This window comes from Camelus ferus, chromosome 17 (genome assembly GCF_009834535.1).
Source record: "Camelus ferus isolate YT-003-E chromosome 17, BCGSAC_Cfer_1.0, whole genome shotgun sequence".
NCBI classification, from domain to species: Eukaryota; Metazoa; Chordata; class Mammalia; order Artiodactyla; family Camelidae; genus Camelus; species Camelus ferus.
This window is the reverse complement of record NC_045712.1, coordinates 49,273,545-49,417,723: the sequence shown is the minus strand read 5'-3', so window position 1 is coordinate 49,417,723 and position 144,179 is coordinate 49,273,545. Positions and strand designations below refer to the sequence as shown.

Below are 144,179 nucleotides of genomic sequence, written 5' to 3'. Positions count from 1 at the left end.
CCCTTGATTAGAATGTCAGCTTGAAGCAGGAGCTTGCCTACTTCTGTTCAATGCTGTATCCTTAGCACCTAGAACACTGCTAGGGATACAGGTCTGGGTGAGGACTGGGCATTAGGCGCTTCTGAAGCTTCTTGGGTGATTCAAATGTGCAGTGGAAACAGGGAGCTCACAGATGCAGCTGGAAACTCTGTGGACTGGAGTGGAGCCCCAAACTGAGAATGAGTCACCTCCATTCATTCATCTTCATCAATCACACACACTGCTTCCCAGGACTTAGGGGTATAATGGCAAAGAAGAGTCCATCACTTTTAATCAGTCGGAATGTTTCAATTCCTCTATCATGTTTATAAAAGTCATAAAAATACAGAATTCACCATAGGAAAAGTAAAAATTTGCTTAAATTATAACAACTTGAGTATGCCCCCATTTACAACATGAACTGGTAAATGTTTAATAAATTGTGACACTGTCCGTATTCAAATAGTTTCACTTAACCAACCTGTAATTGGGGCTAGCCCTGAGAATTGTTTCTTGTACCACAGTAAAGCTGAACAAAGTGCAAGTTCTCCATTCTTTCCCCAGTGCAAGTGAGGAATGTTCTGTAATTAGCTAATTACAGATGAAGTCAGGAAAGCATAATGTAACTAAATAAAAACTACTCTTTTCAGTTAAGTCATGCTGTGCTAAATATTATAGTTATCAAATAAAGCTACAATATGCTGTACTTGTGGTCCTCGTCTATCAAAGTACTTGATAGAAATCTGCAGAAAGACACTGTTTCCTTATCCAAAGAGAACATTTCGGACTTCCCGTAAGGCAGTCAGCTTACAGAAAGACACATCATAATGAGGACATTGTTTAATAGATAGCAAACCCCTCCCCAAACCCTTCTTCATCACATGCCAGCCACAGCTGAAGTCTCAAAATTATTAATAAATCTTACAGCCTGTGTGTTTTCAGTAAAAGAAAGTATGAGGATTATGTGGTACGTTAAATTCAATATAATCAGTTGTAACTCTAGTTACTGTAAGCAAGTCTCTTTATCGACTATAGTGAAACCAGGCGTTTACCTGTGCCTTTTGTCTTTTCTTGTTTATAGACAGTTACTGTACTGACGCTGTTGCAAAGGCGCTTCATCTTTAAAAAGATTCACAGGAGGTTTACAGAAGGAGGTCCACATCAAGATGACAGCTATTCAAAGACTCCAGCCCATGCCGCCCTTGGACTCAAGACACAGGAAGCTGTCCTTCCCCTGGGGCCCCTAGATGAGGCATTCAGACATTTTTACTCCCCAACAGGCAGGGACAATGCCCCTACTAAGCCTGGAAGCAGCCACAGAAGACAGACCGCTGCCCCTCTGCACTCACTTAAGATGATGGGAGTCAATTATCTGGGGAGGAAATGAGATGGGAAGGAAGAGGGCAGGACACAGGCATTTAAGGACACAGCAATTAGCACCAAGATGGCAGAAAAGGCAACTCCCAGGAGACCTGGAGGCCCACGATGGTGGGAGATCCAACCTCCAGTGGACCCTGAGCTTCATTATACACACTGCAATGTACTAGCTGGTGAATGACAGACCCACAAGCACTACGACAATTCCCAGGCTGACCATGAAAGGTCAAAAAGTGGGCAGTGACCCAATTCCTGGGAATCCTCGTTCCTTCCCCAGGGTAGTTGGAATAATCCTCTCATTTGTTAGCATATAAAAACTAGCAACACGGTGCTCGCGGCCTTCTGGGAGGGCCGGCACTGTCTATGGAGTGTATCTCCCTTCACCTTAACCACCCCTCCTTCCCCGTGTGTGTCTCTCTAAATAAATCTACTTTTACTCAAAAAAAAAAAAAAAAAAAAGTTAAAAAATAGTAATAAAAAATAAATCTTACATCCTATAAAACTACATTTCTATCTCAGTTCAGTGGGCCAGTCCACAACCACCACAAGACAACAGGCCATGGGCACTTGCAGTAACGCTCAGTGGTTAAGAGAACAAATGCTGGGCCAGATGCCCTGGGTTTAAATCTACTCTTTGAGAGCTGCATGATCTTTTTATTTTTGGTTTTTTTTCCTAATTGAAGTACAGTCAATTACAATGTGTCAGTTTCTGGTACAGAGCACAATGTCCCAGTCATGTATATACATATGTATTTTCGTTTTCATATTTTTTTCCATTAAAGGTTATTATAAGATATTGAGCATAGTTCCCTGTGCTCTACAGAAGAAACTGGTTTTTTGAGAGCTGCATGATCTTGAAAGTTACTTAATCTCCCTGCACAACGGTTTCCACATCATTACGATAGAAATAATAACAGTAGTACGTAGTTTTAGAGTTATTATGAAAACTAAGTGACTTGGAATTTATAAAGCACTTGCTATGTGCCAGGCATAATTCTAAGTGCTTTAAATTCTTTTAGTCCTCAAAATCATTCCCATGGCACAGATGAATCCACTAAGTAGATGAAATCTGTCCTTCCAAATGACACGATGAGATGGGATCACCCAAATGATGCTGGGCATGAAGTCGCAGCAGTGAGTGGACCGTCCTGTGCGACACGGGACACAGAGGGACGCAGCACGCAGGAGGCAGGTGTTCCAGGCCCAAGGGCTTTCAAAGCCCCTTGCCTCCACAACTCCCAGAATCCTGCCTGCGAGAGAGAAGGCGGGCAGCACGCAGAGAACGAGCCTCCTCCTGCTCCTCAAAAGCCATCCCGCCACTGTCCGTGCCACTTGTCTGGGTCTCACGACTGTCACCTGCCACACCCCCTTCCTACACCCAGCCCCTCAGAACACAGCTACAGTGCCTCCTGCTTTTTCCTTCCACAGCATCTACCAAAACTTCTTTTATTTCAAGGCAACTAATGGGCTTGTAATGAATTATTTTCTTTCTTTCATCTTTTTTTTCTAATTGCACACCAATTTCTTCATTCCCTATGGCTTTAAGTGCAGGAAAAAAAACTGAATTCCTGCTCAAGGCAAATTACTTCAAGGTTCACGAAAGCAAAACTTCTGATGAAGCCTCCAACCAGCTTTGTACTTTTCCTTTGCTTCAACAACCCTGGGCAATTCTTTTGCTCGAAGTATTCGGTTTGCCGGGACTGTGATGGAGGGGCCCCTCCCCCTCAGTGTGTCTCTGGCCCCACTTCTGTCGGGACAGAACGGTCCTGCAGAACAGCAGGCCCTACGGTGGTGAAGCAAGGTCCGCAGAGACACGCGGGGAAGACAGGACAAGAGGAGACAGTGAGGGGAGGGCCTGGCTCCAAAGAGATTCAGATGAAGCACACCCAGCTCTTTGCAATTCTCTGCCCAAACCCATGAGGTTCACTTCCGCTGCAACAGCTTAACCGGCCATCTTGGCTCATTATCAAAGGACAGGCCAGGTCTTGTGAGAACAGAAACTCAGGTGAGTGGGCCTTAATCCCAGGTTTCCTTTTTCAAACGGACTGCAAAAAATCTGCAAGCCTAATGTGTAGCCAACTAGCATTCTCTGATGGGCATTTCCTCTGGACTCTGACTTTGCTTTGTTTCCAAGCCTTGCTTTTCTTTGATAATAATCTAAACACTTTATATATCTTTATGTTCTTTCTGGAGCAATCAAGATACAAATAAATTCTTGATTTATTCACTATAATATCTTACTTCTATAAATATCTCCACATTATTTTACAGAAAAAAGAATAGGGTGTTCGGAGTAACATTTATTATTTAAATTATTTAAAATTGCATGGAAGTTTTATAAATAGAATTAAGAATGAATTTTGTGACCCTCGGGATCTTTGTATAAATAAGCTGTTTATTATTTTCATTTTTTCTCAGAACTATCTACTTTCTGAATAATTCAAGCATTGCAAACACGCATTTTTGAATGGTGAAATGATGAAAAAGACACACTGTGTGAAGTTCTCAGACAACAAACTGCAAATTCTAAAATTGGTTAAAGGGAGGAAACTCTTAAATTCACTTTCATGAAGCCGGCCTGGTGTTAACAAGGGAGTGGCGTTGAAAGGAGGCACAACAGATCCACTGAGTGTGGGCTTCAAAGCTGCACAAGCAGAACCAAAACTCATCACACATATCTCTTTGACCCTGGCCAGAGGGTTACACTTGCCCACGAGGTCACCGAATTTTTAAGTTACAATTCAATTTGGCAAAAACTGACCAAGAACTCACCGAATACAGGATACAGTGAACCGGAGGCTAAAGTCAAAGTTGCTAGCATCGGGAAATAGACCATCTTGTCAGGAAATGAGACATGTAGACATATGTTTCCAAGGCAAGGAAGAAAATGATGCTACAATGTTGAAAGAAGGTACTTTGGCAAGAGAGGAATCCCTTCTAGAATGGAAGAGAAAGGAAACCTTTTTTACGGAGGTGCTGTCATTAGATCTTGATCTTGGAAAGAGTTAAAATTTGATAGGAAAGAAACTTGGGAGAAGGTCAAATTTGAGAAAAAGCAAAAAGTTGGAATATCTGACATCCTGGTTACATCTTAGGATGCACAGTGAGAAGGGATGGGAACCACAGCCAAAACTATGCTGAGTCAGCCTGCTTCCCTCACTAAGAAAGAATGGACTGACGTGGCGCACCCGCTCACGACGATCAGCACACCGTGGGCCAGGAAGACCGCGCAGACAGACCGAGAGTAGTGACACTGAAACGGGCAGGCGAGGAGAAGAGAGTTCCCGGGGTGGGGACGGGGTTGCAGCCTTAAGAACGGAGAAGCAAGAGGAGAAAAAAATATTTTCAGGCTGTGCTTACTTCAAATCAAAGCTCATCTATTTTTTGAACTGTAATTTCACTTCCCAAGTCATTTAAAAGGTATCTCAGTGGTCAGAGGCAAACACTGCGAAGACAGAGTATTTGGGTTAGAGCCGTATTCTACCATTAACCGACTGTATCATCCTGGGAAACTCACTTAACTTCTCTGTGCCTCAATTTCCTAATCTGAGGGAACCGTGGGGCTCTGGTCATGAAGCAGGGTAACGCAGGGGAAGCATGGGGCACACAGCATGCGCCTCTGTGTAGGAACTGTCATGTTTGACCTTAATATGCCGTCAAATCCTTAGACAATTATTCTCCACTACAAACAAATACACAAAAAAGCTGTAGGTGGAGATCAAGAGAGCACAGTAGGCAGCCATAAAAAATGATAAAATAATGCCATTTGCAGCAACATGGTTGTCCCTGGAGAATGTCATTCTAAGTGAAGTAAGCCAGAAAGAGAAAGGCAAATACCATATATCACTTATATGTGGAATCTAAAAAAAAGACAAATGAACTTATTTACAAAACAGAAACAGACTCACAGACATAGAAACCAAACTTATGGCCACCAGGAGGGAAAGGAAATGGGAAGGGATAGCCTGGGAGTTCAAGATTTACAGACACTGACTAATATATATAAAATAGATAAACAGGTTTGTACTTTAGAGCACAGGGAACTATATTCAATATCTTGTAATAGCTTACGGTGGAAAAAATACAAAAACGAATATATGTATATGACTGAAGCATGGTGCTGTACACCAAAACTGACACAACATTGTAAACTGACTATATCTCAATAAAAAAAAATTTTTTTTTAAAAGACAGCAGAATAGGAGGCGCAGAGCTCACCTCCCACCAAGAACACATCAAAAATACATGTACCTGTAGAGAAATTCTCACTGAAAACCACCTGGAGGACGGCAGGAAGCCCCTCCTACAACCCGGTGTAAAGAAAGGGCCACAGGGGGTCGGGCAGGAAGGAGGAGTGACGGGCCGACCTGTGCCCCCAGGAGGGAACACACACAGGAGGGGATGTCACAGGCTCGGAGATCCTCCCAGGGATCTCCTGGTTTGAGCCCCAGCCCTGGGGTCCAAAACCGGGAAGATGAGTCCCTCAGTGTAACCAGGGGTAACCATGGGTAACCAAATGATGGATAACAGGAAATGACAGGGAAAATACCAAAAGTGCAGATACATGAACAATTGAGATTTGACAGTAAGTGCCAACACAATTATGGAATTCAGGTGTGTTTCACAGTTTATCATTTTTACTACTGAATTAGGGCCTATGATTCATTCTGAGGCAATCTCTGTGTTCGTGTTTGTGAGAAAGATCAAAATTCATCTTTCTGATGTGGATATTAAAGTATTTCAGCATTAAAAAAAAAAAAAAACAGTGGGACTTACAGGAGGACTGTAAGAAGGTGACACTCCACTCACAAAGAGCACAACAACACGTGCTTGCTCCCAGGAATGAGGCGGAGGAAGCAGACAGAAACTGCCCGGGCTCCGGCTGGTTTCCCGTGAGCGCCCCAGCGCACAGCGGGGCCACCCCGAGCGCTGCCCTGACCCCTGTCGCTCCAGCACGGCCTGCACTAGAGTGAAGGCCGCGTAGTTGAGGAGGGTGCACACCTGGACACAAGGGGGACAGAGCCAGCCTGGACCCAGCACAGCATCCTCAGTGGGCAGCCTTTACCGGCTTCTGCAGAGGAGGTGGATCGGAAGCTGTCTCCAGCACTGACCAGCTGCCAGGGCCAGCCCAGTGCATACTCAACCCAAAGAGGGGGCCCAGTCTGGCTCCACCTGCTCCAGTGAGGCTCCCCTCTGGGGCAGGGTGCAGATACTGGGAGGGGGAGGGTACACACTTAGACAGAACAGACCAGCTCAGACCTGACCCTCCGGGCTTCTGCTCCAGCAACTTGGGTCCCAACTCCAGCCCCTAAAAGAGCGGTGACAGCCACCAAGCACAGAAGCAGCCCAGCTCACACTTGGCTCTGGCTCTGGCCTCTCCTTCTCCAGCCCCACCTCCCCGCAAGGTGATGGCTGTCAGCACACCCTGCGGGAAGACGTGACCTGTGCAGATCTAGCTCTCCCACCAAAGCCACTGGGCACGTGCAGCCTGCACAGGGACACTCCCACACAAGGACGTCCCTTCAAGACCAGATTCAGTAACTGTTTCACCTAATTTCATAGAGACAGAGACAGTTAACCAAAATGAGGACACAAAGGATTTGCTCCAAATAAAAGAACAAGAAAAAAATCTAAAAAAAAAAAAAAAACTAACGAAACAAATAATAATTCACCAGATAAACATTTCAAGGCATTATTAATAAGAATGCTAACTGAACTTGGGAAAAGAAAAGATGAAACAGTGACAATTCTAACAAGAAACTGGGAAACATAAAACAACCAATCAGAGCTGAAGAGAACAGTAACTGAAATGAAAAACACAAAGCAGGGAATAAACAGCACACAATACACAAGAATGCATAAGGGATCTGGAAAATAATGGAAATCACTGAAACAGAACAGCAAATAGAAAAACAAACTTTAAACATGACAACAGTGCAAGGGACCTCTAGGACAACATCAAGCATACTAGCATCTGCATAACAGGGGTCCCAGAAGGAGGAGAGAGAGAGAGGTTGAAAATGTACTTGATGATGTTATGGCTGAAAACTTTTCTGAACCTGAAGAAGGAGACAGACGTCCAGGTACAGGAAGCACAGAGGGTCCCAAACAAGATGATCCCAAAGAAACCCACACCAAGACATATAATTAAAACAGCAAAAGTGCAAGAGAAAGAATTCTAAAGGCAGCAAGCAAAAAAACACAGTCACATACAAGGGAACCCCCATAAGGCTATCAGCTAATTCTTCTGATGGAACCTTGCAAGCCAGAAAGAACGGCATGACACATTTAAAGAAAGGAAAAGGTACAAATCTAAAACCTAGGACACTCTACCCAGCAAGTTTATCATTCACAACTGAAGGAGAGAGAAAGAGCTTCTCAGACAGCGAAAACTAAAAGAGTGCATCGGTACTAAAACACGAAGCATCAAAGGATCTTCTTCAAGTGGAAAAGAAGAGCCTACAAGAAGAGGGATTTCTAGGAAAGAAAAAATCCCACCAGCAAAGGCAAATACATAGCATAGACTGTGGACCAACCCCTTAAGCGAGCTAGTATAAAGATTTTAAAAAGAATAATTTTAAAATGAACTATAATGATAACAAACAGTTACGGGATAAACATGAAAATGTAGACTATGACATCAAAAAAGACATAACGGGGGGAGGGGAGTAAAAAACTGTAGATCTTTAGAATGTGTTTAAACTTAGAAAATTATCAGTTTAAAACAAGTAGATTTATAAACCCCATGGTAACCACAAATCAAAAATCTACAATAGATATATAAAAACAAGAGAGAAAGGAACACAAGCCTACCACTAAACAAAATCATCAAACAACAAGGAAAGAAACAAAAAGAAAAAGAAAACAAAGAAGAACTACAAAAACAACCTGAAAACCATTAACAAAATGGCAATAAGTACATGCCTATCAACAATCACTTTTTTAAAAGTCAGTGGACTAAGTGCCCCAATCAAAAGACATACGTTCGCTGACAGGATTAAAAAAAAAAAAAAACAAGCCCTATCTATATGCTGCTTATAAGAGATGCACTCCAGAGCTAAAGACACATACAGACTGAAAGTGAAGGGATGGAAAAAAAATTTCTGCAATGGAAATGACAAGAAAGCTGTGGTAGCAATACCCATATCAGACAGAGTGGACTCTAAAACAAAGTTTATTTAAAAAAAAAAAAGACAAAGGAGGGCATTATATAATGATAAAAGGATCAATACAAGAAGCAGATAAAAATTTGTTAACATATACGCATCTATTACAGGAGCACCTAAATATATAAAGCAAATACTAACAGACATAAAAGGAGAAATTAACAGTTACAGTGGGGACTTCAACACCTCACTTACATCAACGGACAGATTGTCCAGACAGAAAATCAGTAAGAAAACACTGGCCTTAAATGACACATCAGACCAGATACCTACAGGACATTCCATCTAAAATGGCAGAATACACATCATTTTCAAGGGCACATGAAATGTCCTCCAGGATAGATCACATGCTAGACCACAAAACAAGTCTCAACAAATTTAAGAGACTAGAAATTAGATCGAGCATTTTTTTTTTACAAACACAGTGGTATGAAACTAGAAATCAATCACAGGAGGAAAAATGGAAAAAACAAACACATGGAGACTAAGCAACATGTTACTTAAAAAAAAGAGTTACTGAAAAAAATCAAAGAGAAAAATCAGAAAATACCTCAAGACAAATGAAAATAAAAACACAATCTGCCAAAGTCTACAGGACATAGCAAAAGCAGTTTGAAGAGGGAAGTTTATAGTGATACAGGCCTACCTTAAGAAACAAAAAACTCAAACAATTTAATCAACCTTTAGCCAGGCTTATTAAGGAAAATGAGAGAGGACCCAAATAAAGAAAATACAAAATGAAAGAGTAGAAGTAACAAGCATTATCAAAGAGATACAGAAAATCCTAAGAGAATACTACTAACAGTTATATGCCAAGAAATTGGAAAATCTGGAAGCAACAGATAAATTTCTAGAAACATATGACCTTCCAAGACTGAGTGAGGAAGAAACAGCCAATCTGAACATACTGATCACTAACAGTGAAATGGAATTAGTAATTAAAAAAACTCCCAGCTAACGAAAATCCAGGACCAAATGGGTTCACAGGGGAATTCTACCAAACATATAGGGAAAAGCTAATGTCTGTCCTTCTCAATGTCCTCCCAAAGACTGAAGAGAAAGGGACACTCCCAAATTCATTCTACAAGACCACCATTTCACTGATACCAAAATCAAAGACGCTACAAAAAAAAAAAAAAAGAAAGAAAATTACAGGCCAATATCTCTGGTGAATATAGACTCAAAAATTCTCAACAAAACAGTAGTAAACCAAATTCAATATGTTAAAATGGCCATACATTATGATCAAATTGGATTTATTTCAGGGTCACAAGGATGGTACAATATCCACAAGTCAACCAATGTGATACACCTCATTAACAAAAGGAAGGATAAAAATCACATGATTATCTCAACAGACTCAGAAAAGCATTTGACAAAATTCAACATTTATTCATGATAAAAACCCTCATCAAAGTTGGTAGGGAACACATCTCAACATAATAAAGGTTATATATGACAAACCCACACCTAACATACTCAATGGTGAAAAGCTGAAAGCTCTAAAATCAGGAACAAGACAAGGATGCCCACTTTCTTCAGTTCTATTTAACATAGTATTAGAAGTCCTAGCCACAGCAATCAGACAAGAAAAAGCAATAAAAGGCATCCAAATTCAAAGGGAAGAAGTAAAACTATCACTTTCTGCAGATGACAAGATAGTATATTAATAAAACCCTAAAGTTGCCACCAGAAAATTATTAGAACTAATATATGAATTCAATAAAGTTGCAAGATACAAGACTAATACACAAAAATCTGTTGCTTTTCTATACAAGAAGAAGGAACTATCAGAAAGAGAAAGCAAAAAAAAAAAAATCCCAATTACAACAGCATCAAAAAGAATAAATACCTAATAATAAACAACTAAGGAGGTGAAAACCTATACTCTGAAAACTATAAGGCATTGAGGAAGGAAACTGAAGATGACACAAACAAATGAAACCATATCCTGTGTTTGTGAACTGGAAGAATTAATATTAAAATGTCCGTAATACTCAATCTATAGATTTAGTGGAAGCCCTATCAAAATATCCATGATATCTTCCATAGAATCAGAAAAATAATCCTAAAATTTGTATGGAACCACAAAAGATTCCAAAGAGCCAAAGCAATCTTGAGAAAAAAGAACAAAGTTGGCAGCATCATGCTTCCTGATTTGAGACTATACTACAAAGCCACAAGTATTCAAAACAGCATAGTACTAGCACCAAAAAAGACACATAGATCAATGGGATAGAACAGAGAGCCCTCCAAAAAACCTACATACTTATGGTCATTAATCTATGACAAAGGAGGTGAGAATATACAATGGGGAAAAGACGGTCTCTCCAATGAGTGGTGCTGAGAAAACTAAACAGGTACATGTAAAATAATGAAATCAGAAGATTTTCTCACACCATATACAAAAATAAACTCAAAATGAGTCGAAGACCTAAATATAAGGTCAGGTCTGAAACCATAAAATTCCTAGAAGAAAACATTCTGACATAAATTGCAGCAGTATTTTTTTGGATCTGTCTCCCAAAGCACAGGAAACAAAAGAAAAAATAAACGGGACCTAACTAAACTTAAAAGCATTTGCACAGCAAAGGAAACCATCAACATAGCAAAAAGACAACCTACTGAGTGGGAGAATATATTCTAAAATGATTTGACCAGTAAGGGATTAATATCCAAAATATATAATCAGCTCATAAACTCAATATCAAAAAAAAACAACCTGATTAAAAAATGGGCAGACAATCTGAATAGACATTTTTCTAAAGAAGACATACAGATCTCCAACAGGCACATGAAAAGATGCTCAACCTCACTAATAATCAGGGAAATGCAAACCAAAACTACAATGAGATATATCACCTCATATATGTCAGAACAGTCATCATCAAAAAGACGACAAGTAACAAACGTTGGCAAGGATGCAGAGAAAAGGGAATGCCGTTGGTGGAAATTTGAACTGGTGTAGCCTATGTGGAAAATAGTATGGAGGTTCTTCAAAAAACTAAAAATAGAACCACCATAGGATCTAGAAATTCCACACCTGAGTCTATATCCAAAGAAAACAAAAACACTAATATGAAAAGTTACATGAATTCCAATGTTCATAGCAGTATTATTTACAATAGCCAAGATATGGAAGTAACCTAGGGGTCCATTAACAGATTAATATTTATTTTATATATATATATATACACACACACACACACACACACACACAAATATAAAATTTACTTAGACATAAGAGAATAAAACTTTATTACTTGCAACAACACGGATGAACCTAGAGAATATTATGCTTAGTGAAATAAGTCAGACAGAGAAAGACAAATCCTGTATCTTATTCACTGTACATGTGGAATCTAAAAAATAGACAAACAAATGAATATAACAAAATAGAAACAGACTCACAGATAGAACAAACTGATGGTTACCAGTGGGAAGAAGGAAGGGGGTAGGGGTGATTTAGAGGTGGGGGATTAACAGGTACAAACTACTACGTATGAAGTAAATAAGCTACAAGGATATATTGTACAGCACCGAAAATACAGCCAATATTTTAAAATAACTGTAAATGGAGTATAATCTTAAAGAAGATTGAATCACTATATTGTACAACTGAAACTAATAGAATACTATAGCATAAAATAACTACACTTCAATAAAAAAAATTTTTTAATGCTGTATTTCTCTGGTAAGTTCAGTGGATATAACAAAAGCCAGCAAGACTATATTACCACATGAGCTCATCAACAAATTAAGTAGATTCTGGAAGCCAGGCTCCCAGGGTTCAAATCCCACCCCTGCCATTTACTAACAGACCACGCTAAGTAAGTGTCTGCTGTTTTGATTACTATTAGCAGTTCTGTGTTATTCCCCAAACTTCCATTGATGGCCTCTCTTGACTCTCCAAAGTCTCACAGAAGCTAAGCCAAAAAGAAACTGATTATAGAGATAAATTCAAGCAGCAGTACCACTCTACCACTATTTAAAAAAATAACAATGCTATTATATAAATAGCCCAAACTCACTCTTCTCCTATTTCTGGTGAGATACAATTTGCAGCAAGTATCAGGAGTGGTGCTGTACCAACTGGGCAGCATGAGAGGTGGGAAGGAAAAAGGAGGGAAATGTGAACGTGTTTGGGAGAAATCAAATTCCCCAAAGCTGTGTGGAGTCAAACATCGGGCATGCAACAGGAGAGTACGCTGCTTCCACACTGAAGAGCTTTGCTAATTTAGGACACGTGGTGCCGAGCATAGACTAAAGCAGGGCCCAGGCCTGAGAGGAAAAGAATGAAAAGGCTGTGGATGCAGACTATGGGGAGAATATGAACCAGCTATGAGAGAAACGGCTGGATGAAGAAAGACAAAACATGTGAAAGGACAAAGAAAAACAGGCATATGGTTCATAAAGATGCTAAATGGGTCCCTCTGAAAACATATGATTTCTCTGTTGGTAATGCAAGCACATTCTTTGAAAACACTACCTGTTGTTTGCTTGATTGAACGTTCAAAAGGCACCGAAGTCTTTTTAGATCTGAATAGTCCCTAGGAGAAAGAATAACAGAATGTCAACCAACAGAAGACTCCGGGTGAACTAGTCATGCTACGCACAGTAGCCCTGCCACTCGGAGTATCCAAGCTAAACATTTCCTTAGAATTCTAAAAATGATCAAACATTTTAGTACATAAATGTAACCCAGGGTGGTAGCTGTCAAAGTTCTACTCTATTTCTCAAAAAGCCATTAGATCTAGGTTGCTGGCCACTGCCCAAATAAATACCTAGCAAAGACTCAGTATGGAGTTACCTGGTGGTGATTCCTTGTTTCTTATCGGCTGATTTCTCTGTGTTCTTCACTTTTTTGTCTTGATCAGGCATTGTAAACCATCAATGCCCCAGAATTAGCATCGCACTCCTTTCAAAGTAAACTAGAAGGAAAAACTTCAGTTGGGTTGTGCACTCCAAAATATTCTCAATTAACGCAGGCAAAATTGACTTATGACACTTATTTAAATATGCATGAACAATTATCTCTAAAACAATAAAAATATGAAGAACATTTACTATGCACCATTCAAAAGCCTTTGGATACACTTGGGGCATAGTTTATAATTACAGTAGTGCATGAGCCTGTATTTTCTGAGTCATTCTTGATTTCAAATATTCTAACACATTGTCCCAACAAGTATTGGTCTGCTCATCAGGAAAAGTACCTCTATTTGGGGCTTCCAAAACATAAGCCTATGAGCAAATACCTGAAGCTCAACGGATGCTTTTGTGCCAGCTCGCTTGTCTTTCTTGACAAGTTTCCGTAACAGAACGCTGCTAGCTCAGGGAGTTCCCTCTCATCAGGCCTCCTGCCCCTAAAAATCCCAGAGAAAGCTCCACCCACTTGCAAATAAGCATTACAGTGTCAAGGGCAACCCACAAAATGCCCTTGGGTTTCCAGAATTCCTGATGCTTTCGAGCTGCCACCTGAATCCCCACATGGGTCATCTCTGGTCATAACCTCTTCTGCAGGAATTGGGTCAGTCCCGCACAGCCCCTGAACTCACTCAACCACCTGTTAAAAACAAGACAACAGGCTCAAAATGGAGTCGCTTATGCTAATCCCCGGGTCATCAAACTTAATTTCATCACAGTTTCAGCTCTGCCAGAAATGGAAACTTAAACTAGCCAATCAGGAATCGCCTGATCAGCATTAGTTAGGTAAGCTGCTGGATAAAGCCCTCCCCTCCCCTTTAGGAAAAGTAACCTAGCAACAAACAATCCGCTTTTTCACTAGTGTCACTGCCTCCCTCCTGCTCCCTTCTGCCTGTAAGCCTTTCATCTTGTCCAGTTCCTCAGGACTTCTTTTTATCTACTGGATTGAGCGTTGCCCAATTCATGAGTTGCTGAATAAAACCAATAACATCTTTAAAATGTACTAAGTTGAATTTTGTTTTTTAACAATCCAGTGAGACTGGCCAGTTTGAGAATAAAACCCAATAGGCATTTCACTCTTCTGAATCAAGCTTTGTAGTGATCATGGTCACCCTTTCCAGGATAAATCTGAGTATTATTTCCCAATCCTACCCAAAAGATAAGTATGAGTTCACCACTGAAGAACAATTTATTCGTTTACCCTTTTCCCCTAATCAATTTCAGATTCAATTGTTTTGGTTTCCAGAATAAAAACAGAAAGAAAGGTGAAGATACCCATGTGTTCAATTACACAGCAAACACAAAATGAAATATACTATTGGTTTAATTCTTGACTGGATGTAACATTTTCCAACTGTGCTTCAAGGCCACTGTTTGACTTCAGAGTATTTTTCAGGCATGAAAAAGCATGCACTGTTGTCTTTTAATTGTATGCCTCAATGTATTATGAAATTGATGGTCAAAATCCAAGTGTTTCAGAGGTATTTAGAGGCAAAAGGAATGTGCCAATGGGTGTTTTACTGCAACAGAATCTAGTAAAATTTAATTTTGTGAAATGAATGAAGACTTTAAGTATTTTTAAATGATTTTCCCAATATAGTTGTCATATTTGTGAGAAATAGTTGAGCTGGAATTAAGAGCTGGGGACCAAGGCTCTCCTCAAAGATGCACAGCAAGAAAAGCACAATATATCAGTATTTGAGGATTATGCCCAGGACCTAACACAATTCTTTTAACAAATACTTACTGAATGTGTACCACGTCCAATCTCAGACCGAAAACTAACAAAGGTAAGAGAGGCTATCCTAGGTATGATTATACTACAAGCAAAGAAAAACCCACTTAGGAACTGTAAACCATGTTTTGTGAGCTAGTCAGAGATTTGATTTAGCATCTGTTTAAAAGAGAGAAAAAAGGAAGGAACGGAGGGAGGGAGGGAGGAAAATGAATGATCTGCACATAATTTTTCAAAAGCAAAAGATCCAAGCACTCTTTATATATTGATATTAAAATGCCCCCAAAGTTCTACAATACAAGGAAATCCATTCAAAATAAATATAATTTAAATCTACTTTTCCCTCAAGGCCAGAAGGGAAATGTCAAATAGGCACACTGGCCTGTTGGCTTCAAATTCTGCTCAAACCACAGCCAGAGACTGTTTTAAAAACAAGAGTGAAAGCCACGGTGATTAACACTTGAAAAAGTGTGTAAATGAGGTTTCTGATCGCGTCCACCACAATCAAACCCTGCTAAATGCCTGTCTTCTTCCCTTGTTTAATCTCTGCAATTTTACAGACCCGGTGTGTGAACAGGAAATAATCATCTGATAGTTTTATCAGTTTAAGATTAGCTTCTACTCGGTGAGCTGGAAGAGTGAAAACAGATGACTCTCTGGAATTGTTTCACTTAATTAAACAGTAAACAAATTCACCAGCATCAGACGAAAAAAGGCAATTGCCTTCAGGATAAAAAAAATAAATCCTTTCCACTCGATGGCTTTTAAAACGTAAACTGTTCTGGAAAATAAAAAAAAAACCCTTCCAGAAGTTGGGAATGCTATAAAATATTTAATTTAATCCCAACTTTAATTAACAAAAATGATTACACACCACCAACGGTTATAATTCAAAATGGGGGGGGGGGGGGAGGAAGGGCGGTTCACGTCTTTCCCTAGAAGCAAACCACTGGCTCTGGACGTGCTCCCCGGAGGTCAGCCAAGGGCAAGGGCCAAGCAGGGAGGTGCCGGCCCCGAGCAAACGCTCCGGGTGAGGGGCGTTGGTGAGGGGCACGGGGCCCTGAGGGAGGTTGTTGTCCCTCTGGCACTGCTGATGAGGCCAACTGACCCAGCAGCCTGAGAGGAAGCCTCCCAGAGAGACCCAGGAACTCGCGGTTAGGAGAAAAAAGAACCCTGAAGCCAATACCTGGGGCACACAAGCAGTCCTTAGGGATGCGGGGCGCTGCGGAGGCCCCCGGCGCCTGGGGAACCGCCGGTGAGGACGCCAGGGGTCCTCGTGCAGATGGATGCACGCGGTGGGCGGGGCCGCGTGTTGGTGGGCGGGGCGGCGTGCTGGTGGGCGGGGCCGCGTGCTGGTGGGCGGGGCCGCTGAGTCCAGCTCCCACCTCCTCGATGATTTGGACCGTTCTTGACTTCTCCGAGCTCTTTCCACCCTTTACCTCGCGCTCAGGCTCCAAACTTGCGGTTCTGCTGCCCCAAAGCCTGGGCCCTCGCCGCCTGCGTCCCCGTCTCACACTCTCATTGTCTCAGCTCAGGTGTCCCCTCCTTGGTGAGGTGTCCCCTCCTCTGCAACCCATTCACCCCCACACGCTCACACTTAACCACAACACCCTGCTTCGTCATCAGAGGGATTCCTATCGATTTTTCAGTTTCCTTGCGCTCGATCAGAAGCCCCGTTTGGGCAGTCTGCTTTATCCACAGACACATCCCCTGCACGCGCACACACATACACAGAGACAACAGCAAACTGCACAGAGTAAGCGCAGTATGTGAACCAAAACAATATCGGCGTCACAATCTGTATAAGCAGTGGCTCGGGTATTTTTACCAACGTTTGTGAATTATTTGCTCTTTGAAAAGTATTTAATTTTAGGATTAGAGCCTCCTTTGACCCCCCTGCAAGCCAAGTGCTCCTGCTCAGTGCCCAGTGCAGCCTGTACGACCCACACTGCAAACTCCATACACGAAATATTGCAATACGATCCCTGCCTTATGGGATGGGGCCTCTTTATTCACCAGACACATGGTAGGCAAACAATAAATATTTGTTGAATAAAAAACTTAATGAATGGATAAAAGAATTTTTTTTTTAAAAAAGTCATTATTCTTTTGGTTCAAAAAATCTTTTATAAAGCTTCCTTGTAAAGCAAACCAATTGATGAGTACGTGTAATGTTATAATAATACTGAACACACTCAGGAATGATCTTACTTATTCAATCTTTAGGAGGAAAACCAGAGTCCTATATAAGACAATATCCATGAACAGTGCTTTTCAAATTATCTATAAAGTTGTTCTTTTTCTGACTCCAGTCTATTGTGGACCCACACTTTTTGTTCTATATCCTGTTCAGCAAAATAGGTCCATCACTGATCATGTGCTTGGACAGTGCGGCAATGGGAAACTGCTGTAAACATTTCTAAATGCTTACCCTCAGTTTTGTACTTATCGCCTCATGATCAGTAACATCCTAGTCTGAAGTCCACCTGAATAGCACTGGCCGAAACAAGTGAGGTCTCTCTTTTCAGATGACAATATTGTTTTCACAGCAACCCTATAAGTTTCTCTAAGAACCACTGCCCTAAGTACAGATCCTGAAAGGACTACCCCAGTTGTCAATTCCAGGACAACCAAGGGAGGGTGAGAATGAGTCTGGGAGTGGAGGACCTCGGCCAAGTAGCTTTGGCTGAACGTCAGCTCTCCACTTCCACCCAAGCAGTCCTGCTTCTCTGGGGTTCTCTGTACAGTTTCATTTGAGAAAAGGGTTCCCCTGCTAAAAAGAAAAATAGAAAACCACTCATTCTCTAGCTTTAAAATTTTTTTTGTGGGATTTTATTGGGGGAGGAGTAATTAAGTTTATTTACTTATTTATTCTTGAAGGAGGTAGTAAGGATTGAACCCAGGACCTCCTGCATGCTAAGCATGTGCTCTACCACTAGAGCTATATCCTCCCTCTGGAAAAACCACTCATTTTCTAACATCATTTTACAGATGAGAGGCCAAAGAGATTACAATACTTGCTACACAAACATTTGTACTCATATTGATTTTCCTTTGATTCTAAACGGGAAAGGTGAAATTTAGTATTTTTCTTAAAAAAAAAATGGGAGTGGGCATAGAAGTGAAGGATTATATATAAAATACAAATGCATATTTTAAGAACAGAAATTTTTAGTATCTTTCCTCTGTACATGTCAGACACAGAACCCAAATTCTATCTGAGCTCAGAGAGCCAAGGTCTTTCTATCCTCATGGGACAGCCACATGGTTTGATGTTTATAGCCCTAGTCAAGTACAGACATAATCACCGTTGTGACTCATTGCTGAATTTTTAAATCCATTTTGTAAAAGAAATTCTTGAAAGTAATTCCTATCTCCTGTTGTCATCTGAAATTTGGGTTAAAACTAAAAGTCCCCAGAGACACACACCTGGCTTGCTCACAATCTCTTGGAAATTGCAGGGTAAACACACAGGACAGAAAGATATCCACACTGCGGCAAAATTAACTGACTGTAATGAATCTAAATGGTGCAATGTAAACCCACTAACTAAATACCATGGGGATAGTTTGTGATATGGTTTTCAGATTCTCTGCCCAGAAATTCTTTTCTTAGTCTGTAGTTGCCTTAGCTGCTCAATAGATCATTAAATGGCTTCATCTTTACTAAAGATCAAACAGAAAATCATTTGATTCATCTCGGGAAATAGCTTCAAATCCCACAACTACCTGGTTTTCCTTCTAATCACTTAGGCTGCATCTTTGTAAATATTCCATTTTATTTATGACATTAACTAATGGTTAAAAAAAATCCTACTCAGAAGGATTTGGCGTGAGTAGGGTTAATCACCACTTTGCTACATCAGGTTTATTATTTCTGAAAAGGCCCTAAAATAAACTGTTATGAACCTTACCACAAAAGAAAATTAGAACTTCTTGGACCAACCAGACGGAGTCCTTATTTCTTTGTCTGAATTATGGTTAGCCTCCACGTTAGATGTGAAGATGGGAGTTCTGTCTGGGCTCAGGTAGGTATTAAAAAAAAAAAAACAAAAACTCTGAGAACTCTAAGCCCCACAAATAGCTGCAAATGAAAAATGAAGAGTCATTTCTCCAATTCCTTTGCTGTAGATATATTTTCTTAAAATCTCTTTAAATTTTTGAGGGAAAAACGTGGTTGAAATAAGATATAATTCACATAGAGCAGCCAAAAATAAGAAAGATGTGTTAAAATGTATTGGTTAGATGTGATTTTCTCAGTCTTAATGGTTGTACCACCGCGAGGCCAGCTGCTAACATGAGGGGAAGCTGAGTGCAGGGCGTATGGGAACTCGCTGTACTATTTTTGCAGGTTTTATGCAACTCTCAAGTTATTTCAAAATAAACACTTAAAAGTGCACTGGCCACTTGAGCAGTTTATTTAAGCAAAGTGCTTTGAGAACAGAGAGTTTCCTTTTACAAAGAATAATTGCACTTAATCTCACAGATATAGGTGCCTGGTCTTCTCAAATTGCTTGTGTTTTAGAAAACTAGAAACCCTGCACAGAAAGTGTCAAGTTAAATTGGACAAATCACTTTAAAATAAAAGATACACACACACACACACACACATTCAAAAAGTAAGTGATCAAAAAGTCAAGGAACTCCTGTAAGAAACATGACTTGTCCAGACATTGACACATTGTAACTGACTATACTTCAATTAAAAAAAGAAAAAAGAAAAGAAAGGAGGTGTTGATGATACCAAACTTTTTAGGTGAATGTTGGTTAAGAGAGTTTAACTGAGTGACGTGGTAAGCATAACCGAAGGTGGGTATTCTTATGCCTTCTAATGAACTATTGTCATTCCATCGTCTGTAGTCAAATCTAAAATGCATGAATGCTTAACACTGCTCTCCTGAAGTTTTCTCCATTTGCAAAAACAGATGAACCTCAATTTTTTTTACCTCTTGCTCGTAAGAGAAATAAATAAATATTAAAAACCAATTCCATTATCATTCCCCAGGAGAAAAAAAAAAAAGAAACATGACTTGTTTCTACATATTACAGCTCAAAAGGGGAGTCTGGGTCTCTAAACTGTAGGCTTGATTTTATTCCTTATATTACATTGTTATTGTTCTTCAGTGGGAAATATGTGTGGAGCTAGAAGAACAGACAGTTATTTCAAGACAGAACCTCTGGGGGAGGGAGAGGATATAGCTTAGTGGTAGAGCGCAATGAGTGAAGTCCTGGGTTCAATCCCCAGTCCCTCCATTAAAATAAATAAATAAACCTATTCACCATCCTTCCCTAAACAAAATTAATAAAAATTAAAAAAAAAAAAAGGTCCTCAGTACCTCCATTTAAAAAATGAATAAACCTAATTACCTCCCCCACAAAAAATTAAAATAAAAAAGAACGAACCTCTAGTAACAGGGGTCTAACACCTGACCAGAACCAGAAACACCTAGAAATGAAGGACAGGTGCAGAGTAGGTGCCATCAGTGAAACCTGAGAAGGTACACCCCCCACAAAGAGATTCAAAAGCACATTAAAGGGGGGAAGGCATAGCTCAGTGGTAGAGTGCATGTTTAGCATGCATGAGGTCCCCCGTTCAATCCCCAGTGCCTCCATTAAGATGCTCCCTGGTGGTCTAGTGGTTAGGATTCAGCTCTCTCAGCACCTCCATTAAAATAAATAAATAAATAAACGTAATTTCGCCACCCTCCCAAATAAAGCAATACAAAAGCACATTTAAAATGAAGCAAAACAAGCCACCTGCACAGGACAAACAAAACAGATCTACAGGTTCCCAGCTAAAGACCATGACTGAGTGCCCTCCATTTAACACAAGGAAACTGAGACTCAGAGGGATACAGTGGTTCCAAGGGCACACAGCACTTTTAGGACAAGGAGAAAAGTGCCTGTTCCCCTCCAGAGTCTACATCTTAACAGCCAGAGGGGGTGGGAAAGAGAACTTGTTGACATTGGCTCTTAGCCGAAGGCAAAGGGTCATATTTATCGTAAGGAGTGATGCTTGCATAACTTCATTTTCCAGACCTTGGCTCGCTTACAGACACACATCCATTGGTCCGCGTTCACTCGTGTGAAACAGGTAGGTGGTGTATCTTAACATCATGATATGGTGCAAAACAAAGACGCCGTTGCCACAGAACCGCCCCTGGCAGCAGTGTCCTCAGTTACCAGCAAGGATTCTCATAGCCTGGCTTCCGAGTCAGCAGCCCTGAAACCTTCCTTCTGCAAACAGTTTATACTGTAAACCACCTGCTGTTTTATATTTCAACAAGCACTTGGCAGTAAAAAGAATCACAAAGGATAATAGTAGTCTATCTCCCACTCATGCCCCCAAATATTTATGGAGCACCTGCTCCAAGTTGAGACACTCCGTTAAGAGTTTGCCTTCATCTTCTGGTGAATGCTAACCCAAGTTGGACTCCGAAGGCTGCTCCGAGGTCAACCAGGATATGCGACAAAAGACACCATTATGATTTTCTTACTCTCCAGCTTTATCTGCATTTTAACTCCTGTCTCTGTGATGAAGGGAAACGCCTGCAGACATGCCGGTAGTTCCAAAGGATGCTCTGAATGGCTACTGCATTGTGCATAACGAAATATATTTGTGAGTAACTAAAGCAGCACACAAAATTTCTCTTTACTCATTGACTCCCCCCAAACATAGTAAGATTACATTCAATTCTCTGCTTTCATGTGAGAGAGAAAGGTGACCATGACATATGTTCGTTCCTTCAAGAAATAATTTTTGATCTGCTCGGATATGCCAGGCACTGAGGATACGGCACGGAGTAAGATGTGGTAAAAAAAAAAAAACAAATGTCTTCCCCCCAAAGTTAGCCATAATGGTAATAAGTCTTGATAATAAGTGAGTGCGGATTCAGCCCAACCCCCTAGACCTTCAAAGAGTGAAGCGAACACTGGGTAAACACAGGTTCCTAAAAACTGGCGGCACTGCAAAAAGCTAGAATTACTTTCTGAGCCATAAAATAAAATTGTTTCCTCTAATAACATTGCATTTTATGGCCATGGTTTTTTTTTTTTTAATTGAAGTACTGTCAATTACAATGTGTCAATTTCTGGTGTACAGCACAATGTCCCAGTCATGCATATACGTACATATATTCGTTTTCATATTTTTTCCATTAAAGGTTATTTTTATGTGCATGTTTAATTTACTGACTGCACAAGACTCTACTGGGCACTGCAAAAAAAAAAATCTATCCACATAAACCTAATTACCTACCCCCACCAAGAATAAAAACAAAAAACTATTCACAACTCAGCATGTATGGGAGATCATAAATATGTAGGTTAAACAACATGAAATTGCTGATATTGGGCCTTTAAAAATTTTTTTCTTATGGTTCAGCCTAATACAAGAGATTCAATAAGAATACTAGAAATAAGAACACAAAAAGAGAGAAAATTAGGTTCCAAAGGAGATGGTATATTGAATGAATTTAAGGGAACGACTGTGGGCTGAGGCAAGAGCTACAGAAAGGCTCATGAAATGGGATGCGATGGTGTCTGGAAAGAGGTGGGCAACAGTGGTCTCTGAGGCTACAGGAATGAAAGAATCTCAGTATCTGAAATCAAGAACAGAGCTTTGGCATGAAGCTCAGGAAGACGCCACTTCTCCTCCTCACCCCCTTACTCTTTTGGTCACTATTTCTCTCCTCCATACAGTCCCTGTCTGCCCACTTCTCTCCGTCCTCACTGCAGACCCCTCACCGACATCATCGCTACCTGAACCACAGTATCCACTTCCCAAATGGACTTCCACCCTCTCGGGAGAAATCTCTCTCTCTTCCCAACAAGTCTGTTCTCCACGCAGCAACAAAAGCACCCTTTTTGTGGTACAAATCTGACCAGTTGAGCCCTCATTTCTCTCAGCATCCATCGTGTCTCAAATCATGTATCCATTCTTTAAGGAGACTTTCACTGACCTCCTTAAAGTGGTCACAGCCCCACCAGCCACTGCCTCGCAGCTCTTAATGAAGGAGCAGATGCAGGCAACAGTTCAACGAATACACATACCTTCCTCATTTAGTTTACTGTAAACTAGTCCTGGTTGGGGAAGACAGCCAGTTTCCTCATCCCAGGCATTTAGCGCCGCGTTGCTGGTTTATAACAGAAGTGTTCAATAAATGATTCTTGAGTGAGGGGGGAGGGTATAGTTCAGTCGTAGAGCGCATGCATAGCATGGACGAGGTCCCAGGTTCAATTTCCCAGGACCTCCACTAAATAAATAATTAAATAAATGAACCTAATTACCCCTCCAAAAAAAAAACTTACCAAAAAATAAAAAGATTGCTGAGTGAATGAACAAGTGAAATGTGATAGGGGGTGAGGACCTTGTTATATAGCTCAGGGGTAGAGTGTGTGCCTGGCATGCACAAGGTCCTGGGTTCAATCCCCAGTCCCTCCATTAAAATAAGTAAATAAATAAAAGTCTAATTACCTTCCCACAAAATAAAATTAAGTAATTAATCTTTAAAAAGTGATTGGGGGAGTTCCAGGTATAAGTGGAGTGTCGTGGTTAACACGGAAAAAAATCAGCAGAGGGGAAGTTTGCCCCAGCTGACAACCAGTATCCAGTTAATCCAGAATGTTGGCTTGACAAAAATCTCTTTATGAACACAAGGAAGCCACAAAGGAAGATATCCGTGCTACATATAGGCGACCTCGAGACTAGGACAATATAATTTCCTAAAGATAAGCAAGTGTAGCAGACACACGCTATGAACGCTGGGGTCTCCACTGATGAGAGCCAACAGGTTTGGGAATGTGATTTCCTCCTGTTACACCACGGGGATGCAGCCTGAAGGAGGGCCACGGGTGAAGGAGACCTGGTTTCCACTCGCCCGCTGAGTGACCTCAGAAAGTCCCTGGGCCCCTCTGATGTTTGGTTTCCTCATTTACCAACAAATAGAAATGATTATATCCCCATTATAAGATGGTGTTGGAACTAAATGAAATAAGGTGAAAACTCCTTTAAAATGGTCCCTAGCTATTTAAGTTGTGATCAGGACAGCTGTTGTGAATATGATCCTTGGTAATATTACTATTACTTCAGCCTTTAGAGCTTGTCATGCTGATTTTAAATCATTTGCCTATATTCACTGGCTTTGATTCACTGATGACAAATACTAGACATAAAATGAAAAAGAAGGTTGTATTTTTAGTGTCACGTGCTTCATTTAAATTTGTTACACCTGACATTATTTAGGATTTGATGTATTTGTTTAAACCTCAAAACAATCCTGTGACGGGGTGATGTTGTATCTCCAACTTACAGATGAAGAAACTGAGGCATTGAGTTTCAGTAACTTGGCCAAGATGTCATATCCAGTAATAATAACAACAATAATAAAAGCAAACGTTTTCCATAGATTTCCATACACTCTAATTGCTTTCCACACATTAACCAATGTAACTACCAGTAAAGGCAGCTACCTTTACGGTCCCCATTTTACAGATGGGGGAACTGAGGCCCCGAATGCATAAGTAACTTGTCCAAGTCATAGAGTTTTAAACCCCTGGTGGCAGAACAGGAATTTAAAGCCAGGTATAGCTCAGGGGTAGCCATGCTTAGTTAGCATGCACGAGGTCCTGGGTTCAATCTCCAGCACCTCCAGTAAAATACATACATAAACAAACAAACAAACAAACCTAATTACCTCCCCTCCAAAAGCAAAAACCAACAAAAAATTTTAAATAAATAAATAAAAATAAAGCCAAGCGGAGCCTCCCGTGTTAGTCTTACTTATTGGTAGCATTTATTCAGCTCTCTACTTGACTAAGTGAATTTTCTAGATAAATGTTCACCACTTTAATAGTCAAATATTACTTCCCACCAATTCCCCCAATTAATTAACAATTCCTTGTCGTTGATGCAAAATACACTAAATCCTTGTGTAACTTTTCCCCAATGGCCCAGGATCAATGTTATGGCTGCTGGACTTTATCCATCTGCCTTTTGTTTTTATTTCACTTTTTAGAGGCAGATTTTTAGTCTCTCTTCTAGTAATAGGTGCCATTTGATTGTCATTTTGTTTCTCTTTTTGTTTCATTGAAGTATAGTCAGTTATGACATGTCAGTTTCTGGTGTACAGCATCACGTCCCAGCCAAGACTGGTTAGTTGATTGTCATTTCGTTGAGTGGACTCTGCTGAGGGCTGTGAAGCTAGACCTCATGTCAACTTTATTCCTAAGCCAAGACTGAATAAGCTCTGACTTGAGCCAACTCTGTGGACTTGAGTGCATGACCTTTATTACAACTGTTCCAGAGTCTTCAGCTGAGATGAAGGGAAATCGGACCTCTAGGTATGTATGAGCAATCATTTTACCAAATGCCAGAAACTGACACACTGTAACTGAGTATACTTCAATTAAAAACAAAAAAAGCCACAGATAAAGGGCCAACGAGCTAAAAGGCTGAAGCTGGGATTCAAACCCACGTACGTCCTATTCAAAGCCTATCCCTTGCAAACTATGCTGTACTCTCTCTGCTTCCTATGTTAAACTTCTGCCATTTAACAACAGCTACCATTATAATGATTATAGTATGAAATTCAGACTGTGCATTGAAATAGTTTCCAATACCAAGGATCTTGAAATCAAAATAAAATCTGTCAATTCAACATTCATCTTGCAAAAGGAAAATCTTCACATGACAAACAGTAACCTCTCCTTTGAGAGATTCATTCATTTAACTAGTATTTGTTCAGTGTACTGTGCGGTCTACTGTGACAGATAAAACAAATGGTGAGTGAGACGAACCTGGCCTCTGCCCTCACAGAGAGAGCCTAGAGGAGGAAGCAGAAAAGTAACTGGGCAACACACAGAGAATGACTGGGGAGGGAGAGCACTGGGGAAGGTGCAAAAGTGGAGTCCACTGCAGGCAGCATGAGCAATAGGGGAAACCTCCACAAACAGGAGAGACTGCAGCACGTTCTGGGAACAAACAAGATGGAACCACTGATGCAAAGCCTAACTACAGAGTTTGGGTGGGGATGAATGGGAATCTTTGCAGGAAGTGAAATGCCTATATATATATTTTATATAAAGATCAGTCTAACAATAAACAGAAAAATGGATTGGATAGGGCCAAACTGCCATCCAGGAAGCTGGATGGGTGTTGAATTTAACCAAGAAACTGGTGGCAATGACAATAGTGAGAATGGAGGTGGTCACGTGGAAACTGATTTGACAGCTATTAAGAAGGTAGAGCCGTGATAACTGATGGAAATGCAGAAGAGGCAGGAAGTGCCGAAGATGCTGTCCAGATGTGGTTTCCGTAACTGAGTAGATGGTGGTGCCCAAGGTAGGGAATTCAAGGGCGAGGCACTCTATGGGCATGTTTAGGGTGCACATGTGTACAGTTAACTAGCAGCTGGGTTTGAGGGTCTGTCGCTTAGTGGAGCAGCCTAGGCTGGAGGTGGAGGTTTTCCGGTCCACAGCAGACACATGATACCTGAAGAGGGCATGGGCCTGAACAGGCTCACCCACGTGGAGCAGGGCAGCACAGGGACAGTCAGAGCAGCGGCATACGAGGGGAAGGCAGAGAAGCGACGCCCATAAACGGTTCTGTGAATGAGCTTCCAGAGGGCTTGGAGCATACTGGAAACACACTCAGCCTCCATGTAACCAGAGTCCTTCATCGAACTGAAAAGACCATCAAACATCGTCGACAGCGCTCTCCCACCATCCATCCGCCCGCCACGAACCCACCTGCTACGAGACAGGCTCACAGTGACGCCCCTACCCGCGACAGCCCGCACTCTCAGCCTCGCCTCCCGCCGAGGGAAGCTCAGTCCGAAGCCCCGGGCTGCTCCGCAAACACCTGCGGGCATCTCCCTGGAGACCCAGACTGAAACCGCGCGCAGACCGAGGAACGCCCGCTCCTGCGCCACTCACCGAGCCCGAGGAGGGCCCCTCCTTCAGGCCAAGCCCGAAGTCGTCCTTCTCATTGTCTCTGCTGCTGTCACACTGCCCCAGAGGTGGGCCGTGTTCCTCTCCCCGCGGCCCACGCCGGGTCCCGGCAACCTCGGGGCACCGTGCCAGCCGCACCGTTGGCTTCCCAATCAAGTCTTCCTTTCGGCCCGCAACTGGCGCGGCCTAGCCAATGGCGACCCGCCTTCTTCCGCCGGCCGGGCACTCAGCCAATCAGAGACGGCCGTGCTACGGCCGGCCGGGCGCCCTAGCGACGGGGACGCCAGCCTCAGGTTGCCGTAGCAACCGCAGCACGCGCAGGTCCTGCCGCTTCGGGAGCCAGAGCCGGCGCTGCTGGCTGGTGCACAGGGCTCCTAGGACCGTCGGTGCTTCTAGACTTGGTGCGCCCGCTTTTAGCGTTTGAACTAAAATGGCTGGAGACGCGCAGCTTCGTCTTTGGCTGTTCAACTTAAAAAATTGCTACGGACTAAAAATCACTTCTCTTCCAAAGCAGAGATATAGTTTGAAAAGATGCAATGCGCATGCTAAATAGCTTTCATTTAAGCTGCAGTTAAGGTGCAAACATTTTCAGTTGCTCGGGCGCACCGCATGCCTCGGGCGACGGGGATGTGGCCGTGTAAAAAGCAAGGGCGACCTGTGTGACCTATCACTAGAGCGTTTTGTGGCTTTGGGCAAGTCTCTTTACCTTCTATGGAAGTCCGAAGCTTCTTTTTATTGAAGTTCCTATTGTATTTAAAAAAGATTTTTTCTTTAAAAAAAAAAAGCAAAAAAACTTCACATTATAAAGCTTTAAAAACCGCAACATACTGAATGCTTATTTTGTGCCAGGGACTGTTCAAAACCCTTTTCCTTGTTGTTTCCCTTACTCTTCACATCATCTGGTTCTTTTTCACCCTGAAGTTGTAAAATGGAGGCTCAACATGGCAGAGCTAGTAAGCGATGGAGTCAGGGTAGAATCTGACACAGAGTTTCAGTTTAGAGCCTAGGCTTAATCACCACGCCTCTCCCTTGACAATTTCCTTAAGCATAGGGCTTCCTCAACCCCATCTTACATCCTTTCCGATGCCCACTGGTAGGTCAGTTAGCGCGGTGATTAAATGTCCCAAAACTTGATTTAAGATGAATACACAGAACACTCCCCTAATGTTTCTCTGCTTTGAGTAATAATGAAAAGTCGGCCCAATGGGACAACACTTAGGTTTGAGTAATTGAAAACACCTTTTCTAAACTAAAATATTAAGTTTCCACTTTGGAAATACAGAAAGGTGAACTGAAAGTCAAACTCAGGTGAATATAGCAGAACTAATTAAGCTTCAGAGAACATAAAGCCAGCAGGAATAATGTTGCCCATAAAACACAAAAAAAGCTGACAGTGGAGGGCAGACTTGTGCCAAGGAGAAAAAGTATTCTCTACAGACGTTTTAAATATTAAGCAGTGAGACAAAATTACCCCTCTGAACTCCATCAGAGTATTGAATGTGCTTTCCATCTTTTTCCTTCACAACAAAATAAAACCTTACTGTTTTGGCCTTCCCTGCAATCACTGGAGGTGGCACAGATGACTAAGTGGCATGAGACACTGGGCTCTGGAGGAGAGGCGCACCATCACCTCCACCTGCGAGGGCCCCCACACTGCTCTGGAACTCGATAAATATACACGACCAAAGGGGTCATTCTTGCACCCAGGTTATGTGGTGGGGTCCAAATCTGTAAGACCGAACATCCTTCCTCCTGTTGCTGAATACCCCTTTTACTATCCTGAAGTGAATTCACAAGTCATGTAAATTACATGGTTCAAAGGTTAAACAGTATAATGTCATAACTATAAGGAACAAATAAAAGTAACTCAGGTAGGTATTGGACGAGATAAATATTCAAAGTCAACTTAGCATGAAGACAAAAACAATTCCCCATATTTCTGACAGACCCCCTACTGGTCTAGGACTGAAACAAAACCCAAAAAACAGGATTTTAAACACACACACATTTGGAGTGGAGGCGTGAGAATGCTCGTACAGAACACAGGACGAGGCCAAGCACAATCCGAAGAAAAAGCGCAACTCAAATTGAGCTTTGAAAGGATAGCAGAGAAATAGAAAGGAAGGTTCTCCAAACAAGAGGAATATTTTCATTACAAGCTTAGAGGCAGGAATGTAAAGGTCACAGAACTGACCCTGGAGAGATCAGATATGCCTTAAGGAGCCAGACCAAGCCAAAATGAGTTGAGAAATTCATTATCTCCTTTCTTGGCTCCACCTCCAACTCTCTCCCTCTCACACACACACACAGACACCCCCAAACTTCTGTAGATGAGAATAATATATTGACAGAAATATTTTTTCCTAAAGTAAATGTAAACAAAACTTTCAGATGAAATTTCCGAAACCAGTAAGCAGCTTGCCCCACCTCACTCCCAAAGATTATCAAATTCATTGTGGGGTAGCAGAAGCTAAAGTTATGGTGCAGAAAACACAGGAGGGAAGTGTTACAGACATGCCTAATGGAAAACAAACCTAGTACTGTCATTTGCTATTACTAAAAATAATCCATAATAAAATTAAAAACAGAGAAGAAAAACAAGACTTGAGTCTGTGAGAGTTTAGTATTAACATGTTCATTACACATCATGTGATGTGTGTTCATTACACCACACAATGCAAAATTCTGAACAGATGTGTCTTAAAAATAGGGAAAAGAATGGACTAGCCTATCTTCAAGGGCTTAAATTTCAATATTTAACTATCAGAAAGTCACTGTGATACAAGTCAGTAAGAAAAAAATACAGATGTATTATTCAAATAACTGAAGTAGCATTTTTTTGTACTGCCCTGATGGCTAGAATGTATTCATGTATCTGCAAAATGACTGTATTTCCCTCTGAAATAAATTTGTTAGGTTTGAAAACAAAAGAAAAGAAAGGAAGTCATTGTGAAACACAATTTTGTTTCATCTTCTTTTCTCACTGTTTCCTCTTTTCTGTGTCCTGCTTATTGAAGCGCATGATATTAGGAAGCTGGAAATAGAAACCGCTGATTTCTCTTGAGAAAGACACGCAGCTCTTCTAATCTTAAAGTAAAGACAATGTTCAGCGACGGATTCAGTAGACTTTTATTGCTCTTTTGACTTCAGTAACATCTCCCAAAAATAGTTTTCTTCCAATATTATGAAACAGATTTGAAAAGCAGGATTATTCACATTATAGACTTGGTAGATATTTGCACTTCATATAAATGAAAAATATTGGTTCTACATTTTAAATGTTTAATTTACTTTGGATTTTATTACAAAAGAAAATATTATCATTGTGATTATAAAAGTCATAAAAATTAGAACTGTACTGTTCTTATTATACCAAGCTATCAAATACTGTATTATAAATGAACAATAAAATTCCATTTCTATTTAATTTAACATAGTAAACATTGAAAGATAAACCCCCTACAAAAACAAAAACAAAAAAAACACAAAACTTTTAATATGAAAGTCACAAAAGAAAAGCCACAACAGAAAAATCAATCAACACACAAAAATCTGATTAAAAAAACAACTGGGGTTTAACAATTACTCTAAGTCAACTGTAGAAGTCAGTATATACTAGTTAATTTATATGTTTTAAATGATCTATAGATGATTCCACTTCCAACTATGCTTTCCTATTATTGACACTTTTTAAAAAGTTAGAAAAGAACCAACTTTACTTTAAAATTGCCAAATTTTGAACACTATTTTAAATTGTGAATCTCCTTAAAGCCTTATGTTTACTTCTCACAAATAAATAATTGTTGGACTAAACCAAAAGATATTTCACATAGTTCTACTGCATACGACAGCAATGATGTGATCTACATAAATAAGTTTAAAACATTAAATTATTTTAATTTAAACATTTCTGAATTAATTACAATGTTCTATCAATGGCTTACACATCTGAAATCAGAGCACTTTAAAACAGGATTCACACGCTATACTGTTGAGCGCATTTACAGAACTGATGTACGTAACATGATCATTTAAAAACTGCAAGTTCTGGTGTCATACATCTGTGTCAGAGACCATTTTTTTCTTTTACAGAATTTTGAACCTGCCTTTGCAAAAGGAAAAAGCTACAAAACTAGTATAGATACACAGAAACTGCAGGTATGTGGAAGAAACAAGTATTTGTTTTTAGATGGAGAAAACGAAAGTTAATCATTTTGAGTGGTAAAGAAATCAGCTTTATAAATACACGCATTAGCACACTACAAAATGCCGTCCTACACATTTTACAGACTTGGCAAATATGAACAATGATACGCCACAGCTTTTTTAAACAACTTGGGATTTGCGATTGACGTCATTCACACAAACACACTCACACGTACACACACCCATCAGCAAGACCGTGTGCCTCATTCTGCATCTTTAACATCATTAGAGCATGCATAGCATCATCCTTTCATCCTAAGCAAGGTCTTAGTTCATTGTTGTCTTGAAAGCTGCAATTTTAGAGTGAAATAGCATTCAAAAGAAAGTAAATTTTAGATGGTCAGCATGAGGATGTGTTACAGTCTTTGTAAACAGACGTCTGTAAATAAATAAAATGGGTGGAGGAAAGAACACCCTGAGGTGGCTCTGTGGCCAGGGTCTCACCAGCACGAAGCTCCACCCTGGAGACCAGAGCATCTGAGAAAGTGCAGGGCTGTTTATATGAATTTATTGTATCAATGGACTATGTACAGATTTCGTTCTCTTGCACCTCGAGGTAAATCAGTGCATCGCAATTACTGCTGCTCGTGTATGCCTGTTCAAGGCAACATTTACAAATCAATGTATGTAGTAAGTCATATTTTCACTGTCTTTCAGTGAATGCTATCCATGATCGTTATTTCTCAAAAACAGTGGGAATACATCACAGCCACGTAAAACAAGCAAGTACTTAAAATATGAGTTACCTTTGCTTTTCAATGGAGTAGTCACATCAGATGATTTGTAAGTCAAGTAGTCAAAAGAAAGCAGAAACTATGAACAATCAGGAACATAGTACAAACATTTTGAGTGCAAAGCATTTTTGCAAGTCATGGTTTTTCTGGCACCGGACAGACAGACCACTGGTATTCACAATTCATTAAAATCACATCGCCACTATGATCCCAGGTAGGTTTCGGTTTAAATTTTAAAATTACTTCCTGTGAAATAAGCCCAGTTGTTGACCGTGTGATGTCCAGACACAGGAAATGATGCGAGGAAATCCTCTTGTGCCGGTTCCTCAGGGGACTTTACAAAATCACAGCAGCAAACACTGGGGTATTTGGAACCAACTGCGCTGCTGTGAATGAAAAGGACTCACTTCAGGGGACGCCCCGAAACAGTAACAAGCACCGTGGATGACACTCTGTCACCAACAGCCGACAGTTTCACTCTTCCTTACGCCAGCTTGATTTTCTGCAGAAAATCCGCTAGCTTTCCACCCTCCCGTATGAGGCAGAAGTTGAATCCGTTTTTTTAACTAGAATCAGAGAATATGGTGTGGAAATTATACTAGCTAAGTGGTTGAGAATGGATTGCCAGAGCTGTTGAAATACCAGCTTTTGGCATTCCCATGATACGCTGTAAGATGGATTTTTCATACTTTTGTACTTTAATGGCAAACGATTAAAGGGAGAATTGGAATTTCATTAAAATTTCCATCCTAATATTCATATTATTATTTTCAACATTTCAGTGGCTTCTCAACACTCATTTGGTTTTTAGACATCCTCTCGCCAGATCAGTTTCACAACCCCATTCATCCAGTCCTACAGGCTTAACCAGAACAACATTTATTTATTTAATATGGAGCTAAAAGTATATAAAAGATGACTAAAAAGACTTGCTATAAGTTAAAAACACAGCTCAGAAAAGCGAAGTCTAACAGAAACACAAAATAGGAAGAAAGTCATCGATCTGAGCTATACATAACAAGTCTAAATTTCCTTTAAAATACAAGTATGGCAGTGCTTTATAGCAAAGATGTAAAATCTACTGACAGCTTTCATATAATAAACCATAGATGCAGGTGAGCACCATTTACATTAACAGTTTACTCTATATTTGTTACCTTTTCAAATGTATAATATTTAAGCGTCATATCAGTTAAAATAAATAAAATATTTTAAAATGAAATCACAGATAACAATCTATTAAATATCTATACAACAGAAGGAACAACATACACAGAAATGAAAAGTAATTCTTAATAAAGTTAATACTGATCATAAACCCACTTAAGAGAAATCTGACTCCTGATTACTTAAATCATACTACTTATAATAGAAAAATAATCAAAAACTTGAACCTGATATGAAGGAAACCACATTTTAAGTAAAAGACAGCAAAGGCAGGGAACAGAGCGGGCATTCGGGGCTCTAATAAAGCATTGGAACTCAGAAAAGCATTTCTACAAAGGCAACAAAATTTAACTGCTCTAAATTGGTATTTTATAGCTTCTAAAATTCACAAAGCAATGACTGGTATGATGGTTACATTAAAAGAAAAAAACCACCTGCAATTTTGCTTGTCTATCAGAATGGAAACCTAGATGTGGAGGTTTTAAGATTTAAAATTAATTTTAAAAACTTTTATAAAAGTCACAATTACAGTTCTTTTCTAGGAAGTTTCCACTGTTCTACCGCTATGGCTGAAAAGTTCCCCTTGCTTGTGAAACACCATGGACGTGTACACGGCAAAATACACGCAAAGCAGCCACAACACGCCGGGATGCACGCCCCAGCACTCCCGGAGACTCCCCGTCCTTCCCATAAAGCACTCGCACAAGGGAAGTAACATGTGAAAATTTCTAGTAACACAACGAAAAATTTTAGACTTCTGGACAAAATATGTATCGCTTAAGGTTGGTAGGAACTGTCAGTGATAAACAGACTTTAAAGAAAAGTAGACTGAATGCCCTTCCCACAAATTTTTCTATTACAGAACAGAAACGAAAATTTTCCAACAGGATAAATATTTGAGTAGTAAGAACCATGTACCTCACTTCCAAGAGACCATTTCATTATATACACGGTCCCCAGGGTGCGCCTAAGAAACTTCACACACTACTTCAAAAAGCCCAGCAGTCACGCATCAGCAGCATGACACACAATATTGTTCTATATACAATGACGTGAAATACACACATTATATAACACACACGCATCTGTGTATATATAGCTCTCTCTGTATCTCTCTATATACTTCCTCTTGGTTCAATTCTATAATGAAGTTTCCGCATCCATGTATTTCTTTGTTGGTTCATCTTCAAAACTGATTTTCACACTTAGAGGTTTTTCGGGGCTATTTAAAACAAAGAAGGAGAATGAATGATTTTGAAATGGACAAATATTACATTGTAAACACGGTCAGTAATAAACACCTGGAACAGCATTTTGAGATGACTATTAATACATAAACACGTGACCTGCTATTACTGTCTTGTCTTACTGCTGTCTTTTCACATCAGTAAACATAACTGGAAAAGCAAATATGAAAAAGTCTTAGTTTTTTTAATAGGTATTTCTGCCACAGAAATTCATGTTTTTCTTACGACGAAGGAGAGCTCCTTAAAATTGATCAGTATACGATGGCTATGTCTCATTTATTCGTTTTACTTTATATATGAACAGCTGTGGCATTTGCCTTTTATTTTACTGACGAATTCATTAAAAATTAATCTTTGTTAATACAGATAAGCATCAAGTGATTTCCTGCAAAATGTAACAAATTTACAAACTTTGCCTCCCCAAATTTGGTTCACAAATACAAGATCAAAATACATATTCTACATTTTCCAGTTAATATTGAATACAATGATTCCATGTATATGGAGTTAACTGATTAATTGATTTAACTGTAACATGAATATCTGGGCTTTGAAAATTTTTCCAAAATATAAAATACATGCTACAGTTTGCCGCCTTCTCCAAACAAAACTGAAAGATACCCCAAACATTTTTCTGTTGAACAACATAACCAAACATTTTCTTTCTTCCCGTGTGATTCTGAATTAAGGGGCAAGCTGAATGAAAGGCAGAAGTACAGAAGACAGAATAACAGTACTGTACAGTTTTTGCATTCATCCTAATATACTAACATTCTGGGCCAGGGGTGCTGACAAGGTGTGAAAAATTACTAAGAATCAAAAGAGCATCCAGTGAAATTCTGGCTGCATGGAATCACCCAAAATGACAAACTGTTTAAGTTAAAAATGTCTGAGATCAAAGATAGAAGTGAAGGAAGGACACAGTCCAGCTTAGAGAATTACAACTCAAGAAATGATGACAGAGAAGAATAACAGAGATAAAGTAGGAGCAAGGTTTGAGAAGCATTCAGAGAAGCTCAATGGATCATTATCAAAAGACAGTCTCCAGAAATAACTAAACAGAAACAGCTGTTTATGTGAGCGACTGCTGGCCTGGGAAGGGTTTTTGATCTGATGCCCAAACAGAACATACCGACACCCAGCAGTGTTGGGCACAAAGTGTGCACAAAATAAATATCTGTGGACGATGAATGACTGAGCGCCCTACAGGATAACACCTCATTTCTCTAGCGACCTAAGGGGTTCAAGTACTAATGATCATCAAGCCAGAATTCCTCAGGTTGAGGGCGTGAAGTGAGGGGAAAAGAAACAAGGGTTATTACGTAACAAGAAATGTAAGGAGGGGTCATGAAACAGGTGTGTAATACATGGTCGGTTATGAAACTGAATGGCCTGTCTTATGTGTGGATTCAATTTCTTACAAACATCTTCTAGGAAAATGTTTATCTCGCTGGAAGAAATAGCAGGCTGAAACCAAAGAAGGTCTTTTTTTCTTGGACCATCAGGACGTGTGACTGAGGTAGTGTTCTATTTTAGTATTTAGTCCCTAGTAATTATCTTTCTTTATATGGTTTCTGTTCTTTTATATATTTATTCGATATGCATATATTCATTTTTATTATACAATAACTCCAATTCTTTTCTGAGATAAGCAACTATAAAGAAAAATAATGAAACAATCAGTACCTGTATCTGATTCTAGTAAACAGGTAAGTGATGGAGAGGTGGGTGGGTGAAAGGAAGAAGAAAAGAAGGTTGGTTTTGTTAAGTTAGGAGAATATAAATCACGTGAATTGAGTTAAATTTAATGATTTTACTAATAGCTATCCATAAGTAAACTGAAAGTCGGCTATAGTTAGAAAATGCATAAATGGTCACAGCTACCTCGTGTTAGCTCTGGTTACTTTGGCATTCTCAGTATTCATGGACAGGGCCTTCCACTGGGCAGTTTTGGCCATTTCATCTGATATGTTAACAACTGAGGGATCAACACTGAAGAACAAATACACTTTCTGGTTAGTATTCAGTACTTGCAAAAGCATTAATACCGTCATTCTTATTCTCTATATAATATTTGCTTTCATCAACTTAAAACTGAGAAAACTCTTTGCCGTGCACTTAAAACAAGGTCTAGCAAGATATCAGCATTTTGGAATTCTATTGTAAAGGTCTCACAGGGAACTGCATTTTTCTTTATAATCAAAACTAGGAATAAGACTAATTAAACTGATGATTATGCCCCCAGGTGATTATCCTGACTACGTGGATACTATTAAAATGACATAAAAGAACAAATTAATGTGCTTATAATTATTAAAAGCAATACAGCCTCAAATCAATTAGAAAACTTTTATAGTCAGCACAAAATTCAATTTCAAATATGCAAAGTATAAAAAGAAAAATTAACATTATGATTTTTTAAAAGACTTTTTCATAGCTTTTAAAAAATCATTAAAAAAGAATTTCATAAAACGTGACACTTCAAAATTAGAAATTAAAACACTGCAACAGATAACACAAAAAAGGGTTTATAAGTACCAGTTTTGGCTGGTGTAACCATATCACTAATAATTTTAGTATCACGGTGTTACTATATAAAAGTTATCAAAATCCAAAGAGCAAAATACTGTCCTTTCATTATAAGCAACAAACATACCCATTCCATCACTATATGAAATATTGCAAAAACTACTTCAAAACCCCAAATCCAAAAACAAAGCCATATATTAATAATTTGGGGCTCAAGGTTGTCAGTCACAAGTAACAAGAAAGTATTAGGAAGTTAATAGAAATATATTTGCAAGTCTTTTTTCTTCACCAAAAGGAAAACATTTCATGCCAATAAGCAACAAATACAAATGTCAAATTAGGTGTTAAATTAACAAGGTGATGGCAGCCGGGTTATAAATCACTAAACAGCGGTCATTTAGAAAGTGCTGGCTTTGTTCATACGTCAAATCCGCGTGTTGTTTACAACCGAAGGCTGTACAGAGGACAGCCACGGTCACTGAGGAGTCCAGGAACGGCTGCTTCACCAAATTTTTAAAAGTGCACAAATTTGAAAGCTCAGATTCACCACAGCAGAGCCATCCCACTGGAAACTCTTGTCTACCCCAAGGAAATGTTTCTTTGCTCAGATACCAACGTCAAGGAACTGAAGAGAGAAATTCCTGAAGCCCTTCCTGGCTTCTGAATGTCTTCTCTAAGCAAGAACTTTCCCATTAGCAGAAACTGAGACCTTTTTTGAAGGAAGTATATATTTGTTTTTCCCCAAAATCAAACTAGATGGGGAAAAAACTGCGTCTACATTAAATAATTTTCATATTTTATAGTGGTTTACAGTTTCTCAATGCTTCCACAGGTTACCTCATTTCATTTTCATGGCACGTCATCCAAAGCTACTTAAGATTTAACATTCCAGCAGAGAAACGGGTCAGCCAATTCCTGACATTCTGGATATTCAAGTTTTAAGTAAAGCAGCATTAATCGTGGCTCACGTCACCACTTCCCAACAACAGTAAATATACATATGCCCATTCTTTTTGTTAAATATCAGACAGTGTAAGCATGGCCTCCACTAACGTGTGTCATCACAGGGAGAAAGAGGTGACGTGCGACCTACAGAAACTATGGGGCAATCCCAGCACAATGATGGGTCGCTAGTAACTATCCTGGCAGGTTCTATACTCTTTTTAGCAACAAAGCCAATACATTAATTCATTTAGCAAACATTTACAGAAGCTACAGAGGCAGAGCACTGTACGTGCATATGTCAAGATGTCTACACTGGCCACTTAATTTAAAGTGTATCAAAATTTGAGGGAAAATCACGAAAGGTGACAAAGAATAACAGCAATGATGAAAATTAATAGTAAAAACCATTAGAAGAAAATTACTTGTAAATTCATTTATCAAAACGAATCAACATGGACAAGTCCAAATGCTACCTCTAAAAAATCATAAAGATTAGTTAAAAATGAAAGAAGGTTAAATCAAGTTAATTAAACACCAACAAACATTTTTCATTAACTGGTCAAGAAAGGAACCTATGCACATTCTAAAACTGATGTTTCTACTATAATTAGCTAGCTAGGAATGAAATAAATGTGTAAAATAAGATTCAGATGTCTACATAAATAATACAGGCTTTTAACTTACTGAAAAGTTTACACTTCCCAACCTTTATATTTAGTTCTTAAATTTAAATACAAATCACCTGAATTATACATGGTGAATTATGTATGAAACGTTAGTTTTTCCCTAATATGAGCCCTCACTGCCAAAGGTCAAATTGCATCTTGGAAACCTGCAGGAGGGTTTTAAGGCCTCTTTTAAACATAGCTACATAACGGAAGGTTATCAGAAAATGGATTATAAATGTTTACTTTCCAGCACACACTGAGCCCAGCCCTAAGGAAGGGCTGAGGGGAAAAAAAACTGTACTACTGAGAGAATGGGAAAATTCTAGGACTAATTCAAACTTCGCTGAAACAGAAGGAGTGATGAAAGACAAGAAAATCTCGTCTGCTTGGCCGGGAAGCCAAGGTCTCCTTCACTCCTGCCTGTAACTGGGGAGGGAAGGAGCGAGAGACTTCCTCGTCCACCTGCAGGAAGCCCTCCTTGAGCTCACACACAAGATGTAGGTTTTGTCATCTTTTAAAAAGTAGGTATCACACCGCATGACTCATTCTTCACACCTGACACGTCTGCGAAGTACGTTTCACAAGATAAAGTTGTATCTCACCTATATTTTAGGGCCTTTACTGGAATCTGCAAGAGGCTTCCCCCTTCAAATGGAAGGTGCACAGTTTCCTCTCCAACTTGAAGCATTCGCTCAGCTTCCTTTAACAGAAGAGTGAAGAGATTACCTTTCCCAGAATATTTCCAGGAGGACCAATTAATAGATAATATCTTAACTAGAGACCCAAACTGACAATATTATTTAATGTGCCATGACTGAAAATTTTGTTTTATTTTTATGAAGACATACGTACAGCCCAAGATAAAAACCACCACTGGTAAAGATTTTAAGAGACTATAACTTTTGTCTCATAAATTAATCATTGCCACTATTTAAAAATCAATTTTCCTACACAGATTGTATGATCAGTTAATACATAGGTACACAATAGAGACAAACTCTTGTGATATCTCATGGCTCTCATTGCAACACGACATAAGCAAAGCCTCATCTGGATAAGGCAGGGTCTCAGCAATGCTGAGATGGAGGGCCAGCAACTCTGCTCTGGGAGGCAGTCCTGTGTACGCAGGATGGTCAGCAGCCCATTAGATGCCAGGAGCAGCCCCCGCAGTATGACAAAGTCACCCCAGGTGGAGAACACCTTAGCTAAGAGACAAGAGCCAAGACCATAACACAACTATGACTGGGGGCGGGGAGAGTCGGGGGGAGAGGGAGGCAGTGCAGAGACTGGGAGAGCATTCCCTCTTCTTTCTCACCCATAGAAATCCCACTACTTGGTGGCGGCAATGTACCCCGCTTTAGCAAAAATAATAAAAGATTAAAAATAAATAAATAAATAAAACCTAAGCTGAATTTCCTAGCATTCCTGGGTGCCATTTCTGGATGGCAGGGTACAGCCCCGACCCTCCCTCCTGCTGTCTCTGATGCTGACACGACAGCTGGAGCTCAACAGCCACTCTGACCCACGAGGGGACTCTGGGGGTGAACAGTCTATGCTGGGCTGGGAGAAAAGCAGCAGAGTTCCTGGTAAGTCAGTGGAGCTATCACAACAGACCAGTCACTTCCAAGATTCTTTATACAAAATAAACCCTTGTGTTTAAGGCACCTTTACTTTTGTCTTGTGATACCCAACTGACCTTACTCTAACTGACACAGGAAGTAATTAATAAACAAGCAATCGGACCAAAATATTTTATAAATAAATTCTGTCCTATTTGAAAAATCATCAAAAGCTCACAAATATTTACATACATAATATAGTTTTGGAGAAAACAAAACTCTTTTAAAAATTTTGGAGGCTTAATTCAAATGAATATTTTAATTAGTGTCCTGATAAAAAAGTCAAAATGTTGCCTGAAAAGTAAGCAAAAACCCAGTAATCTTGCCATAAATCAGCACTGAATATCAATCCAAATCATGAAAAAGATGCCAACAAGCCCTAAATGCATTTGTCTGCAAAGATTTTAAAATGTATTTTCATAAACACTATGCAAATATAAGGTATAAATTACGCTGATTTCCTCTCAAAAATTTGAAGAAAAACAGTAATTTTGAGATCAATTTAAATAGGACCACAACTTTTTAAAATGTTTGATTTTCAAACAATATTCTGAATCGGGAAACTGAGGGAGGCACTAAAATCAACAGCATCATCTATGCTACATACAGTGGCCATTTTTCCTTCTTACTAAGTCATAACATTGAGCTGGTTATTAAAAAAAATCAAATTCAGAATAGAGTATTCACGTAAATCTCAGCATATTTATCAACTAATGGTACCTAACTTTGGATATAAAAACTAAAGTTTCACTATACTTTCTGTAAAAAGATGTTTACTTAAAAATCCTTTTTGTCCTTAGCTATGCCAGATTATTGAAATGCTGCTAAAATAAAAATGCATGCTAAAATGTAGTTACGTACTGAAGGTTAAAATAGATGGTAGGCTATGATGTAGAATTATTTTGTTACTTACACTTTAATAGTGCTAAATTCTTCTGACTGTTGATTGAGAACACATGATACATAATTTTTTTTTAAGAAGAATTTTGTGTAAGGGATAAGGACAAGTTGGTCAAATGGGTTAAGAACCTATATTTAGAACAAGTTACCTACTAACCTCTCTCTCACCCTCTCAGTTTCCTAATTTGTAAACTGGGGATAAGACAAGAAGCTGCACTTTACAATAATAACGTTATTAGGAAGACAGGAGGAGTGGATTTCCATTACAGTGATGGCAATAGTGTCTGCTCATTGGTACAAAACATTAAACAAATGAATGGTGCACATTTAAAATTCTTGGCTTTTTTTTTTTTTTTTTTTTTTTTACCTCTTTCTCTTTTTTCTTTTTGTCGTCTTCTTTCTTTTTCTTACTTTCTGGCATGAGATCATCAAGCCAACTAAGTTCTCTCTTTGTGAAACACAGATCCATGAGTTTGCGTACAAAGACTAGTGCAAGAACCTTTAAAGAGCGGGGAGAGAATATTAAGTAATGCCTAAAAATACAGAAATTATATCACTCAGAGAAAAAGTATTTAATAAATCATAAATAATAAAAAAGTAGCTTCATGTATTTTATTTTAAAATACTTCTTATTTCAAGAAACTGAGTCACTTATTTACCTTTTCCAACTTTCTGCTCGAAGAAATAAAGGAAATGACATTTTTAGCCTTTTCCTATATAAATCCCTCACATTCTGCATAAAATTATAAAGCAGATTAAGCATGATGAGTATCTTCACAGTACACGATTATTAATGTTTATGATGACTTTACATTATACGTGTTATATAAGTAGATATAATCTTTAAAATCTCTTAAGCATTAGAGAATCCATTTTCCAGCATTAGGTTTTAACTTTCCAATCGTATTTGTGAAAAAGACATATTACTTTCATTTGCTTTTCTTTAACTGATGCTAAGGTTGAAGACGTTCTAAAATGTTCACTGGGCATCTGGATTTCCTCTTCTGTTCTTACTATTTCCTATCTTTTGCCTGTTTTTTCAATTGGTTTTTATGACTTCTGTTTGTGAATTCCTAAAAGTTGTGTGGTTTGGATAGCAACACTTTATCTTAAATGTTACAAATATTTTCTCCCCGTTCACAATCTGATTTTACTATAGATATACAAAACATTGAATTATCACGTGGTCAAATATATCATCTTTCTTTCACTCTTGGGTTTCCCTGCCTTCTTTGAAAAGTTATCCTCAATCACTGGATTATATAAACAATCTTTGAAATTTTCTACTACAATTTAACATTTAAATTCTGATTATTTCTTTCTGAATCTGACATCATGTAGTAACTTTATTTAGCTCCCAGTATGCAGTCAAATCTAACACTATATACTAAAGTTCCCCACTTAAATGAATTACCGCCTTTGATGAAATAGTCCACTTATATTATCCAAGTGGCAAATTTGCAAGTATCCTGACAAATTTCTGGAATCATTAGTCTCTTTTTCTTATCTACTTGTCGATTCCCATGTCAATTTCACACTGCATTATCTACACTGATTTGACAGAAACCTTTAAATATTTAGTTCTCAAAACACTGTGGTATCAGCACAGGGACAGTCAAGTCCCTCACCCCTGGACCCAGCCAGGAATTTTGAATTACAATTACTTCTGTTTTGTTATTCTCTACTATCTATTATATCTTTATTTTCTCATTAATATGTAATTTGTATATTATAAAACAGAAAAATATCAGGTGCATATTTTGATGCTTTTGAAAAATGTATGTAATCTTATAACCCACATCCAGAAAAGATACAGAACACTTTTATTGTTGTGGCTCTGGTATCTATTTTTCCCTATGAACTTTAAAATCACCCAGCTCACACTGAAACCCACCCCCACCACACACAAACACAAATAAAACTAGTAAACATCATACTTGGAAGTGAATTTTCATAATACTATGTATGCAAAACGAAGAACATAGTATATCTTTCTACCTGTTTAGGTCTTAATTTTATGTCCTTCAATATTGTTATGGGTTGAATTGTGTCCCCCATGAAAATCTTATTTGAGTCCTAGCCTCTAGCGCCTCTTACTATGGCTTTATTTGGAAATAGGGTTGTTGCAGATGCAATTAATTAACATGAGGCAGGTCATCCTGGAGAGAATGGGTTCCTAACACAGTACGTCTCCTGTCCTCATGAAACGTTCGTGTGAAGACACAGGGAGAAGACTTGCAATGAGGAATTCAGACTGGAGTTGTGCAGCTGCTAGTCAAGGAACGCCAACGGCTGTCGGCAAACCATCAAAACTAGAAAGGGGCAAAGGAATCCCCTGTGGGGCTCGGAGGGAGCAGGGTCCTGTCCACATGTTGATTTCTGACATCTGGCCTCCAGAACTGTGACACAAATTTCTGCTGCTTCAAGCAAATGAGTTTGTGACACTTTGTTACAGCAGCCCTAAGAAACTAACACAAATACTATTATAAAGCTCTTTTTTTTTTCTTTAAATAGGTTTCTCCTTTTAAATTTATTCTTAACTATTTTATAGTGTTTGGTCACTACTATGAATATGATTTTTTCCATTTCCATTTTTAGAATTATTACTAAGCTAGAGCCTTTTCACTAATTCCCACATTTTCTTGTACCCGGCCATCCTAACAAAATTCTTATTAATTCTGTTAAGAGCTTTTAGGCTTTTTTGAGCGATTCGGGTTCACAGTTATACAGTCACATTATTGACAAAAATGTTAGCTCCTCTTTACAGCAATCACTATATTACTCCTGTCTTACAGTTGGGACTGCCAGGTCTCGTCGAAGAACAGTCGTAAGCAGGGGGCTTTCCTCTCCACGTCAGGGGCGGGCGAACCACGAGCCCCTGCGCTAGGTCCGCTCCGCCACTTGCCCGTGTGGCTTGTGAGCTAAGAACAGCCTTTACAGATGAACTTTCAGAGCTGATCTGATGATAGGAACACGAGCTGAGAACTCCAATTAGGTGACACATTATCCCAAACGAAAACCTTCCATTCGTAGTCTTCCATTAAAAAATGGAAAACCCTGTACAATTATTTTTTGAATTCTATCAATAAAAAATTGTGAAAACCCTCTCTCTTGCTGTATATATGCACCTGTGTGATGTTCTGGAGGCCTACAAAGCCAAAAATATTTACTATATGACCCTTTACATACAAGTTTGTTGACCTCTCCTCTAGGTGTTCATATTCATCGCTGTAGATTCACGTACCACTTTAAAACCCATGACCCTCTCCCATAGCTGTGGTTAGACATCTTTTCTCTTTCTTAGCCTTGTATATTCTGGTCTCCCATCTTCTTCTTCACTTAGGAGTTTATCCATTATTTAGCTTTACAAATAAGCAATTTGGTTACATTTATTTGAAGTCTTCTTGAATGAGGGCAATGAAGGGTATACATTTTCCTCTGAGCATAACTTCTCTGCTCATAGATTAGAAGTTATTCATTTCAATTCCTCCACAATGTTTTTTTTAATTCAATTTTCCACCCAAGGCTTATTTCAGAATTTAATTTCTGCATGCAAGATTTTTTAGTGACTTTTCAGTATTCGTATGTAATTTAATTTATTTGTGATCAGGGAATATTACCTGTATAAATTCACAGCTTTTCAATTTTTAAAGATTTTGTTTGTGGCCATGTACATAACCAAGTTTTATATAATATTTATAAAAGGACAAACAGTCCCTATTTGCAAAATGCAATTTTGTAATGTGGTAACTTAATGAATTACATTGACTCTTACTAATATCACCTACAATCTTTATTACGTTTTACCTTCTAGATCTATTCGTTTATGAAAAAGATGGACTGAAATACCCTATTAAAGAACCATTTGTTCTGGTTGCTTTCCTTTTTACATTTGACTATCATATTTGTTCCACAGATATCCTAAATGCTGGAGTTGTGTAAAAATACAAAACAGCATTCTATAGTCCAAGGACTAAACATCAAAACAAACCAAAATTTAGAAAATGACAAGCAATTCTCAGAATGATTGGTTTCATAGCCAGAAAGGGCTGACTCACATTTCAAAACACCTGAGGCACTTAAAATGGGCTATTCCTTTTCTCAATGTCAATTAGAAACATTAGTAAGATAATTACTATCAAAACACACCAAAATGAAAGTCTGAAAAGAAGAAAAAAACAAAACAAAAAACACCTTACCATCATAGGAAAAACCACTGCGGCAGCTGAAGCCTTTATCACCCACAGGAGGACCAGGCAGGTGAGCTGCATGACTGTGAAGACGTGGACCTTCCACAGAGGCACGTAGCGGAGGTATATCAAATCGGGCTGGTGCTTAGCAGGCATCCCAAACAGTTTTATACGGTCAAAAAACTATGTTTTGAGTGTAAAACAAAACAAGAAAAGTTTTTTAACGAAGACCTGAATTCTGCTACTTAGGAAAAGAAATTATATTCTACTGTAGGTTTCTGTGATTTAACCTGTAACTATGTTATGACAGCACAGGATAATGTTTCAGCATACAACATCTTGATCCAAGGAGGGGAAAAAAAAAATCAAGACAACCATTTGAATGACTAATTCATTCGTCAGAAAAAAAGTCAAAGTGCTTTGATCTGGGGGATTAAAATATTTAGATAAATTTCTCCGCTATAACCAACCGCACAAATCATTTAATCCCTTTTAACTTGTTTTCTAGTGTGTAAAATAAAAGAGTAACACTCTCCTAAGGTTCTTTCTAAATCTAACATTACAAATTTATGACAATAACCTGAGGTAACAATGATCAATTTTTCACCCGTTGAAAAGGAAAACTATGAGTCCATTTCTTAGCCTTTTTGAGCTTTAATTTCGTCATTTATATGTGGCGTAAGATCGGCCCTCAGTACCTCACAGAATTGTTGTTAAACAATCAAGTGAGTTAATGAGATCATTTCTTGGCCAGTGGAGAGCAGACCCCTAACTGTGGCATTTAAAAAATAAAGACGTTGCCTCTGAGAGGCCTCGCCGCCACTAGCTGGCAACTGGACACAACACGCTTCTGCCTGGAGGCGGGCATGGGGCCCCTGCTCCGCCCGAGGAGCCGCCCTTAAGGCTGGATTTGGAGAAGTCTTCATAAGTCCTATCAGGCTGTTTCCCAAGAAACACTATAAATAATACAAACCAGATTAGTTAAGACACTGGATACTAGTCTGGCTCCATTGCTTACTTGGTTAAAAACTTAGTTTTTGTTTGTTTCATGATGAACAAAATCAGTATTTCCTCCTTTCCTGTTTCCCAAGGTTGTTTGGAGGATCACAGAAAGTCATTTCCGCACTAGACTTTTTAAACTGTGTTGCACCAAACGGCCGGTAGTACCATTGTTACAGAAAACGAGTTTATGTACGTTTTCTTTTTAAGCAACTGAAATTGCTGTTCTAACGTGTCACAAACGTGTCATTTGTGTCCGTTCCAAACCTTTTGATCCTCCCTCTCACTATACTAGTCTTTATTAATAGTTACCTTTCAGTAGCTTCAATTAAAAATAGGTAAGGACATATCAGGTCATGATCTCATTCTCGGGGGGGGGGGAGGGGTGTGCAGTAAGCAATAATTACTTTAAAAATGTGGATCTGAAGTCATAGTTCACCTGCCCCCAAAATACGTGAGTACAGAATAAATCAATACAAAAACAATCTTTGCAAATATAAAATATTAAAGTTTTCCTGCAAAATCATTAAATATTTAAGACTTGCCTGGATTCCTTTTAATGAGGAAACGCCCATATAAAGGAAAACGCCGTACAGAACAGGCATTGGAATAAACTGTAGGTAAAATGACCGCAGTTAGAATCCATGCTACTAAAACAATTTCATAGTAAAAAATACATAAAAACTTGGTCAGAGTGCCTATGGAGACAGAGGTACAAGATCTCTCAATGAAGAGACCAAACTTTTCTATAAATAAGAAACATACTAGTGAACAACAACCTCCTTGAAAATCATTCATCTTCTACATTGTTCCTTCCTCAGAAGGGCATCTGTCCAGTGGTTAAGAGCCTGGGCGCTACAATCAGACTGTCTGGTTTAAAAACCCAGTTACCCTCCTACTAAGCTTTAACCTCTCTGTGCTTCAGTTTCAGTATCAGATTGCCTTGAAGATTAAAAAATGTCAAATGCATGGAAGACTCAGAAAAGCACACGGTATGTATCGACCACTCAGAAAGTGTCCGCTGTTATTAGTGTCACGATCCCCGCAGTGAGCGCTACAGGGCACCACTTACTGAATACGTGTAATAATTAAACACTGTCCCCAAAGGGAAGTCCTTATTACTCTGGCAGTTAGGGGACCCTAAACTGCCTACTGTTCCCAGGCATTCCACAGAAAAGCTAGCTACAGGGCCCATTCGCTGACTCACACGCCACCATCAGCTCTCCCCCAAGGGAGGGAGCTCGAAGGAAAAAGACATAACAGCCACACAGGAGAATCAGTCACACTCACTCTGCTAAACAACCTAGTATGTCCTTACTGAGGGCCTTGGAAGGGAAGTAAACATGTCAAAAATCTAATAAATATCCTTCAGGGAATCTCAAGAAAATATTTTAGCCATAAAGCAACTTCAGAATACTAGGAAAGATGAAAAATCAGAATGAAAAAAAAAAAAACCCTCCCTGAAATTAAAGATATAGTAACCCAAATAATTAAAAAGAATTTTGTTAAAATGATTTTGGTAAGACTAACGAGATCAATATAACGATAAGGAAAATGGGCGAGACTGACAGCGAGAAAGAGTAAAGGAGAGAAACGCAACACATCCAGCAGGACTAACGTCCGTCTAACTGAAGCTGAACAAATATGTAAGAGAAAATAGAGAAGACGAAATAAATGACTGAAGAACATGCCCGCAGGTGAAGGCACACATGACCCGCAGGGAGACAAGCAGCGTAAATTCAAAGTCCCTGACTACCTAAATACCCTTGTGAAATTTCAAAACAGCAGGAGTAGAAAGCACATTTTGGTGGCTTCTAGAAAGGAAAAACAAATGCCTCTGAAGATACAAAAGCCAAACAGACAGCAGACCTCTTATTACAAGACCGCTGATTCTCTAGGCAACAGTGACTTTGAGACTCAAAGGAGAACAAATTTGAACATTGAAATGGGTATCCGACCATCCATCAAATGTGAGGATGATGTTGAAACACGTAAGAACTCTGAAAGTTTACTAATTACAGTACCACGCACGAGTAAGTTACTCAAGGAATTCCTTTAGCAGTACAAGAGAAATACGAGAAAAAAGTATATGCACTTTTCTTAAGTAGGTATTAAGGAACCTTATTGGATCTTGAGGCTCGGTTCTTCACACAGCGGGAGCCTAGGGAACGAAGGTGTATTTCTGCCTCCACGCCAGCTGATCTCACCCCGCTGAGTCCTCAGCGAGTATCTGCAGCATCCTAACACTGATTCTGCGTTCCCAGAGGGTTTACATGTTTATAATTTAACTTACAGAAAAAGCACCACATGTAGGTGCTGGTAACCTTTATGATAATAATAAAACTGAAAACACAGCCAGTAAAAGGCAGGTGATGAAAGGGAGACTGGGATGTTGGGCTAAATCCTCATGAAAGACATAACCTTAGGTCAGAGGCTCTCAAGCTTTTTGGTCTCAGGACTCCTTTATACTCCAAAAATGTACTGAGGACTTGTCCCCCAAATACTTATGTGGATTCTATATATAGATATAGACATAGATACATATTGATATATAGAGAGCTAGGTAGACAGGTATGTGGAAAAGAGCTATACACCATATTCGAAATTTAAAGAAAAATTTTAAAGTTATTTTTAAATTTATTTCAAATAAAAAACCCATTACAAGTTAATATAAAGAACCTATTTTTATTGGAGAACTATCATTTCCAAAGAACATGAAGTTAAGTGAAATGAGCGCAGTTCTGTATTTCTGTAAATCCCTTTCGTGGGGGCTTAACAGAAGACAACTGAATTCTCACATCTGCATCTGCCTTCAATCTGCTGCAATGCGCTGTTCTGCCAAAGCACAGGGAGACGAGTCAGCCTCACACAGTTATATAGCCGGAAGAGGAAAGATCCAGCAGACCCCGGACAGAGCGACAGGGACACCCCCCAGCCCGAGTGCTTGGACTAGACCTGAAGAATCGCTGTCTCAGGTAAAGAGACTCAGTCTAAAGATACTAAAGTGAAAAAGAAAATTATAAAAGTATGTAGAACTGTAATGGTGTTAAGTACTGAAATAACCTCAAAAACAAAGAAGTAAAAAACAAAAGCTAACCTCTGGAGAGTTGTGTTTGAAAAATGAGAGAAACAAGACCAACTTTGCATTTTAGGGCTTGCTTGATAGGCTACCTGAATTTTTCTACCCGTATGCAACTAATACTTTAAAAATGTAAAGACCACTTAAAAATGTTAAAGGGCAACCCTCGTCAGTAAGGGACAGCATCCCCGTAAGACTACACGAAACATTTCCCCTCTGGTCCCAGGCACTTCTGGCAACATGCTCCCCACTGAGCAGTCACTGCCCATCCATTTGCCTGTTAGCTTCACCAGTCAGACTGTCAAGCTCTTCAAAGTAGACACTAATGTGTTCTATTTATTATTGTTTCCCCAGTAGTTAATAAAGTACTCAATGAGTATTTGGTCAAATAATTAGTTCCACGAAAAGAGACCAAAGAATTTGAGAACTAAGTACAATTTTTTAAATTAATGTATAACAGAAACATACATACTCCACGTTTGTACTCTAATTTATAAATAGTTTACAACTTTTTGCTTAATAATTTTCTTTACGACAAAAACAACTAATAAACCAAGAAAAAAAAAGAGTTGAGCTCTTTCAAGATGCGTAGAAAATTTCACAATAGATACTCAGCTGCGTTTGCTATGGTTAGTGTTCGGGCTTTTTTTTTAATCACAAGATTCAGTAGGATTTGTACAGTAAAAATCAGTTGTGACCAAAAGATGTTTAACATAAATTATAATTTCTTACATGCTTCATTTATAGCATTAGCTGGTTTTGTTTTTCTAATGAGTGCCAGTACTTATGTTTCATTTAGTTTGTCAGGAAGAATGAATGAATTCAATGAACAGCAATATTATTTTTTTACATTTTGGTCAAATAACTGTTTCATCCATATTTCAATACTGCTTCCTCTAATATGCTGATACAACCCTCCGGGTATATTCCTCTTTTAGATGATAGCTAAGCCATGGATTAACTCTTTCCAAACTCTACAGTCTTTAATGCTGTCCCTTCCATTATTTTTAAAAAGGAGACACTCTAACACCGAAATCCCTGCTATACTAACCACCGTTTCAAAATAATGTTTTCCAAGTAAATTCTAGGAAATGAAACAAATTTTAGATTTTTAAAAGTTTCATTTTCATACAGCCAAGCATAAATTTTATGACAAAAAAAAGATTTAAAAGCGTTGCAATAAAGACGTTTTACCTTGAGTACTGAAGTCATGAACACAGACAGGCCCATTAGAATAAAAATCATCAGCCCTGTAACCCGCTGCTCGCGAATCCCCAAAAACTTGGGTTGTTCCCCTGGAGCAGAACATTCAGATTCAACTTTTAAGCTGTTGACGTGACTTATCGACAAGACCGTTGCAGCCACAAACCACGGAAGTCCCATGACAGAGCACACTCCCAGCATCACGCCAACCATGAGCAAATCAAGGTGGTAGCCGGCTCCTTTCTGAAAGCGGAAATCGACATTAAAGTTCGTCAGTCTACATCGTTCTTTTAGGTTCAAAGTCTATGCTACGTATAAAGAGAAGAAATTAAGTTTCACCGCACATCTGTTACGTTGTAACTATGAAAACACCTCCAACTTGAAGAAATCACAATACTTGAGACACAAATGTTAAGTTACCTTCAATTTGTGCTCCTTTCTGTTGATGATTACAGCTGTGATTTGCTGATCCATAAAGATGAGAATGGTACAAAGCAGGGCAGGAATAGCAGCTATTAACAAGGTCCACCAAGGGTTCTCTCCCAACGGGCTTATGATCCAGCCCCTATTGGGATCAGTAGGCTGTTTAAAAAAAAAAAATCAAAAGGTTAAAAGAAAGAAAGGGAAAGGCTCCTCCTCCTACTGCACAGAATGTCCGCAGCACAGACGGGGTCTGCTCCAAGAAACGCCAAGGGATCGGGGAGAGCTGGATTAAGCCTTGGGATACATTGTGAACCATCTGCGAAGCGGTCAGGGGAATTCTTCCATCCCTCGTCCATGCGTCTTAGCCATCCTTCCGTCTGGAGGTGGAGTCTACTTCCCTCCCGTGAACCTGGATAACCTTATGGTTTAACCAGAGAACAAGGCCTAAGTGACACTGTGATTTTTTTTTTTTTTTTGAGAGTTACGTTTTATTCGGCGGACACCTCTGAGGCCTCAGCCCGGGAGGACAGCCTCTCAGATTGCTCTGAGGGACTGCTCCGAAGAGGCAGGGGAGGAAATAGGATATATAGGAGTTTTACAGCAAAAACCAGGTAGTCGGAACATTAAAAGAGTACTTGTTACTGTGTGATTTCTGAGTCCTGACCTCAAGGGACCTTGCTGCTGCTCCTTATCCCCCTGGAAACCCTGTGGGAGCCTGGATGAGCTTTTCCTGAGGAAGAGATACATCATGCTGAGACAGGGATGGCAGGCAACTGGCCCCTGGACTGACATCCCAGACACGTGAATGGGCCCCCACTGACCCGTCGAGGCAACAAAGACTGCAGCCACATCAGAGATCCCAAACCAAGAGACCAGACCCCTGCCCAGCTAAACCTCATCCCAACTGTCAGAATAATGAGCATAAAAGGGTTGTTGTTTAAAGGCATTGTATCTGGGGAGGTGTGTCAGGCAGAACAGAGAAGTGAAACAGAGTGTCATTTCAACGTGATTCTACCTATTTCATACAAAGTGAAATCAATTGACCTGCCAGATCAACTCCTAAACTAAACTGCTTTACGGAGCCCACAGACTAGTGATCTTGGCAGGTCAGTGAACTCAGAAGCGGGCCCCAGTATGCTACTTTTCCAAACCACTGACTTGCCAAAGACCTGGCACTTCATCAGATACTAATACAGTTCAATGCTGTAACATAAAATCTGTTTTATAATAAAACAGCTTAAAAGATCACAAGAGAGTTTAGCATCCTTGGAGGATCCTGGATATGCTGACATGCAAGCAGTCATACATGTCATATTAAGTCTTTTTTCTTCATGAAATCATGTGCCAATACAAAAGGGAAGTTTACTGTTTTCAGAGTCAGGTAATTACACTATTGCCACACTCACATACATTAAACTGCTTCATAAGTAATACCACACATGAATAAAAGGGTTTTATCCATGCAATGCGTGTATTCTTAACTTCTCCTTAATTCCTGTCCCCAAGTGTACTTTCTGCCCCTTGAAATCAGTTTGCCACTTGAAAGCTAGATAAATAAACAAACAAGAATACATTTAGAAACCAGAATAAAGAAATGGGACCAGGGTTACAGGAAACCACATCAATGTAATTTATATTGCACATCAATGTAATTCACCTATTTGTAAGACTTGGTAAAAATAGAATGACTTTGATACAGTCACGTCTTAATGGCCTAAAATCTTTAGTGGCTCAATATCTATGCTTTTAAACAAGGTCTCCAAGCTTTTTTTTTTTTATTATATTCTCTTAGCAGCAAAAAAAATATATACCCAATGGCTCCATACTTATTTATGTGTTATGTTACTAATGATTACCCAGATAGTAAAAGCCATACAGTAAATATTGTAAAGCTTAAGTTTTTTTATTTTTAAGTAAAAATATAAATAGATCTAAATAATTTTCAGTGGCTCATTTTCCACCCATGTACTCTACTTTGGAGGCTACTGGTTTTTAAAATAATGTTATTTTTTAATGCCAGTGAGAGAGAAAAGACTAAATCTATCTTTATTATATTCCTTATTTTGAATCCCCTTTAAATCTTCTGGTTCCAAAAGAAGTCATAAGATCTGTTAAATGTAAATATAAGCAGAGACACAATACCTGACTATTAAAAATATCCAGTAACTATTTAAGAGCTACCATCTCCAACTTAGAAGGGAAAATAATTATCAGATGGTATATTATGCACATGGTATATTGCATACAAAAGAACTATAGTCTAATGAAATCAAAATGTTCATGGATGCGCAAATTAAGTATCATTTTTCTTTTGGAAATAATTTGATTTTCTCTTGTTTCTGCTGGAAAATGTTACACAAAGCTTTCCAATTACTGCCAGATACACCAACCTTCCAGAAATTATTTACACGTGAGACATACATACAATTTTTCTTTTCAAAACATCAGCTCCTCAGAGAGACTACGTGTATTTTAGAAAGAACTACTTAAGAGGCAGTCTCACTTTAAAGTAGTTCGATATCCCCAAGTAATAAACAGCCGAGTGTCTCCGTCCTTACCTCGAATTTCTCTGGAACATGAAGTTTAGGAGATGGAACACCTACAAGGTAGTCAATTGCAACCATGATGACTATGGTGAGAAACACAGCAAAGTCACTGATTGTCGATCGCACCTACATTAAAGGGATTGTGTTAGCATAAACACAGAGACACTGTGTCCTTTCTAAATGACTAATACCTTTCACAGATTAACACAGGCCACTAGAAAGCATGAATGAGGGTTTTCATTAGTAATAATGTATCAGTGAAATACGCTTATAATTAGTGTTCTTTGCGAAAGATAAGAAAACACATTTCACAACTACCCTCCCATCTCTCGTGATACTGCCGTCTTCCTACTGTTAGCACGGACGTGTAACACCCATTTTGCACTATGAATAATTTCTTTATAGCTACTTGACACAAAGCACTAACCTCAAACAGTATCTTCTTGTTTTGAAATAAAGCAAGGAAATGAAAATGAAAAACATGACTATGACCAGAACTTGAAAATTACACCCCGGTTACCTTGGTAGGAAAATAGCGCTTGGTCTTAAATTGCTTGAGGAATGAAGACAGAAAAAATGTTGTGAAAAATAAGATGACACACCAGAACAGCACGTCTGGAATATAAGGTCCGTGGAGACTGCAAGCTGACCCTACGAATGTACCGTGAAAGGTTTTACACTCCTGAAAAAAAGGGGAAAAAACAGAAGAACGGGGGCTGAAGGGGATTCTCAGACAGTCGGTAACTTACAAGGAACTTCACTGACTCTTAAGATGCTACCGGTCATGAGACACACCACTGTTTTATGTTTCACTTAGAAGAAAAACACTCCCCGGTCAACGTTAACACACCATCAATTTTAAGACCCATCCTGAGTTCAGAGAGGTCACGGTTTGAGAAATATGTGCATCTTAAACACTGAACTGAGATACAGTATTTTTCAAGTTACTACATCATGTACGTCTTTCCTTCAACTCCTTATTTCCTTCAGAGAAATATTCAGGATTAAGTCCCAAATAATTGGTTCGCATTCTTGGTCAACAATTTTACTGTCTTTCCTTTACTTCTGAACAAGCTGCTTAAAACAAAAGCAACAGACAGAAAAAGACAGACTCTGCCTTTTTACAATCCTGAATGAGAGATGGTTATCACACTACATTCAAATCAGTAATAAGAAACTGCATTTGGCTTTTCTGACTTTTTAAAGAGATTAAAGCATGGGGACTGTGAGCAGTAACGTGACCACTGAAATAGTATTTCCACTAAGAAAATCAATAATAAAAGCAATAATACAGCGTAATATAATGCAATTATAGAAATATATTGCCTTGATTTTCCTTTAGGGGGACAAATAACTGAAAAGAAACCAGAGATTAACAAAGGCACGTGCAACTAAAGTCCTTTTTTATATATTCTAATGAGATTCATTTTAAAAGCAGAACAACTCAGGTCTAGTAGAAGAAAAAGAGTCAGTTTCCATTACTCTCAATCTCTATATGCTGAGACTAGAAATCCTACACTTTACAACACGCATCGTGGAAATATCAACTACAGCTACACAAAAACCTAACATGACCCTGATGGGTATCAAGAAAACATACTGAACAGATCTGTACAAAATACTACTAAGACATCCTGTTCTTCATGAGATGAGCTTTTTTTTTTTTAACAAATCACTTTCACTTGAGCATCCCTATGAACTCCACCTCTTCCATAACAAAAAATGAGTTTTTCAATATAAAACAGTGACGCGTTACTGTAAGCTGAGATCACCGACACACAGTGCCTTAAACCTGCACTGCCCCAGGGCCGTCCGCGGCGATGAAACGTCCTGCACCTGCGCTGCAGCCGCCCAGCTTCGTCACCAGAGGGGGCTGAACACTGGGGGCGTGGCTAGTGCAACCGAGAAACCGAACTTTTAATTAACTTTGTTTAGTTACAGTTAAATAGACACACATGGCCGGCAACGACTTCCCTGGATAGCGCAGGCGTAAATTATCATTAAAATTTCAGATGCTACCCCTCCAATTTTATATTTAGGAGCTAACTGTCACCCTGGGAGAGAAAAGAATGACCTACGATTACTGAGACGATACAAAAAGCACCAGAGAAGCTCGGGGGACTTGGTTTTAACTGATACTGCCAGCATCACTGGGCATCTTTACTTCTAAATCTCAACCTGGGAAGTGTCCAAAACAGGTATCTAGGGCCAGGACGACACTTCCCAAAGGGAAACAAAAATATCTATGTAACAGTGCTCGGCACACAGCAGGTGCTCGTTGTCTGTTTTTCCTTTTTCCTTTCTTTCCTTCAGGGCTTAAGTCAGACTAGTCTCTAGGAGGTAAACAGGTTCAATCTAAGCATTCACGATCTTCCAAGTGAGCGGGTCACGGAGCAGACGGGCCGGGAAACAGAGGGCAGGACAAGAGGGAACTGTCAACTCCAGTACCTGCAACCACAGGCCTCCGAACTTGTCAATCTAAGTGGAATTAGAAATCAAAAGCCGAGGAGGGGAGGGTACAACTCAAGTGGTAGAGCACATGCTTAGCATGCATGAGGTCCTGGGTTCAATTCCCGTGGACCTCCTCTAAAAATAAACAAATCTAATTACCTCCCCTGACAAAAGAAGAAAGAAAGAAAGAGAAAGAAAGAGAGAAAGAAAGAAAGAGAGAAGAAAGAAGAGAGAAAGAAAGAAAGAAAGAAAGAAAGAAAGAAAGAAAGAAAGAAAGAAAGAAAGAAAGAAAGAAAGAAAGAAAGAAAGAAAGAAAGAAAGAAAGAAAGAAAAGAAAGAAAGAAAGAAAGAAAGAAAGAAAGAAAGAAAGAAAGGAAAGAAAGAAAGAAAGGAAAGAAAGAAAGAAAGGAAAGAAAGAAAGAAAGAAAGAAAGAAAGAAAGAAAGAAAGAAAGAAAGAAAGAAAGAAACCAGAAGCGTATTTGCATCTCTTTAATAATTACATCTTGGAAGTCAAATATAGTCCATCTTGATCTCCTTACCAGCTTCACTCTTTTCAGCCTATACATTTTAGTACACAGTAAACAAACATGTGGTAGCTCCTGTCTGGTCCACACAACACCGTATTCTGAAAACATACTATATCCATCCATCAGGAAGGAAATGTAGGTTTGCTCCAGAAAAGCCAGAGAAGTAGACGACTGCCTGCCCCTCCCCTTCCTCTGTACTCACAGAGACGGTGAGGTTCCCCCAGGGAATGTCGCGTACAGTGATGTTCCTCTCCTCCCACACCTTCAGAGTTTCATTGCCAGGGTTAGAAGGCTCCACACAGACACATCTGAGAAATGAGAATTGGATAAAGTTTTAACAATTCTGCATTAAAATGTTTATACTTTATTAAATCCATCACACAGTGTGGTAGCTTCTAACTTATGTTCCACTTTGCAAAGCATGGAGGCTAAAAAGTGAAAACACAGCAGAAAACAATGGAATGGAATAAAGTCTGGCTTCTATAAATAAAACAAAACTAACAGAAACATCGATAAAATGTTTTACTTAACGAAGCTGGTTAAATATATCCCTTGGGGGAGTACTTTAAAAAAAAAAAAAATCGGAGAAGACACCACCACGTTTAACAAGGTCAGTGTCCACTAAATCTTTCCCACTTAGGACCAAAGAAGCCGCTGCCACACCCCTGTCCGCACACACACAACATGCACTGGTTCCCACCATGAGTTATACTCAATTAAGTCTAGCCCTGTCTACACATGCTCATCCTAAGGTTCATTCTTAAAGCAATAAGTAAAGCCTAGTTTTTCAGGACAGGACTAGAAGAGTCGAGGCACTCGGAGTTCAGTTCACATCCAGAACCATCTCACCTGCACAAAAGAGCTAGAAACGCACATATAAGCAAAGAAATCTCTAAATGTGGATTTGAAAAATGAAAAGAAGAAACAAAGAGGGATATCCTCAATTGAATTACGAGCTGTTTGAGAAAAGACAGGAGGCTGGACTTCGGATTCAACCGAGGCTCTGTCATTTAGCAGCTGCTTGACCTTACAAGCCTCCGTTTCTTCGTACCCAAGTGGGGATCTGATATCAATGACTAATGCTATCACATGAACCACGTGGCACTCCTAACACAGTGCCTGCGGGGCTCACAGAACATCCATGTAATCACTCAGCTAATCAGAAGGAAACACTGCTCTAACTGCCTGGCACTAGCTATAAAAACCATGCTTCTTAAAAGTCAAAGGTGCAGGGAAAGAGAGAAGACAAAAAATTAACTAGTTTAAGAGCAAAGGAGATAATACAAGACAGATCTGGCATCAAGGTGGCACTGTATTTTCAAATAGGTCAGTGTTTCCTATCCCTCCCTGCTCTGTACATCAAAGTTGAGAGCGTGCGAGGAAGGCAAGGAAAGGAAGGAGGAGAAGCAGGAAGGGAGGGGAGGGTCCAGGGACTCGCGGTTACGTGGTGGAAGGGGGGTTTTGATAACCACATTTCACCACGGAGGTTATTCAAACGCAGGATCAGGTTTACACCAGGCATGCTAAAGACAGCAAATACAGCCATCTACCCAGACATGTCTAACTTTAATAACCTTTTTGATGTTTAAATGTATTTGCCAACCCTTTGTAACCATTATAATTACTCTTCAAATCCTATTTTATTCGAGGCTCTTAAACTATTTTCATTTTATGCTTTTTTCATCACAAAGAAAACAACGCACTGAACAGCGTACAACAGTGTCCTGATATTCTACTCTGAAATAACTCCCAATAAAAATGACCAGGCTTCCAAAATGTGAATGAAAAGGCAAAACATGAGGAATATATAAATATATGGTGGTTAGCAGCCGAACAACTGAATTTAAATTGGCTAATCCGATTCAAACGTAAGACCAAAAATACGCGTACTTAAATAGTTTGTTTTGGTGAATAAAAATGACTGAATTCGACTGGATTTATGTCCAGTGAGTGCTCTGATAGCGTCTCATCTGTAACAGAGAAGTCAACCTCCGTGTGGCTGGCTGGGTAGTCAGAGCCAGGTACACAGCGAGCATCACACTGCAAAACAAATCTATTTTCTTTTGCTCAGGTATCTCCGTGAAAAACACACTTTAACGTTAGGGAAGACAGAAACACTTACGAGTAGCTGGTCAGTTCATCTAAATTGTTGTTCATATTAAATGCATATATTTCTCCTAAATGAAAGAGCTTCTCTAAAGCCTCGTAGATGAATATGATGCAAATGAGGGCTGCGAACGCCTCCTCTGTGAAGCGGGTGATGTAACACACAAGGCTGCTCGCATCTGTCGCAACCAAAACGATGCACAGGAAAGAAGTCCACAGACCGATACTGGTTCTCAGGGACAGATAGGAAAGGTGATAATCTCTGTTTAGAGAGAGAAAGGTGGACATGATCAGCATACACTGCCAAATGGTGCTGGTACTTAAAATTTTCGTAACGAGCTTCCTGTTAGTAGACTTCATGGTTATATTTTACTTCTGTATGAGATTTACAGTGAAAAATCTACTAAGCAATAAATTGTTCAAAAACAAAGACCTCACTTTAGCAATCAGTTATCAGCAGAAAATGACAGATGAGGAGCCCACGGAACAAGTGGACCCAGATGTCCCCATGTCAACATGGTGACCTGCCCCACCGGCCGTGCCTTCACCACCAGCATCACCACAGGCAGTGACTTTATTTTCCAGTTCAGCCTCGAACAGGAAATCACCACCACGGAGCCTAAAACGCTTCAAGCCACTGCATTCTCTGTTCATCTGCGTATTGTGCCAGGTCAGAGTCACCATCAGCGTGTTCGGTGAAGAAAGGATCCCAACGGGAGGAGTTAGAGGACTCACACATTTAGGAGCATCGGGCTGTTTCAGGCTAAAGTTCTCAACTGCATCTGTCTCACGGAAGGAACGGCCCTGCCCCGTCCGACTCCGCGGCTCCTCGCTGCGGTGACTGCCCTGAGTCCCACACTGCAAGCAGCCCCCAACCCTGGGGAAACCGACACGACCTTCTGGCTGCTGCTTGACACGCACCGCTTCCTAAACTTCCCTTCTGGGACCAACATAGCATCTAAGGAACAACTGAGATTAACACCTTCTTACTGGGTTGAAATTTGCTAACACAAGGGGTTTTTACTGCCCCTCAAGTGATTTGCTTATCAGCAGTCAGGTCCTATGATTTTACACTCAAGGTGACTAGGGCAGGGCTGACAGCAGGGCCAGGGCAGGCCTGACCACACAGCAGCCCAGAAATATTGAAAATGTATACACTGATCAGATCCTCTTTTCCGGCTATTAAATAAATAATGCACTTTTAAGTAACGTTAATAAACAACAATGTGTAACTATACACGTAGCAAACACATGTGACAAGGAGATCATTATTACATACCTGCAGAACTTAAATAAAATTTTTTCAAACACTAAAACAGGACCTGTGCTCCCCAATATTGTTAGAGGTTGCCCAGCAAACAGCGAATAGGCAATCCCAGTTAACGATGCTCCAAAAAGAGACTCTATTGCACTCTGTTTAAGGAAAAAAGAAACGAATAAAAGTAATGCATCATAAACACGTCTCTAACCCACTGTAACACACATTAGACATCTGGAAAATAAAAACATTGATCAAGTAGTTAAAAACATAAAGCGAACACAACTTTGCGTCTCACATCTAAATTATAAATATGTAAAATGATAAATATACTTAAATACATAGGGAAACTTGTTTTCTTTTAGTCATTTTAAAGGTGAATTTTTACAGTCAACCCTGATTTAATACTCAGTGCTGTGGGAGGCAGTGGGGAGGGGTAAGTGGAAGAGGGACAGAGAGGCTCCAACCTGATTTATACATTTTATTTCTTAAGCCTGTGGTGAGTAAAAAGAGGCATACGTTATTTTGAACTTTTTTACATGTCTGAAATAGTTCATTTAAGAAAATAAAAAACATTAAATACTTGATGTGGTGTGCTACAAAAAAACACTCCTTCAAACAGATAAATTAAAAAGGAGCATAAGAGGGGAAGGGGGTGGGAAGAGAGAAATTGGGAGTTTGAGATTTGCAGATACTAACATATATAAAATAGATAAACAAGTTCATACTGTATAGCACAGGGAACTACATTCAGTGTCTTGAGGTAACTTATGGTGAATGAGAACATGAAAACGAATATATGTATGTGCCTGAATGACTGAAGCACTGTGCTGTGCACCAGAAATGGACACAACATTGTAAACTGACTAGACTTCAACAAACACATACATACGAGAAAAAAACCTAGCACGAGATCCTATCGCTCTCAAATTGATTTCAAAATGCAATTTCCCCACACTTTGAAGAAATTAATCTAATCTGACAGCCTTAACCAATAAATATCAAAAATAAAATGCTTAATATAGATAAATAGATGTTTTTAAATCTTGTTAAAAAATTCATGGCAACCATAAATGAGGAAATATTATTAAGTTTGGTAAGAAAGAGACAAAATGAAAGACTCGGAGAAATCTCACATCAAAGCTAGAAGACTGATTTTGTTTAACCAACATTACATTCTAACTGATTAGGTCACTGGTGGGTAAGGCCTACAGGTTACGCCACAAGACAGAGAGGGGAGGGGATCGGAAAGGAAAGGAAAGACAGGTTTGCCGGCTGGCACACATCGAGGTCCCTGGGAAAGCACGGCTAAGACAGGAAGAGCCTCCGACCAGCAAAGGCAAGGAAGTGAAGCCCGTGCGAAACTCCCTCCTGGAACCGGGAGGCAGCGGACAGCAGGCCCCGAGCAGGGCTGCTGTGGAAGACTGGTCCCCACTGGGCGCTCAGCCTCGGCCGCATCTCACACTTGTGCAGCCAGCTTCGCTCACTGGTCAGTGGGGGTGCTGACAGCCAGGAGGACCTAAGGAAGCAGTGCTCCAGGAAACTCCCAGCGAGCACGCTGGCTGGCACGTGGAACGCACTCAGTAAATGGGAGCAGTTCTCATCATCGGTAAACACAGCATCTTCCAAAATCAAAACCACAACATGAAAATTGTGTGTAGTAAGCGGATCCTGACCTATTAGTATTAAAAGAGGATCAAACCTGGGGGGAGGATATAGCTCATGTGGTAGAGTGCATGCTTAGCATGCACAGGGTCCTAGGTTCAATCCCCAGTACCTCCTCCAAAAATAAAGAAATAAATCAACCTAATTACCACCCGCCTCAAAATAGAGGATCAAACCCACGTCCAAACCTGACTTTTGGCAAAATGAAGAGGGATCCTTGTTAACAATATATTTATTAAATTGTATGAGATAAATTTACTTTCTTGCCCACCGACTAACAACGGTTTGTCTTAGAAGACACTGCTATTAATAAAATCCTTAGTTCACTTACCATATGGATATTTAGAAATGAATTTAGGCAGAGCTCCAATCAAAGGGGACAAAAATGTCTAAATGGCAACTAAAAAGAGAATGCAAAAACTTGAGAAGAAAAATAAGGAGATGGCAAGTAGAGAAACGTTAACGAGGCGGGGCGGAGAGAAGGGCGCACAATTGTGGTTTCCCTCCCTGGTGCTGTGTTGAAAAAGCAGAAAAGTGACAGACGAAGACCTTCCTTTGACCACTTCCCCAACCCTTTATGGCCACATTTACTAGTTCCTTTACCCAGATCTATTTTTCCCCAGTTTTTAAACTGTTTCTATGTTCATTCTCAAACTGAAACATGTCTTTCCGCAAAGGAACCGCAGCCGCACTGCACTGCCTCCCCTAACCCACCTTTACCCATCAGGGGCCCGGCACTGAGTACACCTTGCTCCTCTAAACCTCTGTCCTGGTTTTTGCAAAATGACATCACCCTGACTCCTCTTTCTGACCTCTGCCTGCGCCCAGCTCTAATCTGCTAGACCATTTTCCTCCTCATTCTCATCTTTCTTCCGTTCCATGAATGGGGGCAACTTCCCACTTCTGTCCTTTCCTTTTCTCCCGATGAACTATCTCCCTTGTTCAAACCTCCTCTATTCTCAGTTTCAACCCTCACTGGTCCACGGAACATTTCCAATCTTTGTATTTCCTCCTTACCAGTCTACAGGTGGCACCTCCTAATGCCGCCATTTCTGCTCAAGTTGCAATAAAGCATCTGAAAAGAAACACATCCCCTCCATATCACCTCCCTCCACAATGCTTCTGATTTTTCTACATCTATTATTTCAACTCCTACAGCTCTTCCTTTCTCTCACTCGTGCGTGGCCCCAGACACCGTGACTGCATGTATCCTATCTCACCTTTTCCTCTTAGGTTAGGACCATGAGGATGGAAGACACAAGCCCGTGTCTAGCCCTTGTCTAATGTTCCTCCAGTATGTAAAGCTCTGCTGGTGCACGTGGCATTAACCAGCAGGATGAGACGGGCAGTGAGTGACAGCCCAAGAGGAAAGAAGTATTCACACGGTGGTAACAGGTAAGGCACATCTCCTCAGGGACCAGCAGAGTCACAGGTACAACACGGGACAGCACTTAAAGCAACTTACTAAAAGCACGTATCATCGATACGAGGATGACAGACTAAGGCAAGAGAATCTCAATAATCAAAAATAAAGTGAGTTGAAAGGAAATTTCAGGTGTCAGTTTATCTCATGTTCAGCTTACGAAATACTTTATTTGAACAATGGTTACTACCTAGATTTGGCTGGTTTTGAAAAGTAAATTTTCTACTAAGAGTCAATATCATTAAACAATAGAAATAAATTCTCTACAAAGAGTCAATGTCATTAAACAATAAAAATAAAATTTCTACAAAGAGTAAACATCATTAAACAAAATACACTTGAGAATCACAAATCATCTCATTTAAATGCCATTAAAATGCGTATAAAAAACAACAAAAAAGCCTCCAAATTTTACAAAGCACTGGAGACTCTGTTCTGTGATTACGCCTCCCCCAGGCCCTAATGCAGAACCACCAAGAAGAAATAAACATTAAAATTTCATTTTAGTCATATCACAATACGGATGCCGTTTTCAGTTCTATCTTCCAATTAACGCTTTCGCAACTTTCACACAAATTTAGTTACAGCACAATTAGGGTAAACACCACTTCAGAAATCCACCATTTGTCCACAATTACGCTCCCCTCTTCCAAAAGTCCAGCCCGGTGGGCCTGCCAGGGCTGCTGAGTTAATGTCAATGACACGGCTCTGACAATACTGTGCCACCTGAAAGGGTACAAAGTCGTCCCACTGATACGTTCTCCCTCCCATGACCCACCCACAATCGGTTCACATGGTCCGTCCTCCCCCTCCCCCAAAGATAATACAAGTTTTTACTCAATTTATAAAACCATTCATCCAGCAAGCCATAGCAAACTTTTTTTCTTTCTTTCTTTCTTTTTTCTTTTTTTTCTTTTTTTTTTTTTTTTTTTTACCTCAACTGTGCATCTTCTCCTGTTCACATGGCTTCCCCATGTTTCCCATAGCAATTAGCTTCGGGGGAAGTCTGCTTTGGGACAGGTTAATCATGCTGGGGGTGGATTCTTGGAATAAAAGAATGCAGAGCGAGACAAATGCACACAGACACTTGCCTCTGAAGAGCTAAGCGCCTGGCCACTACCAATCTTTGTACTCACTATTCTGCCTTCTGTAGCTTCTCCAAGCAGCCCTCCAAAAGTGATTACAGGAGACATACAGGCACAGTATAGGAAAAGAATCGAGGCCAGGCACTGCAGACTTAATGCATCCTTGAAGTCACTCAAGAAAAAAGGTGCTTTCCTTTTGATGTCAAGTATCAAACCACCAAAAAGCCTAAATAGGTGAGATGAAACTCGTCAAACTGTACACTAGAGGATTCTGGCAGGTTCACACTAAAACTATGGGCTACATAAAACCGCTGGTGTCTAGTGTTTTGCCAACAAAAATTAATATTCTATGTAAATAATGGTATAAATTATAGAAGATACACTCATTTAATCTAATCCACTCGTAGTGGAAAGGTAAATCTCATTAAGTTAAAAGCAACACAAACATCTGTATCTTATGGACTATATACTGAAAAAACTGCAGGCAAATGATTTTATATGAGTAAACGTAATTTCGAACACAAATGTGCAAGGAAATGTACAATCAAAATAAACAAAACTTAACAGCCCATTCACGAAAATGTACGTAAACAATTCTATCAATTATTATCTACATTATAAATCTTAAAGACAACTGTCAGAAATACCAGGAATACAATTATAATATAAACCGTAAGTCCTCAAATGCCCTCTTATATGAATATAGCATGCTATGCTTAGGCGCACTCAGCAGTGAATTCAATAATTTTAATTGGTTTTAAAATTAGTATTTCAAGCACATAAATATTTCTGGTCCAAGACTAAAACCTATTTCTCGTATGTAATTTACTGCATCAGTCAAACTGGTGTGCATTTTAATAAAACTAAGAGGTTTTAATTAATAAATTTGAAATCTGTATTTGCACATCAAAGCCTTATCATTACAGGGTTTTTTAAATCAAACTTTTGGATACATCTAACTTCAAAGCATTGCACTGAAAGACAGGCTCTGTGAGGGGCAGGGACTTTCCCTTGCTCACTACTGTTATCTCCAGCGTCTAGAACACTGCCCGGGAAAGAGCAGGTACTCAGTGAATACCAATGACAAATCAGTAATTCAGAAAGATTTTGTGACTCATAAAATATATAATTATTCAAATCCCTACTGAAAAAAAAATGCACCAAAAAATTAATCTTGTGCTTTCAAATGTTTTTTAGATGTCTCAAGCTTTGCCATTCTAGCTTTTTACAAAGTTAATACTGAAATAAAGCATAAATAAACATTGAAGACTGGAAGAAGTTATCCTATAAATAATACAGGAGATTAAAAAGGCTATTTAAAAAAAAAAGGGTGCCAGAGGATGAATATAGCTCAGTGGCAGAGCGCCTGCTCAGCATGCACAAGGTCCTAGGTTCAATCCCCAGCACCGCCATTAAAAAAAAACAAAAACAAAGTGCCAATTTGCAATAAAAAAAAGGTGCCAATGATAGTCTAGATAATGAAACTACATCATCAAATCAATAATTTATCTGAGGTTCTTGGGTTACCCTGAGAGCAGTGGGGGCCTGGTCTGCTACTTGCCAGTGACTAATCTTATCTGAGTTTGAAGTCTGAAGAAGATGAGCTCAAATTAAATGAGCATCGTTCCCCTGGGGGCAGAGTCTTACTCTCTGTCATACACAGAGAGTAATATATTAGTCAATGAATTGAGGTATCCTGTATAATGTGTCCCGCTTTTTAAATAAATATTTAAGATTCAAGATCTTTTAGTTCTGTAGCGACCACCAGGGGACAAAACAGGATCAGTATCCACATGCTTTGTTCTTCACTATCAGCTATACCACAACATTTCCTACTTCTACAAAATATCTTAAGACAATATTTGTACCTGGCTATATTTCTATTCTTTATTCTAAAAATTAACTTCTGCAACAATTTCTCTAACTAGGTTTCCAGAGATTCTTACTAAGGTTTAATTCTGCTTGTCTGTCGAGTTTTTACATTACCTCATGATATAATGCTCATTTAAGAGTTTCGCATCTAAGCACGCACACAACAACACATGGGTTATAATTCCTCTCTGTTCCCATAATTCTCTAACTTCATATGAGAATTGCAATAGGACATCACACTTTCCTCAAGAAGCTTCTGTACAGACAATTAAATTATTCTTAACATATGCTGCATAATATTTTCATTTTAAATTAAATCCTGGTTTACAGAACCCAAAATATTCTAGTAAGCTATTTTAAAGTGCATATTAATTTTCCTTAACATCATATACCTCTCCAATAATGCACATTTTTTTGTACAAAATTAGTTTCCAAATAATTGCAAAGAAAAATAATGGTTTTGCCTTCTCCGTTAAGTCAGCCCCAGCCCCCGAAAGAAACCCACACTGTACGAGTAAGTGTACCCACCGTCCAGTCCTCTGTAGCTCAGGCCCAGCGTGGTGGGCGGCCTCCTTAGGGGTCTCACCCGAGCTGGGCGCAGATCCATTGGGAAATACAGGAATCTTTCTCTTTTCCTTCATTTCACAAAGAAAAACACCACATTTTCAGAATTCTGCTTTGAGAAAGCTGAGAGCATATTCAATCAGAGGGAACATGAGATCTATTGATTATATATCTAACCGGTACTCCTATAAATAAATGCTTCCTAATATAAACTTCCACTTTAAAGAAACTGCACTTTGAAACAGAATCCAGTGTCTGTCTCTGTTAATATTTTAAACTTACGATTGGCTTTTTTCCACTTTATATTCTAAAATCAAATATCCCATAAAACATTCACACACATCATTTCAAATTACCACTCACCAACATGAACACAAATATCCAAAAAAGCACCTAGAATTTTTAAAATCTTACTCATGTTCACTATTGAGAAATATATTTTACTAGGAAAAAAGTAAAGGCCATTTCTCTTTTATTAAAATACTTCCCTTCAGATATAAATAGCGCAAGGGCTGTTAAAACACATTTTCGTAAAAGTCAATTTCCCATTAAATTTTATTCCAAATTCAAGAGTACTATCCTCATGACAAAGCATCTTCTCCCCCTCACCTGAGTGAGCTTTTGTTACCTCCAAATGTCAGAGGTCGCTGAGCCAAAAGAAAAAAACAGTGTGTGTGCGCGCGCACGCGTATGTTGAGAGAGTGCGCGGGCATGTGAGAGTGCGCGTGCGCAGGCGCGAGAGTCAGGGGGACAGAAAGGAGACAGAGAAAGGGGGAGGGAGGGGGCATGAGAGGAGGGGGTGGGGGTAGTGTTCATCCCAGGAGGTGCCCCGAGGCAAGGGCTCTAGCTCAATACAGACTTAAACTACCTGGTTTACATACTCAGTATTTATAGAGCAGCACAACTTATCCACAATCCTAAGATTACCAGTTGAAAATGTCAAAATTAAAACTAACATCTTAGCTCAAAAGGGAAAGAAAAAACAAAATTACAGAATTTCTAGAAAACAAATATACTGAAAAATACTATATATTCACAATCTATGGGATACAGCAAAAGCATCACTCAAGAAAATTAAGTAATTAAGAGAAACAAAAGAATAAAAGTAAGTTAATTAATTTAAGCATTTAATTCAGGAAATGTGGAAACAAAAATCTTTCCTGAAGGAAAGTGAAAGGAATAAAATAAAACAACTAAAAGCAGAACTTGAGTTACAAAACACCATGTACTTTTTAAAAAAGGAGAACTGAAATAAATTCTATAATAAACCATTACTAACACTCAACAAAAAGATATGACAAGGGGGCAACTTTCCAAGTTTTACATACATAAGAAATAGACACATACAGAGAGAGACCATAGTACAACCCTATGTAAATAAATGAAAAATCCTGATGAAATGGGCAGTATATTAAAAAAAATGATTTCCCAAAAATGACACCAGAAAATAGGAAAATAGGTAACTTTCTAAGAAAATATAATTTCCCAAAACTGATTCCAGAAAAAAGAGAAAGCTTATACAAACCAATTTCCACCAAAGAAATAAGCAAGTTGTTGAGGTCTACCCAACAAGAGGCAAGCTCAGACAATTTTACAGAGGAAGTCTTCCGAACGTTTAGAACTGAATTATTCCAAGCCACTTAAAGTCTGAAGAACACAGAAAAAAAAGTTTCTTTTTATGAAACAAATATAATGATGATACCAAAAATGTGAAAACTGCACGAACATCTATAGACCAATCTAACTACAAACAGAGATGCAAACAATTTAAATAAAACATCAGACATACACTACGGGCAGTTAAAAGCCCACGATGGGTTTATTCCAACAATGTAAGAGTGTTTTCAAATTAAAGAGCCTATTAATGTGTTTACCATAATAGTTGATAAATAAGATTCATATGATCATCTCCAGAGATGCTAAAAAGCCCTTCAACAAAATTCAACATTCACTTATATTAAAAATTTCAGTAAGCAGAAATTAGGGTACTTTCTTAACACGATAACATGTGTACTTTGGCACCAGAGCCAGAACTTAATGAGAGAAACACTAGGGACACTGACTACAGTTAGGAAAAAATGAAGAAATGCCCTTTAAAGTCAACTATTACTTAAAACTATTAGAGATTTTAGTCGATACAATTTGACAACAGAAAACATGCTAGAGATATAAGAATTAGAAAAGGAATAAAATTATCTTATTGCAGATTATATGACTGAAAAAGTACTACATACAACAAAAGAATTAAGGAAGGGAGCAAGATAAAAAAGAAATACACGGTAACAAACAGCCCTCATATACATAAAAGCAACAAACAGACAATATCACGGAACAAAGACCTCATGTAGCATAGAAACAAAGATAAAATATTTATGAATACACTCACCAAGAAGCCTGTAAGGAGAACTTTATCATATTCCTTAAGGACACAAAAACTGACTTGAAATAGGAAAACAATTGGGGAAAGACATTTCATGTTCTTAAATAGACCTAATATTATAAACATGTCAATTTTCCCTCAGTTCATTTAGAAATATAATTGCCATCACAATCTTTTTTTAAATAAGATTTTATTTCTGTAAAGAGAAAGCTGATTTTATGGCTTATATAAAAAATAAATATGCAAAGGTGTCCAAGACAATTCAGGAAGACAAGAGTAAAGAGAGGGGTCAAGAATGAATGTAGACCTGCCAGGTATTAAAATACACCAAAAAGCCTCAGAAAATAAAGCGTGAAATTGGTCCACGAATAGACAGACCAATGGAAAAGAAATTCCAGAAACAGACCTGAACACATACGGAAATTTGGTAAATAATAAAGGCCACATGACCAATCTAGCAGAGAAAGGCTTAACTTTTCAATAAATGAAGAAACCAGTCATTTAGAAAAAAGATAAACTGTTTGCAATCTCTACATAATACATCATGATAAACTCAAAAGGATCAACGAATGATTTAAATCTTAAGAAATTTAAGTGTGAGACAAAATGATGGTAGAGGGCAATGAATAAAAAATATTCAGAGATATTCAACTTCACTATTCAGAGAAATGCAAACTAAAACCATATTAAAATACCTGCTACAGCACGATAATGGTACCTATCAGACTGACAAATACCAGAATGATGGCACCCTGTGCCAGCGAGGATGTAGGGAAACGGACACTGTCATTCATCACCAAAATGAGTCCCAAACAGTTCCACCCAGTAAGAGGAGATTCTGGTGTTTGTTATCTGCTAAAATTATAAAGAAGTGCCCATGTGAGCCAGTGAGACTATTTCTGGGACTCTGTCTCACAAACACATCTGCACAAGCCTCAGACGGCACACGGATACTGCAAGGCTTGTAATAGCAGAAGACCGAAAACAAACCATGCCCAGGAATAAGATGAACTGTGGTGCATCCATAATGGAACACGACAACAGATCATGAGAAAAAGGAGGAGGAGTATTTCTATGATTTCTTATGATCAGATCCCCAGGAAGAATTGTTGTATGAGAAAAAAGCAAGGTGCAGAACGGTACATGTGGGATGTTGACTTCTGGTCGGAAATAGGAGAAAACAAGTGCCAAATAAAAACTGGAAGGAAGGGTACAGAAAACACCAGTAACAGATGGCGACCACAGGAGGGGGGCCCAGGGCTGAGAAGGCCAAGGGGACCAGGTGGGAACACAACTTCTGAGTGTGCTTCTTTATATGGTTTTGAGTTCGGAAAAGGCATAAACTATGTGAAAAATTCAAAAAAAAAAAAAAAAGGTAACTCAAAGATGTACGTGTGGATCCTTACCTGAGAAGGAACACTTTTCGGCGGCTCTATGCGTATGGAAGGGTCCCACTCCCCTGGAGGCAGGACGGTTACTTGATCTAAAAATTCATCAATTCCAGATAGGAGGTCATTTCTGTCTTTTGCTTTATAAGCTACATCATGAAAAATCTAAAGAAAAAGAAACATATTGAGCAAAAGGATTTTAAAGTTGAAAAAAAATTCTCTACACAATAACCCACTTTCGATATAAATATAAGTAAGTCCACAATAAAGACCATCACCTAAACTCTTATCCCAGAGGTCTCGACCCACCCTGGGTAACAACTACGAGAAACAGCCCACTGTTAGTACTGCCAGATGAATTAACACTAACAGTCCAGGGTCGGGGGAGGCGAGGGTATAGCTCAAGTGGTAGAGAGCATGCTTAGCATGCACGAGGTCCTGGGTTCAATCCCCAGCACCTCCTCTAAGAATAAATAAACAAATAAACCTAATTACCTGCCCCCAAAATAAAAAAAAAAACAATAATAAATAAAAATTTTTAAAAAAACTAACAATCCAACAAGAAATGAAACTAGTGATTTGTTAAGACATGGCAATTTTTAAAAAGAGAAAACTCGATATAGGAAATACTCTAAGTCGCTACAGAATAAAATAACACCGTGGTATGTCAATCCACTTTTATGACAGTTTAATGTCATTTACCCTAAAGGAGTAATCATGGGGATGCAAACAATTTTACTTAAATAATTAATGCATTTGATCATTGACAGTTCCTGGGTGCCTACTATGTGCCAGGCCTGGGTCTGAACACTGTGGACAGTACAGTGGACACAGACGGGGCAAGGTCTTACACTCCAGAGCTTTGGCGGAAGGACAGTGAAACATGTAACTACATAAAAATGTGACTGCAGGTCAGAATACATGCTCCAGTATAAATAAAGAGCTAAAGGAAGGGAAGCTGATGGGAAGAAAAGGCAGCCACAGAAGGTCCGTTAGGGGAGGCAACGCTGCCTGACACGAGGGAGTGGGGTGGGGTGGGGTCGGGTGGGGGAAGAGCACTCAGCAGAAGGAACAGCAGCTGCCAAGACCCAGAGGCAGCAATGAGCATAACACGTCTGAGGGTCAGACAGGAAGCCGGTGTGGACGGAGCAAACGGGGGAGGAGGGGTGATGCGCAGCGGCACACAGATTTCACAGAGCTGGAATGGGCGGGTCTCCTGAGACAACGGTACAAAGTTTACATTTAAACAAACATACAACAGGGTGTCATTGACACATATGGAGAAGGAAGTTATTTACTCCAATCTGAATGTTGCTGCTGGTACAGAGGAAAACACCGTAAGAGAAAGACCCGTATTATCCACTACAATCACCAAAGAGGTCGGAGACTCCAAGCCTGAGAAGCAGCACTGGAGGCGGAAAGGAGAGGGCAGGGTAAATGCAGCACACACGGAAGAGGTAACATCCAGGGTCTGGTGGCCAAGCCAGAACAGGGAGGAGGCTGGTTCGGGTGTGGGGGTTTCAGGCACCTTAGGACAGAAAGGAGGGATGTCTCACGAGCCCCTGACTGCAAACTCTCCCAGAGGCAGAAGTCCTGACCAGCGCAGGCCATGCTCAAAGGGGAAGTCCGCAAAAGAAGGAGAGCGGTTACAGAGAAAAAGGGGAAAGGACACAGTCCTGGGGAAAACTGAAAGCTCCAACATCCTGAAATCCAGGATGGAGAAAATTTCCATATTTCAAGATGGTCAATAATTTCAAATGGGGAGCGGCGGGCGGAGAAGAAGACCAAACAGTATCCAGTGAGCCCCGACAGAAAGGGCTTAAAGGCCTTACCGAAGGCAAAGAGTTGAAGAGTGAATTCGAGATAAAACAGGAAAGACAAACACGGAGAGTTCGTTAAGCTTCAGTGTGAAAGGAAAACTACCGTTTAGCATGTATTTTATGCGTCATAATCAGTGTCCGCATCACAGGGCATGTGAGTTACCTCATCCGTCATGAGGGTGGCTATTGATCTTCCAATTTCATGGTACTGGGGTGCCTTGCCTGCTGGACCCAATAACAGAAACAAAAACCTAAGGAAACATTAAAACACACAGATTTAAAAATAAAGAACATACACACATAAATCTAGGAATCAGAAAGAAATCATGCAAACAGAAACACGGAAACAACACTCAGACCTCTGTTCCATCCTCACACACCAACGGATGAAAAAAGGATTCAGACCAAAGCAGATCACAAAACTAAGACAGGCATTCAAAATTAACTTTCTACCAAGGTACTACTTTGCATCTTCTGTAGACTAAAACAGTAAGTAAAGAATTAAACATTTTACATTAAAGTTCCCACTTTCTATACCCTTTTGAATTTTGAGTAAACAATTTTTTCTGCTCTGTATTGATGGAAAAAAGTAAACTAGTAAGTAAAGTGAATACCAGTCTCATCTGAGTACTCGCTTTTGCCTAATATAGTAGCCAAGAGCACGCACAAGAAATCCATGGTCCCTCAAACTACAGCATGGATAAGGACACCAATGCGGTGAATAAGGGACTAATCCCTTTACAAGGAAAAAGCAGTTGTATTCCTAACTCCAAATTTAACATCAAACTTCTTTTTATTTGATTTTTAATTTATTAAAAATAAATAACTATTTATTTACTCAATAGTGATTAAATAACAATTATTTAACTTCCTACTTAGTTATATCCTTATCAACACTACAATAAAATATTAGGAAATTGAAATCTGGCTTGACTGTTCCACAAAATGTGGCAGAGCAAGGATTCCACCTGCTCTCTCTGACTTCACCACCTGCACAGAGCACACAGTATGTCTACAATAATGAACTGTTTTTTAAACCAAAGCTCCCAAGATTCTGAACTTCTTACAAAAATATGAACACAACGTATTTTTTAAAAGATGCTTTTTTGTGGGTTTTGTTTTGGTTTTGTTCTCAGTTTCAGAAAGAAAAGCTCCAATAGTCAAAGCATTGGTGAAATGACAACATTGACAATTAAAATGAGCCTTCATTACATAAAGCAACATGTTCCTCCAGTGAACAAAATGGCTTAGAGTTCAGACATGCCGGGAGAGCATTACCTGGTGGGGACAGGGACCTCGGTCAGCCCTGAGAGGAGCACGGCGGGAGCCAGCCTCACAAACGCAATTATAGGTCTTTCCAAAAAATCCACCTCTCCCACCAGAACATTGGAGGCCTCGGCTCCCGAAGGAATTTTTCTCATGAAATTCATGTCAACCTATTAACAAATAAATAATAATTAAAAATAAAGTATGCATGGTTTTTAAAAGGCTAGAGGGAAATAGGAAAGAAAAGATGCTTTTAAGACTACTATTTGCTAATCAAAACTGGTGATCTAAGGGATGTAGAAATGCCAAAATTCTCATAGATACAAAGACTGAAGCAGACAAATACCAAAAAAGCAAGCAGAGCACATCTATCAAACAATACTCCCAACTGTTTTATTGTAATAATCTTTACTACTTCAGAGATCTAAATTACCGAACATACAAACTAGAGAACATTTTCAGTGTACATATAGCACTATTGAGTAAAAACTATTAAAGACAAAAATAAAGTTCACAAACTAACAATGGTCCATGAAATTATACACAGCACTAAAAATTTCATTTAATCATTATCCATCGTTTAATCTTAGAAATGAATTAGTTCCTTTAGGTTTTATGTATTTTTATAAGTCCTTTTTTTTTATTTTAAAGAACTCTGGGCATCCCCCAGTATTTTCATTAAGTGGGAAAAAAATGTATTTTTATTTAAAAGTAAAATAAAGTCATTATTGATATAGATATGTGATACTGGAGGATCAAATTTAGTGCGCCTGTGTATAATTATAAAGAAAAGGTCATGAACCAAATCAAAACATGGGAACTTCTTCATTTATGCACGGGTTCACACAAGTCACTAAACGACCACTTACAGGGCTACCTGTTAAAGTAAAACCAGCACTTACGGCGGGCTTCTTGAGTGCCACACCCAGTGTGCCACAACTACAGTGCCAGGAGGCAGACTCCTGCCCAACAGGAGGTAAGGACGTGTACACAGGGACAGACAAAGTGAAAAAAAGTAAAACTGTGACAGAGGAACAGAAACAAACGGCACCTGCCATGTCTAGAGGAGATCTACAGCGTAAATCATATTGACTGATTCATCTGACAAGAATAAATTTCAATTTAGTTACTGAACACTTTACACGTAGCATCTGAAATCGCTGAAGCGCCAGCACAACTATGATCGACTGAGAACCGAAGAATTAACAGCACAACAGCCTTTCTGTACAGTCGGTGTCCTGCATGCAAGGCTTTTTTACCGTTTCAGAGCATGAAGCTCACTCAGCAAAGACGTAACGCAAATCATCATTTAAAGCCCCTTTCTGCAAAATGTGATTTACAGATTTTGCATCATAAAATAAAGGTTTAAGAAAAGTAAATCTTACTTGAGATCATCACACTTAGTTCAAAGTCTGACACTGTATCTGATAGCAAATAATCCTCAAAAAGTTACAATGGCCACATAGAATCAGTTAAAGGCTTAAGAAAAATGAATCTTATTTGAAATCATCACATTTAGTTAGAAGTCTGACATTGAATCCTACAGCAAATATCATCAAAAAATTACAACGGCCACAGAAATCAATTATACAGAAGCAGTCCTCATGAAGTATGCTTTAAACTCAACTGTAATTTGAACTTACAGTTTTTCGCCCTGTTCTTTTGAAATAAGTTTCCTTTTTCTATTTCATCTAAATTACTCATTGACCAAAGTTAAAAACCATAGTTGAGACAGGTGAGTTATTTTTAAAACCATGCCTTTATCTTTACCTACCCACGGGGAAGCACCGATCGTTCCCAGCGACATTCCGGAAAGTACTGACACCAAAAGACAGTAATTCTGGGATCACATTACAGCCAAGAAAAGGCTGAATCATTACTGCTGTAACATCACTCCCAGAATTCATCTTTCTAGTGGTGGCAGCTCCAGAACAAATGACTGTAATTCAAAAGGTACTGAAGTTTCACCGTATCTACGGGTAGGTACAGATGAGAATACCGTGTTATTCACATATTCTTTTGTCAGAATTTCTACAACTAGTAAGATATAACATCATCCAAGTGCGATGAGAGTGTTGCCTTTCTCACAATTTTTTCCCTCAAATTAACATATTACAAGCATCACATGCAGATATGTAAGCACCATCTATCAAAAAATTATTACAATGCATGTTAATAAAGCCACATTGCGAGCGTGATTCTGAAAATTCAGAGTTAGTAACAGAATTACCTTGCTGAAGTCAACAGTACTATTTTCTCTGCTTCCTCCACTTCCATTACCTTTCATTTCTCCACTTTTACTATTGTCCAAGTTCCCAGGGGCAGACTGCGGAGAGGCCAAAAGACCTGCATTTAAGAACAGACAAATTCCAAACTAGTAAGGAGAAAATTCGCTCCGTAACCTGAATCTGCTCACATCCTGAAAGTGATGGTTTATTACAAGCAAATGTGTTAGCTTAAAAAAAAAAAAAAAAGTGCCAAGTGTTAGTACCATTCCAGCAGGAGCAGAGTCACATTTTAAGCAGTAATGAAGCTCTGCACTTTAACATTGAAAATAATATAATTGGCATTTACAAAAATGGTGGCCTTTTGCAAAAAGAAAATAAGTGAACAGGTGAGCAACCACAGAAGGTAGAAGACCTGGGTCTGATCACCACTGTAAATACTCAGGGAGTCCACTCTCAGTGCATCTAACATACGTAAGAACTGCAGGGCTTAACGAAGCCTAATTACTAATTACATTTAGCACACTCAGAGCAGTGACAGCAGAAATTTTCTGTTAAACCCCAAAGGTAACTCAGAAAATCTAAGAGTCACACCAACTAGATGTACACTAATTTTACTGGTATCTTCCATAATCTTAATCGTTTCCTCAAAATTTTTCATTTCTCAGAAAAAATCTTTTTTTCATTTCTCTTGGGTACAACGTATGTGCTGCCTGTTGTCACTATTCTTAAGAAACGTTAAAATAAAATAGCACTCTTTTTTTTTTCACTCTTTTTACAACATAAATACAGAGTAAGGATTTTATAAGCACCAGATCTACGTTAAAACAGGCACTCTGCCACTTTGTAGCCATGTGACCGTAAGTAACTCACTCAGCCTCTAAGACTCGGACAAACTTACAAAATTAGCCTGTTTGGATTAGAAATGACAGATACATGTTCTATTAAATTAGCTTGTTTGGATGACAAACGGTAGATACATGTTCAAGCACACGTAGACTCATTTCACGCAACATTCAGCAGCAACATTTTACAACAAGAAAATAACCTAAAAACACCCTGTAACATATGACCAGTTGTTACCACTACTATGTATTTTGCAAAAAGTCCAAATCTCAAAAAGGTTAAAGGACATAACCCAGATTTCTACCATTAAGTGTACCTATATTTATCAAAACACCTAAGATTTTCTAGTTCAAGACTATAGATTAATATTACCCAAAACACGGAGGATCACAGGAAAAAAAGCACTTGACAATTACAACAGACTTTACTTTCAGTTTGAACTCTGTCGCTCACGACAATCTAGTGACCCACAGAAATTCAGGTAAACTATTTGTGGTTAGACCCTATAAACTTTAAAGCTAATACTGGTAATTAACTTCCAAAATTTTAAGCACATCTGATGTACTCAACGCATCCAGTGGAGTTTCCATTTTAATAGAAAACAACACATACTTATAAATGAAACTCAGTCATTTGAGTTTACTGCTTAAACGCGATAAAAGACCACCTTTGGGACACCCAGTTCTCTGTTAAACTCCCTCACTAAGGTGTCACTGTGACCCAAAAGTCCCAGCCACCAGATCTCTGGGAGAAGAGTGGGATGAGCAGAAGGCTCCTGGGCGAAGGCAGGACACAGGAGGAACGGGGAGAGAGGCGATGGGCGATTCAACACTGACAGAGCCGGCTTACCTGGTCACCTTGAACCTGCTACAGCTGGCATGCCAGGCACACCCTAGACTTTTCCACCATTGTCTTCTCTATGCAGTATGTCCTGATCTCAGCTAAGTTAAAGCTACTTCCTCAAAAGGTAAAGGAAGGCTTCCTGCTCCAACAGTAAACTCCTAGTGCTCAGAATTAAATGAGTAATTTAATTCTGATGAGTAAATGAGTAAAGGAGTAAATTCCCCCAAATTAAAACTCCCATCAGCACAGGTAACTCATACGGACTTTATTTCTTTGCATTAAGAAACAGAAAAAGCACATATGAGTGTGTATAAAATCAATGCTGAGATTTAAAAAATCATATGCTGGTAAATCTACTGTGTTGCCCATCTATTTTTTCCTCAAAATTGCAAATGTACCTACAGAAAGAGAAATCAAAGATACTGGGATTTTCTGTCATTAAAAGTTGGGAAGTAGTTGGAGCTGTGGTTCTCATCCGGGGAAGATCCTCCCCCCAACCCCTCAGTAACACCTAGCAGTGTCGGCATCTTGGGTTGTCATGCTGGGGAGTGTACTGGCAGCTGGGGGTGGGGAGGCTGCCACACATCCCCCCCTAGGATGTCACTGTGACCCAAAAAGCTCAGAATAAAAAGCAAACCCAACTTATTCAGCCATGTGCTCATTCTCTGAAAGTATGAAACAATTCTGAAATAAAAACTATTTCCTAAAACAACTCACCTTGCACTGTTTTAGCCTCTTCTGTGACCTTTGTCCCTAAACTTCCCTAGTAGAGGGCACAGGACAGCCCCCCACTGCACAGAAGTGTCCAGCCCAAAACGCCAACAGTGCCAAGGGCGAAAGACACCGAGTCAGAAGACAGCTACAAATGCTAAAAATGAGTTACTTCTTTTACATAATTATTCTCCAAAAAACAGCTAATGGGAAATACCACCTTTTTTTTTTTTTTTAAATACAGGTGTTCACACATCATGACCCCATGACACAAAAATCTCTAACATCAGTCCATCAGTCTCTCAAAAATGATGCGAGGCTATCATCTGCATCAGACTTCAAGAAAACTCACCTTGAGTTTCCAGGCGCTTTAAGCACCAAAGGTAATTAAGCAGAGGCCAACAGACGGCTACCTCTGTTATTTTAATTACATTCCTTCTACAGATATCTTCTTTAACAGTAATTATGAGATCTCTTGTCCCTGGAAATTCCCCCTCTTTCCTACGCCCTAATTTCTTTTCTTCAGAAAGGCTGATAAATCTCATGGCATACTTATGGCAGAGGGGGAAAAATTTTAATTGTGTTCCTCAGTTTTCAGTTAATTGCTCTTTTTAGCCTCTTAATAACATGACCTAATGAACCATTGTGGGAGCTGTATGTCCCTTCCTTCCTGTATAAAATTTAGAGTCCTTATTATTAATAACACAGAAGCTGCTGAAACAAGAAATGGTCAGTATTACTGACAGATCCAGTTAAACACAAATGCAAGGACGTAACTTTAAAGTCATTTTTGCTCAAGAAAAATAGTAAATCTTGCTGGTCCTTTTTAGTTAAAATAAAAGCGTTCATTATTTCTGAGTAGTTATTTTTCTAGGTATTTTTTTCTCCTTTTTTGTTCAGTTACCTCATTATTATTCTATATCGTTTCCATGAATTATTAAAATTTAGAACGAAATTCTATACTATAGATTGTGTCGTAGGCAGATCCGAGTTCAATTCCTTGCCTGGGCCCTTTATGATATGACCGTAACACCTCTAAGTCTTAATTGTCTTCATTTTACAAACAATAACATGACTTCATCAAACTGTTAGACAAATCAGAAATACGATATTTGAAAAGTACCATCACTGTGTGTGTAACAAACTATGAAGCAATGGTTACTCTTAGTACTGTCATAATTAATGTTACAATGACTGAACCACAAAATGTCAATTTTTCACTTCTAAAAGTATCGTCTTTCTTGGCAACTACAATGAACTTTGATTAAATGTGTTTGGTATGTCTGGATAAAGCTAATAAAGAGAAGGTCATACAGTGGTAGGTACAAGAGGATTTTTAGCCAGAGAACCTGGGCTGTCCCTTAGTAGCTGAAAAATCCAGGGGAAGCTACTTACCGTCTCTGAGTCTGTTTCTGAAAAATGGGTCTAGCCACCTAACTTGCACAAAACTTTATACACACGGAATTGGCTAATCTTGTAACAATGAGCTACTACTGAAGTGTGGTATACGATCAGTGTCATACAGAAATGTGATAATACTAATGTGATTAAAGCCGCTACTTAGCATTCCTATGTCACACTGATGCCTAGCTGTCGTTAAAAGTCACCGAAAAAAAAAGCTACCTAAAGAGCTGTCAGTAAAACACAGTCTCTTTATATGAACTGAATAGAAAGATGCAGACGTATAAATGTACATATAATTAATAACAGGAAGAACCAAAGTTATCATCATAAACAGTAATCCTTAAATGAGTTACAAACCTCAAAGAAATAATTTTTCTAAGTCACGTACAAAATATACCCTAGCCACAACTACAGGAACTCTAGTCCTGAAAATTTCAAGGTGGATCTGGATTAAAGATTGGCATGAAACAAAGGCCAACTAAAGCCTATTCCAAAACATGGTACTACTCTTAAAATGACGGTGACCCCAGGCAGTCACTAGAGAGCCTCAAGCTTCTCGGAGACCAAATGAGAAAACGAACATTCAATCCGACTTCCGTTAGGAAGGTCAGAACATAACTGCACTCTTTGGACAAAAGCACCGAAAAGCAGACGAAAGGCGCATCCCCTCTATGATGTACGTCCAGCGCGTTCGTTCGCCTTGTGAAGGAACTGCACGAAAAAAGCCACCATTTTTAAAATCATGGCCAATTAAAAGGTTACTTATAAAAACATCGACGTTTTTCGGAACCACTCAAACACGGTGACCTGTAAAATCTCAGTGGAAGTTTTTGAAAGGGCTTAAGTGACGGGTAGTCTTCTTTGTATCTTTTTAAAACTTAACATTTTTCATAATGCTATCTTTCTCTATAATATACTATCAAGAAAAAACAAACAAACAAACAAACAAAAAAAACCCATGCAGAAGTCAAGATAAATTAAAAGCATTCTCTATGTATGCTGCCAAAGCTCTGTGCTGACGGGCATTCCGAGTGCAAGAGACCCAAAGGCAGAAAGCACCACACGGGGAGGATCTGGAATAGTTGCCTGAAGTCACGTCAGCATTTTCCTCATCCTTCTGCTCCTGGCCTCTCAGTGCTTCTAAGTCTTCCTCGGGTGGGTGGATGACTACGGTGGGCACCCCGGCAGCGGCAGGGGACACCAGCACCTGCAGCTGACTGTGCCGGCAGCTCCTGGAGTCCAGGCGGCCGGCGCTGGGGCTGGACGGAGGGCTGCTCTGAGGGGTGGGTACGGGGCTTGCGCACCTCGAGCCCGCGGGGGTTCCAGCTCGCGAAGGAGGAAGAAGATGACTGAGAAGAAGAGACAAAGGCGAGTCTCCTCGCAGGGAGAGGCTGGAGGCGGACAGACCTGTTCGCAAAGAGTGGCGGGAGGCCGAGAGGCCTTCCCCTGAGATAAAACAGACAAATGGGAAAGGATGAAATTCACTGCGGGAGGCAAATGAGACACAGGAACGGCAACTCACACTGTCAACTGCAAGCTGTGGAAAAGGTCCAGAATTTCAGATCCATGCTGTCAGGGTTAGTACAGCAAACAGGTTTTTAAATATTAGGAGGTCATTAAAAACTGCTTAAACTGTAATGAGCTCTCCGGAGGTTTACCCAAAAATCCAAACAAAAAATAAAAAGCAACGTTAATGACAGACGGTGGCGGGCACAATATTCTGTTAGTCATGAGAACGCCTAACAGTGTGGATTTAAAATCAAGAACAATATCAAAGAAAAGACACTGCTTAAATAAACGACAGAGCAAATAAGGACACAAAAATAATCCAAGAAAGAGAAGCCCAAACAGAACTTACCGGCACTGACAGCTTATACACAGTGCATCTTTTCTACACTGAAGTGCTACAGATTCTCTCACAAGAAAAGGCCACGTTAATGGTATCTAATAATTCCTAACTTAAAATTGATAGCAAATCTTTATAAAGTTAATAACAGGGCAACGCCTTCTGATAGCACTCTCAAGTAAAATTTCAAAACATAAGACGAGTTACAGGAATTTTTTTCAAAAGAGGAGCATAATAATGTCAATCTTAAAGGATATGCATTCTTGAGCTCAGTATCCAACGATATTAATAAATGTCCTAAAATACGCTTCCATTTCTAATATAGCAGACAAATTAAAACAAATATATACAACCTTTAATTTAACTAGCTAAGAATAAAGTATTTCTTACCAACAGCAGCAACAAGGAAGCAAGTTTAGAGCATTTCAAAAGGTTGTGTGGACTATACGTCCAACACCTGGTTATTCCAACGAAGAGTAGCTTAATGGAATAACATTGTTTTCTTAGCAAAAGCCTGAGAAATGTAACAATTTCATATGATCTGCGTCTCTAAGTAATCAAAGTGCCGTGCTCAAGAGATCCCAGAAATATTACAAATAAAGATTAACCTTTAATCCATAAACCACCACTAAAAAATTGCTACCTCACAATAAGAATAGTCAAAAATAACAGAACGTCCATGCGAAAACGGCAAGTGAAAGGACACAGCCATCGTCTTATGATTTAAAGGAACCAAATGACAGCTGGAGAATAATCCGGAAGTACCGCACATGGGGAATAAAGATTTCACACGGTCTCTGGGTAAACGATTCCATTTCACGAAAGCAGAGCATACACGATACATGGAAAGATGAAAAAAAGGCATAAAATGTGACATAGACAACTTGCTTTTAAACTGAATTTAGGTCCATTAAGAGATTCCTTTACTCTTAAGGTTCTTTAAATACACAAGGGCACAATTTTAATGGATTGAAAAGAGCTGCCATGGTCAAATGCTCAGAAGAAAACAGACGTAAGTATCGGACACAAAAGGTGCAAAAGGTGACTATTGCCAACTTCAGGTATGTTAAACCCTGTCACCTCTGACCGTTCGCGTGAGGAACATTTACAAGCCACACTGTGATTTTAGACACAGAAAAGCTGAGCAGAGGCCTTGCGGCCCAGCCTCCACTCCTGTTCACTGTGATTCTCCTAAGCCTTGGGGAATGGGGGCCCCTAGAAGCAACAGTGACCCTCAGAACCAATCCAGCCCTTTGCCCCTGGATTTTCCAGAGTCACTGTCGTCAGAGCTATCTTTGAGATTCAAATAGAACCCCAGTGACAGTGTGGCCAGCCTTAAGACAGGGAGAGAGGTAAACGGCTATAAAAACGGTCTCCCCGTGTCCCGCCGGACCCACGGCCAGACCGTGAGTGAGCAGAGAGCTGCCACGCGTGGGGCTGTGCCATTCTCAATGGCTTGATGACATTAACCGGGGCACCCCTGGCATAAAATAGGAATAAGCATAAAAACCTTTCACACAGATTAGATAAGTAACAAGCAATGAAATCAGCAAACCAACCCCAAAATACTTGTTTATATCTGGCAAATAAAATATACTCAGGAGAGAAAAAAAGTCGCTAAGAAAAATCTAATGTAGATATTAAAGGTCCAAACACAAGATTGAGAATTTTTAAAAGATTAAACTAAACTTACAGATACTAATTTATGGTTCTTTTATCAATTACACAAAAATTCCTGAACAGAAACAAAAAAGCAAAAAGGCGAGTAATTTGGGGTTAGGTAGAGTGAAGTGTTCAAATATCGCCAATACCCAACTCTCATTTTAACAGAGTAAACGCTTAATTTTTTCCTCTACATAATTTCTACAGACAATTCTGTCATGTTGTAAAGAAAGACATTTTAGAAATGAAATCTTTAAATGCACGAGTGTCATTTTGTTTAAAGAACTAAAAAAGATAAAAGGACCTATGTAATTACCTAAAAAAAAAAATACCTTTCTTTCCCCAAATACTAATTGTAACACACTGGAAATGCTGTTAGAGCAGAAGCGTTAGAAAAAACTGGACGCCACAACTTATCTCACCATTCCTTTCAAGCAAGTGAGGCTCAGAATGTTTCTTGCCTATGTCTGCAAAAGATCGAACAAGGGGGATCCGACTAGTGAATCTTTTCTCGTTCTGATGGTGATGTCTCTTCAGAAGGGCTTCTCTGACATTCTCTCTTATGGATTCATCCAGCTGGCCCGAGGCGATCATGTTGTCCAGTACCATGTCTAGGCGAAGAAAAACACACAGGTAGCAATCATTCTTATTAAATAAACCAACACTTGGATGACTATAACATAGAATGAACTCTAAGTGAAATCTTACCAGAAAAAATAAGAGCCTTAAAGAGCTCTGGAAAGTAGCATTCTTTTCTAATACTGAAAATACTGTGTGCATAAAGATATATATGAGCGTTAGCCAATAAAAATGAACATATCATATAGAGACCCTTATTTGAATAAAATGATTATTTGTAAAAAGGATTATTATTATTTATAATGATCATTCATAAAATGATTATTTATAAATGACTATTTATAAAATGATTAGTTATAATAAATGATTATTTATACACCAATAGCCTTCCTATATAGTTGAAAGTGCTTTACTGATCTGTTTACAATAAATTCTATTAAACTGGATATTCAATAATATTGGCTTCCTAAGAAGTGAAGGGATTTTATTGCTTCACCTCGTATTTTTCCCCAGAACCACAGATAAATATCTGTACCCACTCATTCAATCATTGACTATTTACTGAGTATCTACTATGTGTTGAGAACACAGCAATTAACTAAGCATATCAGGTTTCTGCTCTCATTCTTCCAGAGGTAGAAAAACCAGTGAGTAACTGAGTAGACTAAAAAATGAAGTGCCACGTTTTAGGAAGATGAATATATCTGCTGTGAGAGAGGTGTGGGAAGCAGGGAGATGGATGGCAATGACATTTTATACATTACTGTGGTGACTGGACTATTTGTAATTTATAAAGTATACATCAATAGTTTTTAAAAGTGCCACTACCTCGAGATAAAAGACCCAAGCTTTCAAATCTGTAAGATTACTCTAAGAGAAAACCCTGGAAAGGTTCAACCTAGCAGGTAAACTGTATCATTAACACAATGACCACAGGCTCCCAGACAAGTGAGCAAGTGGATTACACATTTACTAAAATATTATATTGTGTTATGTGATACTTGGAAAGTCAAAGTGAGACCCAACTGTCTAAAGTCAATATTCCTAATCCTAACCCACCTTTTCAGTCACTCATGTAAGACAAGAAAGTAAGGACTTTGATAACTTAACGATTTGCAGCCCAAGGTCAAATCTAACTACCTGGTAATATGAAATGTTTCTAGCCTGAGAAATTCTAATAAATTTCTGGTTATCTTGAAGATCCATTATGGTAGCTTTTTGTTGTTCTATTGGGCGAGCTATCAAATTTATTACTACTGAACTTGATTTTGGATTTGAGCAATTTCAGTTAATGGCCAAATAGCTTTATGCCAGCTGTCTTTTCGACTTTCCACACCTACAGTATCCTTCAACTTTTCTTTCTCCTTCACTTCCACTGCTACGACCCACCACAGCTCAGGTCACCATCATTTCTTGCTCAACCTACTCCAAGAGAATAAATGATCTTGGTTCTAACCTGTTCCTAATCCAAAGCCACCCTGCCTACTCTTGCCAGAACCATCATCCTGACACACATCTAGGTCACACGACGCTCCGACGTCAAAATCACTGAGAGCCAAAATGCCTGCCAAATAAAATCTAATTTCTCAAGCCAGTAATTCAAGGCTAATCACAATCCATCTCCAATTAATTTTCCCAGCATAGCTCAAGAAATCGGTATAATCACAGAGAAGTGACTTTTCTGAGATTCGTACCTGTCTATACTTTCTAGACTTTTCTTCCTTCTCTTCCTCCTCCTTAGAATACTTTCTTTTCTCTTGCACCACCTGTTCGTTGTCCCCACGTGTTCGAATTCTGTGGATAAGTGTATACTTAATGTACTCTGCAGACAATCTTTCCCAGACACCGTGGTCCAGAAAACGAAGAAACAAAAAGCCCTTTCCTCTGCATTTCCAGAGAGCAGACTCTGTACCAGGTTTATGACACTCATCACTTTCTTTGTGATACCGTAGTTATGTCTAATTAAACCTTTTAGACTCCAGACTTACCAAAGAGAAAAAGTGTAATTTACATGGCTACTCCTCATACTGCCCTGCACAGAATGGATGTTCAGCCTGAAACTGTTAACTCAACGGTCTGAAGTTCCACTTTATTTTCCCTACTGAAGTATCTCTAATTTCAATACAATTTAAATGTAAAACAGTCAGTTTGCTCTAACCTGCGATTTCATCTAGGGTGCTTGCTCTCATGTCCAGCATGACTGTTCCATTTAGGATGCAGCTTCTCAGTTCAAAGAGGCTGTGCAAAGACAGGGTCGCCACGTAAGGCTTACTCCACCGGTCCCCACCGTCTTCAACGTCCTCTTCAAATTTCAGCCATCTGAAACGTGTAATACAGAAAAATACTGTCTAAGTAGCAACGATTCCGTTTGTTTATTTTAATAGGATGGACACACGCTTGTTCTTTTAAAGACAAACAAAGATTACCACCACCAAAACAAAATTTTGCTGCAAACACATTGTTGCAAATTAGGCTAATGGTCCATAATGTCGAGAGTCAGAAGGGACCTTTGTAGTTCCTCTTTCTGTTCGAGCCGTCACAATCACAAGCCTACAAAAGCAAACGCAAACGCTGCAATTCCGTAATTTCTACTTCCAATCTCCTTCTAAAGTTTAAATAAGCATTGTTGATTTTTCAAATTTGTGTTATACTAAAGGATTAAGGATGACTTCAGGAAACAAACTTTTGAGAATAGAGAGAAAAAAGGGAAGATTAGATTTCTAGACACAAGGAAATTCTCTCATTGTTTTGAAGGACTGGATATCTCACAATTTCAATTTTATATTCTCATTACAAGAACAGACCAAGTAAAGGCAATTAAAAGCTGAGAGAGGTATTACCGAGCAGTTTCTTTCCATTCATATTCCTCTCCGTCTCTATAGCACAGCTCGTCCATCTCCGTGAACAGGTCATGCGGGATATGCTCTTCATCGTCATCCTCGGTACCCAGGATGAACTGGACTCTCTGGGAGGGTGTGTCTTGGCAAAAATCAAAATTTAAACGCACTCAAAATTTTCCTCGGTTAATACAAAGGCAAAGTCACAATTTTGAAAGCGAAAATGCTTTTGTTATAAATAAGTATATCCCATCAAAACTCATTTAGTTTCCAAAATATATAAATAGCTCATACAACTAAATTAAAAAAAAAAAAAACCCAATCCAAAAATGGGCAGAAGACCTAAACAAGCAATTCTCCAGTGAAGACATACAAATGGCCAATAGGCACATGAAAAATGCTCAATATCACTAATTATCAGAGAAATGCAAATCTAAACTACAATGAAGTAACACCTCACACCAGTCAGAATGGCCATCATTCAAAAGTCCACAAACGATAAATGCTGGAGAGGGTGTAAAGAAAAGAGAACCCTCCTACACTGCTGGTGGGGATGCAGTTTGGTGCAGCTGTTATGGAAAACAGTATGGAGATCCCTCAAAAAACTAAAGATAGACTTACCATATGATCCAGCAATCCCACTCCTGGGCATATATCCAGAGGGAACCTTAATTCAAAAAAATACACGCACCCTAATGTTCATAGCAGCACTATTTACAACAGCCAAGACATGGAAGCAACCTAAATGTCCAACGACAGATGACTGGATAAAGAAGCTGTGGTTTATCTACACAATGGAATACTACCCAGCCATAAAAAATAACAAAATAATGCCATTTGCAGTAACATGGATGGACCTGGAGAATGTCATTCTAAGTAAGCCAGAAAGAGAAAGAGAAATACCATATGATATCATTCATATGTGGACTCTAAAAAAAAAAAAGACAAAGAACTTACTTAAAAAACAGAAACAGACTCACAGACATAGAAAACAAACTTATGGTTACCAGGCAGAGAAGGGGGAGGGAGGGGATAAATTGGGAGTTAGAGATTTGCAGATACTAATATGTATAAAATAGATAAACAGCAAGTTTCATACTGTGTAGCACAGGGTAGTAACTTATGTTGAAAAAGAATAGGGGGGAGGGTATAGCTGAGTGGTAGACTCAGGTGTGCTTAGCATGCACAAGGTCCTGGGTTCAATCCCCAGTCTCTCTGTTTTAAAATAAACAAATAAAAATACTATATTTCAATAAAATAAATAAATAAAAATAAAAAACCCTAATACCTCCCCCCCAAAAAAAACAAATAAAAAAAAGAAAAAGAATATGAAAACAAATAATATGTATGTTCATGTATGACTGAAGCATTGTGCTGTACACCAGAAAGTGACACATTGTAAACTATACTTCAGTAAAAATATATACATACTTTTTTAAAAAACTCATTTAATTATTACTAAAATACCATAATTCTGGAAGGAAATGAGAACCAACAACCTAGAACAAAAGAATTTCACAGAAAGAACACCTCCACAGACAAAAAAATATATTATATACAAAGATAAGTCACACTAATCTTTAACTAATGTAAAAACAAACAAAAGTAAGCAATAGCCAAAAACAAGGAACACTATATATGACAGACTAAAAATAGATGGAAATGTTAAATAAAGAACATTAAAAATATGTAATTAATACACAGTTAAGTTTAAGAGTAAAAAAAGAACCCCAAGTTTCAAAAAGCAAAAGAGGAGATTCAAAGTTAACTATTCCTACTATTATGCAGAAGCAGAAGTCTGTCAGCTGAGGTCAGGGAGGTAGGACAGGTCACTGCCACTCCTGACATCTGAGTTTAAATGTTCTGTGTGGTACAGGCCCCCAAACAGAGAAATGAGCACACATTCCAGTCCAGGACAGGTGAAAACCCTAAGGCTCAGCATAAGCACATATGCAAACAACTACAAGCATCAACTGAAAACAAAACCAAATTCTTCCAAATATGAGAGAGGAGGCCAAGCTCAAAACTTATACCTAAGTAAACAAACCTCCAGGAACTTAAGAGCTGCAAAAGGGATATTAAAACCAGTTAAAAAGTAGATTAGAAAGAATTGTTACAGGAAAAAGATCTGAGGAGGCAGTTACATAGAATTCATCAATGACACTTAAGAAGACACAAACCAGAAGTCACAAGGTTAAGAGAGAGAGAAAATAGAATAAGAAAGTCAAACAGGAAAAACTCCAGAGAGAGAAAAATACAAAGAACAGGGGAAGAGGCAACACGAAAAACATATCTGAAAAGTGCTGAGTACGTACATGACATGGGTCATCATAGTGAAGGAATGAATGCCCCGACACTCAAGCAGACCAGCAAAACCACAGGGTGACAGACTTCCTAATATTCTGATCCTTTTCAACATGTAGGTCTTGCACATCTTTTGTGATATTTATCCCTGAGTAATATTTCTGGTGCTGTGCTGTATTTTTATTTCAATTTCTGACTGTTCATTGCTACTACATAGAAATACAGTTGATTGTGTACATTGATTCCATGTCTGGCAATCTAGCTGAACTCACTCAGTTCTATAGTTTTGTGGACTGCTTAGGATTTGCTATATATATGATTCTGTAACTGTGATTAAAGGTAGTTTTCTTCCTTTGCCACTTGGGCGCCTTTTCTTTCTTTCTTGCCTTATTACATTGGCTACATGTGCAAGTACCATTCTGTAAAGAAATGGTGAGAAAGGACATCCTTGACTTTTCCCAAAGCATAGGGAGAAAACATTCAGTCTCTCACCAGCATCTCCAGATGATCTGTCTCACACTGAGGAAGTTTTCTAACATTCCTAGTTTGCTAGGAGAGTTTTAACATGAATTGGGGCGGGGGGGGTGGAATTTGGTCAGACTTTCTCTGTCCTACTGAGATAACTGTATGGGTTCTTCTCCTTTATACTATTAATATCTTTATTTACACTGATAGATGTTTAGATTTTAAACCAATCCTGCTTGTTCATCATATTAATTTCCCATTGCTGCCATAACAAATTACCACAAACTTGGTGGCTTAAGTAACACAGATTTATTCTGTTATAGTTCTAGAGACCAGAAGTTCAAAATGAGTTTCACGTAGGGCTAACAATCATAGGGCTGGTTCTTTCTGGAGGTTCCAGGGGAAAATCCACTTCCTTACCTTTTCTAGCTTCTGAGGCCTGCCTACATCCCTTGGTTCTGGACCCCTCCCCATCATTTCACTACAACCACTGTCTCATCTCTGATCACCTGATTCCCTGTGATGCAATCTGCCCCACCTGCACTAATCCAGCATAATCTCTCCTTCTCAAAATCCTGAAATCCAATAAGTAAATCCACTTTTGCCAAGTAAGGTTCCAGATATCAAGAATATGGACATCTTGGGGGCCACCATCATGATGTATCACCCCTCTTAAATATTTCTGGGTAAAAGAGATGTTTTTATGCTGGGCAGGGTTTCTGAATCTACATTCATGAGAAATAATTAGTGTGTAGTTCTATTCTCCTCCAACATCTTTATCAAGTTTTGGTATCAGCATAATGCTGGATTCACAACATGAATAGAGAAGTATTCCCTCATCTTCGATTTTCTGGCGTCTGGGAGGAAATTTCCATTGTGGGAATGTTTTAGACTACAAATTCAACTTCTTTTTATATGTATAAGGTATTTCAGGTTATCTATTTCTGCTTAAGTAGTATACATTCTTAAAGAACTTCCCCATTTAATCTAAATTACCAATTTTGTTGGCAAGAAGTCATTCATAATATTCTCTCTGTAGTTTTTAATAGCTGTAGCATCTATATTGAAAATTTCTGATACTGATCGTTTATATCTTTTTTTTCCTCACCTGATTATCTAGCTATATAGATTTATCAATTTTATTAATCTTTTCAAAGAACTAGATTTCAGTCTGATTGATTTTCGCTACTGCTGTTCTGATTTTTTTCTTCATTTCGGCTTTGGTTTCTATAGTTTCCTTTCTTTTCCTTATTTTGGTTTAATTTGCTCTATTTTTTTCCTTCAGTTTCTTAAGTTAGAGGCTTAAATCATTGCTTACAGACCTTTCTTCTTTTCTAATATAAGAATTACATGCTATAAATTGTTGTCTAAGCACTGCTTTAGCTACACTTAATAAATTTCGCACAGCACATTAAATGAAACCTGTGCTTGTCCACACTTTGCAAGGCTTTCTCTCAATTACTGCCTGTCCTGTTTTAATTTTCATGAGTTCAAAACATTTTCTAATTTCTGTTCTGATTGCATCTTTCACCCATGGGTTATTGAGAAACTTCTCATTTAATTTCCAAATATCTGGGGTTTTTTCTTAATATCCTTCTAGTTTAATTCTATTGTGATCAAAGAATATACTTTCAGTCTTTTAAAATGTACTGAGACTTGTTTTATGGCCTAGAATATGATCTATCTCGGAAAATGTTCAATATGTACTTGTAAAGAATGTGCATTTTCTGCTGGTGTTGGGGGAAATGTTCTATGCATGTGGTCAATCCGACCGACAGTGTTATTTAGGTCTTCTATATCCTTATTGATTTTTTTCTATTTTTTATTGAGATATAGTTGATGTATAAGTTTCCGGTGTACAACATAGTGAGTCACAATTTTTAAAGGTTATACTCCATTTAGTTATTATAAGGTACTGGCTATATTCCCTGTGCTGTACAATATATACTTGTAGTTTACTTATTTTATTTATAGTAGTTTGTACCTTTTAGTCCCCTACCCCTATCTTGCCCCCCCCCCCCACCCTTTCCCCAGTGGTAATGACTGGTCTGTTCTGTCAATCTGCCTCTTGTTTGTTATATTCACTAGTTTGTTTTATTTTTTTAGATTCCTCACATAACAGATATCATGCAGTATTTGTCTCTGTCTGATGTTTCACTGAGCATAATACCCCCCCAAGTCCACCCATGTTGCTACAAATGGCAAAATTTCATTCTTTTTTATGGCTGATTAGTATTTAGATGAATGGATAAAGAAGATGTGGTGTGTATATGTAACCAAATATATCCTTATTGATTTTTTGTTTACTTGTTCAATCCATTATTGAGGAGAGTTGCAATCTCTGACTATACTTGTGGAGAAATTTCTCTTTTCAGTTTTATCAGTTTTTGCTTCACATATTTTGAAGCTATTATCACATGCATATACTTTTAGGACTGTTACATCTTGGTTTCAGCAAGATAATCTTTGATTTTTTTATTGATTTTGTGCAGTTTGTCTTCAAGTTTCTTTTCCTTGAGTTTTGCTGAACTACTTGGACCTGTGAGTTCAGAGTTTTCATTATATTTGGAAATTTTTTCAACTATTATTTCTTCAAATAGTTCTGCCACCCTCCTTTCTGGCACTCCAATTATACATACGTTAGACTATCTGATATTATCCTACAAATTACTGATGCTGTTTATTCATTTTCAGGCTTTTTTTCTGTTTCATTCTGACTAGTTTCTATCACTATGTCTTCAAAAATCACTGATCTTTTTTTTTTTCCTGCAGTGTTAAGTCATTTGTTAATCTTATCTAGTGTATTGTTCATTTTAGATAGTGTATTTTTCTTCTGCAGAAGTTCCATTTGGGACTTTCGTACACTTTCAATTTCTCTCATGATAGTCTTATTTTCCTCTCTCCTCTTGAACATATAAATGTACTTATTATATTGCTTTAACACACTTGTTTTCTAATTCCATCAGCTGTCATTTCTGGATCTGTTTCTATGGATTTATTTTTCTCTTGGTTATGTTTATTTTTACCTGCTTCATTATATTTCAAATAACTTGTGCATGTCAGATACTGTGCATTTCACATGGTTAAGAGCAAGATTTTACTGTATTTCTTTAGCAGTACTATACTTTGGTCCAGCATACAAATACTTGAAATCAATTTAATTCTTTCAAGACCCACTTTTAACATTTTTTTATAGTAGATCTACTGCAGCCTTTAGGGTAAAACTAATTTAGACTCAGTACTAAGGCAACACCCTTCTAAGAAATCTACTTAATGCCCTGTAGAGGTCACAACATGTTTCCACTGACTGGTGGGAACATATCCTGTTCCCAGTCTTGTGTGAAATCTAGGAACTGTTCAGCCCACTGCTTCCTGGTGGCTATTTATCAAGGCTCAGGTAATTTCCTGTCACACGTACGCAGACTAGTACTCAGCCAAACAACTCCCAGGGCCCTTCCTCAGACCTGTGGAACACTCTGTGTGTCGCTCTCTACTCTCTGGCACTCTACATCTCCAACTCTTACCTCGTAGGCCTCCCCAAGTTCCAGTCTCTGTCTCCTCTACTCTGAGAGCCTGCGAGGCTCTGGCCAGGTTCCCCATGCTGGCCTGGAAACCGTCTCAAGGAAACAGCTCAGGCCATCACAGGAGTCATCTCACTTCCTCTCCCTCGCTCAGAGGTCAGAGTCCCATGCTGCCTGTTATCCAATGTCTGAAAATTATGGTTTCTCACATATTTTGCCCAGTTTTCTGCTTAAAATTAGACAGCCAATTCAATTTCTGTTATTCCATCATGTGCAGAAGCAAAAGATCTGTGTAAACTCTTTTTAGAGAATGGGGAGAAGGAAAGAAGAGGCTTCATTCACAGCAATTTCCAGGACACAGATTGGGAGTTAAAACCAAAATAAGCCCACTTCTGTGGCAGCGAACTTTTCTAGGCATCAACTAATCCATGAAAAAGTCACAGATATTTTCTCCACCATTAGTATTCCTCAAACCACCAGATTCAGACTTCAAGATGTCAGACCTAAGCTTGAACCATTAAACCACATAGCCAGGTGAACATACAAACGTATTTATACTTTAGTTAAGTAGCACGTCTATAAAACTATTGTGTGCCTTTTATTCCAAATGAAATAGAGAAGCACACTGATCCACTCACAAAGTAACACCAGATATCCTAAACTGGATGGAGGCACCATGTGGAACAGCAAAACACTTCTCTAAAATTACTTCACATCATCAAAGTTCACTAGTGATCTTTTCCAAAACTAGTGTTGATGTTGCCTTTGCTTGTGGCAGATCTTTGTTAGCTATGTGACCACTTACAGCCTGCTAGGCCGTCAGCATCTCTTTGGAGCGGCTAAGAGGTTTCCATGATTTAGCCTCTCTAAGCTGAAGTTTCTCCGCTTATATGATGAAAATAGTAATACTTAGTGTTTAAAAAAAAATGCTGAGGAAATTCAATCAAAGAGCATATGTCAAGGGCTTGGTGGAATGCTCAGCACGGAAGTGGCACTTAATATCTTACTAGGCCATCGGTCCTTTCTTTCTTATGATCGTGACACAAGCTGTCATTTACACAATAATTCTCTCCCTCTCTACCTCTCCACAAAAACTTTCCTTTAGCACAGCACATTAAGTGCCTGTGGGAGTGCAGCTCACACGGCTTCTCTAAAATGCACACACTAGGACACACTAGGACCTACGCGGGTCACGACGTCCTGAAGAACCGGCAACGTCCCCCCTGTCCACCAGTGCAGCGTCTGACAGTCCTGCTCACGCTGCTCAGCTGTTTCTTCTGGCTCTTGCCTTTCCCACTCTCAGGGCCACTTAAATCAGTATCGATCTTTATTATAAGATGATGTTCTCTTTCCTCTGCTGTATGCCGTTTTTCCTTTCTGATTTCCTCTGCCTACTGGCACTTCTTTATTGCTCTGCTTCCAAACAAAAATCTTGTCCTTCTAAAGACAATACCATCAAGTCAGAGCACTCTTCTTTGCACAGATAACCAAGCGATCCAGCTTCATGGATATAATCTTCTGGCCAAGAATTATTTAAAAATGAAAGCAATTTTCGGTCTCTTCCAGGAGCCTGAAGACTCCGGGTATTTGCTCACTGCCCATGTAAACAATGACACATATAATAGAGAAAAGAAATAAAACCCTCCTAAACTGAATTTTAAGTGCCAGGACTCAACATTTACAGCTCCAAGGCTGGAATACGATGAAGAAAGCAAAACCCCTGACTTTTTTTCACTCATCTCGAGTAGATCTTAACTTACAAACTCAGCATTTTTCCTGCAGAAATAATACTATTACTTCAATTAGTATTCCTCAACACATACAATGTGTCTAAATTATTACAGAAATACAATTATTAAAAGGAAGTATTTAATTAAAACTTTAAAACCTTTCCAGAGAAGAACTCCAGCCTGTAATGGAGGACTTCCCACTTTTCTTACCATAAGAAGGAGACTCCCTTCCGTCTTCTCTATCCGAGTCCTTGTCTCTCCTTCTCCGGTGGTGATGTCTGTGTCCCCGGTGCCTGTGACGCCGGCGACCCTCTTTACCGAACGGGACGTGAACGCCGATATACACAGCTCGATGACCTGGTAAAAAACGGTTGAGCACGTGACTGGCATGCCAGAGGCACTGTGTTTCTTTACAAATTGAAGGTAGTGGCAATCTTGAATCGAGCCAAGTCTATCGCACCATTTTCTCAACAGCCATTTGCTCACATGCTGTCCCTGTGTCACATTTTGGTAGCAATTCTCACAACATTTTGTTTCCATTATTATTATCTTTGTTAGGGTGATCTGTGATTTTGATGTTACTGTTGAGACGATTTGGGGGCACCACAAACCACGCCCAGATCAGATGGTGAACTTGATCAGCTGTTCCCTGTCTCTCTCCCTCTCCCTGGGCCTCCCTCTTCCCTGAGACACACAGCAACACTGAAATTAGGTCTGTTAATAACCCTACAATGACTTCTAAGTGTTCAAGTGAAAAGAAGAGTCACACAACTCTCACTTAAACCAAAAGCTAGAAGTGATTAAGCTGAGTGAGGAAGGAATGTTTCTGGCCAAGAAAGGCTGAGGGCTGGGCCTTTGTGTCAGTGAGCCAAGCTGTGAATGCAAAGAGCTTGTTCCGGCGAACACACAAATGGCAAGAAAGTGAGACACAGCCTTACTTGTGGTACAGAGAAAGCTTCAGTGGTCTGGACAGAAGACAGGCAACACGCCTTCTACTGGGAGAAGATGCTGCCAAGGACTTTCACAGCTGGAGAGAAGTCAACGCCTGGCTTCCAAGCTTCAAAGGACAGGCTGACTGTCTCGTTAGGGGCTAAGGCAGCTGGTGACTTGAACTTGAAGCCAACGCTCATGTACCATCTGAAAATCCTACGGCCCCTAAGAATTATGCTCAGTCTACTCTGCTGTTCTCTATATATGTATATTTTTCTTTTATTTACTTTATTGAACTAGAGTTGATTTACAATATGGTGTCAGCTTCAGGTGCCCAGCTTCAGATTCTTCTCCATTATAGAAGAAAGCCTGCATGAGGGTACATTTGCTGACAACGTGGTTTACTAAATAATTTAAGCCCACTGTTGAGATCTACCGCTCAAGAAAAAAAGATTACTTTCAAGCTATTGCTGCTTCACTGACAAGGCGCCTGGTCACCCAAGAGCTCTGACGGAGAGATACAAAGAGATGAATGCTGTTTTCATGCCTGCTAACACTACATCCAAATGGCAGCTCGTGGACCATGGAGTCATTTCAACTTTCAAGTTTTATTATTTAAGAAATACATTTTGTAAGTCCGTTGCTGCCATAGATGGTGATTCCATTGATGGATCTAGGAGAAGCCCACTGAAAGCCTACTGGAAGGGATTTACCTATTCCTTCCCAGATGCCATGAAGAACACTGCTGATTGATGAGAAGTGGGCAAAATACCAACATTAGTAGGATTTTAGAAGACGTTGATTCCAACCCTCATGGATGACCTTGAGGGGGTCAAGATTTCAGTAGAGAAGTCACTGCAGATGTGGTGGAAACGGCAAGAGAACTAGAGTCAGACGTGGAGCCTGAAGATGGGGCTGAACTCCTACTATCTCAGGATAGAACTTGAACAGAGGAGGAGCTGCTTCTTACTGATGAGCAAAGGAAGTGGTTTCTTGAGATGCAATCTACTCCAGTGAAGATGCTGTGAAGACTGTTAAAATGACAACAAAGGAATGAGAATACTGCACAAACTTAGCTGACAAAGCAGAGGCAGGGTTTGAGAGGATGGACTCCAATTTTGAAAGAAGATCTACTGTGTGTCAAATGCTATCAAACAGTGTTGTGTGCTGCAGAGAAACTGGTCATGAAAGAAAGCGTCAACTGATGAAGCAAACTTCACTGTTGTCTTATTCTACGAAATTCACCCTGACCTTCAGCAGCCACCATGCTCATCAGTGAGCAGCATCGACACATCCAGGCCAGACCTTCCACCAGCAAAGGGATTATGACTCACCAAAACCTCAGATGATGGTCATCATTTTTCAGCAATGAAGTATTTTTTAGTTAAGGCATGTACATTGTTTTTTTTAAGACATAATGCTATTGCACACTTAATACACTATAGTGTGAATATAACCTTTATATGCACTAAGAAACAAACAAACAAAATTCATGTGACTTGCTTTATTGCAATAGTCACTTTATTCCAGTGGTCTGGAACCAAACCTGGAGTGTCCCTGAATATGATCAGCACTAGTTTTCCCAAAAAGGGGGGGGGGGGGGTGATACACACAAAAGTATACCAAAGTTTGCTTTGATAAAAAAGAATTACAGCTACGTTCACGTAATTAACACAGCTAGTCTCCCGTTACTTCTCTTATATTACAGAGCACTACACAGAACATTACGCCAAGGACCAATCCCACTGATAAATACACTAAATATACAGGTGACTTCTATAAGTATTAGACTGCAAGTCTCAAAAGATATTTTGAGAAGAAGTTGGCCCACCTGGAATTATACTATGTAGACATAAATGTGTCCCGTCTACATTTATGACCAACCCTAGTTAGTAGAGGTCCTTAAGATACATGTTTTAATGATGACTATTCATAAGTGGATATTTAGAAATATTTTAAATTTGTTTAAAGTTTTAAAAATCTCAAATTAGCAAGGTCCAAATTAATGAGAGGTACATTAAACGTAAATGCTCCAAATACTCTAATTAAAGACTGGATTAAGAAAACAATACAGTAGGGTTATTATATACTTTTACAATAGAAACAGCCACTGCTGATGCTGCGTTATCTGGGTTTTGTATTCTGATGAACAGAACAGCTATGAAAGGCAGTCCCTGCTTTTTGCCCACTGAGTGAAACTGAGTCAGGGAAGCAGGTAGCTAGGGGCACTATGTCAAACACTGAGAAGCATGAATTTGATTGCTTAAATAGTTTGAATGAGGTTCCTACCTAAACCCACGTTGAGTAAAAGGGGAGGCAGACTACAGGTTTAACTAACTTGCAACTGTGGAAAAACCATCTGGCATAGAGCTGCTTTTTGCCCTGTGTACAACATTAAAAAGTTAATGCTGAAACATGAACTGTTCATGACGTTCTTTTTCTAAGAAATTCTGTACGATGGTTAGAACAAAATACCACAATAAACTCCAGAGCTTTATCTGCAGATGAGAACTGAAATTAGTCAGTCCTCATTATTCATGGACTCCATATTTGCAAATTTGCTGACTTGCTAAAATTTACTAGTAATTCCAAAAGCAATACTCATGGTGACTTATCGTCATTTACAAACATGCACACAGCAGCAAAAAATTTGAGCTGCCTGACACACACATTCCCAGCTAAGGTTGAAAAAGCTGACACTGACTTTTTGCTTTGGTTGCCAAAATAGTAACGTTGATAACTAAATACTCATTTTTTATTTATTTACTTTTATTAATTTTTTTTTACTCACCTTTTAAAAACTAAAAGAAGACTAGACCTATGTAAACACACTGACTTAAAATTATTTGTTTGGATATTTCCCAATACCTAGTTTTCTGCCTACAGTACAGCACTAGACAAAGACCTGTAGAAACTGCATACCAATTATTTGAAAAAAATTTACCAGAAAATCCCGAATTAAAAACCACAATTACAATTGTAATAACTTAGCACGATGACAGATGGTAATTAGACTTACCGTGGTGATCATTTTGTAATGAATAAAAATATCAAATCACTAGGTTGTGGACCTGGAACTACCACAGTGCTGTGGGTCAATTACATTTCAATAAAAAATTAAATTAAAAAGACAATTATAAAGAATTTTTGGGGGGGATGATGAAAATATTCTGGAATGAGAGAGTGATAACGGTTGCACAATATAGTGCATATACTTAAACACTTTAAAAAGGTGAATTTTACATTATGTGAATTATATCTCAGTTAAGTTAAAAAGAAAAACTATAACAAAACTCAGGGATCTCACAATTTTATTTTAGTGGAACAATTTTCTTCTGAACACCAACCGACGGTGGATTAAAGAATCACCGTGCGCTGTGAGTTACCAGGTTATTATTCCAATTAGTACTAATGGGTTTTGGCACACGAGCCCCTACGCAGCAAGACAAAAATAAGTTCTCCGAGGCTGACGTTTAGAAAGACTAGATAAAATGAGCAACAACATGCTAGAATTCAAAGACTGGGAGATGGAGCCTTATTATTTATTCTGCTGTTACTACTTCCTTTACTGCTCTGTCACAATTTTTGCTATTTCTTTCACCTTAATTTATTCCACCAAAGGCCGATTCAGTCACACTCCGAGATAAACTTAATCTGTCCCTCAAACTTGATACTGAAACGGAGTTATGTCCAAAGTATGAAAAGCCAAGGGCCGTGGGGTAACCAAAGGAAGCCAAGGATCACGGTCCCTCTTCATGCCCCGGGTCCCATTCATCTGAGGGATGACATTAAATGGCAAGGGAGGGATTACGTGCACATTTGAATTAATAAAATTATTGCTAAAAATGTTAACTTCTCTAACGTCTACAATTCACAGAATCAAGCTTCCAGGTAACTGAAGTTCTTTGCAGAAGCCCTAGGAAGCCTAAACTTTTAAAGCCAATCTCAAAGGACAGGGGTTTTTTTCCACCTCACAAAGTAAATGTGGAGAACGCTTATTTGTGTTTCTTTCCATCTCCATTTGTAAACCGATGGCCCCGTTCAGCTGCCACAGGAGACTTGAACTTCAAAATGTAGGTCTCAAAGAGACCCCAAGATGAGTCTGTCAAAACATCTGCGGTGAACACCGCCTTCACCAAGTGCTCACGGTCAGCATCACCGACGGCGAGCCATGCAGCCACCACCTGTCCCCATACACGAAGGGCACGGCGCTCTGTGGGATGCTTCCCACAAATCCACGAGCCGGGGCACGAGACTATGTCACAATGTGATAACTCAGACAAACCCAAATTTTGGGACCTTCTACAGTGTCTAACCACTAATCTTCAAAAGAGTCAAGGTTATGAAAAATGGGGAAAGACCTAGAAACTGTCATAGGTTAGAGGAGACTAAAGAGACATGACATGTAAGTACCCTGTGGCACCCTGAGCTGCTCAACAGGATCTGGGAACAGAAAAGGAGCAGCAGTGGAAAAGCGGGTAAAATCTGAATAAATCTGCAGTTGAGTTAGTAGTGCTGTACCAATGTTAATTTTGTCGTGTTTACAAACTGATGGTTAAATAAAATGTTAGTGTTAGAAAAAGTTGGGGGAAGGGTATACAGCCAACTTTTCTGTAAATCGAAAATTATCTCAAATTTTAAAAAAGAGGAAGGAAAAAGAAACCATATGTCAGGGCTTCCTCCTGCTCAGGGAAGACAGACTGATAAATAACTCATCTGCTACACAATTCTATGCTGAGGTTTTTACAACATTTTAAAAGACTGATGTAACAGACCTACATAAAGCGAACATTTAGGTGACAACCAGTGAAAACTGTGGCTCATTAGTCTACAGTGTGCTCATAATTCAAATGGCCAAGGCTGCTAGAAACAACAAAAAAAAAATTAAAGAATTAGCTGATTTTGTAACTGTGGCATTTTAATTTTCAAGGCAAGTAATGATAACCATCAGTGAAGTGTGAAAAGCATTCTTGAAATGAATTGAAAAGAAATTTACGTTTCAGAGAATGTTCTATTTGTAGTGGGGAGTGGTTACATGGGGTTTTGCTGTATTATTATTCTTTCAACTACATTTAGAAGAGAACAGTCTTCTAAATGTATGCTCTACCTCACAACCACAACAAATGTTTCAACAAGTAACAGGTGAAAATTAAAGGACGCTAGCAAACATTCATTAGTAGTTTATCCTGCTAATTGTAAGTTATTTTCAACAAACTTACTTTCCAGTTCTTCTTTTTCAAACTTGGTGTTCACAGTTGAGCTGGTTTTGCCAAGATCCACAACAGCTTCTTCATCAGGACCCTACAAAGAAATTATTGTCATTGACTCAGGAAATCAATGCACACTGAGGACCTACTACCTGGTATGTTATTTGAGATAGCCAAAAGTACGCAAATACGCAAAAATAGCCAAAAATTCCTCTTAAAAAACTGAATTCATAGCATAGCTAATTGCATTCTTTCTAAAAGTATGTTTATGGGCTTTTTTTTTTTTCAGTCCACAGAAGACCATTCAAAAATCTCATGGAAAGAACTGAAATGACAACGACTTTTCACTGGTCTTCTATGGCAGTTACTACGTACTTGGCACATATATTCACCCTAACAGAGACTCTCCAGCCAGAAATTTCACAAAACCGGGGGAGAGGGAAAATGCTTAGGTATCAATATAAAATACTTTTTTCTTTCCTTCTTTTTTTTTTTTTTTTTTGCTTCTTAGGTGCCCTAACAAAAACAAACAAACAAAACCAACCCCACTTAACTCAAGTCGTCCTGGATATTGGATTGGATTATGGCGAAACACATAATGGTCAAAAATCTTAATGTGTAGAGTATCATTTTCACTCGTAAGTTAACCAAGAGCCAATCAAAGTTATAAGAACTTTTTATTTCTCTACGAAGGAAAAGCCATGCCAAAATTTAACCTCTAAGGAGAGTCTCGCTTTGAGTTTGTGAAGTCTGCCTTCCCAATTCTATTTCTTTCTTCAGCTCAACAAAAAGACTAACCATATTTATTATAAAATGTTATACAGACTATTTTTGTTTCAGTTTTAATGTCTCTTCTCAACTTATAACTTAACTTTCAAAAAAACATTATCCTCATTAACTACCTATATGAACTTGGTGTAAACAGGGGTCTGTGCCACAGGCTGAGAGAGACGAACAAATTCCCTTCCCTCAAAAAGTCTCCAATTTGCCCTGTAGTTCCCTCCGGACCCACACCCTGCACGGGTCTGCGTGCAGTCTTGAACTTGTCCAGCACAGCTACCACAAGGTGCCCTGACAGGTGCCCAGACTTGGCGGGCAAGGGTGCCCCTTCCAGGTCCTCAGGAACGCCTACTCCATTTTAAGCAACAAAGACTTGAGAGCAGAGCACAATGAGGAGACAGTGGACAAGGACTCTGCTGTGCTCCACCCAACCTGGGACCGCGATGCGTCCTGGAGGAGGGTGTCCAAGGTTTTGAAAAGCCATACAAAGGTTCTGATGAAGGGCTGGCTGATGTTAAAAAGGCCTACCTGAACTTCAAGGGTGACAGGGGTGGGTCAGCTGGAGTCTGCATGAGTGCAGTACACAGAGGAACCCAGGATATGGAACCTTACTCAGCACGGCGTTCATGCTGGACAGATCCCGTCTCACCACGCCTTCGTCAAAGAATCAGAGCAAGAGATGAATGCAAGGAAAAGATGGCTCAGGAAGAGGCTGAAAACTAGAAATAAGCAGGAAGGAGCTGGGGCTTGACAAAGGGGCAGATGACTTAACCACTCACTTAGAGCAGGCAAAAGATGGGCAACAGGAAACAGGCAATGTTTCTGCTCAGACAGAAGCAAGGACCACAAACCTCCCAAAGCAGGAGAGGGATGAAAAAAAAAAAACCAAAAAACCAGCTTTCAAGAAAGAGAAGAAATGATCTAATTTGTTCTCTTCGAAGGTCCTTATGCTTTAACTGATAACTTTACAGGCAACTGAGGCAACTGAAGGTAAGAGAATAGAACTAAAAATAAAATAATAATATTAGCATTAATTACAACATTGTTAGTACTCCACTGAATGTCAGTTTTCTAGAATGAAGTTGTTTTATCCATCAGATTACAGTATTTTTCCAGTCTCACAAGAAGACAAACTTTCATCCATTCCCATTTTCTCGGCGGTCACTCCCCTTTCATGCTCGGGACAACAAGCCAGAAGGACACATAATACAATTACCTTCCTGCCACTTCTAATGTCCAAGCATAAACCAAAGGACCAGTTTCTCTTAGAAAGGATCAAACAAGAGGCTGGGTAAAATGATCTTTTAGGATCTCCTCCAACTTTGGATCTTAAAATACCTCACTTTTGTGTATAGGTTTTTTCCCAGTGCATACAAAGTAAATTCACATCCCAATTACTCCTTTCTATCCACGCGCTCAGTGTCCTAATTCTCATATCTTAAAACTCAGGAACTGAGTCAATTTTGATGAAATTTTCAAATAAATTCCCTGCTATCCAAACTCTCACTATTTGCTACCCCAAACTCAGAAACAGACACAGTATATTAAGAAAAATGCAGATCTCAAAATCCAATCTGACTTTCTGAAGAAAGTCAGATATCCAAACTATAGAATCAAGTAGATTTGGGTATTAAGATTTGGGTATATGACTCTAAAAGAGCGGTATTCCACTTAATCTAGGAAACTCAACAGTTAAATGACTTGATAAACCTTTATATCTAAAGAAACAGACCCACAGGCATAGAGAATAAACTTACGGTTGCCAGCAGGGAAGGGGGTGGGAAGGGATAAACTGGGAGTTCAAGATTTGCAGATACTGAGTGGTATATAAAATAGATCCACAAGTTTATACTGTACAGCACAGGGAAACCATATTCTATATCTTGTAGTAGCTCACGGTGAAAAGGAAAATGAAAATGAATATACGTATGTTCATGTATGACTGAAACATTGTGCTGTGCACCAGAAACTGATACAACACTGTGAACTGACTATACCTCAATTAAAAAAAAAAAAAAAAAAGAATTGGGAAACAGGCTGTGCAGACCACTACACGTTTTCATATAAGGGACTAAGAAAGACAAAGGACACCTCACTGTATGCATGGATACACTGCCTGACGGCAGTCACACATCTTTAGTGATGAGGAGAGGCTCACCGTGCAAGAACGAATGACTAAGTGTCATCCGTTACGCATGCCATACTCTTAACACCTTTAGCTTTCCTCCAACGATCCCACGCCATTCAGCCCCGAAGCATGCATAGGCAGGTACAAAAAGGCAGCTGTCCCCTGAATAAAAGACGCAGAAGTTGTGCCATCCAAGAGGTAGCACACTGTGTATTCTAAAAGGGATTAACTGCTCCCATTCCGAACTTTCATCTCCCCGGAACAACTGCCAAGGAAGCAAAACAATACACTTATCTCTCATCGCTAACCAAAAAAAAAAAAAAAAAAAAAAAAATACCTTTTACTTCCATGCAGCTGTACTTAACATGTTTAGACGTACTAGCACTAATCAGCTAACTGCTTAAGCTGGGCAACCTCACAATACGTATTTATTTAAAATACGTATAGTCTTTGACCTCTAAACATCTATCACAGAGAAACAGTCCCATACGTGCACAAAGGGACATGTGAAAATGAGGATGTCCGTCACCTCCCACGGTCCGCCCAGCCTGCCCCCTCAGACAACCTTGTGAAGCCTTGAGGAAGTGATTTAACTTAAAGCCAAGCAAGAATATTCCTGCATCGTTAATGTTTGGGTTTTCAATGAGAATGCTTTCATATGTAACGTGTAGAACAAACTAAAGTTAAAATTTTTAAAGCCTAAAAAATGTACATTTAACAATTATTTTTTTAAAAGGTGGGGGGAGGGGAGGGATCTGCATTTCTCCCTTCCCTTAAAAACATCTATTTTTCAACAACTGTGAAACAGGAATCAGGCTATAAAAGCAAACATTAAGTAGGCACATACACTGGCCACGTCAACATATTACAAGTAACTCAACAAAGTATGCAGGGTGCACATGACTATATATCGAAAATCCCTTAGAACGAAGGCACCGATGTTTCAAGGTGGAAATATATTTGTGAAACAAACATACTGCATTTTAAATCCTATCATTTTAGGATAACGCCATTTTCTAAGTATAGATTAAGTTAATATACTATACAATGTACAATTTTATTTGTGTTCTTTTTTGACATATATACAAAAATACATGTACATATTAAATATTTTAAAGGTTAAACACCAAACTGTGGACACGGTGTCACAGAGTTGGCTGAGAAAGCAGTGGAGAACAACACAGAGACAGACAAACTGGCAGTGTTTAATTTTCTGTTACAATAAACATGTAATTCTGATCATTTTTAAAAAGATAAATTCAAATTTATACCTAATATGTCAGTTACTTTTAAATCTGCAGCTAGAAAAAAACTTCTTCATTTTTTAACTTCAAGAATATAGTGGAAAACCAAAAATGGCAACAGCGAAGAGCCACCCCTGACATGAAAATGTTTTCATTCCCAACCTCAGATGAGTGAGTCACACCAGCCAGTCTTTACAGAGCCCGCCTAAAGGACACGAAGCCAAGGCACCGGGAAGACTCAAATACACGGAAGAATAAAAAGGCACCCTAAGCATATAAATGCAAGACTGACTCACTCTACTCTTAAGAAAATTATTTTGCCTTGGTTTCAAATTTTTATTTATCAAATAAGGTAACTATTCAGAATATAATTATTCTATAACATAGAAGACAACAGATTTAAGAATTATTCATATAAGATCATAAAGAAAGTTTACATGTTCTGTATATGAAATGACGTATGTACAAGGTTATTTACTGCAGCTTGTAACAGGAAAAGACTGGAAACCACCCTTAAAAGAGGGACGGCAATGCATTGGATGGAATACAAAGCTACTAAAAAAGAGGAAGACACCGTGTACTGACATGAAAAATATTTAAGACCTATTCTAAAATGAAATACACAAAAGGTAGAGAACCACATATATCGCATACGAAGTCCCCAGAAAAAGAATATTTGAATTTACATGATGAACACTGAACGGACATACAAGCACACAGTAAAACTGGTTACCTCTGGCCGTAGAAGCAGACTTCTGGATTCACTGGGCTTTTACATTGCCTTGATTTATTTTAACCACGTGAATACAGAGGTAGACTTAAGTATGCAATCTTCCAAAAGCCACGTGACCTATGTACCTTGGTCCTCATCTACAGAGCATTATGCCCACCTGAAAAACTTGTAGAATGAGGTGCTGTGTGACCATGCCAAGCACAGGCACACAGCCACGGAAGAGGCCCACATGTTACTCAATCTGAATTAGGAAACTATGTAGTATCTCTATAAAAGTGCTTTCTCATCTACCATATAGCTTTAAAACTAGATTAATTAGCGAAGTCTTAACAATTACAGAAACAAATACCTATTAATTTCCGAATTAAAACTGATGTGATGATTTAAGATGTACCCTAAAATAGCATTACGGTTGCAGACAAGAATTATTCATAGGAAATGCATTCCTAAGTATCTAGAATGAAATGCCAAGACGAGGCAACCAACTTTCATAAGGATCTAAAATTGTGTTACTTTAAGAGATTTTCAGATTTTATGATAGGATATAAATTCAGACACCCCTAGAGAGCTTGTTAAAAATTCGGCCTCCCGTGGCCCAACAGTGGAGATGCTGACCCCACGCTTGAGGTGAAGCCCCGGCGGATCCGTATTTTCAATAACCTCTACGTGATTCCACTGCACACCAGTCGGAACACCATGTCCTTGACTACGTTACAGACTTAAGTCACACGTGTTCAAATTGCTCTTCAATAGAGGCTGCTTCCTGCCCTTAGTCATCTTAGGAGGCCCTCTCGGGACCAGCCTCACTTCATTCACGTTGTTTTAATCCTTCAGAAAAATGGAATGTACCTCCGATTCACAAGAAAATACTGTGAAGATACAACACACTCTCGCTGTATTACAAGCAACCCTAAATCTGTTAGTAGTACCCCAGAAGTCAATTTGCATGTCAGAGTTTTTTCCACAAGGTTCCTAGGGCAACCTCTCAAAGTGTATATGCAAATAATAATGCTGTTCCCGAAATATAAGTTTCCTCCAAATAATACCAATTCCTGACTCCGTGCCACCTACCAAGAGTTGAACTTAAATATCAGAAAACTTGAAATTTATGGGCCCAAAGCTTAAGAGTAAGCAAACAATCTTTCCTAATCCAGTTAGAAGGAGAAATGATCAGTGACCACTGTTTCATAAGATGAAAAGCCAAATAACAGAATTCACTGTTCCTAAAGAACTCACCGGGCATTTGTCACTGAGTCATCACTCTAAAACAAGTCGAAGAGATGTAAAAGGTGTATAGAAAATTAAAGCAGTTTAAAATTGCAAACTGTAAACTCAGGCCATCATGTGATTCCCACAGGAAAATCTGAAAGCCTTCGGGGAAAATGCATTGTCACCAGACAGGGGAGGAACCGCATAGATTCAGACAGTTCTCCTTGAAATACGTACCATGATTAAAACTAAAGATAACTCGAGTTCTAAGAAAAAGCTGTAAGGGGCAAAAGTGAAGAAATCAAAAAATGTGAAGAGCAGGAGGACTCAGAGATGTGAGACCTAAAACTGGCAAGTCATAGCCTCCAACAACAGAGGACTGCTAGGGACACGCTGAACTGTCAGAAGGTCCGCGACAAAGCACAAGTGTCACTGGCAATGCGAAGCCTCACCCGGGTGTGCCTGCAAGTATAAATCACAAGTACTTACTGCACTCGTTCTACGAGAAGACACATTCCTTCCAAGTTCTGATTCAGCACAGACACACCAAAACACACACCGGGATCATCTGCTTTAGGTTATGAAGTATGTAAAACGATGAACAGAAACGAGGATAATAAGAAAATCTATTTCTGAAACGGTCTTTTTAAAAAACAATCTCAACTTTGGCAGTGATTGAAGTGTCTGGAAGAGCTCAGGCACCCCGCACACAAGGGGACACATGCGGACACCCCACACACGAGGGGACACACACAGGCACCCCGCACACAGGGAAACACACGGGCACCCCGCGCACAGGGGGAAACACACGGGCACCCCGCACACAGGGGGGAACACAGGGCACCCTGCACACAAGGGGGAACACAGGGCACCCCGTGCACAGGGGAAAACAAACAGGCACCCTGCACACAAGGGGGAACACAGGGCACCACGCACACAAGGGGGAACACACAGGCACCCCGAGCACAGGGGGAAACACACGGGCACCCCGCACACAGGGGGGAACACAGGGCACCCCGCACACAGGGGGGAACACAGGGCACCCCGTGCACAGGGGAAAACAAACGGGCACCCTGCACACAAGGGGGAACACAGGGCACCCCGCACACAGGGGGGAACACAGGGCACCCTGCACACAAGGGGGAACACAGGGCACCCCGTGCACAGGGGAAAACAAACGGGCACCCTGCACACAAGGGGGAAACACACGGGCACCCCGCACAGAAGCGGATACACTACGTAAGCCCCAGGAGGCGTTTATTACGTTGGAGGCTCTAGCAGGTGCTCCGTCGCGATTCCCTGGTTTCGGTCAGCCGGGGGTTATCATTAGCTGAGTATTTTTAGAATTCCACTGGGTCTGTCCCCTGCAAATCAGTGAGAAAGAACCAGAAGTCCCTCAGCACAACGGTTTGTGTGCCTGCTCTTCCCCTGGATAATACCCAGGACCCCATGAACCTGATGCACTAAAAAAGAAGTCTCATTTCCTTAAAGACGAGGAGTTTGGAGTCATCCGTGCATTCCACAAATATTTACTGAGCGTGCACTACGTTCTGAGCATCAGTCCGGGTACTGGGACACATCAGTGAATAAAAACTGTTAACAGAAACAAATGGCCAGCTTATCAATCATTTTACAGCTCAGGCAGGGCTTCCCATGGCAAGAAATCGGGAGGTAAATGTATTATCTCCATTCCTGATGAATGAGGCCTCACAGACCCACAGGTGTGGGTGGGTTTCACTTTTCCAGTGCCATCTTCTCATTTTATAAACACACACACAGCTTACGGGACTTGTGGTTCTTTATCCAGGAGACGGCAGGCCAAGGGCACTGTAATATACGCTGAGAACACACGATGCTTTATAGCATTTATGAAAGCGTGCAATTACATGTTTATGGAACCAGCTGCTTGACTGTTTCCCGGCCTGAACAGCAAGTTCCAAGAAGGGAACCTCATCTGTTTTGTCGCCACTGTCCCCTCGGCATCAAGCAGGCCTCTAATAAATCCGCAGTGACTGTTGGCTGTATTCCAAAGGGGAAGACGCTGGGCCAAAAAGCATATACTGGATACACTGACGGACTCCTTCGGAACACAATTAAAGCTCAAACAAAGAAAGGTGCTTCACAGTTTGGAATTTAATACATCAGTTTATAAACAAAAGAGGCCTGGCGTCAACACATGATAAAAACCAAACTTCAATTCACAAGTAGGAACTCACAGCAAATCAAACAAATCTAAGTGTTGTTTCAAACGGGTCTTACTAATTCCTCTCACAGTCATTATCTATCCCGCCTGGAAAGGCAAAATCTACGATTTATGTTTTCTTGGTCAAGTGATCACAAATGAGCCTTTTACATGCCAAAGGCATGATATCAGGGGAAAAAAGTGTTAAAAGATTTTTCAACAATATATCCAACAAGCCTAGCCTATTACCTTCTTTTCACACCTAAGGTCTAAGACCCATTATTAAAACAGCAGCGGTGGGGGGAGGGTGTAGCTCAGGGGTAGAGTGCGTGCCTAGCGTGCACAAGGTCCTGGGTTCAATCCCCTGCACCTCCATTAAGCAAATAAATACATAAACAATACTAATTACCTCCCCCCGAAAACCACAAAAATTAAGAAATGAAATAAAACAGCAGCAGCAGATCTTCATTTCTTCATCATATAAGACATGTGGCTACAGCCCAAAAGTAACACCTCCCATAAATTATTATTAACCAGGCAGAGCAATTGCACAGTTACCAAATCCTTCAGTTTACCTTCAAAGCACGTTTAACCATTAAGACTCATATCTCAGCCATTTAAAATTGCTTACGGCCTCACTCAAGTAATATTAACTACTCAAAAATCGAATGTTAGAGCATAATAAAAAAGCTACACACACTACTAACTTCGCACAAGGATTTACTCTTTTCAGCAGACGGCTGGCTTCCACAGCCAAGGACAGGAAGGATGATGCTATTCTAAGCCAGTGCTAATAAGCCTGACATTTCTTCGAGCTTCGCTACCACGCTCTGAAAGATTCAAACTTGTTTACAAGTAAAATACAAGATCGTAACTCGGTACGTACAGGTAACTTCCTCTCCAGGCGGAATCTTTCCATGGTGATGTACGAACGCCTAGCCTTTGACAATGTAACGCAGCGAGGCCCCCGCGGAGCCCGGGGACAGTGAGGACACACCTGATTCAGGTCACTGTGCTTTGCACAGATGAACACTTGTAAGTTGCTTTCACCGCACAGCCAGTCACTGTGCTCTAAGCCACCTAATCTTCCATGCTAATAACTACAGCTCACAGGGCGTCACAGCACGAGAGCCCTGACGGTAATACACACATGTAGTTATCACTGAAAATACCCAGAGAGGAATGTAGCAACCAGTTTTCAACTGAAACCTTTCTATACCATTAGTTCAAGAGAACGCACTCTAAGGATATGTGTAATGGGTGTGTTTTTTTGGTTTTTGAGGTTTTTTTTTTTTTAAGAGACTAAAATTTCAACAACATACTCAGTTAAACCTAGCCCTTAATTTCACTTAATTCCAGGAAAGATCCAAATATGTTTTCACCTGAAGAGTTTTGCCTTTTTATCATTACTATATTTATACCAACTTATTGTGTAACCACATTAATAACAGGATTAATAAATCATATTCTGGTTTTAATTATCACTGTACCCCCCCAACTTAAGCATTCACATGGGTAACAGCTAAAAGGGAAAAGGAAATTAGCAGCGCACCTCTAACTTTTGGGCTCAAGATCTCTTTTCACCTCTAAAAATTACTTAAGACCTCAAAGCGTCTTTGTTTACAAAGTTTACCATATTTATATTTATAATATTACTATATTAACCATTTTGCAAGTAAAACTGAGAAAAACTTTAAATATATATTTAAATTCATTTGGAAAAATAATAAAGCCATTACATGTTAACACAAATAACATTTTAATTAAAAACAACCATTTTCAAAGACAGAACAAGATTTGGTGAGAACAGCTTTTACATTTCTGCAAATCTCTCAATATCTGACTTAATAGGAGACAACTGGAATTCTCACATCTACTTCTGTAATCAATTTCATATGATTTGTTATTCGGTTGAATTATATGAAAAAATTCGGGTACACACAAATACTGTATTCAAAAAGAGAGGAGTGTATTAGCTCTCTTTTCAAGTTAACTTGATATTCCCCTTTGCCAGGTCACCAAACTCAAACAGTAGTCATTTCTTCAAGGCTAGAAGGTGAGGTAGAATCTGCAGCCTTTTCAAATAAATGTTTTACCCGCACACTGTTACATTAAACCCACTGGCCCACCATACACACACTTTGAATCCATGTGTATAACTTCACATTTCATTCCACAATATTAAAAAAAAAATCACATTTGTTAGTATTATCAGTAGTCTCATAAGTCTAAGTGTTGAGAAACTGTCAGGGTCAGGCTGGCAGATACGTTTTTCAAAATTATAATTTTTTCTGAAAGTGAGACTTATCACTAGGAACAAATACTCTCAGTTGTTTCTCTGGAAGGGACAGGCTCGCTTCATTTCTTTCTGAGGAAACAGCTGTCAGATGTCAAGTCTGAATAACCACAGTTAGTCCGCTGTTCTTTCAAGTGACGATGGTACCCCGTGAAGAAGGCAGCTGGGCCTGCTCACAATTCAAGCCATCACACCGGTGCTTTCTGTCCAGACAACCGCTCACCGCAGTATACAGCAGGCGCCTTTCTATGTGTGCTTCCTATTCTGTCATTCGGAATACTAAAGCAAAGGCTCAGATTTAATAAGATAGTTTTCACTGCTTCATCAAAGACATTCTGTTTGCGCCTTTCTATGTGTGCTTCCTATTCTGTCATTCAGAATACTAAAGCAAAGGCTCAGATTTAATAAGATAGTTTTCACTGCTTCATCAAAGACACTGTTTTTAAAATATATTTTAATTGAAGTATAGTCAGTTTACAATGTTGTGACAATTTGCGGTATACAGCACAATGTTTCAGTTATATAGGAACATACATATATTCGTTTTCATATTCTTCACAAGTTACTGCAAGATATTGAACATAGCTCCCTGTGCTGTACAGTATGAATGGATTTTGTGAGAATCCTCCTGTCATTCAAAATGAGAGACACTCTGCCAGAGTTCAGTAGGTGCTCTGTGCAATTCGATGGGTTTGTAGATATAATTCTTGGTGTATTTGTGGGAGAGGGCGAGTGCGAGTCTCTCTACTCCACCATGTTGGCTCCACTCAAAAATTAATTTATTTACTGGTGTATTTTTTTATTATTATTTTTTTGCAGGGGGGAGGTAATTAGGTTTTATTACTTATTTTTAGAGGAGGTGCTGGGGATTGAACCCAGGACCTCGTGCATGCTAATGAGCTCTACCCTCCCCAAGGACATTCTGAAGTGAGTAACTCTGTTCTGTTTTTAAAATGCCAGCGCCTGGTGGTACTGGCTGCTGCCTCCCTAGTTTGTCCTGTGACATGAGTCTCACCCATCACTACTCCCACACAATCAGCGCAACTTCAGCCCAGTTAAGAGGCAAGTAATGTCCCAGGACTGCTATGAAAATCATTTTGATCTTGCAGACCCTCTGGAAGGATCTCAGGGGCTGGCAGAGGTCCTTGAGTGGCACTTGTGAGAACTCCTGTAGAAAAATTCAGGTTTCAAATACATAATTAAAGAATTGTAGGTGAATATTTCTTTTTGTTTTCTCTGTGATGTTATTCGTTGAATGAATATTTTAACAGGTATAGAAGGAGAAAAGGTAAAAAAAGTATTATTTTGTTATTCTGGATTTCTAGGAAATGATACAAAATATTTATTAGCACCAATTCTGTGCTAAAACTATGCTAAACACTGTCATACATGTTGTATAGCACATTCAGGTATTTCATTTAATGATGAAAGCTCAGAGAGGGTAAGCAACTTCTCCAAAGCGCCACAGCTAGCAGACAGTGGGTTTAGGATTCAAACCCAGTCCTTCCAGTCCATGCTTTCCCTCCATTCCAGCTACATAAAATAAAACTTAAGAAAAAAAATTTCTGATAATAGTTGATTAAAACGAAATTCTAACTGAACGAGAACAAATAAAATAAAATGTCTACTGAAGTCAAATAAATATAAAAAGTAAAGTCTTACTACCAGCTAACCCTATAGAATTCACTGACAACATGCATCAAAACAAAATTAGAAATTTAAGCTGAAATAATACATCAAACAGAAAAAATACTTTGTTTTAATCTTCCTCGAGCTATACGAGACAGCAGACGCCAGGCAAAAGACACGCCAAAGCCTTCAAGTACAGCTTTGGTTTTTTTAAACTTCTCTAAGAATTGGAGACCCATTCAATGATGGCAACAGCTACAATAAAATTTTTTTTAATTTTTAAAAAGTCAACCTTTCTGTGATTTATACTTGGCAAATGAACATAAATCTAAAGAAACAGATAGACAGAATATACGTTATTCACTGATTTTTTAAATTCTCAATGCATCTAGCCCAAAATAAAGGGCACCTGCAAACAGCCAGGTTCCACACCAGCTTCCACAAGGACCGCTTGACATGTCCCTGCTGTTCCCTCCCCACCAGCACTGAACAGCTTACTCAGCCTCCTGGCAGCACACGCCTCACCCGCACTGGATTATCAGAGCCCTGGGCACAGGGATTTAGGGAGAAGGGAGGGAGAGAGAGAAAAAGAAAAAGGGCTACGAGGTCTCAGGGGAAAAAGAGAAATGAGATGCATATACATTTTAACTCCCCAAATTGTAGAGCAAAATGTCATCCTCCATCAAAACACAGAAGAGCCACTTCTCCAGTGTCACCTGTTGGGACGCAGTCCTGGACGCTACTGAACCAATATGCAAAGGAAAAAGTTTAAAGCAAGGTTTATACACTAAGTAGAAAGGAAAAGTAAGTTGTAGTTTACTACTTCCTTGATAAAATAAAGATGTTAACAGTAAACTCAGGGCTTTTAACTGAGCTGGTCCTTTAAAGGTTTCTTTTCAGTTGTATTTTCCTAGCAATACTTCTTTTTTTTTAAACCAATCTAATGAGGTATGATTGACACATAAAAAGCTGTACATAGTTAACATACACAACTCGAGTCTGGGGACAACTGTACACTCATGGAATCACCGCCACCATCAAGGCCACAGACACACGTCACCTCTCAAAGCTTCCCCACACCCCCTTATTAGTATTATTGTTAGCAGGGGGGAGGGTGGGGAAAGAGGACTTAACTTGTAAGATCTACTCTTAAAACATGTAAAGTGCACACTGCAGTGTTGTTAGCGACGGGCTCTATGCTGTACGTATTATGGATCCTGCTTAACTGAAACTGTGTACCGTTAGACCCTCACCTCCTCATTTTCCCCTCCTCCTAGCCTCTGGCAACCACCATTCTCCTCTCTGCTTCTGTGATTTTGACTCTTTTAGGTTCTACATACAACTGAAATCATACAGTATATGTCATTCTGTATCTGGCTTATTTGACTAAGCAATAAATACATTTACACGAATCAAGACTGTCTCACTTATTCCCTTGGTTTCTCTGCCCCATTTTCAAGTTTTTCTCCACTTTGTAATACAAAGAGAAATACACGCTTTTTTTTTTTTGTTTTACCAAAATGTTAGCTACATACAACTCACTGTTGTATACATAACTTGCTTTTTCCCACTTAAAAATATACCCTAAAGATTTTTCTGCATCTGTACATGGAACTTACATTTTAATATCATCTATTAAATTAACCTGTATATGGTAGAAAACTTAAATAGAACTGTCCCCAGATAATCATTCCTCCCACCCAATTTGCACTCAACAGATTTAACTACTTTGTTTCTGCCTCAGATTGTTCGTGGTAGCTAGAGTTGCCACCATAATGTTAAATAATGTACCATTTGGGACAGGACCTATTTATTCTATAAAAAGAAAAATTAGGCTTTTTAACCCACATATGCCTTTTGCACTTACAATCTCCTTTCACATTTCAGTTTTGATTAGATTTTTTATATCAAGATTGATATATTCTGCTGCATATTTATAATGAAGCCTTCTAAGCTGTGTCCTCTGGTTAATTCCAAAACGTCAAAAATCAGTGTTAAAAAGCAGCAGTGCATTACATACAAGATCTTGTGGTGGTGGCTCACAGTGAAAAAAAAATGTGACAATGAATATATATATGTATGTTCATGTATAACTGAAAAATTGTGCTCTACACTGGAATTTGACACAACATTGCAAAACGACTATTACTCAATTTAAAAATGTTAATAAATAAATAAATAAAAATAAAAAATTTTTTTAAATCTAAAAAAAAAAAAAAAAAAAAAAGTAGCAATGCATGGAGTTGACGCCCCGCTGGCCCCTGCCCCGGGCAGTGGGGTTTGGAAAGCGGTCCCTCCCCAAGTCCCTAGGCAGACAGCTCTGAGACACAGTTCACGAGGCTCCTCCCAGGGCTCGCTTCTGCTTCTTGGGATCACTTCACCACCACGTTACCCGCACACAAGCCTCTGTCTCAGACTCTGCTTTTGGGAAAAGCCAAGCTAAAACACCCAATAAAAAATGCACACATATATGCACCAAAGGACATGCAAAGGAATGTTCATAGCAGCATTATTCATTGTAACACAAAACTGGAAACGATCCACACATCCAAGAAGAGGAATGCAAATGGACTGTGGTGTATTTATGTAATGTAACTCCATGAAGCAATGAAACTAACTAAACAAACCAGCGCTACAGGGAAGAACATGGATAAATCTCACAACCATAACCTTGAGTGAAAAAAGCCAAACATATAATTCATATGATATGATTCCATTTAGATAAAATTTTAAAATAAGGAAAACTATTGTGTTTCTACCTTTACGCAGGAGGGAGGAGGGAGTAAATGAAGGTCTTTCTGGAGCGCCAGCAATGGTCTACTATTTCTTTTCTGAAGTGATAGTTACATGAATTTCTTTGCTTTTTGACAATTGGCCACATTTACTATTTGTACATGTTTGTATATGTTTTACTTCAATTAAAAAAATCTAAAATAAATAACTGCATTGCTACAAAGAAAAAGAACAAGAGCTTTGGAAAATTAAAAATAAGATTTTCAATCTCCAAAAGGGCTAAGGCTTAGAAGATAAAGTATCTCAAACAAAAAGAAGAATCAGAAACTATTAAAAGTAAGAGAGAGAAACAATCAACAAATTTTGAAGATTCAGCTTCCAACTAATACGAGCGCCAAAAAGGGTAAACAGGAAATGGATTGAAGGAAATGATAAACTAAGATAAACTATGAGAACTTGCGAGAATGGAAAAGGGATACAAACCTTTAGAATGAACGGGCCCTGGGTGACAAGGGCAGTATCTTAGGTAGTAACTCTAATAAAATTTCCCGGAACTGAGGGTTTAGAAACAAATGTTATGGAAGGAAACGGAGGAAGAGAGACACATAAATTGAAACAAGACTTCTCAATGGTCACCCTGAAGGAGGAAGTCAATGGACTGTTTCAAGATGGAGACACGAATTTTTCTGGTACAGCTTCTCTTATTTCCAGGAGCATTTATATTTGGTTTTGTTTTGCATTCCCTGCCTGTTATAGAGTGAACTGTACCCTGTTCAAAATTCATTATATTGAAGCCCTAACTAAAAAAAATAATAATTAGGAATATTAGGATTACTTAAATACTACCTCATTCAGAATGAGGATTAATGATTGGACTATCAGAAAATATCACTAAATCCCTGTTGCTCAAAAGAGAGTCTTCCAAACTTTAAAGTCAAGTAGGTCCCTTTCAATATGACTTACTTTTAATGGGAACAAAAAGAACCTGCCTAAAAATGATGAGATTATTGACCAGACACCAAAAGCAAACATATTAAAGCACAAAACACTAGATTCCACTCTTTACACGAGTCCTAAGTCTCCACTATCTCTAGGATAATCCATCAATTTGTATGCCGTGGCTAGTGTAATAACGAAATAAAACAAAAACAAAATTATCTTTATTTGCAGATGGTATCATTATATACCTAGAATATGACAAGTTCAACCAATTAGCACAAATAAGATTCATCTGCTGGCAGCCAGTCACAAGATAAACACCAACAGCTTTTCCCTAAATTACCAGCAACAAACTAGAGATAGGGTTAGAGAAAATCCCTACACAAGAAGAAAATGATAAACTACATGGGAATAAATGTAATCTAAAAAAACCTATAAAATTTTATTGAAGGGCACTAAATAATCTAAAGGCGTTCTATTCTGAGTGGATAGACTTTAAATAAATACACCAAATAATAATAAAGCTTTCCATATTGACACAGAAATTAAAACTTTCCTCCAAACATCCCCATTTTCTCAAATTGAATTTGTAGGCACGGTGGGAAAAAAAAAAAACCTAACATTTTCCAGCTTCACAGTCAGAAAATCCTATCATCACAGGCACCGATTTTTTTTTAATGTTAAATTCAGGCAGAAGAATTACTAAGCTTAGAATCTGCCAAAGGCGGGGGAAAATCTAGAAATGTAAGTTAGGTGGAGAACTGTACAGGAATTAAAATGATTAAGAAGGCACATGTAGTTCTGTTTGCAGATGTGAAGTCAGTTTTTCAGTAGAGGAACAGAACCCAGGGCATAACTGCTAATGATGCAGACGGGGCTGCTGCTGACATTAAGCAAAAGACTTATTAAAGGTTTTTATGGGAAAAGAAAAAGGAGGGTGCGCTATTTTCTTAATAAAAAAGGAAACATGATTTAAATTCTTTCCTGTAAATTTTTTATTGTCCTCCTCTTTCTCTAAGCTCTTTTGAAACAGAAGTGTGGGAGCTCCCCTCTGCTTCTCACACACACTGTGGTTATTACCAGGCTTTTATGCTGTCAGAGGCTGCAAGTATCAGAAATTACTAATTATAACTTCCTATGTGCTTCATATGCATTCCTTCACTGACGACCCTGAACAATTCTAGGAGAAGGCATGACTATCCTAAATGTATAAAAGAAGAAATTTAGGCTCTGAATTTAAGTAATTGTCCCAAGGTCTCACAGCTTGTAGTACTTGGAGAAGCTAGAATTTAAAATCATGTCAGCCTGCCTCCAGGAACCACGCACTGATTTTCAGCACCACTTACAAGCATCATCTTTAATCCTCACGGTAAGATTCTGTAAGGTGCCCCAGCTGGTCATTCCCTAGCGCAGAGCCACCTGACTTCACGCCTCTTTCCACGAGGCCACACGCCTTCCCCTAACTTACAATGCTTGTAATTTTATTTGCTTATGTGCCTTATTTAGGGAATTGTAAGTAACATATACGTTATTCTGTCACAGAAGCATTCACGTAATTATTTTTAGATGTTTTAAATCTATTAGAAGTTCAGTAACAGCAGGTAACTACCATAAAAAGCAAAACCTTTAACACAATAAATTAGCATCCATATTATAATAAATATATGGAGATATTAATTTGGTTTCCACAGATAAATTTGAACCCAATAGCCAAGAAGGAAAAGCTCCTGTAAAACAAATGGAAACTTGTCTAATTTTAAAACACACATTTCAGAGAGCAGCACCACCAGTCCACACCGTTCACCGTTGCAACATATCACTGCTGAGTCCACACTGCTCAGAGCAGCTAGGTTTCCCCCACCTACTACTGGTCTTCATCACTGTATTATACCATCGCCATCTGGTGGCCACCATCAGACACGTGGAAATTTTCCTCTCGTGCGGTGCTTATGGTGAAGAGAATGACCCTAAATGCCCTTTCAGGCAAAGAAACACAGGGTTTGAAAAAAATTCCCTAGCAGCTGTTTTTTTAAAAACCTGGACATTTAATTTCATTCAGGAAAACTTAAATAGAAAAAAAGATTTTAAAAACTACTGGATAATTATTCTATTTCTATATTAGGATATTCACTGTACGATAGCACTGTATTTTTCATGTGGGCATTTTATGTGTACCACTGAATAACCAATGTGTTTCAGTGAAGCAGAATTAGTCACTTTTTTTTTAACTGAAGTATGGTCAGTTACAGTGTCAATTTCTGGTGTACAGAAGCATGTCCAGTCATACATATATATATACATGTACTCATTTTCATATTTCTTCACTAGCGGTTATTATAAGATATTGAATAGAGTTCTCTGTGCTACACAGAAGAAAAGGTTTTCATCTATTTTTATATATTTGTTAACATTTACAAATCTCAAACTTCCAAATTTATCCCTTCCCATTCCCTTTCCCCCAGTTACCATAAAATTATTTACTATGTCTGTGAGTCTGTTTCTGGGTTTGTTTGTTTTTTTTTATTATTCCACATATGAGTGCTATCATATGGTATTTTTCTTTCTTTTCTCTTTCTGGCTTACTTCACTTAGAATGACAATCTCCACATCCATCCATGTTGCTGCAAATCACATTATTTTATTCTTTTTTGTGGCTGAGTAATATTCCACTGTATAAATATACCACAGCATCTTTATCCAGTCATCTGTCAATGGACATGCTTCCATGTCTTGACTATTATAAATAGTGCTGCTATGAACATTGGGGTTCATGTATCTTTTCAAATTAGCATATATTGTTTGTGGACTTTTCAATGATGGCCATTTTGATTGGTGTGAGGTAATACCTCATTACAGTCACATTTTTAATGTTTCAAATACTCTCACCATTCTGGAATTCTGTTTTTAAACATATTTGGAGGTGTATCTATAATTTCATGAGAATTAAACAGTTGAAGAACCTAATTCACAGATAAAATATAGTTAACATAGGGTAAAAATTGTTTCATCAAAAACTTTCCATAAACAAGCACATCATGACAAAAAATGGCAAGTGTACTTGGCAAAGTGTATCTCTATTTTTCTTAATACTCCACATTTAAATGCTAGGAACAAAGGATATGTAGTTCAGTTTACATTTGCATTGAGAAAACATTAATGTAGTTACAGCGTCCCTAAATGTTAATTAGCTTTCATTCTTGTAGGTCTCATCTTGGGCTACCGTTAGCTAGGAAAATTAATCTAAGAAATTTAAAAAGTAATCTGATTGGCAAAAATTAAAACACACCTGAAACTGGCTTAAATATGCAATTACTAAAGTCAAAATATGGCTTAATATAGTGAATTCAGATATATTTAAACTCAAGCTTTCAGTAGAAGTGAACGCCTCTCTCACTTCCTCTAAGACATGCAGAACCAGCGAAGGGTAATTTCTCTAACTCCTAAAACTTGAGTCTTCTCTGTGTGAACTTTCTGACCTCCTTGCTCTCTGATCCATGAGTCTACGGACAGGGCTTCTCAGCTTCAGCACTGTGGGTCTTTTGGGCCAGATGCCTCCCTGCTGTGGGGAGGCCTTGTGCACTGCAGGATCTTCAGAAGCAGACCTGGCCTCTACCTACCACGCGCCAGAAGCACGCGTATCCCCCTCTCCCCAGATGTGACGAACAAAATGCGCCCAGAATTGCCAAATGCCCCTTAGAAAGCAAAAACACGCCCCAACACACACACAGTGAAAACCACTGCTTTAGAAATAACTGGGAGCTGCTACTCACTTCCAGTACCTTAAGATGCTGTGAAGAAACAAAAAAAAAGAAATCAACCAGATTCTTCCTTGCAACTCATCGTGAATGCAAACATAACCTAAAGCCTCCATCCTTTTATGAAAACTGCATTTAGCAATGAACTCTACCTGAAGAAACGCATCTTGAACTTATATTTCAAGTTTTCCCAAAAGTGACCTAATCTCAGTATACAGACATATCGATGATGTTACTTGGATAATTTGACTCTAAAAAAAATTCCCACTGTAGTTTCAATACAATACTTCCAGATAAAGGCAGGATGGAAATGCTTTTTTTTATATGCATGCTTTTTAAACCTTACGAAACAAATCCTCAGGTCTCTGAAATGCAGAGCACCTCAACACTGACTCATCCAGACCAACGGAATACACTGGAAAGGCACTGTAACTTATCCCCATGCGCATTTCACTGCCATGCATTTATTTGGTTGGGATCCAGACTGCAGACTCAGTCAGCCTGACAGCAAAACAAAAAAAAACAAAAACAAAAATAGGAGGCGGTGGTAATTTATGTAGATGCAGATAGAAGTAAGTCACTTCAAGTGGTCCTGATAACGAAGCCAAAGAAGATGAGAAAGATGAAGATTAGCTGTTTTCTGTTCTCTTTCCTCTTTCTGAAGCTTTTGTTCAGCTTTTTCTTGGATCCCAGCAAAAACTCTACATACTTAGAATTTTCTCTCTTTAATGACAAGTTTAAATATATTTCTGACACCAGGCAACCAAAAGAACCCTGCCTGGAACACTCGCACAATTCCTCCTTTTTGTTTTTACTTACTAAGATAAAAGCTGTCAATTATGAAATATAAGTAATTTATGAATTTCAGATTAAAAGATTGCCAAATTTAATTGTTATGCAGGCACACTGGCAGGTCTTCACCAGTTACAACAAATGGTGTTGCCATTGGCTCTTGGATACTAGTTCTTTTTAAAGAGTCAAGATAACACTTACCTTTCAAGAACAACAACAAGAAGGACACAAATGAACTTATTATTTTGATTTCTTGACTGTGTGTGAGCACATGTGTCTGTCCTTTATGACTGGATTACCGCATTCTGTTAATTCCTATTTCATCGTTGGCTTTATTCCTTTGATAACTATGTAAGTTTAAAAAGCTAAAGATCTAATCTGTTCTTAGAAACAATAACTAGTACATATATGAAAGCAAAAAAAATGCACAGTATACTGTATATGTGTATTTACATGCAATATAATGTGTATGTGCAGTCGAACTGTAATAATTCTACCTAATAAAACTGAAAAAGGAAAAAAAATTTACCTTTCAAATTACCCAAATGTGAATGAAAATTAACTCATTAGGCAATGATCATCATGCACAACAGAATATAATCTAACTTTAAGCATTTTGCAATTCAGTTCAGTTCAATTCATTCATTCAATTCAATTCAAACACTATAGTCAGACATTTTATTTCATAGTCTCCCAGTATTTTCCATGTTTGTTCTCTGACAAGAGAAACATTTTGTGTGAATAAAAATAAAGCTTCCTTGCAATAGTAACTTATTCTAAGCTTACAGAAGGCAGAGGAGTAAAGAAAACCTGGAGGTCGTCAAAGTAACACGAGAAATCAGAGATTTGAGTTTGGGTTTCTCTCTTCTCCTTCCCATATTACTAACATGACAGTAGTTTTTAAAAGAATAACCTGACAAGGATACAGACAAGAGAAGAAACCACAGCAAATGAGAGATTTCATAAACTCTCTGGAGGATGGAAAGTGGGTGGAGGAATGGTTATCTCATTCGGAAAATGAACAGCAACCTTAAAATCAGTGGCTGTGGAAGAAATAAAGAAGGACGCAGAAGCAAAATCATGTTTAATTAATGCAACACTGCACAAAATTTTATTAAGTGATTAATTTACATATACTTGAGAAATAGCTTCTAGTTAATGACCCAACCCAGGAAATTCCCTCCACAAATCCACAAATTTTATTACCATAAAATTTACTGAAAACTGAATATATATATATGGGTATATATATTTCTTGCCACTGGTCAACCAGTTTATTTTGGCTGAAGATAAAACATCAGTAAGTGTAGGTTCTAGAACCAGATGGCCTGAATTCAAATCCTGGATCTTCTCACTTGATAGGCAAACTACTTAACCTCACCGGATCTCGGTGTCCTCATTTGTCGAATGCGGAATAAAAATTAAACAAGATAATGGATATAATGTGCTTAGAGAAGTTCCTGGCACAAACAAAGCTCTCAATGAAATATTAAGTATTAGGACCATCCTACACATGATCATTTTTGCTGGTCATACTATGTCACTTTTATATTTTACATTTAAGGAAAATTGAATTTATTTAGTTCACATTTACCACCACTTCCCAACTCATTTCAAGTGCCCTGAAGATACAATTCTAATTCTCTTTATGTAGAATTGTATTAACTCTATGTATGCAATAGATTCTTACTGATAAAAACAAAATACAATGATCTATGCTAGACAGGTCTGAAGCAAGTCATACTTAGCTTTTGTTTTAATTTGAAAGCACTGATATTTAGAAAGGTGAGAAAAAGTCCATCCTAGCACAGGTAAGACAAAACCTCCCCTTGCCTTTCCAGTTGTGATCACGGTTTCATACTCATTTAAGCCACCTCCTCATGATTCTAGGAGACAGATGAGTAAACAATCCAGAATTCAGCCGTGACCCCGCATTCAAACCCGGCTGTAAGACAAGTGAGCACCAACCTTTGTAACAAAGGCTTCTTCGAAGCAAATGGTTTCCCATTCATTTCATACAAATTTGCATCTAATTGAAAATGCAGCACGCGCTATTCTGAGCAGCCAAGTTGGCCTTGCATTGCCAACTAATTCTTCAGTTAAATAAAAGATTTTAAGTGTGCTTTTTTCACTACCTGAATCATGTGGATAGCTATACACTTCAGAGACTGTTACATCAATCCTTCCCCTACAAGACACGTTTCCTTTATTCACTTAATCATCTAACGCTTCTAACACATCTGATCATCTAACAGATACTTACCAAGTGCCTACTATTTGCCGGGCACCGTGCTAGGAACAGGGATCAAGATGCCAGGACTCAGAGGTGAGAAAAGGTCTAGTACGTTCAAATAACTACAATACATTCACTATGTAGAACAAGAAGGAAGAGCAGTAAAGACAGAAAAAGATGGAGAAGACAAAATGGACCAGGTCTGTCAGGACCTAGGCAGGTTTCAGGCTCATTCTGAGAGAGATGGGCTTTTACACAGGGGAGTGCCAGGCAGTGGTACCAAGGCACCTCTAGTAAGGGACGCTGGAGAGAATTCTAGGCGGGAACTGGTGGCAAAGACATTCTCTTTTGGCTGACCTTAATTAGGGTCCTCTAGGCCAGCTCTCTGGCCTTGTAGAACCCACTCTGAACAACTGACTCTGCTAAGTCAGTCTGGTGAAAATCCCCCATCCTTGGTACCTTATCACTCGGTCCTGCCTTCACCAATTCTGCTGAGATGGTCTAACAAGAACCCCCCTTACCTCTGATGCTTCCTCCTACCAACTTTCCATCCATCCTCTGCTCCCTAGCCCTGCTTCTTGGATGTAAATGGCCACTTGTTCTTGTTAGTCAGAGTTGAGCCCAATATCGCTCTCTGACTGCAGTAGCCTCTATACCCATCACTAGGGCCTCCCTTTAAAAGTCTGCTTTACCATTGTTTAACAAGTGTCACTGAAGAATTCTTTTCCTTAACCACTAGGGGCCTACATCATTCCAGGCAAAAAAAAAAAAAAAAAAAAAAAAAAAAAAATGATGACCAAAAGAAATATGGAGAGAAATGGACTTATTCGAGATAATTAGGATTCTGAGACCACTGGATTTGGTGTCTGGGCAGAGGGAGAGAAAAGTCATGGATAATGCTCGCATTTCCAAACCTGAGTAACCAAACAGCGCGTGGTGCCATACACTGAGATAAGAAATGCAGAAAGAAGGGAAGGTTTCATAAGTTCTAAAACATTTTACATTTCAGCCGAGTTATCCAAGTAGAAACAGTAGTGGGTGGACCTCCCTTCTGACATCTTCTACTGACTCTGTGAAGAAAGTAGCAACATTTCTAGGATTGAGGGGTGAGAGGACAGTCAAGAGAGCAGAGAATGTTCAGCGTGGCCAGAGGAGAGAACAGGAGAATGAGGAAGACATGGAGTACTTTCTATCTTTGCAGAATCAGAGAGAACCATGAATGGAGGTGGGTACCAATCTACAAGGCTGTGCAACGTAATTTTTCCACTTGTTTTGAACAATCCCAGCACAGTTAGATTGACTGAGGCTTAGGGATTTACCAAAATATTTAAAACCAACAGACATAATGGTATTCTCTCTCTCAGACAAGACAGAGGCGAGGGGGTGGGAAGGGACAAATTTGGGAGTTTGAGATTTGCAAATGATAACCTCTGTACATAAAGACAGATAAAAAAACAAATTTATTCCGTAGAGCACAGGGAACTATGTTCAATAGCTTGTAATAACCTTTAATGAAAAAGAATATGAAAACGAATATACGTCTGTATATGCATGACTGGGACACTGTGCTGGACACCAGAAACTGACACATTGTAACTGACTCTACTTCAATTTAAGAAAATGTCTTCATAGATTTTTTTGGAATAAAAATTTTAACATGTTAATTAAAAAAAAAAAAAAAGACAGAGACTGGATAAGGACCATACATTCTAAACTAGACAGGGAGGTGGAGTCAGTAGACAAAAAAGGCAGGGGAGAGGGAGATTAAGTGACTTAAAAGCCTCCAACTTCAAAGAACGAGAATTATGGGATTAGTAGAGTAAAAGCAAAGAGCTTAAAAAAAATAAAGGAGCTTTTAGTTAGGCTGAAATACCTGAATTTAAGAAATCTCTTACAGGAGCTCTGGAAGCTTCGGCCATGAGCTCGGCAGAGTGGAAGTAAGGGTCATGGTAGCTGAGAAAAGTCAAGAGGCTGAACGGGTCACCCCTCCTGCCCCCCAGCACTCTCCACCCAGGAGGATAAAAGGCCTTCGCCTGAGGGACCTACAGGAAGGCTGTGAGTCAGGTGTCAACACTCTCCATGTCTGGGTGAACATCAGCAGATAACAGGGAAGAAAGATAAAGGGTAAGCAAGGTAATAAAAATAGTGTTTAAATTAGTTCTCTCATCAGGGAGGGGAAAAACTGGCTAAATCCCAACAAGGAAAACCATTAGCTTTGAGCTTTCAGAAAGACAAAGGCCGTACCCACCATGTATATCCACTCTACACAGTCACATTCGTATTAAGAAAAAGACACTACTGGGTGGGGGGTAGAGCTCTGTGGTGTCCATGCTTGGTGGGCACAAGGTCCTGGGTTCAATCCCCAGTGCCTCCGTTAGGGGGGAAAAATTAAGTTAAAAATAATTTACATTAAATTTAAAAAAAAAAAGAAAAAAGACACTGCTGAGCACAAAATAAAAGATATCCTTTGTTTGCTTTGGGAGCATTTTCCGCTATGTTAAGATGGGTATTAAGGGCATTCGCTGCACCACCTCGAGGGCCAGACAGCCTGGGTCTGAACTCTGACTCCTCCATCCGCTGGCTGAGTGAATTGAGCAGAGGCCCCGTGCTTCTGAGAGCCACTGTCCTCAGGCGTCAAACAGGAAGAACGCTGCCATTCCTCGAACGTGTGACTGGCAGGGTTACGTTCCAACTCGTTCTGTTATGCTCTCAGCAGTACTCATGACACAAGAGAAAATATTCAATGAAACCATCAGCAGTATCAGAACTGTGAACATCACCCTAATTTATAATAACAATGGACAATTATATAAAATCAACTTATTTTACAGTGACTGACACTTTTAGATACCTCTATACAAAGTTATTTTTTTTAATTTTTACTCCTTATAAATATATATTCTGTGAAATCAATGAACCCTAAAAAGAGTACATTCTTACGAAATGTCTGTCTCAGTTTCTCATGCAGCACTTAGATGTAAAAATGAGGAGCATAATGACTACTGTTCACAGAAGGGCAAGTCTGGGTGAGGGACCACAAACCCGGAGCTATCAGGGGGTTGCAGGCAGCCAGTTAAGAACACAGAAAGAAAAAGTAAGAAAAACCATCTACCTAACAATTTTATTTTAAAAAGCCCTGGCAAGTATCTGCATGAATGCATTTCAAAAAAAAAAAAAAAGAAAAAAAAGGATTTGGGGGGCAAAAAAACGCATAACAACTTAGGTGTTTAAATGAAATATATATGAGCTGCAGATTCTAATTAGATAATGAAAGAAAGTGCAAACAGCATAAAGAAGGAAAAAAACTAAGACGGACAGACAACCACCTCTGAGTTCAAAGAATAAGAATTACGGGCGTATACTGGTTACCAAATCACATGAACGACACTGCACATCAGAAACAGGCGTAAATTCCTACCGTGGTTCCACTGACGACCTCTCTAACAGTCGTCAAAAGCTCCAACATCGATTAGCCTTGAAAATCTCTTCAAGGGTCTCATTTCTAGAATGGCGTGCATAATTCAGAAGACTTCTGGTACGATGACAGCGGTACCTAAACACACAAAACTCTTCAGAAGCCTAAACCTTGATTGTGTGAGACTGGTTTTCAGTACAAGCATCTTCACGCTAAAAACAAAACGCACAGGTCAATAATTAAAAGCCATTGCTGTGGTGTCAGAATGAGGATCCAGTCGGCAGGCTCCAAAAAAGATGACCACCTTGTCCAATCGCCCCAAAAAATAGTTTAATTCTTTCAGAGATCATCATTCTACCGATCTGTGTGGGAAGTGGCTGTGAGAGAGTAACTTCTGGTATCTTAAAATATTCTTAAAACAAAAAATGCCTGCTCTTTGTAAAAAGTTGGAAAACTAAAACCTATGATCTGTTTAGCCTCAAATTCCACCTCCAAGAGATACTCAATATTTAGCTTTGATCTATTTCACTATTCAATATTAATCATAATATTCAATATTGAATTTCCTTCCATTAAATACACACAAGCAGAATCATACAGAACACTTTCTGCTTTTTTCGCTTTCAGATACTTAATCTGCAAATATACTGAGTCTTATATTATAGTTTATCAAATAGAATCAGACTCATTCCTTCATATACCAATAAGCTATTGAACCAAATGGAATCTCCTTCAGATCCAAAAAATAACTAAGTTTCTAAGGATTAACCAATACAATAAACAATGCTTGTCTTCTTTCAAGCCTCTTCTAATCATGTGTTTGCATCCACAGGAAACAGGAATTACAGTTCCATGTTCATTAAGGGTTCCACGCTTCTCATCTTACAAAATCTCAAAGCAGTTAGTTAATCTGCCCTGCTAGAGTTCTGATCCAGCTGCTGCAGGGTTAAAGGTAAGGTCTTCCCTACCGCGTTTTCCACGTAGGTCCTTTCCAAACGACCTTCTCATTAGGGACACTGCGGTATGCCTGGTACTTCTGGATCAAACTGATGAAACACAGTCTTTCTAATTACAAATATTATCAATTTTTCTTTGCTCATGAGCTCCAAGTCGATGAGAGTTTGAAAATGACCAGAGAAAAACCTGTTGGCAGGTCTACCGTCTCAGTGCACTTCATTCACTATACATGGAACCAGGAAACTACTGTTAATGGAAGATGAAGTTAACGTCTCCAATACAAAAATGTCTGATGTAGCGTAATTTATGAGTCAAATAACAGGGTTTAATCTAAATACTTACTTGGATATGTTAAAGCTTTAAATGAAAACAGCGTAAGTATTATTCCCAGAAGAATGCAATCAAATCCACCCCTGGAAAGAAACGCACTTCACATCACAACCAAGACATACACGTCTGTTTACGTGTCTACATATGTATGTATGAAACAAACGAAAGTTCCACTAAACAGCATTTGTCCTTACCGCTGCAAGGTATTGCTATTTTCTACTCTTGTTTCCTTTTTTGCTTTTAACGCTTGTGATAATCCACTAGCTGTTTTTGCTAACCACTAATAAATCACACCCTGAAGTCTGGAAAACAGTAAGAAGATTCAGAAGGAAGACATATGTGGGGTAACCCGCCGTAAATTTCAGACGATCCACCTTCCCTTGGTACTAAAGCAATACACATTCGGTAGAAACCCTGCCTCAAATTTTGAATTCTGATCTTTTCCCAGGCCAGTGGTAGGTGGGACGGCCCTCCCTCGTGAGGCTGGGCGGCCGCAGCTCTGGGTCAGCCACACAATCAGGGTGAACAATTGAACCGGCCTGGACCTGGACAACCACTCTGCTCTTCACCGTTAGAACAGCATTCAATACACTACATGAGCTATTTTTCAATGCTTTATTATAAATTAGGCTTGGAGATGACTGTGCCCAACTGGAGGGCAATGTAAGTGTCCCGAGCACCTCTACGGTGGGCGGGGCTAAGCTATGATGTAGGTTAAATGGATTAAACGCATTGTCGCCTTAGGATAGTTTGAATTTATGATGGCTAACCCCGTTAAACATCAAGGAGGATTTCTACTTGAAAAGCTGGACAAGCACAGGTTTTCAGGGTTTTAGCTCCATGGCTACTTTGAAAAGTGGAGGACAAGGCGAAAAGGAGCAAGTTAAACCTGTAACTCACGACCCACACAGTGATAGGAAAGTTCTCACTGAAGACCCTAGGCCTGCGCTCTGGAAACCACAGGTCAGCTTATTTATTTCGGACAACAAGCTAAGATAAAAGCTGCAACACCAGTGATTCAAGGCATTCATCGGCCCCTACCCAACAGGCCCGATCCAAATTAGTCTACCGACGCTCACTTAATACTACGTACAGACCCTTCGCTTGAGGCTGCTTGGAAAATAAAGGTGAGAATGTTACCATGGTGGCTTTCTACAAAATTTTCTCAATGAACACCTCCATCACACACTTCTCTGCCTACTGCGGACACAGGGAGAAGACATAATCTCCAGTGATCTGAACCTCACTGCCACCAAACTGTAACCTGAAACTGCCCCTACTGGACGTCCATAAGTGAAGCAGCACTCGTATTTCAAGTATAAAACAGCCCTTCCCGGCTAGTCCACTCAATATTCATCACTTCACCTTTTCAACCCATTTGTTGCTAAATTAACGCAATCAGCAGAGGACAGCAAAATAAGTTAACATACAAAAACTGAGCAGATGCGATTCTGTAAAATACACAATTGGCATTTTTCAATTGCGATCTGAAACGATGAAATTTAATCTAACAATCCCTTCCCTCACTCCCTTACCTCCCACCTCTGCTCATCGCACCTCCAATGCGAACTCTAACTTGGGGGAGCCCACACTCTGCTGTGAGATCATTACGTTAAAATATTCCATTTTGATTTCTAATCGGTTAAATTACTTTTATTTGTTTATATCTTACCTCTGTCAAAAGTGTCTTTAAAAAAGAGGTGCAGTAGCCTGAAAAATGTAGGTAAGAAAACATCAATCTAAGAAAAGTGCAGTTAATAAAGTCCGTCCTGATCTCCTTAACACACACTGCACTACCTTAAAACTCCCACGACCTTTTCGAGAAATCACATGTTTGTAAAACGGAATGGGAACTTGACTATTTTAACTCAATAAAACCCGTTACACAGTTAATCTGAAAATTCCTAAATATCTCTAAGTTGTTCAATTATCCAATGATTCAAATAAATATATAAACACTTATATAAAGTGTGTATGTACATGCAAAACAAAATTCAGAACATTCACTTTATCCAATAAAATACATTCTTATTATTTCAGATAACAGAAAAAAATGTAAATGACAGATTTAAGGAGAAAACTTTGAACTCTATGAAGTATGATTTCTTATCATCAAGCCTCAGCAGGGTAACGAGTAGGTACCTTCTTTGCCAAGCAGTGTGCTAATAAACGCTTTTGCACTGCAATACTCTGCAGACTAAATTCTGAAATCCAAACACTAACAAGAAAATACAGTAAAACGTCATCAAGACAGAACTGAGCTGGTAGGACAAGCCAAAAATCAGAAGACCACCTATCTTAGGAGGCAAAACTGGTGCCAGTGACAGAAAACCCTTCTCCCAATCCATTTTTAATTATGTGATTTCTTTTGTTATCTATACGGAATCTATAGCAGATAAGAAATTCAACGACAAAAGAAAATTAAAACAAGGTAAGATTAAAAATACCCACTAGCCCAAAGCGAGCTAATGATCAGTACTCTGTTTTTGAAAGGAGAGACATATATCACATTTTAAATGTTTTGTCAAATGGCTAAAATTATTTAAAGAAAAATAATTATATTATGCTTTAAACTTCTAAGCATTTTGTCGAAATATAATTATATTCTTTTAAATTTGAGGCTTAAGGCAATAAACTATCATCTAACCTGTGAGATAAGAGACAAGAACACATACATTGGTCTCCGTCCCTGGTTCCCGGCGCACAGCTCCTAAACCCTTGGAATTTCCTACACGGCAAGAGTTCTAGCAGCATCTCTTGTTCTAATATTTGGTCTCTGACCCCATTCCAGACACAGAGCTCCTAAACCCCTTGAATTTCCTGGGTGACAGCAGTGTCTTTTGTTCTGATGAGGTGACTCTGGGAGGGCTCCTGGGTGGGGGCTGGTCACCAGAAGAAACAGAAAGGCCACAATGAGAAGCTCGGAACTTTCAGCCCTACCCCCCATCCTCCAGACAGGGGAGAGGGGCTCAAATGGATTTAATGACTGTCGTGCCTCCACAAAACTGCCAGAAGTGTAGGGTGCAGAGAGCTTCCGGGTGCCTGAACACATGCAGGTGCTGGGAGAGGGGTTTCCATGGAGGCTCCGGACGCCTCCCCCTACACCTTGCCCTGTGTGCCTGTTTCACCTGGACGTTCACCTGTATCCTCTGACACATCCTTACTGCAGGGCACTCAGCGAGCATCTCAGAACTGCGTGGTGTGGGGAAAACCAGAAGTGCTGTGAGGGTGGCAGTGAGAGTAAATGAAAAACACAGGAGGAAAATTGAGTCCTTCCTAAAACACAGCCCCTCTCCGCAGAGTTAACCCGAATGTCTCAATGCCAGCTTTAAGAGGAGTTAATAAGACTCTCTACTTTCTATTTCTTCCATCAATACGTACACTAACGCTTAGAATTTTGGTACATGAGATATTTTATATGAACACAAGATGAGTAAGCCCAATAATTTCAATTTTACAAATGAGAAAAAAATGAGACTCAAAGATGGTAGCTGCCCAAAGGCCAGCTGGTGGCAGATTAGGGACAGGGAACCCAGGTGTGTCTGAAACCCAAGCACATGCCTGTTACACCAGGGGCCACCTCCAAATTTTACCTTGTTTTGAAAAAGAGGTTTTGGGCTTGTGGTTATTTAGTGAATTCCCCATTATTGAATAAAGATGAAAGACCAAATGGAGGCCAATTTTAGTCTGAAAGAGTCTCTTATTCCAAGTTGTCCAGATATAAACAGGCTCATAACAGAACCTTATACTGAGGACACCGCTAACGCACGTGCCAAAATGAATAAGGAAGTCCCTCCTGAACATGTCATGAGGTCATCTGGGAACAATGAAAGGAAAACAAAAATAAATACAGAGTACTGAAGGACTCCACCGAGTCGATGCATTGGTTAGTCCCAGCACCTGTACAAATACTGACACACCGACTGCAAAGTCAGGGAGACAGTCCAGGAAGGACGAGGGTCCATGAACCTCAAAACCATAAAACTGAAAGCAGATGAACAAAAAAATTCTATTACACAAGTAATAACTCTAAAGAATTAAGAGAAACAGTGCAATATTAAACCAGTATGTGTAACAGCTGACACTGTACCTGGATCTGAGATCCCTTTTCTTGCCACTGGCTGTAATCATATACTTTGAAAGTCACTGATTTTCATAAAACAAGTATTGATAAATAAGTAAAATACCCGCTGTTTTCCAACAATCAATATAAATGTATTTGAAACGTGCGAAAATATCTTAAGAGTCATAAAATTTTCATTTTACTGATGCTCACTTGCCTAAAATCCTACCTCAGGTTTCAAAATATGTTAAGCACTCTTACTTTGGGATCAATCCAAACTGTTTATTCAATATTCCTCCTCAACAGAAGCAAGGAAAGGAGTATTCTAGTCTCTCCCACTGGCAGCCAAACCAAGCAGAGCAGGAGTCTTTTTCTTAAAGGTAACATCACAAATAAAAGTTATATAATTCATTAACTGATTAAACAATTAACTAGGAATATATCCAACTTCAAATCTTACAGAGTTCATGGTTTTATCCTAACATTCACTCATTGAACAGATATTCACTGATTGTCTTCTATGTTTTAAAACCAAGAATAGACCTAATTGAGGACTGAGCAATGATCCAGAAAAACTCTATCCCTGCCCTGAGAGAATCCGGAGGCAAAGAGGCAAATTTCACTAAAATGGCTCATGTCTATAACATTAGCAACTAATTCACAAAAGTTATAGTAATAAAAGCTTTTAAATACAGAAAAAGAACTACAGCTAATTCAGCTTTCTGAAGCAACCAGAGCTTTCAACTATTATCCAAGTAAAATCATGCAACGGGCTTCACGGTAAATGGTACTCTTCTCCAGCTTAGCCATAGCAAGGACCAAACCATAAACCCCAGATGAGTGATTCACATCCGTGTGACACATGTGACGCTGTCCAACCACAAGGTTAACTGCGGTGTTACCATGAAGACAAAGACTTCTCGTCTGCTTGGTGTAACCCAGGACTGGAGGAGGAATGAGCAGAACCTTGAGTGGGGTTCCACTGTTTTGCCCGGGATGCTTTAGGCTCAGAAAGAACCCCACTGAGCTCTATCTTCAATGGAAACATAAAAAAACTTTCAGGAGAAGGAGAGAATGATTCTCTCTCTTTCCCAAATTACTGAATTCTAAAAACTGGCTCGCCGGAAATCGTTTCTTTAGTCTTATGTTTAACTGGATTTTTTCAATGTCGGGAATCTCGCGTGGAATACATACAACACCACGAGGAATCTGCAGTTACAGTGACGTGTCCCCTCCGTCCCGCCGAGTGGCACAGCTCCAGGAGAAACCAGTCACACAGCACTGGTGCCTTCTGGAGCAAAAACAGGAAAGCAACGTGAAAGGTGCCCCCCACAACTGTGCCACAGTGATCTCAACAAATGTAATTAATCTGGACAATTTTTTTTAAATACATATGATTCTCAAAGGGAAACACAAAAAAAAATCACAAATGAAAATTCTAAGTTTAAAGACATATATATAAAAAACCAAGCAGCTACTTCCTTAGGCCTAAGGCCCTTTTATTTACAACAGCAGCACCTCAGTCTCTCCCCTCATCCTACCTTCCACTCACTCCTCATTAATCTAAATCCCTGGGCAGGAAGGAGCTGAAAGCGAGGGAAGGATCCGGACGTCAGGAACACGCAAACTCAAAACCTCCAAGGGAATCGAACATTTAGTATCACTGCCAGGCACGGAGCATGGGATCTTACTGGTAGCCGGGTATTGCCCCGTTATTTATGTGGTATCTTTATGACAGGAAAAGTTAAGCAGGTCACAACGCGTTAGACTGTTAACGACATACAATTCTCTCACGAAACAGCCAGAGGTATGTCAACCCATGACATAGCACGAAACAGGAAGTCATCCTATTTCACTGAATGTGTTTGCATGGTTCAAAAATCCAGACTATACCGAAAGTTTTGCTTCCACTCCTGCCTCAAGTCCTGGTCCCTCATCTTCACTCGTTTTTCGGTAATCTTTCCAGTGTATTTATACAAATACTAATAAATACAAACAGACATTCTTACTCCCCACTTAGAGAAAAGGCACGAAACAGTATCTTCTGACCCCACACCTCGGTTTTTTAAGATCAATTTACCCTAGAGATCTCGCCACATCAGTACAAAGAGATCGTCTCATTCTTCTTCACAGCTGGAGAATCCCACTGTGTGGACATACCATGATCTACTCACCCAGTGACCTGTTATGTTGCTTCCAAAGCATCTTCTTAAGTGATACATTTTTCAAATCTCTTATTACTGCAAGAAAGTGAATTATAGATACCACAGGATTTGCTTTCTTAGACTTATAATACAACACGTTAGTGACCTACTGTTCATATTTTGTAAGAACCATCAGAAAAGTCTACCTCACATGGCTGCATCCTCTCCCCATCAAAGCTTACTGTGTTTATTACAGGACTTCTCAGAGCCTTTAATACACCATTATCCACTGTGAATCTCCCAAAAGTATTCCAAGTGACATTTCCCAAACTTACTCGGCTATAGAATGGTTCTTTGGCAAAACCTTCAACAGGTGTACAGTGTTCTGCAAAACAAACTTTAGCAAATACTGGGGTGAAGTTAGTAATTATTGTCATCTAGTTGGCAAAATATAAGACCATGAACTTTTAAGGAGGGCACAAAACCAAGCTGAGCTAAATTTTAGACTAGGCCTTAGCTGTGTTTTGGATTATAAACCCCTTTGAGGTCTGAAAGTAAAGCTATTTGATCCTCTCCTAGAAAAGGATGCATACAAGCTTAAATTTTTTCAGTTTCTGGTGACTCACGGACCCCCGAGCCCCTTCCACGGTCCCCATGGGCATGTCCATTTCAGAAGCAATTTTTAAATAGACAATGCTATGTTATCTATGGCACCATTAATACCCAAATGCCAGGACAGAGTTCAGAGCACTTTTCATGCCAAACTAATGAAAAACCAGCAGAGAACTCACCATGCGATGTTCTTGGTGCAAAGTGAATAAAGTCTACTCAAAGGGATCGTGTTGAACAATTAACAATATCAAGCAAAGGAAATCCTATTGAATAACTGTGAGAACTATTACAACAGGTGTGGTCTGGTTTCTCCACAGGTGTCTCTGATTTTAAATAAATACATTAGGATTAAGAAAGCTGATCTTTAATTCACCTTATACAATATGGAATCTCCTCTGGGATTTGAAAAATGCAATACATTTCATAGTTAGACAGTAGTATTGACTAGAAATATAATTCTGCAGCAAATGCAAACATGACCGTGTGAATGCCCAGGAGAAACAAAAAAAATTCTAGAGTTTTAAATGCAGATCAGAGAATCCCCAAGCATGATTCGAGTCCAGTTAGGGACGTGATCTGGAGAGAAGATGTACTGAATTGAAAAGGTGACACACGCAGGGCCACCACATCTGGATCTGAGGGTTCTGAGGGACACTCAGAGGACAGAGCCAGTGTGGGCGGAGGCCCAGCCCAGGCCCCTCTCACCCAGCCTAGCGCCAAAGCTGCACCTGCTGAAATTCAGACCCTCCTCCCTCCCTTCCCCTGAACCCCCACCCACCCACAGCAAATACTACAAAACGCAAAAGTTTTGAAAAAGAAAGGGTGTTTTCTAAGTCAAGATAATAGCCCAGTAGCCAAAATATAATAAAATAGGAACTTCTAATTTAAATTCTTTTTGTTTTGTTTTGTTTTGTTTTGGCAGGAGGGGTAATTAGGTTTATTTATTGTTATTTATTTATTTATTTATTCATTCATTCATTCATTTATTTATTTATTTTAATGGAGCTATGGGGGATTGAACCCGGAACTTCTAACTTAAATTCTCATAAAAATGTGTTTCTTCAGGACTTCACAGAAACGTCTCCAGCACTACCACAGAACTCAATGGGAAGAGAGAGTCTACTAGACGTAGATTAGCTTTATTCCCTTTTTTTTGCTGAATACATCAATCCCTAAAGTGAGAGGAGTTCTGTGTGAGTATTTTCAGGATTTTTCCAGAATAAAGAGTAGTATTAGGCTGAAAATATTCTGTATATAAAAGAGCGGGCACCAAGCACAAAAGCACCAAAGGGTCAATTACACGCAGTGGGAAAGTATGCGAAAAATAGATTTTAAGTATCATCTTTTCCCTTCTTAGGCTCTATTAAGAGTACAGGCAAAGAAAAAAATTAAGAAAAAAAATTTTTTTAAAGAATACAGGCATCTTGCACACGGGAATCCACTTGCAAAGATACATCCAATGCCCCAGTTCCTAATCACAGATAATATGCAACTCAACAGCTCTCCACATCGAGCAAACTGGCAAAAAGCAGCAGAGCAGTCCTAGAACCCAGAGAGAGGATGATTCTATACTGCCTGACGTGTGGAAAGAATGAGGACCAAACTACACCGCTCGACGTTACACTCTACAAAGAAAAAGGAAGGATATTTAAAATATTAATGCATCTTTTCTATTCCGTTATGAAAGGTGGACTGTGTTTTACCCTTCACTATGATACTGTTCCCCACCTCCAAAAACAAACAAACAAACAAAAAACCGGTCTAAATACACTTATTAAAATCCAAACTATGGTTAAAGAAAACTTAAAATACTTAAAAATAAGCTCTTTGGAGAAAATCTGAAAATCTGCTTTAAATAGCCAAACTAGAACCTTTCTGTAGTGGCACATTAGCTCCAGATAAAAAATTCAAATCAATATCATAATCATGTTATCTTTCAAAACCAAGCTCTGAAAAAAAGTGTTTCACCACACTCATCATTTTTTTTAACACCTTTGTTGTGGTATGATTCCTGTAAACTACACATATTTCAGATGTATAATTTGATGAATTTTGATAGATGTCTACACCGATGACACCATCACCACAATCAAGATGGCTAACATTTCCATCACTCCCCAAGAGGTGCAAATCTCGAACTCCCAATTGATCCCTTCTCACCCTCATTCCCCACCATAACCATAAGTCTGTTCTCTATATCTGTGAGTCTGTTTCTGTTTTATAAATAAGCTCATTTGTGTCTTTTTTTTAGATTTCACATATAAGTGATACCCTATGGTATTTTTCTTTTCCTGACTTACTTCACTTAGAATGATGATCTCCAGGTCCATCCATGTTGCTGCAAATGGCATTATTTTATTCTTTTCTATGGCTGAGTAGTATTCCATTGTATAAATACACCACATCTTCTTTATCCAGTCCTGTCGATGGACATTTGGGTCGTTTCCATAAGTTGGCTATTGCATATAGTGCTGCTATCAACATTGGAATGTACGTGTCTTTTCGAATTATATTTTTCTCTGGATATATTTGGCCACTCTCATTTTACAGCAGTCATTTAAACTGTCTAGCCCATGTTAGGAAAAAGTCACTGTTGCGGAAATCTAGCTCTACTCCAGTCTGCTAGCCCTCTGCCCTCAGGGAGGCTGTCAGCAGGAGCACTGCCACCCTAGCCCGCCACAGACAGACCCCCTCATGGGTTACCGTTACACTGCTGACCCTCAAACATCACAGGTTCGATCTCCAGGACTCCACTTACATGTAGACTTTTTTTCAATAACTGCATACCACAGTTCTATGTGATCTGCCATTGGTTGAATCCGTGGATGTGGAACCGTGGAGATGAAGGCCGACTGGAAAAGTTCTATGTGGATTTTCGACTGCGTGGAGGGTTGCACCCTCGACCTCCGCACTGTTCAAGGGTCTGCTTTAATTACCAATAATCCTAAAAGTCTCCACAAGTTGTAAAATTCAATGAGTATCACTCAACAAAATACACTAAGTTGTCTGCCGACAAAAACAGAGGCAAACTTCATTGTCAGTTAGAATGTTGGAAGAGCTACCCACTTTGTACAGGAATCAAAAATTCCCTTGTTCAATAGGGGACTAAAAAGGAGGGGGAGACAGCCAACTGAATCTTTACATTTGTGAACACTGATCTTTATTACTTATTACATGCTTCTTGCAAAATCTGGAAATAATGTATGCATAAAAACTGATTAACTACAGAAGAATCTGTAATCAGTAAGAGGAAGCGATAATACGAGTCAAAAGCCACAATGAATAATCTGTAATTTTAACCCTAGGAATCACCTGCGTGTTCCCTAATATAAATGGCCTATCTTGCGAGTTGCAGGTACTATCGACTTTAAAGATCAAATTGCAGTAAAATACAGCGAGAAAGAAGGGGAAGGAAAGAGGAAGAAAAGCAACCCACCACAGGATGCTGACAAGCACAAGCAGCGAGGTTTTGAGTCCACCACAAAGCACTAAAATAATATATCAGGTTCCTCCAACACTAGGTTACTTTGGCTTTCGATTTTAACCTACTCAAGTAACAGGAGTCGGCGAGTGTAACAAAACACTCTATTTTCACATCTTAAGTTCTCTTAGAAGAAAACCTGTGTACATCCCAGGCTCAATTACCAAGTAAAGCAATTCTTCAGCCCGACTCAGCTGTCTCACGGTTTCATCTGGACTGATGACAGGTTAGCTGTTTCTCCCTTTATTACACTTCTATGGATGGTGGCCCAGAGATACCAACTATAAGGCAAAAAGGCAACTAAAATCCTGATAATATGCCTGGGGTGCATAATATCTCTAGAGCTATCAATACCTGGCCACAGAGATCCCCAAAGAACTGCATACTTCCAGATCTGCCAAACACCCTCACTGGCGATTACCACTGAATTCACATTGGGTTGGTAGTATCTTTCATTTCTACCAACTACTTTTGTAAGAGTATTTCTAACAGGCTCATGAAAATGTCTTAACTGCCACTCACAAAAGGAATTAGCAGGAATGCAAATACTATCACTGAATTCACTACACGTGACAAACTCAACAAGGTTAGGGTTCTGTCCACCTTGTTGCCTATATCCCCTGCCACCGAGGAGATACTGAATAGATACCTGTAAAATGAATGAAATCATGTAACAGTTATTAACAGAATTCTGTTAAATCGCACACTGTTTAAAACTAGAACATCTGAAAAACCTGGGAAACTGCTAAACAGTGATATTTACTGTAACAGGATTTACTCTATACCAGAAAACAAGAATGACAGTTCAAACCAGTTCTCAGGGAGGCCCGTGATGATGAGCTTTTGTAACACAGCAAACAAAAATTGCATTTCTCAATAAGCTACTTTCCACTCTATCCCAGACCCGCGATGAATGAAAACTACAGAATTTTAAGGGCAGAAGAAACCGTAGCACCTAAATGAGGAAACTGAGGGGCTCCAGTTTCAGAGTAACACAAACTGCCACCAATTTATTCAAAAAATTTCGCATGACTATATACCTAAGATAGCATTTTATGAATAATAAATTTATTCTACCTTTATTTTGACTACACTAAGCAGCTGGCTGGGAGTTGCAGGAATTATGACTAACGAGTATCATAATCTTCCGCTTCCATGACTTTCACTTACCAGGCGAAACCAGTGAGGAAGGAGTTAACTCTGTCAATGCCAACAGTCCCTCTCTTTCCAGTTTTCAAGCGACAGTGTTCTCTACTACTTAAGCCAACAGTTTTCCTTTCTCTCATTGACTTTTTAGACCTTAGGACTGCTTATTACATTTGATTCATATTATCAATGTATGCATGGTTACTTCTGTTGCCAAGTCTTAGCTTCCCAAGATTTAAGAGGTATAGCCCTCCAAAGTGCTCCCCTGCCACTCGGTTAATAACATGTTTGATAATCTCTTTGTCACTTGTCTCCCTCTTTTGAGCAGAGCTGGTTCTGTTGCATTGGGCACTGCAGGATAAGTTCTAAGTAAGTGTTACCACAATGAATGAATGAATGGTGTGGAAGGCAATGGCATTATCCATAAGCTTCTTCTGCAAGCTAAGGAGGCAAATCTGAGAATATATCATAGTTCCTCCCCAGCTTCATGAAAACGCAGACACTCTTTACTGAAGTGAAAATTTGCAAATAAATTTAAGAACGGCCCAGTGTACCTGATACACACTGTTAGAGGTGTTAAGAAATACATCCCAAACACAGTGTATTCAAAGGCCACACAAAGATTTACAGAAGATTCCTTAGGACAGAGGAGTTTCCAGCATTCCATTACCATCACCACGAGGACTCTTCCCCAAAACCACTGCTAAATGACTTCACTGTCTGGAGACTAAGTTCTTCTCCATGTTTTGAGAATTTATAGGAGAACATACTGAAATGACGAACGGCTAGTCTCCATGGCCCTTACAGTCATCTCTAAAAGGACAGGAGGTGGGGGCGGGGGAAAGTCAGTGAAATTCTTGAATAAAAACACGTGAAAAGCAATTTTCCTGTTAGTTGTGACAGACTGGAAATTTTTCACTGCCACCTTCCCTCCTGTGCTGGTCACAAAGTGAGAGCTGGAAGTCGGAAAATTTCGAACACCTCTATTCCCTCTTCGAGTCAAGAACTATGAAGGGAGGAAAGAATCAGAGCCGTGGGGACCTATGCATCCCACATGAAAGCAGGAAGTCAGTTTAAGGAGCCCGGGCCGCGTGTCCAGCATCCCAGAGGTGAACAGCGACCTCTGCAAAGCCCACCCCCACTCCCCTCTAGCCCTGAAGCCGAAGCCGAAGCAGCCTCGGAGGAAAGGGGACACCTTCCTCTTTCTATTTGGCCTGCGGCAGGACGAGGCCTCGGTTTTCGCCAGAAGAGGAGGAGGAGGAGGAGGCGGACCAGGCAGAGCCAGCAACGCAAGGTAGCCTTGGCCGCGAAGGCAGGCGGCTCGTCCACGCGGCCGGACAAGTCCCCGAACAAAGCGCACCGCGGGCTGGAGGGGAGACGGGACACACGGGGAAGCCTCACCCAGCTCTTACCCACCGCCTGGGGCTTAGACAGGTGGAGCCGCGCTCCTCCTTCGAGGGAGAAGAGGATGGGTTTCCGAAGGGCTAACCTCAACTCCAGCGCCAAGGCCACCGGAACCGGGACGCGGGCAGGGAGAGCGCCCGGGAACGAGAGGCGAGCGCTGCGGGGAGAAGGAAGCGCCGGTCCGGCTGCTGGGCGGCGGACCCCGCGGGGTGCCCGGGTCCCCCCGGATGCTGGGAGCCCAGGACGCGGCGGCCGGGATGCCCGCGGCGCGCTGCCGGCCGCCCCACGCGGGCCTCCTCGGCGCCGCGCCGCCCGCCCCCTCGCCCTGGGCGGCCACACAAAGGGGCCGGCCAGGCGCGCCGGCCGCCGGGCGATGGGGGGGGCCGGACCCGGGCGAGCTGCCGGCCCCGCGGCTCCCGCCAGGGCCCCCGCCTTTGTCCGCCGCGCCCCCCGCCGAGGAGCCCCGCCGCCCGCGGCGCCCGCACCCCGCTCGTTACCCGGGTGAGGAGCGGTCTCATCTGCTCGCCGGCGCCGTCCGCCTCCATGGTCGGCCCTCCAGCCCGCGGCGGCCGCTCCGGTGCTGCCCCGCGAGGTCTGGCCGCCGCCGCCGCAGCCGCCGAGAGCCGAGCGCCCAAGGGGAAACGAACGTGCGTCCGTGCGCGAGGCGCGCGCGTGGGGACAGCTGTGCGCGCGAGACGAGGGCGCGTGCGCGGCGGCCGCGGGGCTGCCTGTCTCCGGGCCCGAGGCCGCGGCTTGGGACGTGGAACCAGCACTGAGCGAGCGGGAGGCCGAGGCGGGGAGGACGGCGCTGCGGAGGCCGGGGGCGGGGCGGCTGCGGCGCGTCACCGCCCGGCCCCGCCCAGCGCCCCGCCTCCCGCGCCCCGCCCCCGGCCGGGCCGGCCCCCGGGCCTCCCAGGCGCGCCCGCGGGCTCGGCGGCCAGGCCGCGGGGAGGGGGCCGGGGGGCCGCAGGGGGCGGACGCGCCCCAGCCAATCGGAGGCTCTCGGGGCTCCGCAACACCCCCACCCCGCCACGCCACCGCTTCCGGAGGCCCGCCCCTCTTTGTAAAACCTTAACTGACCGAAACTAAGTGTGTGACTCGTCTCTCTAGTCGGAAGTGGGTGGGGGTCGCCACTGCGCTTAGCTCCTAACTGGCTTCTCCAGCGGCAGGAGGGGAGAAGGGCGCCAGCCCTTCCAAGGACGCTCACGGGAGCCCCACGGGAGCTAACGGGGCTGCAGTCTTCTTTTTCCTCTCAGTTCCGTAGGCACGAACCCCAACTCCTGGTCAGGTATCCTCGTGTGCTTCCCCCTGGCCGGCCACCACGGCGGCTCCCACACTCCAGTCCACCCTCTAGGGCACCTCTGAAACACCCACAGTTCCAGCTGGAGTTGGCCATGGTGCCTGCCACAGGGTCACTGAAGGATTAAGTGAATTTCCATCCGTAAACGTGGCTGACACGCAGCATGCTTGATTATAGGCATGTTTGTTAACTGGATTACCTTGCCTGCTTAATAAAAGGTAACAAAAGGGTTAGTTGAGAAGAGCTAAATCAGTGCTACGGAAGGAAACGTTATATTACAGTAGGTCTGGAGCGCTTATCCTATCCACCTTAAATGGGATATTTAGTAAAGCCCTTTGTCAGAAATAGGTAGTTAATTATGCTGGCTGACTCCTTCCTGGTGTGGGTCTCAGTCCCCTTTTTCTTAAGATCCCAGAGAGTTCCTTTTAGGCGGGTGTACATTATTCACCTACTTGTGTAACGAGCAGTTGTGCTACCATTTAAAGAAGACTACAGTTAGACACTGTACGTTAATGCAAAGATACTTCATCTCTGAACTGCACAACACAACGGTAACTTTTTTGTCTGTTTCATTCACTGTTAATTACCAACATGCCTACAAGAGTGTTTGACTTTGTAGGTGCTCAGTACATATGCTAATTTAATGAATGTGGGAGGGGGGAGGGGGGAGGCCAACATCCTTTAAGACCTAGGAGCATCCTGGGACACAGCTGAGGAGGATGTGGCCAGAGTACTGACACAAGCAAAGTAGGAGCCTGTACACTTGCTGCCAGAGTTGACAGAGCTAAGTGGTCAGCTTCAAGAAGGACTTAAAAATATATGCTCAATGGGAAGGGATAAATTTGGGAATTTGAGATTTGCAAAGGTTAACCACTGTATATAAAAACAGATAAAAAACAAATTTCTTCTGTACAGCACAGGGAACTATATTCAATATCTTGTCATAACCTATAATGAAAAAGAATATGAAAATGAATATATGTATATATATATATATATATATATATATATATATATATACACATGACTGGGACATGATGCTGTACACCAGAAATTGACACATTGTAACTAACTGTACTTCAAAAAATATACATATATATATATATATACACTCAAGAGATCATGCTTGCAAATGAGCTCCTCTTAATCCAACTTAAAAAAATAATAATAAATCCTTGGTTTATTGAGTCCACGATGATTTTTTGAGTGACTTCTATGTTTCCACCTCTCACTTCAAATCCCAACTGCTAGAAAAAATTAACGTAGTAAAAATCTGAAATACAGAACTTATTACTCTCAATTGCCCACTTCATGCTCAGCCAGGGGTCATTCTGAGATGAAGTAAAGAAGTAAGTAAAGGAGATAATCCGTTAAAATCGCCTTCATGCAAATGAAGGTGGCTATAAAATGTTCAGAAGTGCTGGAAGGCAAATTGTTTTCTTAGTATTTTAAATTCTCACCCAAAATGTAGCACAGGGAAACATTTGCTAAACAAAGGTGAACCTAATTCATCACTAACAATGAACTTGTAGCACCTAAAATCCATGACACATAAGTGTATCCCAAATCCAGGGCACTTCCTGGGTTTCTGGAACAGTGGGTAATACTAGCAGGGACTTGGGTACAATCCCTTGGCAAGGTCTTCATCCTGAGGCAAAAAAAAAAAATCTTCCCCTAACAGTTCTCGATGAGACAGGACATATTTTGTAAAGACAAATAGCATTTTCTCTGCCATTTTGAAAAGTCTGGAACCATCCTTTACCCTTTAGCAGAGGCTCCTTTGACAATTGTGTGTCTCTTCATTGCTTCTTCTTGGTACTAGCTGAAATTTAAATGTTACCAGTTGTCTGATTCTATAGGAAAAACTAAAATACTTGGAATACGGGGGAGGGTATAGCTCAGTAGTAAAGCGAGTGCCTAGCATGCATGAGGTCCTGGGTTCAATCCAGTACCTCCATTAAAATAAATAAGTAAATAAATAAACCTAATTACCTCTCCTCCCACCGAAAAAATAAAATAAATAAATAAAAGTAAAATAAAATATTTAGAACAGTGTTTACAAGAGCACTAGAGCAACCTCATTGGGGAAAAAGACAAAAGGAAAATATTAGAAAAAAAATTATTCCTCTTTAT

At 39.6% G+C, this 144,179-nt stretch overlaps 2 protein-coding genes and 1 long non-coding RNA gene across 14 annotated transcripts in view; 1 reads left to right on the top strand and 2 right to left on the bottom strand.

The window, feature by feature from the left end:
* Positions 1–27,344, bottom strand: part of NEK10 (NIMA related kinase 10) — a 152,805-nt gene extending 125,461 nt beyond the window's left edge. For 3 of the 4 annotated variants that reach the window (XM_014561306.2, XM_032459418.1, XM_032459419.1), the window contains exons 1-3: positions 27,156–27,344; positions 13,372–13,492; positions 13,051–13,111 (exon numbers count right to left, since the gene is read on the bottom strand). In XM_014561306.2, the coding sequence (XP_014416792.2) occupies positions 13,051–13,111; positions 13,372–13,442 (132 nt within the window). In that variant the 5' untranslated portion in view covers positions 13,443–13,492; positions 27,156–27,344. Of the gene's footprint in view, positions 1–13,050; positions 13,112–13,371; positions 13,493–13,992; positions 14,128–27,155 lie in introns of all 4 variants that reach the window. The other variant, XM_032459417.1, reaches the window with a different exon arrangement.
* Positions 27,345–30,275: 2,931 nt separating this feature from the next.
* On the bottom strand, positions 30,276–141,506 carry SLC4A7 (solute carrier family 4 member 7). Of its 9 annotated transcripts, none has more exons than XM_032459407.1 (26): positions 141,244–141,506; positions 100,554–100,635; positions 94,615–94,761; positions 86,388–86,526; positions 85,706–85,866; positions 83,391–83,579; positions 80,547–80,906; positions 75,662–75,777; positions 73,444–73,601; positions 72,329–72,416; positions 70,364–70,510; positions 66,542–66,648; positions 64,193–64,367; positions 59,990–60,123; positions 58,727–58,972; positions 56,807–56,912; positions 54,146–54,307; positions 53,638–53,751; positions 51,077–51,238; positions 50,648–50,899; positions 46,920–46,988; positions 45,385–45,558; positions 41,553–41,684; positions 39,269–39,366; positions 36,409–36,516; positions 30,276–34,499 (listed from the first exon to the last, which is right to left on the bottom strand). In XM_032459407.1, exons 1-26 carry the CDS (start codon positions 141,289–141,291, stop codon positions 34,418–34,420), a joined length of 3,756 nt encoding a protein of 1,251 aa, XP_032315298.1. In that variant the 5' UTR covers positions 141,292–141,506; the 3' UTR covers positions 30,276–34,417. The 9 variants fall into 9 exon arrangements, with proteins under 9 accessions (XP_032315298.1, XP_032315300.1, XP_032315299.1 ...); XM_032459409.1 differs by having other exon boundaries at positions 83,430–83,579; XM_032459408.1 differs by lacking the exon at positions 141,244–141,506 and adding an exon at positions 109,704–109,751.
* Positions 99,539–117,240, top strand: LOC116657299. The gene is made up of 3 exons (XR_004312442.1): positions 99,539–99,549; positions 108,197–108,201; positions 116,717–117,240. It is a non-coding gene; the product is annotated as an uncharacterized LOC116657299 (long non-coding RNA).
* Positions 141,507–144,179: the final 2,673 nt, after the last annotated feature.

What these genes read in the sequence shown, in the direction of transcription:
- SLC4A7 (XM_032459407.1), bottom strand. Translation starts at nt 141,291, where the DNA reads ATGGAGGCGGACGGCGCCGGCGAGCAGATGAGACCGCTCCTCACCCGG. An exon ending in TGAAAAAGAAGAACTGGAAA is followed by an intron (nt 94,762 to 100,553) that starts GTAAGTTTGTTG and finishes GTTTTTTACCAG; the next exon opens with GTCATCGAGCTGTGTATATC. An exon ending in TCATGACTTCAGTACTCAAG is followed by an intron (nt 46,989 to 50,647) that starts GTAAAACGTCTT and finishes TTTTACCTACAG; the next exon opens with TTTATTCCAATGCCTGTTCT.